The sequence below is a fragment of the Colossoma macropomum genome, unplaced genomic scaffold (genome assembly GCF_904425465.1).
Source record: "Colossoma macropomum unplaced genomic scaffold, Colossoma_macropomum, whole genome shotgun sequence".
Classification (NCBI taxonomy): domain Eukaryota; kingdom Metazoa; phylum Chordata; class Actinopteri; order Characiformes; family Serrasalmidae; genus Colossoma; species Colossoma macropomum.
The window spans coordinates 19,769,516-19,894,591 of NW_023494803.1; the positions used below are offsets into that span (position 1 = coordinate 19,769,516).

A 125,076-nucleotide genomic window follows, 5' to 3' on the forward strand; every position below is an offset into this window, starting at 1 on the left:
AAATCAAAGGCAGAGTAACCTCCGACCTTTGTCCTTTAATCATGGTCTAGAGGTCAAGTGTTGGACTGTTCTCAAAGGCCTCAGATCTTGCAGAGTAAATTGGATCACACTATGAGGTTGTATTTGACGTCTGTTACTTCCATCAGCCATTGTGCATCCATGACTTCCTCTCAGAGAGCATTTTAATGTCACATAGCCTGAGCACATCCTAAGCCTGCGTCTAAAAAATATGGTAGTTTATCATATAATCAATTAAAAAAATAAGTATTTCAATAGATAAAACTTTTGATGCATTTCCCTGATCAACTTTAAACTTTGCAAATAAAGGCTCATTCTGAAATTTATGCCTACAACACATTCCAAAAAAGTTGGCATAGGGGCAATTTAAGACTACATGCTTAAAAAAAATGGTTCTTCAAGGTTTCTTCAGTAAAGGCAATGGTTCTATTTAGCACCATGAGTTCTACATAGAAGAATGGCAAAAAAAAATCCACTTTCAGAAAAATCAATTGGCGTCTTCAGTCTCCATAAGTGTTGTTAAAAGGAAAGGTGAGGTAACACAGTGGTACACATGCTTCTGTCCCAAAATGGTTTGCAACATGTTACAGGCCTCAAAGTTGGTGCATATATTTACAAAAGAAACAAAATAAAGTTCAATTTAATACAGACAAAACAGAATTCTATAGAATACTAATCTTTGCTTTCTGTTTTTATTAGCATTTCACATACTGTCCCAACTTTTTGGATTTGTATGTTAAGAATGAACAATTTTTCAGTTCTTTTCTATATACAGACAAATGTGCTTTAAGTACTGCCCATGGAAATTGGCTGTATGATACAGCTTCAGCAGATAAAGGTTAGGTTAAAATAAGCTGGAGTATTTCTTAAAGATGCATGCCATTTGACTTGGGCTACTGAACTATCTGCCTACAAGCATGAGGATTCTTGCAGAGATCCTTTCACATCATGGTAAACAAAGGTTATAAATAGACTGTGAGATTTGTGTGTGTTGCACAATGTGTGGGTTATCAAACATGCACACTCCTCACTTGACCCTTTATCACTGCCCCTAAGACAGTTTGTAAATTCTGTTTTTCTTTCACCATAAAAGGCCACTGAAAAAGCCCTGTTATCAGCGTAGCAGCAACTATTTCCTATTTGTGTGTCTATAATTGTCATTTTGGTAACAGAGGAAAGAAAAATTCTTTTTTTCTTTCCACTATTAAAGCTATTTCATGCAGCTTATTTAGTATTGTGAAACACTTTCTTCTGGGCACTAAGCCAAAATAAACCTATCCATTCTCTCATTAATAGTAATCAATGTCTTGCTAGGTGAATGTGAACCAGTGTATTGTAAATGTTTGATTTCACTTGTCAAACGCTCATGAATACTTCATTAATAATGTATGTTACTCCAGTCTGTTGTGAAATATACATGCACATATAAACTGATTGGCCACTTCATTAGGAGCACCTCTTTGCATCTACACTCATTGTCCATTTTATCAGTTCCATTTGCTATAGAGGTGCACTTTGTGGTTCTACAATTACAGACTGTAGAGTAATATTTCTCTGCATACTTTGTTAGACCTCTTTCACCCTGTTCTTCACTGGTCAGGACCCCCACAGGACCATCACAGAGCAGGTATCATTTAGGTGGTGGGTCATTATCAGCACTGCAGTGGCACCGATGTGCTGGTACGAGTGGATCAGACACAGCAGTGCTGCTGGGGTTCTTAAACATCTCTGTCACTGCTGGACTAAGAATAGTCCACCAACCAAAAATATCCAGCCAGTGTTCTGTGAGCACCGTCCTGTGACCACTGATGAAGGGCTAGAGGATGACCAACACAAACAGTACAGCAATAGATGAGTTATCGTCTCTGACTTTACATCTATGATGAGGATCAACTACCCATATGGAAAGCTGACATATGGCAATAAAAGGATTATTAATATAGACATATATGCTTAGCATATATGAACCTATCTGATGTCCAACTATATGCACATATATATGACTTATTTACCAACTTATTTGAAATTGGTTGTTTTCAAATATATTTCAACGTATACAAACATATGTGCAACACTTCTAAAAAAAACAGATAGAAAACATTATTCGCATAAGGATGGAATATGTTATTTATATATGCTAGCTTAATGTTATATACTTTTTTGTATTTCATTTTAACTTTTTGCTATAAAAAACCTTTTGGTGTTTGTATCAGACAAATATCAGACATACGGTAAATCTATGATGCATATTTTGTGTATGTTTGCATTCACCCACCTATCATACATCCACCTAAAATGCAATGATGTGGAGATCATTTAACCCATATATTTCATTGAAAATGCTTCAAAGACAACATATCCAATGTTGAAACTGAGAAGCTTTATTGTTTTTTTTGAAAAATATATGCCCATTTTAAATTTGATGCCAGCAACACGTTCCAAAAAAGTTGGGACGGGGGCAACAAAAAGTAAACTTGCGTAATGCTTAAAAAAACACCTGGTGGTTGATTGGCAACAGGTCAGTAACATGATTGGGTATAAAAAGTGCATCCCAGAGTGGCTGAGACTTTCAGAAGTGAAGATGGGGAGGGGTTCACCACTCTATGAAAGACAGCACAATCAAAGAATTCAAGAATAACGTTTCTCTACATAAAATAGCAAAGAACTTTGATCTTTGGGCCCTCAGATGGCACTGCATTAAAACAGACATGATTCTCTAGAGGAAATCACTGCATGGGCTCAGAAACACTTCTGAAAAACACTGTCTATGTTGCTGCATCCACAAATACTAACTAAAACTCTTAAACGCAAAGAAGAAAGCATATATAAACAGGATCCGGGATGCTGCCACCTTCTCTGGGCCCGAGCTCATTTAAAATGGACTGAGGCGAAGTGGAAAAGTTTCTTGTGGTCTGACAAATGAACATTTGAATTTCTTTTTGGAAATCATGGACACTGTGTCCTCCGGGCTAAAGACCACTTAGCTTGTTATCAGTGAACAGTTCAAAAGCCAGTATTCATGATGGTATAGAAGTGCATTAGTGCACATTGCATAGGTGATGTGCACATCTGTGAAGGCACCATTAATGCTGAATGATTTATACATGTTTTGGCAACATATCGCTGCTGTCGAAACAACACCTCGTATCTCCAAAAGTGTAACTTTACAAGAGAAGGAAAAACATACTTCACTTTTAATGTAAATCAATGGAACCAATGGAAATCAATGGAAATATGCTGCCATCCAGATGACATCTTTTTCAGGGAAGGCCTTGCTTATTTCAGCAAGACAATGTCAAACCACATTCTGAATGCATTGCAACAGTATTTCTCCATATTAAAAGAGTCTGGGTGCTAAACTGACCCACCTGCGGTCCAGACCTGTCACCACTGAAAACATTTGGTGCATTATGAAATAAAAATACGACAAAGGAGACCCCAAAATATTGAGCAGCTAAAATCCTATGTTAAGCAAAAATGAGAAAAATTTTACTTTCAAAACTACAGCAGTTGGTCTCCTCTGTTCCCAAATGCTTACAGAGTGTTGTTAAAAGAAGAGGTGATGAAACACAGTGGCAAACATGCCCCCATCCCAACTTTTTTGGAATGTGTTGTTGGCATCAAATTCAAAATAGGCATATATTTTTCAAAAAAACAATGAAATTTCTCAGTTTCAACATTTCATATGTTGTCTTTGTATTATTTTCAATGAAATATATGGTTTAAATGATTTGCACATCATTGAATTTTGTTTACATTTTGCACAGCGTCCCAACTTTTTTGGAACTGGGGTTGTGTATGTGTATATATATATATATATATATATATATATATATATATATATATATATATATATATATGAACTGAGCTGAACCACATCACTGTATCTCCTCTCTGATTAATACACACTTTGCAATATATCACCACAATTACTGTAATGACACTTTCACTGTGCACTTTACACTATAATATTGATGCAACTCAGAGTTAGTCATGTCTATATTATGTGCTTTTAGTTTACCTCATACCACTCAGTGCCTGCTGTCTTGTAATTACAGCAAATCTCTCTCATATGCCATGTAAATATGCAAATATATATACATTTATTAAATTTCTCTTGTACTTAAACTTATGTCTATATTTATTTATATTTTCTATTTTTCTGCATAGTATATGTAAGTTTATGTGCAATTATATGTCTTGCTACTGAAACACTGCAATTTCCCCTCTGGCAAATATAAATATATATATATATATGTGTGTATATATATATATATATATATGTGTATATATGTGTATATATGTGTATATATGTGTATATATATATATATATGTATATATATATATATATATATATGTATATGTATATATATGTATATGTATATATATATGTATATGTATATATATATATATATGTATATATATATATATATGGGTATATAGTATATATGTCTAATGCATATATGTCTGATATTTGATACGTACATATGTGTACATGACAAATCTAACCTTATATTTTGAAATATATGCCGGAGTCCCATTTTTTATATCTTTTAATCAATTTTTGAACTCCAGTTTTGTGAACTCCTGTTTTTCACTTTCTATAACCACCTTCCTTGTGCAAGTGGATTATCTTAGATCTAATCTCCTCAGATATATCTCCTGAAGATAAATAACTTGTACTTAATAGCGGTTTTGACTGGAAATTAAATGAATGAAGGGTGCACTCTGACTTTTGCCCAGCATTGTAACTGTGTGATGATTCAGGCATTCAGTTTGCATGATGCTAAACTGATTGCTATAAGCTTCCATTACTTGTTAGCTGTGTTAGCCTCATAGCTCCAGTGCAAAACTAAAAAAGCAGAACTTCATACATCGAAGCTGCCTTATCTGATGGAATATATATGTGCTAGGGGTTAAATGCGTGAATTTGATTTCTTGCTGAGCAATTCCTTTAAGAGCAGAATCAATGTCAGTAATCAGTGGTGCCAGGGCCTACCTCTAACTAACCTGTGCGTGTTTGTGCTGACATCAAAAGCGCAGCAGCAGGCTTCACATCAGCCCTTGCCTGTCTGCCTGTGCCTTTCTCATATCTCCCCCTCCTTGCTTCTCTGCATCACCATGAATTATTCACCTTCCCCTACCCCCAAAATCTCCTGGACCCACTTCTCTCAGATCCGCCGATTCATGGGCAGCTGCCCTGGAGGGTCCAGCTGAGCACGCCTGCTGCACCAGCTCTCTGTGTATAAACTCATTATGCTAGACAAGTCTAATTATTGTTAAGTGCTAACAAAAAAGCCTCAGCCGAGCCAGTTTTGATGAACTTCAGGCATTTAAAACTATTCAGTGATGTAAATGATGTTATCTTTTCGGATGTAAGGCCGGCTGAATGTCATTGCTCAAAATTAATTTCCCTTAAATCTTCAGGGCTGCTTACTCAGCTAGCAGTCAAGTGTTGACGCCTGCTTTAGCTGAGCAAACACAAAGCTATAATCAGAGTGGAGAATGGTTAGAGCTGGGGGGTGGACTGGCCTCATAACCTACTCCCCCAAGCCCCCCAAAGCGTGCACGCAGTCCCTGATCGTACAGCGCAATTGGAACCAGCTGCGGCTATTTACCCTGGGCAGCACCGCAGCTGCATCGCCATGGTTACAGGTCCACGCTCGGGAACGCTGGGCGGGGCCAGGTTTCAGAGGTCACCAGGAATGGGGCCATGGATAGGGAATCTGAGAGACCACTCACATACCTAGCAAAATAAACAAGCATGTGAGTAACCTGTATCAAGAATTCCTTTTTTTCTGGCTACATTCCTAAAGAAAGATGGTAAAGGCAATGGTTCTATTTTGAACCATGAGTTCTATGTAGAACTATTTTATGATTAATTGGTTCTTTGCATGGTGAAATCGTTCTTCAGACTGATGGAGAATGTGTCGTATATGTGTCACCAGAAAGGGTTCTGCTGTTTTTACAATATCAAGCTTGTAACAAGAACCCTTTTTGGTGCTATATAGAACCATTTACAAAACACATTCTCCATTAATCTGAAGAACCATTTCACCATGCAGATGAACCTTTTATAAGAGTGCAGGCTTTGCTAACCCATTTTCCAAGAAGTCTGTGAAAGGCTGTGGATTGCTCAGTGCTTCAAAAGAGTGAAAGTCCTGCTGAAATTTACAGCCCTTTAGAATTCTCATGACGCATCCATTTTTCCTAATTTTGGAATGCAGGAAGTGGCTTTTTTTCCTGGTGAGTCTGTCTGACAAGCCGCGTAGCTGAAATGAAACAAAGCCCAAGACAAAATGAACTTAGAAAGAAAAACACTGACTGATTCAGACCTTTAGCAGTCGGTATGACCCAAAGCTTTTTGAAATCAGCTGTCAACATCAAACATTAATAAGAATTTATTTTAAGCATGCTAACTGCGTAAGCTAACACTTTGAAAAACCAAGGCTCCAACAGGGGTACGTCACCCAATCTCGATCAATAATACATGCCTATCTACTATATAATACATGCGGATGGCATTTTAAGTTATGAGGACAGCCTGTGGATTAGACTTTGCTCATATTCACAAAAAATAATTTCTTAGTTTGTAACATGAATAATGAAATGAATATGGCCATTAAAATTGTGATGAACACTATGAAAGTATGTCTTTTTTGCTAATGAAAGTGCTTTACACAGGAAGAAAAGCTAAATATTGGAATGCTAAAACATGATGGTTGAAATGAAAAAAGTAAACTAAGTAAATAAAAGATTAGAAATTACAGATTCGAGAAAAAGAAAAAACTGTCCTGCACTATGGACCATACTTTAAGCCTGGAAAGCTCATTGTGTGCTGAGATTCAAGATCTTGTCATCATCATTTTATCTATCAAGAAACAGAAAACCTTTCATGTTGTCCCTCTACAACCATCTGGCTTATTCATTTATCTCCTATTCATTCATCTTATCGATGCTCATTCATTTTCCATGAACCTCAGGTGACATGGAAAGCAGACACCCTCTCGCCCGTCTTGTGTGGCACAGCTCCCTGATTTAATTATTGATTTTTTTTTTCCCTCATAGCCTCAGGAAGCAATACACTCTCTACGGGTATTCTATGCTTTACTTACTGCACGGGGTAAAGGCTGCTTTTATTCCGCTGCCAATGATAGCACAGCCGTGTCACTGAAATATGCTTTCAAACCCCTCAACCCACAAAGAGTATAACTGCTTGGAATTTGCCTTTTTATGGACACCATTAACTTACTAGGTAAACACTGCCTTATGCTACTCACATACAAGTGTGGTTTCTATTTCCTACTGCCAGAATCTCTGCACTATTAGCAGCTTGCCTTGTGCAAAACTAATGTTGGACTGATTGTACCACAAAATATGGGCAATGATGTGAACTCATCCCTAATACACTCAAAAAGCCTAAATGGCTTGATTGCTGATTTAATCAGTTTTCACTCATTGAGGTTCTTTAAAGGTGCAGTGTGTAAGATCTAGTGGCAGTTAGCAGTGAGGTTGAAGATTGCAACCAACTGAATTCCCTTCCCCAAGCGTAGCGGAACCTGCGGTGGCTGTCATGTTTTTGCTTCTGATGACGAGGATGTACCCTTCCTTGTTTTTTCTTGTGCTAACCAGAGCTGTAACGTCACCAAATTCAAGCTGCTGCTTCAACGTAAAAACATGAAAGGCGCTCTCTAGAACCAGTGTTTGGTTTGTCCATTCTGGGCTACTGTAGAATAGGGGTGGGGGGGGGAATCGATTCTTAGACGCATCACGATGCGGACGTGGATGATTCTGAATCGATTCACAAATGTCAAAAAATCGATTTTCTAAATATTTAATTTATAAAGTAATGTTGACAGAACGCAAAAGGCAGAACTTGGAAGTGGGTAAGTGCAGCGCCTGGACAGTCTGTGGCGGCACACAACAAAAACACTACTGGATGAGCAAGAAATCCGACTGGCACCCTCTGCATTAAAAGCCAGGTTAGGTCAGGAGTCACAATATAAATGATAAGAAGAGCCATTTTGTCCTTTCAACAAAAATCAAACCACCTTGGGAGCCGCAACATTTAATGTCCAATAAGTCTCAGTATGTGATAATGTCCTAGTATAGGCTAAAAACATAATCGAAAGCGCAGACTTACTTTGCTCTGCTTTAAGCTTTAGCTATAGCAGCTGTCCTCCCATCGCCACCTGGACACTTCCTCAAAAGTAGAATAGTTTCTTGTAAACGTCTCTCAACGTTCGACTGTTTTACAAGGCTGAAGGCAGCTTCTCAGTCTCCAGCTTCTTGCAAATGCGGCACTATTTAAGGTGGAACAGCAAAATTTGAAAGAGAAGCTGACTTCATCTTCACAACTTTTTAGTGTTTGACAGTCTCTCGTTGCAGATGTAACGAGAGGAAACCAAAGGCAGTGCTTATAAATGTGAATAAATCCATTTGTCTCCAAATGTTCGTCTTAAATCTCTCTCTTTGCCTTTTCTTTAACCACTAGCTAGGCGAGACTGTCTGCGTTGCTATGTGACCTGCAGTCTGCACGCCAGCCTTCAGGGTTATAGGGCGGTGAATTAGCAGCATTTAAGACCATCTATTGTTAAAACAGTGTTAGAACGATCAGCAGAGCTTTGTTTTACTGCAAAGGAGGATTATTTTATTTTTATCAGGACAGTAAAAGAGCCATATGTTGCCGACCCCTGAACTAGTGTATGGAAGCACTTTGTCTTCTGTGAAGTTGAAGGGAAAAGGGACCTGGACAAAGACCCACACTATATGCAAGTTGTGTCACACAAAACTAAAATATTTTGAAAACGACAAACATGAGAAACCTTATTACATGTTTTCACCCGTTTTCTGTCCGGTTGCAGCTGCTGCCAATCAGAGGACCATCGAGCAAGCGATGTCAAAGCTTCCATTCAACTCGGAAGCGAATTACAAACTCTATCGCAACTTTTATTGCCAAAGATTTGCCTCCGTACTCAGTTGTTGAGAACCAGGGCTTTTGCGTTATGTTTCACACTTTGGAGCTGAGATTCAGCATCCCGTCTCAAAGATATTTTACTGACACAGCGATCCCCCCAACTCTCTACAAGACCAGAACCGAAGTTATGAAATCACTGAAGAAAACGGGTAGGATAGCTGTAACATGTGCTGCGCGGACCCCCATTGCCACAGGATCTTATTTCACCATAACATTTTATCGTAGATGAGTGGCAGCGTCTCATGTGCCCCAAACAAGAGCAGTGAATGAGAGCTTTCCAGTTCACTTGCTACATCACTTACATTTGGTTTATTAATAAAAGATATTGGAAGTAAATTCATTATGGATCATTACAAATCCTTTGCTTTAAAACTACCAAGTCCTGAGAAAAAAGAAATCCTGTATAGAAAAATAAAAGATGCATCAAGATGCATTGACAATTGTTTTATAATTGCATCGCAACCCATAATTTGCTGCTTCTACCTTCAATAGCGGACTGCAATCATATTCATTTAAAATATCAGTCCATTTTATTAGAATTTACTCTTAGCTGTGTGTGATTTATTTCACTTATTCATTTACTCTTAATTGAGAACAAATTACTAATCAAGTATATGCTACTTAACACGGTTGCATGGAACCACTTGACATAATTTTTGCCGCATTATGGTTAGTTAAAATTAGTCGGTGCGCTGCTGTGATTTGCTCTGTAAAGCCTGAAACAATAGTTTAAAAAGTCAGAGCTGTTGTGAGAGTTTTTCAGCCATGTTGTACATCTTTACATATTAACGTCACACTATTACAAAATGTTTTTCTGTATGTTGGGTGCAATTACACATTTCCACCAGAGAGGTCTCCCAATCGCCAAAACTTACACAATGCAGCTTTAAGTAAATTCAACATTAACATTTTTTGAGTGTAACTAATCTGAAAGTAATACATGATGCATGATGTATCCTTCAATCATTATTACTGCACCTTATTCTATCTGGTATGAAACATTAAAGTGTGTCAATTCATATCTACCCCTCTTCATTGTTACCCCCTGGGTGACAGAGCCCATGTTACCCCATGTAATACTATGGATGCATCTAAAACAGCATACTAGCATAAGTTCATTCATTAGTGTGGTATGTTAAGTATATTAAGTATATATAAGTATATGTGATTTTTGGCTGCATCTTTTAGCTCAGCCTACAAAACTACTCAATCCCTGTCTTTCCCAGAAGCCAATAGGCTGTTGCTTCAGTAGTCTCACAGGGCTAGACGTGATCTCATAAAAAGAATATACTTCTGAGGACAACTCGTTAAACTTTTGGTGCTGGATTCTGGCAAAATCCAGACAGGGGAACACCCCCTCCTCTGAAAGCCACCCCCAAATTCCTCTAGTCCATGTTGGTTTAGCGTCTGGAGTACAATCAACAACAAAAACAAAACAGGCTATAAATAAGTAAATGTTAAGTCTATTTTTACCACATGTAATGTGTTCTCTGCACTCTCGTCACAAGTTGGATTGGTTTGAAAATTTTACACGGTTTGTTCCCACCCACATTTAGCCCAAAATTTCTTGGGCTTGTCCCTATACAAGATCACATCTAGCCCCTCAAGCCGACTGGTTCAGCACCTGCCCATTGTCTTCTGTTATAACTGTGTTTTGATCCAATACAGTCTCTGTTCTTTTACTAAGTACAGGGAAGCATGTCAAATTATAGTACGTGGTAATTGACCGAATGCTACAGACGCAGCAAATAGACATTGGGTTGAAAAATGTGGGAGTTTTCCTTTAAAAAGCAGCATTCTGCTGACCACGAACTCCACCAACAAACGAAACACACCATCATTGCACAGCCTACTTTCATCTCGAGACCCATCAGAAAACAAACCCTGTTGTAAGTGCATGGATAGAAGTCAAGATATAGTTGTAAGTTCATGGCTGGTCTTCCAGGAACAGAATCAAGTATGTGAAATGATAAGCAAAACAGCTTTGTTGACCTGATGAATCACAGGCTGTTCTGTCTGGCAACTGGAGGCAGTACAGCTGCTACAGCTGAGTCAAGGGAGCGAGGAAACTATGCAGGAAGTGGCCCTGTTTGGTGCAGACAAAGCCTATGTTTCTCTGTAGGCCCTTGTGTTGACTTCTACCTATTCTCTCAGTCCCATCCTACCAGTAATTAATAATCAGTATCACAGAAGCTTTCATTATGACGGCACTCTAAGAGCACAGAGGAACTCCCAGCAACTCTAAGTAAGCTTATATTTTCAGTTACAGTGCTGTCTAGTGGTTATAAGGTGCAACAGCATCCACAATCTGCAAACTATTTCTCTCATTTCGTTGTGGGTTGGAATTAAGAGCACATAAGGAATGAATCTGGTTGCATAGCAAGTTTAATTGTGCTTTGTTTCTAAAGATCAAATGCAAAATCTTGATTATGTATTAATAGTGAAGTACACTGGTGATTATGAGAAGCTGAACAATGACTGAAAAAAACTGTAGCTATTACACAAACTGGGGAAATGTGTTATATGAGAACTCAGAGTTGAAATATTGTTAATACTGTTAAACCAATGACAAGAGTATACTTAAGGTAATACTCAAATCAACTATTTACTGTCATTGAGAATTCAAAATGATTTCTAGCAATAACATCATAAATCTTCAAAATAAATTATTTCTAGCTCCTTCATCACTTCAGACAACAAGCCTGTTTGACTATGGTCCATCAGTTTGCTGGAAACATTTAAGATTCCATCTGCTTTGTGGTCCATTCAGTTTGGCTGACAGGATCTTCTCTGAAATCTTACACTTTTCCTCCGGCGTGTCGAGACCAACTGTAAACTGGACTGGCAGGCAGCTGCACTGAAATGGGCTCAAGCTTCAGCAAACTGGATTTCCCCTGGATTTCACACTGGAATACTAATCATCCACATGTATGACATACTGAAGAACAAACAGTTTCAATGACTACCCAGTATAAGACACATACTTTTAAACAACAAAATATGCCTACAGTAAAAATCCTATGGGATTTCTTAAACTTAAATATCTTAACCTACCAAGGTGCGAACTTGTGTGGTGTACATAAAAAAACAATATTTTTAAGTAAGTACATGTAATAATGCTCTTTAAAATTTCAGGACAGGGGAGCACTGATTGCTCTAGCTGGTTTCTTCAGTCCACCGTGATTCTTTACCACTGTTGAGGGAAGTCATTCATCTGGACTCCTCTGCGAGACGACGCACCACTGCTGAGGCTATTCTTCTATATGCTTCAGCCTGAACATGATTATTGCACAAGGTTACTGAAAATATACACTGAGGGGAAAGTCTGAGAATCGATTGATGAATTGAAACATCCAATTTCTGCAAAAATATTAATACTGAACATTTTATACTGAGATTAATACATAACCACTACTCTGCTCTATGAGCTCTCAGTGGCAAAATGCTATATTCAGTACTTCCTGTGTTGAAAAATACATATTAATGTGGTGCATACTTGATAATACCAGTCCTAATAGCTTGTAGCTACTATCAAATAATAACATAGAATCACATACAAAATAATACTTCAGTTAGATTGGGAGTAGTTACCATATAAAGCGATTCTGTAACTTAAACCTAGCTGTCTCATCAGATAAAATATATATGTTAAGGCATAATTTAGTACCTACCACTCCTACAGTGGAAGCAATTCAAAAACCCCTCAATGAGCTTTCAAAAAAATTAACACATGTGGGACATGCAGTATTTTTAACTAGAAGTTACCAATTATAACTTGATCTAATCATTTGAAACTGTGCTCTAAGAAAGCCATCCCTATTTCTGTAGAAAACGCCAAAACGCTCTGGCCCGATCCACTCACCTCAGGACTGTCAGGAGAGGACACAATCACAGGCTGACCCTTGTCTGATGTCTCTCTGATGTTGAGATGAAGTGGAATGTCCCCTATAGAGAAAACAGAGCAACCTTGTAACCTTGGATTACCCAAATTTAAAGGACAAATGAATAGTTGACTAATTTCATAAATAGGTAAAATATAATTTAATATCAAATATATCACATAATATACTATAAGAACATTATATAATAATAAGAATAATAATAAGATTAAGAAGAAGAAGAAAATTTTATTAGTAAGAGCCTCTTAAGTTACCCAAGCTCAGTGTACAGAGAGATATACTCAAACATATTAGCACAAATCACTTCTGGAAATCAAAGAAAACAGAAGGTGAGAAACTGTCAACAAGGCACTAAAAGTATAAAATAGGAAACAAAATAAAGAAATATTAAAAGATGATAAAACAATAGATATAACCCAAAACACCAAAGGTACAAACACAAGCCTAAACAAGTACAGGAGTAAATATATGCAGTCACTAAGCAAAGTGAACCCCTCCACCCACTAAACAATCCACTCACTCACCCACCTACCAACCCCTTACACACCTACCAACCAACCCACTCACTCACTCACCCACCTACCAACCCACTTATCCACCTACCAACCAACCCACTCACTCACTCACCCACCTACCCACCTACCAACCAACCCACTCACTCGCTTACCCACTTACCAACCACTCACTTTCTTCCACCAACCCACTTCCTTACGACTCACCCACCCACCATCCAACTCACTTACAAACCCACTCACTCACTCACCTACCAAGCCACTACCAACCAACCCACTCAGTAACCCACCCACCTACCAACCAACTCACACACTCACTTACTCCTCACCCACTCACCCACCCACCAACCTTCTCACTCACTCACCCACCCACCCACCAACCTTCTCACTCACTCAGTCACCCACTCCCCTACCGACTCACCCACCCACCTACCAACCCATTCACTCACTCACTCCCTCACTTGCCAATCCACCCACTCACAAACCCACCCACTCATTCATCAACCAACCAACCAACCAACCAACCAACCAACCCACTCACCCATCCCCTCATTCACCAACCCACTCATCCACCAATCTACCCCTACATTCAATGACCCACTCACTCACCAACCCACTCATGTTTAGCAGGCTATTTCTCCACAAGGGGGAGCTATTAGCACTCAAAACAGTGCTTCACATCAATTACACTGCGTGTCCAGTTCAACTGTGATTTCAATGAGGAGAAGGAAGGGCAGAGTTTTCAGTGGAATATAGTTTCACAGTTTGGGGCCTACAATCCAAGAAGCCACATCTCTTGAGGAACTTCTGTCAAAATCTCCAGTTTCACCATTTAAAAATCTCCACCACTTAAGATCTCATGAGAATGTTCTGAGAATAACTTGAGTTTTTTTTCTGGCAGAATCTATTCCATTAAGCTTTCTTTGAAAAATGTAAATCTTACCAAGAAGCTCTACTCCAAGAGTACGAGCCAACTCTCTAGCCCCATCTGACCCAAAGATGTGTGTCTGGTGGTTACACTGGGGACACTGAAAAACACTCATGTTTTGAACCAAGCCCAACACCTACAAGAAAAAAGGTTAGTTACTGACATATAAGTAAAACACTAAAACATTTAATCATAACAGTGTAACTGCATTATTGTGTAAGAATGTGTCATATTAAAGTACCAGCTTAATTTTGCTAGACGTTGTTCTAAGATCAAGTCCAGCTTCTTGATATACTGATTATCGTTCAGATTTAGATACTGAATGTTGATAGAGATGTGTGGATTAACATGCATTAGCAAATTCTACCCAGGGAGCTATAACCACAAATTATTCTTTTGGTAATATTTGACAAAAGAGTTCCCCTGAAAGGCCAAAAACATCTGGAATTCAGCCCTGCCTACAAGGGAAGGAGGGTTTATCAGAAATGCATCCCAGATGCTTTTAACATGTCTTACCGGTACATTAACTTTGCGGAACATCTCGGCACCTCTGCGTGCATCTAATAAAGCAATATCCTGGGGAGTGGACACTATCACAGCTCCTGTGAAGAAAATTAGACATACAGTATCAGTCTGAGAAAAAATGAATCATTTAGGCTACCATTCAACTTGAAGTTCTGGCTTTGAGACTTTGGGAGTGATATGTTATGCTGTTGCAAAAGCTCAAAAGTAACAGCAGAATATGTATTCCAAAAGCATCATAATTTTTATTACTGCACTCCAGCTGACCTTATGCATGGACATTCTGAGTAACTTGGGTTAGAATTATTGATTTGTAGGGCCAACTCTGGGCTTGCTGCCTGGAATTTTTTTTTCATATTTAATTTGACTAAATGAGCAGAGTCTATAATGGAAGTAATGCCATCTTTGGTTTGTTCACTTTATGGTCATTATTATTTTAGTCATTTTGTCATGAGTGGATTATTTTACTGACATGTATAGCGTGATTAGAGCAAGAGCCACTATAATTAAAATAGGTCAGAGGACACAAATCAGCTGTTACATCCATTAACTGATTCAATGGAACAAGCAGGATTTGTAAACATACAAAACGACATGACTGGATGGCACAATTCGTACCCTATTTAGAAGAAGAGGCATAGTCAGAACCTTTACAATGGGGTGGGCAGGTTAGAGCCAATGATTTTATTGGGGTGGCAAAGAGAAAAAAATAAAACAGCAGTTAATAAAAGTTTTTGGTAACACTTTACTATAGGACAGTGCTTATAAGGCTACATGACATAGCATGTTAAGACAATTGACTCATATTTTTGGTATGTCAAACATATAATGCTGATTATGTTACAACCTGATAAGTGACACTGGTTGCAAAATCAAAAAAGGGGAGTACTTTTTAAAGGATGCTTTGATACTTTGTAGAAAATCTACTGTAATGTAGTTATATTGTGAAGGTCATGGCAATGGCATGACACTATAATGACAGTTACGTGTATTTTCTCTACCCCTCAATCAAAGTGAGTATCATATTTATTCTTATACAAACCCTATTCCAAAAATTTGGGACAGTAGGCTGTATTTGAACAAAACAGTGCGAAGATTTGTAATGTTTTTCTTCATCAACTTCATTGCTTTCTGTATATATATGTTCATTTTGACATCGATGCCTGCAAAGGAGCATCCAGGAAAGGCCTAGTCATTTATGATTGGTTTAAGGATTGGTTGAGGCTTACCACTTTGCCAAAAAAGCATCAGCAGAGGTTTCCAGCAGTTTAAAAATAACATTCCTCAGCAAGTGATTGCAAGGAATTTAGGTATTTCGTTTACTTGTCTTTGAGGACAGGTTTTTAATCAGATGGCTTGAAAACTTCATTCATCATTTGAACAGGATTTGCATCCAAATACAAAACATGGCATGCCATTTCTTTCAATTACTTAATCTTACAAAAAGAGTTTATGTATATGTATTAAAAAGGCTTTGATTCCTATATGGTTCATGTATTTCAGATATAGTTAAAGCCAGAAAGAACCTAAACCTGAGTTTTCTTTCTAATTAAGTTAATCTTGTTCCTCTGGGCCCAAAACATACACGTACAAAGTATGTCATATAAATATCTTCCCAAAGTCTAATAAATGTCTGCTGTATTTCACCATATTTCTCTCCTATTCATGTAAACTGGGTGGTCTTCTTCTTCATATTTTTCATTCAAGCTTTGCTGAATGTCTAATATTACAATCACGTTTAATATCATACAAACATTTTTAATATTTTACTCTGTGTTCTTGATTTAAAACTGACAGACATAAAAGTTTACCTGCCTGATTATTAGACGATTGCACTCTAAAACAAATAAATAGCATTTCTGTAGTACAGTGGCCTCCAACCCTGGTCCTGGAGATCTACCTTCCTACAGAGCCTAGTTCCAACCACAGTTTGCCACACCTACTCCAGCTAATCAACTTCTTCCCAAGTCCCTGACTGGATGAATCAGATGTCTTTGAGTTAAGTAAGGGGTGGGAAAGCTTATTGGATACAGAACCTAAATATGTAATTTTCCTGCTAATTTAGTGCACAATTTCAATTTATATATTGGAGAAACAAATAAAATAAAATGTGCCACAACTTTTGCACAGGTCACATTCCACAATATGTTAAATTCAGCAGTAATTGTGCATTAACATGCCCAAGTGTGTTCTCTGCAGGGATATGTTAACTTATTTTCACTTAGAAAATCAACAAAACATGTCATTTGACCAGGGGCACCCAAACGTTTGCATACAACTGTACTTACCTGCTATTGGGATGTTCTGTGTGATGGAGAGTTGCACATCCCCGGTTCCAGGTGGCATGTCTACTACCAAGTAATCCAAAAGCCCCCAGTCTACCTGAACACCAATCAACACAATAGGAAGGTTCAACAAAATGTCATTTCTGAAATTTTCAAACTAAATCACAGAGGTACCATCAACATGAACAAGAAATTACCAACCTTGTGTTCAAAATATTACATTCTATTTTTCTTAAATAAATGCATTGGATTCACACACTGAATGGAAAAAAATATACAACTTTAGACATACGTGACAAATTTCTTCTTACCTGTCTAAGAAGCTTCTCGATTGCTGACATCACCATCAGACCCCTCCACACAATGGGTGCAGTATCTTCAACCAGAAAGCCCATTGACATACTGAAGAAAGTAGGCAGTCAGACCGAAACTTACTGTACACTGACTTAACTTCTTACAGCCCTTCAAAACTTCATTTTCTCACACTTATAACTACATAACCTACACATTAGTTTCATAGCAGTTACTGAATAATACGTCTTATGATTAATAAATGATAAATAAGCACAGGTTACAAGAGATTAATGTTGTATACTCACCAAGGGATCCCAAAGTTCATAAGAGGTCTCATTAAGTTGTCTGAAAATAAAGACCAAAGACACATATTTATAATATATATATTATACATACAGCCATGTGGCCATATATATATATATATATTTTTTTTTTCACATGGCTGTATGTATAATATATACACACACATAGACACACACACACACACACACACACAGCGGATACATACAGTGAAAATACATAGATGCATCCTCTACAGAGAACACACTTCTGCACATTTTAATGCAAAATTACTGTTTGTTTGCTGAATTTAACATACTGAGAAAAATTAATACATAAAATATGCCCTGTGCAAACGTTATGGCACATTTTATATGTCATGATTTATTTTCTCCAGTATGTTGAACCAAGCTAAAAAATAGAAACGAAGCACTAATGTGCAAAAAAAAAAAGTCATACGTTTGCACTTGTACCCTGTACAACATGTGTTAATTTATTTTCACTAAAATCTACAAAACATGTAATTTGACCAAAGGTATTCAAACTTTTTGCATACAGCTGTATAAAATGTATAACATATTATATATTAAAGTGACCAAACAGTCACAAACATAATTTTGTGATTCTCTAAAACAAATGAGGATATTACAACACTTGGCTGATGTTTTTATTCCTAAAAACATAACCACATTACTACTGCATATCACCTACTGTCTGTTAATTCTGGATTTCCTTTTAGGTTCATCAGCTTCGGAACTGAGGGGCCATAAACATCAGCATCTAGAAGACCCACTCGCTTACTCTGTGGAGAAGAGTTGAGAGAAAGGAGGTACAACACACACAGCTCATAAGACGTGTTGCAAAATGATTTTAATATGAATGACGTTAAGGGTGTTTCTTTATTACCTGATCATTTGCCATAAGTCCAAGAGCAAGATTCACTGTAAAGAGACATGTAAAGATGCCTGATCATATACAAAGTAGCCGCAAGAAGTCACAGCACTGATTTCTGTAATGAAGTCTGGATTTGATAGCTTCAAGGTTAAACTGAGAAGAGCCATTCTGATCTGATTGTGCACAATGCACAAAGGGAAATAAGGTAAATCCTACCTTGTTACATCTTTGTAATTTGAGTGTCTACAAGAAAAGTGACAGGCTCATATATAAACCATACTGCCTTTTCCTACGCAAGGTTAAATCACAGTTGTCATTTTGTTTGAGGTTAGGTACAAAGTAACAGTTTGTGAGCTTGGAGTGTGTCTTCAAAGTATGGTGGTAGTATGAGGGGAGAGCCCTTAGTGAACCAGCCCTTAATGTCAGTCCAAAACCACAGGGCTTTGGGACTTTATTAATATTAATAATATTGGCAGTGTAAAAAAAACTCTTGATTTAGGCAAAAACATTGACTGCTGCAGCCTTCTTTCAAAATGAAAACATTCACAATGTGGCCAAGTATGTGGACACCACTTCTAATTTCAGCCACCCCCATTGCTAGCAAGCATATAAAATCAAGCACATACAAACACACACACACTGGCAGTAGAATGGGTCACACTGAAGCGCTCAGTGACTTTAAAAAATAGCACTGCCATAGGACTCCACCTTTGCCACAAGTCAAATTTCTGTCAAGTGAAATTTCTGCCCTGCTAGAACTGCTCTGGTCAACTGTGAGCACTATTAATGTGAAATGGAAGCGTCTAGGAGCAACAACAGTTCAGCCATGAAGCAGCAAACCATGCTGGTTTCGGGTCCATGGTAGGCCTCTTAGTTCCAGTGAACGTTAGTGTTAACGCTATAGAATACAACGACATTCTAGACAATTATATGCTTTTCCAGCATAATTGGGCCCTTGTGCAAAATGCGAGGTCCATAAAGACATGGTTTCATGAGTGTGTTGTGGAGAAACTTCTGCACAGACCCCTGACTTCAACTCCACTGAACACCTTTAGGACAAACTAGAACACTGATTATGAGCCAGGCCTTCTCTTCCATCATCAGCGCCTGACCTCACAAATGCTCTTTTGACTGAAAGGGCACAAATTCCCACAGACACACTCTAAAATCTTGTGGAAAGCCTTTGCAAAAGAGTGGAGGCTGTTATGAGGTTACTCCATATTAATGCCCATGGTTTTTGAATGGGACAATGGGTTTGGGATGCGATGATCAGTGTCCACATACTTTTGGCCATATAGTGTATCTTGCATTAAAAAACATGTTCTATTTGGTAAGGACAAGCGAAGATTACCTGCTGTTGTAGACTTTCCCACACCTCCTTTTCCTGAAGCAACAACGATGACCTCTTTAACACCTGCTATGGGTTTTTGTTTGGGTAAGCCTCGTGCCATATGTGCCCTCTGCCTTTCCTGCAGTGCCCTCTCACCTGAAGACTAACAGGTGACAAAGACATGTGACTCATTGTAGACCAGATTAGCATTAGCACCAACAAGAAGTTTAGGCCTGAGAAAGTATTATGTAACTGCAGCTTACAGCGTTTAAAAATTCAGAAACAAAACTGTCCCTTGTTGGTGTACGTTGGCTCCCCTGAGCTTACATGGCCAAATTTTACAAATTAAATTGGCACCAAGATTAAGAATCTATGGAAGAGCATTGTCAAATTTTTCACTATGGGGCTGATAGGAACCAGGCGTCTCCTGCTACCCCACAAAAGTTATTACATTAAATGATAACTTTTAATGATGCCTGAGACTTTTGTTCAGATAGTTTTGAGATAAGATTTTGTCCTAAAATGTATATATTTTTTTAACACATTCATAACGGTGTAGGGGATCCATGCAGTGTTTTGTAACGCAAAAGTCCCGAAAGAAGTCCCGAAAGAAAACCAAAAATATCCAGCCAACAGCGCCCTGTGGGCAGCGTCCTGTAACCACGGATGAAAGACTAGAGGATGACCAACACAAACTGTGCAGCAGCCGATGAGCTATCGTCTCTGACTTTACATCTACAAGGTGGACTGACAAAGTAGGAGTGTCTAATAGAGTGGACAGTGAGTGGACACAGTGTTTAAAAATTCCAGCCGCACTGCTGTGTCTGATCCACTCGTACCAGCACAACACACACTAACACACCACCACCACGTCAGTGTTACTGCAGTGCTGAGAATGATCCACCACCCAAATAGTACCTGCTCTGTGAGGGTCCATGGGGGTCCTGACCACTGAAGAACAGGGTAAAAGTATATATACATATATATATTTATGAGGTGGGGGGTTGTTTTGCCTTACAATAACCTGCATGCACCCCTTCCCCATGACTGGGTTAAAATAAATGAATTAACAAGACGTTTTAGGCCAAAACTTTATCGTGAAACTATCGTATGTCTCAAGCATCAGGCATTTCTATGATGGAGCTTTAAACTCTTCAGACGTCCGGTTCCTATCACCACCACTGTGAACAATTCTGATTCGGGAAGTTCCTCTAGAACAAAGCATTTTATATGAAACCGCTCTGAATGGTTTTGTTTACATCTGAACCATTCAATTAAGTAGAAATTTTGAATAATTGGTGGCGTTCCCCTTTAAGCACTGACAACATAGAGGACACAGTAATTTTAGCAGAATCCTGAACTCACCTTAAAGCGAACATCATGTTTACAGACCACTGCAAGCGGTCCAGCATGTCTATTACTAGACCGTAAATCAGTGGCAGCTTTGGCCGAGGCGAGTTTACACACCTGGGCGAACTTTCTGCAGCTGTGATAAACTGACATTTTATACAACACCTCTAAACGGTCATGAGCTCAGCAGATAGAAGAGCGCAGCGTTCTCATCTCCAGGAACACAAAACTGTACCGGCTAGCTGTGCCGGCTCATCACCGCCTTCTGAATATCATGAGTTAAGGAAAACTGAATGAACTACTGAAAATAAAGCCTGAATGAAACGAAAACTGCAACTGAACGCTCTGCAGTGAGGCAGTGCAGGACGGAGGCCACTTTTGATGACGTGATAACACACGGAACAGCCTTCTCTAATCTCTGGAAGCCTGCTCCTCCACAGGACGCTGTTTATGTGAGAAATATAATCATATATAATCACTGAAATAGGAAAATAATCCTCTGTTGATCTGCTTTTTGTGTCCTGTTTGCTTGCTCATTGTCAGTTGTCGACGTTGATGCGGTTTTACGTCATGACGGCGGTCAGCGGGTCTTCAGTGGATTCAGTGAAAGCTCGGGTGGTCCTTCAGCAGTGTCTGCACGCCAGACTGCAGGTCAAACCTCCTGAGGAAGACTGTGAGGCTCAGTGGGTCGAGGTATACTTACTCAAAATCTGAATCTGGCCCACTTTTTTAATAGTAAAAATTAAATAAATAAAAATAGGCTAAAGTAAAAGTACCTTCCCAAAAACAGCTGGAGGAGGACTACAGGTAGCAGCTGGTCACACACACACACACACACAAAAAAAACGGCTTAAACAGGAAATCCACCCATTATTCAAAAAGTCTGCATCATAAAATCATTAAAATCTGTAAAATGTGTGAGTCATTCAAAGTGGTTTGATGTGAAATACTCTGTTCTAGAGAAATTTACTGTTACATAATTGTTCACACTGGTGGTGAAGAGAACCAGAAACAAGAAATCTTAAGTGTTTAATGCCTCTAAAAGCTAACCTTCACAAGTTGATGGTGATCAATTGCAAGACAGTTTAGATGCTGTCAGTGATTTTTTTTCCCCCCACACACAGATTAACCGAGGAATGGTTATCTACGTCTGCTTCTTCAAAGGTGCAACTGAAGACATCATCCCTAAAATGGGTACGGGTCTTTATTATAGGAGAATGTTCACAGGACTGAGATGTGTGTAAACACTACATGAAAAAGAAATGATTTAATTCCTTTTTGTTTCCTTTCAGTGAACACTCTGCTGAACATGAAGCTTAGTGAGACAGATTCAGGGAAACATACTTCTGTCCTTGATTTACCTGGCAGCGTTCTCATTGTACCCCAAGCCACCCTGGGAGGAAGACCAAAGGGTAGAGGTATGCAGTACCATGGCAACACTGGCAAAGAGGATGGGCAGAAGCTCTACGCCAGCTTCGTCTCTCACTGTGAGAAGGAACTAAGTTTGGCCACCAAGTGTAGTGAAGCTGGCACAGAAGTCAAACATGGAACATATGGTAACCGACAAGTCCTGAAGCTGGATACAAACGGACCCTATACTCATTTAATGGAGTTTTAAGAGCTTAATGTCTGGACTTCTAGTTGATGGAGAAGCAGTGAGAGGACGTTATCTCATTGAAGCGTTTAACCTGAATGAGCTTGAAAATTTTCTTTTTGCTACAGTTGGTTAATTCCTTTGTTGTTTCTTGTGACCTGTCATTGTTTCTTGAATGGATGATACTGTATAAGTGATTACAAAAGTATGTCAATTACCACTGTTGTCTTGTAGAAAGCAGCAACAAAGATTCAAGAATAAAAAAAATAAATGAGGAAATAAATACACTTTTCACAAATGGCATATATGTCTGAGACTTTTCATTTAAAAACTTTTAATTTAAATCTCAATCTTTATTTTTACCCCTTTGGGCAGGGACAATTTATATCACTGTTGTTGGAAGAAAACCTTGTATCTCCAAAATAGTAACTTTATAGGAGGAGGAAAAAACATACTTTACCTTTAATGTAAGTCAATGAAACCAGACGTTTTCCAAGTCATTTTAGGCTGTTTCTATTGGTCCATTCATCATGAATTTCACATACATTGTAAACGGCAACACATATTTACAAATAACGTCAAAAACAAAAAAACGACAGAAATGGAGATACGAGGTTTTGTTCCGACAGCAGCGATACACACACACACACACACATTATATATATATAATGAGTATAATGAGAGGCAACTCGAACCGAAACAAATAAAATAAATCTTTAACTTCTTTAAACTGATCGTGATGTTTGGTAGGTTTTTCGCGTTCGCAACTTTTATTTTGACGGCAGAAGGAAGTGACGCACAGGGCTCCGTAAAATTCCGACGTCAATTTTTCTTGCTGCACACTGCAATAAACAATTGAGGCACTTTTCAGTTCAACACGTCAGTAAAACGCTATAAAATTACATACGGACATTAAACAAGTTTGACAGTTCCGGGTGTTTCTTTGAAAATACGTCAAATCGGTAAAAACGCTGGATTATGAAGGAATTTTTGCCAAACCTGATGTACCGCAAAATTTTGTCCCCTTCAGAAATGTGCGCCGTTGGTTCTGCTGAATCTGCTCGGCAAATATATCAATAAAATGATATCTTAACACTAATATTTAACTCGTTATTCGCATCGAAGAATCTACGGAGGTACGTTGTTAAAACAGAAACTGATTTAAATCGAAAGTTGTAGTGAGAACTGGTTGAAGTGGAGCGGTTGAGTCTCGTTACTAACTACTGAAAGTCAGCTAGGGTATCTTTTGTGTGTAGAAGACTAAACGTCTGTCACAAGTTGTTGGGAGTTAAACTTGTTCCGAAAGTGTACTTTAATCATGATTCTAATCTTATTCAAAACAATGATGTAAAAACACTTTACAACTTACCTTCAAATTCAGCAAAATTACAGTTCATCACATCTTAATACAGAAAATCAGGTTTTGCACTAATATCGACTTTTTATATCTGAAGGATGAGCTTCAGCAGGTTTGATGACGTTGAGAAGTATCTTCGATTTGGGATATATACACAACATGACAAAGCTTCTAAAGGTGTATTAAGAAGGTGCAGTAAGAAGTTTCGTTGGGCAGGTGAGTGGCCTGTTTGAGTATGAATTAATGAATTGCTCCTGGCTAACATAACCACAGTAAATCATTTTCCTTTTAGGTGATGCTCTTTGGTACATAGATGGCAAACGGCAGCGCAAGGTGCTCCGCAGCGAAGAGGAGGTACAAGCTGTGCTGGTGGAACAGCATAACAACCGAAATCATGCAGGCCGCAAGAGATGCCTGAAAGCTGTGTCTGATCTGTATTACTGGCGCTCCATCTCCAAAGACGTCACTGAGTGGATAGACAATTGTGAGGGTTGTTCCCATCCCTCCAATCCCGTCATACGCCTACAGTGCATTGTCCCTGGCTGTGAGAGCTCTGGGCTGGTCGATAATGAGGATGGAGTCACTTTTCACCGGTGTGAATTCTGCCAGGATGACCAGTATTTGGAAATTATTCTGAGCACAAATGTTGAAATAATGCTAAATTTAATCTTATCAACAGGTTCCCTTTTGGCGAGCCGAGCAGACTCAACTGTTGGATCAGCTTCGCTCAAAGGGACCGCTGGTCCATCCACAGCAGATCAGCTATATGTTCCAAACACTTCACAGAGGACAGCTTTGAACAAAGTGGAGACAGAATTTGCCTTAAATCTGATGCTGTGCCCACACTTGAATCATCTGCATATCCACAGGAAGTCAGTGTCAGTTAACACCTGTAATTTTGTTGTCATTCATGTGTGCTGATATGCTGGTATCTGATGCACAACTACACAAAAATGCCATTTATTACATTTTATTACTGAAACAGGTCAGTAATGAATGCTGGGTGGATGTCTCCATGGAATCTGTGGAGGATGAGCACCCCTCGGTAGATGAGGATTTGGTCCATATGGAACATCCGTATTCCAAAGGTCACACTGTGCAGACCAGCACAAATGGAAGCAGCATGAACAGCCCCCTATTGATCTCCACATCTGAGCCTTATTTCAGAAAATATGATGCTTTGGAGAAATACCTGCGCACAGGTGTATACAGCAGTATGCCTTACTGCAGGAGAGATGCTGTCAAGAGATGTGCCAAACGCTTCTGTCTTCAAGGTAAGCTCAAGCCATTTTTGCCAGACAATAGAAATCAATCAGATCTCAAACGGATGATATTTGTACGATTTTAAGCAAGGGATCATGGGATGATGGAAGACCGCTAGCATGAATCTGATCAAGCTAAAGGGAATTTCATGAATTCCAAACATTTTTCGACAATTTCTGGACAATTCATGTTTAACATAGTTAAAATGTAAACAAAGTCATTCAGAGTGGTTTGACGTGTGATGTGTCATTCAAGAGAAACCTACAGGAGCTAGATGTCCGAAGTGTCTCATGCCTATGAAACTTATCTCACAAAAAGATATTACATAAAATACATATATGTGTGCTACTTGATGTTTGAAACCCTGTTATGATGAGTTTTATGAGTTTTGAGATCATCTTTTGGCCTGTTGTGATATTTCATTTACCACTGTATTTAAGTTATATCAAGGAATGACAAAGACGACTTGAACTAAAAAATTATAGGGTGTTGTAAGCCAAAAAAGTTCCCAAAGAAAACAGTTTTTTCCAGATTTACAGTTATTTCACCATCATCAGCATAAGTCAGAAGACACGTGTAGGCTGGTTGTTTTGGATAATAAATAAAATGGCTGTATTTGCACTGTTGACATCACAACCTCTGAATATTATCATGAGCACAGTATAAAAGAAAAGTCAGTAACTCTCTACAATGAATGATTACACATCAAACCACACTGAATGTGTTGTTTACATCTCAACAATTGAATTATGCAGAGATCTTGACATATCAGTAGAATGCCCCTTTAAAATATGAAAAGATTTGCGCTTTACTGTCTGGACAAGTTAGTACTTGGTATACATTATTAGATTTTTTAAAAAATTGGAAGTTTCAAATAGTGTTGACAAAACACACACAAAAAAATGTTTTTTTGGTTTATCATGTCAGATCACTGTTTGTTTGTCTCTTATTCTTAGATGGTGTCTTGCATTACCGCCACGGTTCCAGGCTTCGCAGAGTTCTTCGAAGCAGAGAAGAGGTCATTAATGTGCTAAAGGAGCACCATGACCAAAGAGGACACTTTGGTTTGAAAAGATGTTTGAACTCGATATCTGAGCTTTATTACTGGGGCACTATTACCAGAGACATCGAGGAGTGGATTGGCAATTGCCGGTTCTGCATGGAGATGGATGAAGCAACACAAAAATACCGTTGTGCTGTTTATAGCTGCAATAACTACAATGGGCCTTTGGAGAGGATGCTGGGCCTGACCTTTCATCGGTGAGAATAAAGTGACTATAGAATGAATTGGAAATTTTAGCTTGAAGAAATTCATGCAGTTAGAAATGTGTGTTCATTTTTTGTGACACACAAACGTCTCCTTTTTAAATATTTGCAGCATTGATTCTTCAGCTGTACATAGTCACTGTCCAGAAAGAAAACATCTATCTCCATTTCTCAATTTTTTTCCAAAATTTCAATATAGCTGCTACCATTTACAATGTGTGAAAATTTAATGATGAACGGAACAATAGAAATGGTTCAAAATGACTTAATTAAATCTCTCATTCAAAGTTAAGAAAATTTTTGCTTTCTCCTTTAAAATTACCATTTTGGAGATACTTGTTTTTTTGGACACTGATGATATTAGAGGAACAGTTAATCTGAAAATGCTGATGTGGACATTAGCATTACAGCATTATTATTAATTTCAAGGGTCTAACTTTGCACCACTAGCTCCTGCAAATTTAGTGTTGACAAAATATCAGCATTTATTTAATTAGATAATTCAGCAAAAAAATAAAAATGACAATTTAACCGATTTTCCAGAACAATGAGGTCATTGTAGCTACAAGTAATGGGAGCTTATATCTCAGTAATTATAATGTTGCAAAATACATGCATAAATCATGCACTTGCTGCAAACTGCAATGAATTGTTAACTATCAAATAGACTTGCTTATCTATAGAAAATAAATGGCTTCCACTACTGTTTCTAGTTATGCAACATACCTTGCCTAGATAACAGTATGTCATAAGCAGGTCTGTGTGAGATTCCTGAAAAAGTTGATGTTATTTCTGAGTGGAACACAGGTCTTGTTTTGGCTTGATGGGAAATGAAAAACAGTAATATTATTTGTTCCACTCACTGGTGCACAGTGATGTAATCAAAACTTTATTTTACAAATATTTATTAATAAACTATTTATTTTTTTTATGTCAAACTCCTTCATGTCAAATAAGTGAGGAAAATTGAGTGTGAACGATGATATGGGCCCTTTAAGGCTGGTAGCTTGTCTGACAGTCATTATGTCAGTAACTAATATTGAAACCCATGGTATTTTCACAGATTTCCATTTGATGAGCCAGAGCGACTTAATCAGTGGATCAGAAACCTGCACAGAGTGAACTGGCAGCCACGGCCCAGATCTGTTGTGTGTTCCACTCACTTTACCGAAGACTGTTTTGACCACTCAGGAGCGTCTGTTTGCCTCAAGCCTCATGCGGTCCCCACTCTGCTGCTCTGCACCACACAGGTAGTCCACTGTTAGGATTTGCTGTGCGTTGCCATTTTTGTTGTTTTGAATTTGGGTTGGAGTTATATCGTACTAGTCTATCCTCCAAGCCCATTACGTGCTAATATTCAATGCAGACTGCATATTTCCTCACAGGACAACGAAGGTGAAGATTCTACTTATGGTTTGGATGACAGGAGTGTTTCTTGCGAGACACAGGATGATTTGAGTACCCAGCATGCTTTTTTCTCCAAATATGATGCCATTGAGATGTATTTGAATGGAAAAGGCTATCCAACAGGACTCACCTCTGTGGAGAAGAACACTTTCAGGAGACTCTGCTCCAGATTTGCTATCCATGGTGAGTCATTTGACCTTCTGTTTTCTAACCTCACAGTTAGCAGGAGTAAACAGCTCGTGTATTGCAAATAAGTGAAGGACATATTTGCTTTTAGAGACTGATAACTGATTTGGGGGGAAAAATGGCATCAAATATTTTCTTTCTCCAAGTAAAATGCTAATGTGTAAAATATCATGGTTTTCTAGACGTGGATTGAGCCTAATCATGGACTAAATGTAAAAGTCAGTGGTCGTTGAAAATCTGTATTGATCTAGGCTTAGGCTTAAGATGATGAATGGCCCTATGAGAATTGACCATCATATGTACACCGATTTACAGATTATATAAACATGAATATAATAGCTGCCTGTGGACGTAAAGAAGAATATTGTCATCTCCTAATCAACTCAAGTAAACTACAATATCAGAATTTTATTTTGTTCGTAGTTTTAGCTATGATAAGATTACTGCATCTAATGGCAAAGACAGTGGTACCATCTGCACCTGATAAAAATTCAGGTATTTTTGAAATGTTTAACATGCTGAAGCTTTTAAAAGGCAATTAAACATTTTTCCAAAATTCAGTTGCCAGACAGCTGAAGTATTTAATGCCTCTGAAATAGAGAACCGCGTGAGAACGGAGATGGCGGTAATACTGCGGGAACAGGGCGAAATTACTTTTTCCCCCATATTGAATCGGGATAAACTTTACAATATTCCCGTGTGAATGGTAATGAAATGTAGATTAAAACCGCAGGAACGGTAATGAAAGGACCTGTTTTTGTTTTTTTACAGCAGCTAAAGTCAATTCATTCTGTATGCTTAACCCACCGTTCTTTCCCAAACCTAGGTTTGTTCAGTGGTGAGTCTTTTGCTGTTCAGTTGGTCATATGAGATAATGTCTCTGAATTATGAGCTGCAAATTGAATGAGAAATCTTTGTTCATGCGAAATGGGCATTAATGAGACTGTTCCACTTTTAGTGGAAATTACCTGTTGACGTAAGACCCAGGATGCTACTTCTTTCAGCAATATTATTATAGCAATATGAGATGGAACAGAGTGGTTGGAGACCGTGTGCAGCTCTCTACTCAATGCTATTAAATGAAATGATTATGAATACGCTGACTGATGCCTGAGACGTTGTTTTAGATAAGCTTTTCGCCTAAAACATATTTTTAAAATCCATTCATGATGGAGAGGCACATGCAGCTGGGTTCAGTGTTGTGGACCTGGACGAAACAAGATGTATCTGCAATGTCCACATCTCTACTAGCGGATACCAAATTAAGCATAGTCAAAAGTAAGAGATACGGCTACAAAGATGATTAATCTGGCCCCTGTCAAACCGTCTGTTAGTGGGCACATTTATGTTTTTGGGGGGTTATGGAGTATACACACTTAAATTGGGAATTGCATTTTACAAATATTTTACAAATATTTATTAATAAACTATTATTTCCCCTCGTTTTTATCATTATTTTTAGATTGAAAATTACAGAAAAAAAAAACAAATTATTTTTTTTTAATGGTTTGGTATGATGAACTGTGGTTACTGTAAGCAGGGACGTGAACCAAGTTTGACTTCAATAGCTGACGGTGGAAAAGTTGGAATATTGACTTAAGCCCATTTTAATGAGTGAATTCCTTTTAAGGGCCCGTATGATACATTTTTCGTGTATATTCCTTTTTCCCTGAGACCCATTTATGATGTTTGTGAGGGATTACATATGAAATACAAACATAATTCATTTATATGTGACCATTTTCCAACCTCTCTTTATCCCTTAGAATTAAACAGGCTGATTTTGTTACTGTGCCTTAGACTAATATGAATGACCTCTATGCTGATTGCCTTGTATTGCGTTCATTCAAAAAGCAGTCTGTACTGAAACACTCCTTATAACTTTGCTGTGAATGTGTGGGACTAAACTGCTGTAGGCCGGATTGGCTGATGAAGAGGTGCTGGTAGTCATAAAAACACTTAATTCAGAGCTGGCTGGTTTTGCAGCTTAGTTTCTATTTATGGACCGTATGGACTGGAAGGTGAACTGTACGTTTCAAAACATTAACATATGCTAACATATTATGTCAAACTCCTTAATGTCAAATAAGTGAGGAAAACTTACCGACACCGATTTTTACTATTTGTGCATAATTAAGTTGGTAAGATGTAAACAGTGTCATTCAGAGTGGTATTGGGTTGAAATGTGCTATTCCAGAGAAAGTTAACGAGTCAGAATTGTTCACAGTGGTGATAAAAGCAACTAGAAGTCTGAAGACTCTAAAAGCTACTCTACAGAAAACTATTACATGAAATGGTTATGAATAGAGAGCCTGATCCCTGAGACGTTGCTTTTGATAAGGCTTGCCATAAAATATTTTGAATACATTGATGGTCAGAGTTGCATGCTAGGCATTGTGAGGCAAAAGAGTCTCTAAAAAATGGGGTTTTTTTTTGTTTTTCTTTCAGATTTATCACTACTTTAATCATGATTAACTTTACATATAAAAACTCAGGATAGTAGTAGTAGTATAGTAGTGAAACTTAGATTATAAATAAAATTAATTTATTTGTGTCATAGACATTGTGATCCCTGGTTGCTGTCACCACCACTGTAAAGAAATGAGAGTTGATAACTTTCCCTATAATGAACCATTTCTCATCAAACAAACTCAAACCACTCTGAATGACTTTGTTTGCATCTTAACAACTGAATTATGCAGAGTTTTTGAAAATTCTCTGAAATTCCCCTTTAAGAGCTAAAAGGTCTCTGTCATTTATGTGCTACCGATTCACTGTGGACCAAATTCATTTGTTCTCTCTATTTCAGATGGCTTCCTCTTTTACACTTCTGGGAGAGGCATTCAGGAGCATGGGAGGCGCAGAGTCCTGAGGAGCAGAGAGGAAGTGCAGTCCACACTCACTGTGTACCATGATGACATGAACCATCTCGCATTTGAGAAGTGCTTGAAGCTCATCTCCAGACACTTCTTCTGGGGCTCTTTGAAGGCAGACGTAGCATTGTGGATTCAACGCTGTCCCCAGTGTTCAGGCTCTGAAGAGCCTTCTGGCATGGAGCCTTGTGCTAGCCCAGGAAGCCCTGAGGTCCCTGAACTTTTGGAGCCCATGGAGGACCAGTACAGGTTGGTCTTGATTTAAAAGAAACACTAGCTAAAAATCAAATTAACACATTTTCTCCTTACCTCAAATGTTGTCAATCAGCCCAGACATATTTGTTGTGCTTCTTTAGTTTTATACTGGAATTACTATGGTAAAGTAGCTGACAAGTAATGGAAGCTATTGCCTGTTACCAAGTTGTTATCTATCGAAATCTGACAAAATTCTGGACAGGATTCAGGCCTTGAGGTGGCTGCTACTTAAGTTTTTTTAGTTATGCAACATACATTAGCATTCAAAAGTTTGAAATCCATGTTTTTTAGTAATTTAAAACCAGTATGGTGGCAGATGAATGCATAAAGTGCAATTTCCTGTGCAATTTCACAGGCTTATGCAACTGCAAATAATGATATAAAGCATAATAATAATTAATAAGAACATCTTAAGGATTCCCCACTGCTTATTTTCAATTACAACATAAAGATTAGCCCTGCAAACTCATAGCTTAACTGAAATATACTCAAGGCAGAAGAAAAAACTTGCAAAAATATAATGTGCATGAGTCACCCTTCAAAGCCAGAGTTAGAAAGAAGATCTGACTCATTGTTTAGGTCTCAAATACAAAATCAACATTATACTGATGAATATATTCTAACAGTAGTAGATCATTGACTTACATCCCCGGTAGATACATCCTTAACCAAGTTTTGATGGAGTTTTCTTTGAATTCTCTTTCAACTTGCTCGCAGTCATCAGATTCATCCACTCAGGGAAGGGGCCCATAGCACAACCGACATTACACAGTTTTCTTCCACCTGTTGTGTGCACTTACGCATTTTCTACCAGAGAGGTTTCCAAATCCCCACATCTTAAATAGCGCAGCTTTAAAAACTACTTGTTGTTGCAAAAATAAAAAATATTGAATACAACAAGTACATTTTGTTGTCTAGTTTAAAATATTTCACTCTACATTGTAGAAGTTATTGTATCTAAAATAACAAAAACCTATAATATGTAAAGTGATTCCAAACTTTTGAACGCTTGTGTACTTCCATTACCTACATGTTAGATGCATAGCTCAAGTGCAAAACTATGTAAGCATTCTTTGCATACCATACATGTCTTGGCTAATCGATAGGACAACAACTAATGAATATTTCTGTAATTGATTCATCTGTCATCTATTATTTGATTAATTTGCTAATCAAACCATTACCTCTTCTGCAATTTAATTTCACTTTGCCCTGTCACAGCATCGGTGCAACAAGCAATAAAAGCCATATTGCCTCCAGCACTTCCTGTAGTGTATTGCAGTCTGTCAGAACGACCATGTGTGAACATTATGAAGTGCTTTTAAATATACAGTCCATCAACACAATGACCTTTTGTCATAATCAAGTTGTCAACAACTAATTGACTTTGTCAGTGGTAAAATTTGACTTTCTGGGGAACTGCTCCTGTGATGCACATTGCAGCATTTCTGCGCCATGTGAGACTGATGTCCTTGTTGGCACTTGGTGCTTTTAGCAGTTTGCATGTGGTCATATTTATATGCTATATGTGTTGCTGACTTGCTGTTCATTTTGTCTATTTTAGTTTGGGGCTGGCAGGCCAGATGAACGGGAGAATGACGACTGAAAATGACCTGCATCTCTCCGTCTCAGAGGTGGCTGTGGAGCAGTGTGTGATCAGCTCCACGCCCAAAAGACTCCCTCTGTGCCAACCTGATAGTAACACATCTGATGGAACAGTTACCATAAGAACTGATTCAGTAACAAGGTATACAATCCTGTGCTATTAACAGTTGGCTTGAAGCATCATTACATCTGCAGTGCTTTCGCAACCATTTGATACATTGTCATACATGATTTATTATTATTCATAAAAATCCTTTTGCCAGTGTGATATTGTTTATAAATATTATATTACATAATATTATAATATAATATTATGAGGTCCATGTATGATGTTTGTCTGTTTTTAGTACTTAAATCACAGAATTCAGAATTCATCTTTACATTTCTTTATTCCTAAATAAACAGGCTCTTTTGGTACTGTGCCTTTAAGACTGATCTATGTAAATGATCTCGTTTTAACTGGTTGTCCTGTGTTGTGGTGCATTTGAAAAGTGGTTCAGACTGAAACACTGCTTATAACTTCAGCCTGAATGCACAGGGTTAAAGAGCTGAAGGCTGAGTGGACAGATGTATGCAAATATCTTGGTTTTCATGACATTACAGAAACAGTCATTTAACACAGGCTGTTTTCACAGCTGCTCTGGTTTCCTCCCATAGTCCAAAGACATTCAGTTAGGTGAATTGGAGATGCTAAATTGCCCCTAGGTGTGAATGTGTGTGTGAATGTGTATGTTTGTGTGTCTGCCCTGTGATGGACTGGCGACCTGTCCAGGGTGTTTCCTGCCTTCTGCCCAATGACTGCTGGGATAGGCTCCAGCACCCTCTGCGACCCAGGAGGATAAGTGGCTTAGGATAGTGTGTGTGTTTGTGTGTGTGTTTGTATTTTCACAGCTTAATTTTCATATATGGACTGTATGGACTAGGGAGTAGGTGGTTTATTTAGAAACTTTAGCAATGTTTACATACTACATCAAATGCTTTTAATAAAAAACAAAGAGCCAAATTTAGTTTTCCATGATTTCCATTATAAAAAAATTACGTAATGTCTGTTTTAAAAAAAAAAGTATAAGGAGACCTTAAGAATTATAAAAACACTATATATAAAATTAAGTGCAATACTGTTGATTTATTTATTGATTTATATATTTATTGCTTTTCTGCTTTCTTTTTGCTTCTCACTAGTTCCAGTGGTTCCCGTCAGTCACCTGAGGATTTGGCACAGGAGCGGAGAAACTGCAGCTTGAGTGCGAGGACTGTTGTTCAGCAGTGCACACACGCCTTACTGCAAGTTAAGCCTCAAGTAGCTGATGCTGACTCAGAATGGGTGGAGGTATTTTATACAGTTTTCTTTGTGTGTTATGCCTTTTATTTACAGTCCTCATGTTAAGTAGGTTGAAGTCTTTAGCATGACTTAGAGGTGAACTTCGCTAATTTTTTGAAATCTCTCCATAACTCATTGAGATGTAAACATGATTATTCAGAGTGGTTTGATGTGAAATGATTGATTGTAGAGACACTTCCTGACTCTTTACAGTGGTGATGATAGGAACCAGAGGTCACAATGCATAGGACGCAGATATGCCCATTTTATTTACTATTCAGAACCACCAGTGAACCTGTATGAGTCTTTTTTAAGTTTTTGTATGCAATGTTGATACTGGTAAAATAGTGGCAAATATGGAAAAAAGGACTATTTTGCCTCACAACTCCCTGCATGTACCTCTCTGCCATACAACATTCCTGGCTCAGAAATGATGATTGAGAAATATTGCTGCCATTTTTCCTTGTTTACAGATTCATGAGGGAATGGTGATCTATGTGTGCTTTTATAAAAGTGCTACTGAGAAAATCATTTCAAAAATGGGTAGGTATGAAAAATGCTCAAACCAATGATAAGTAATATTGTGTTCATTCAGTAATATGCACATTGGATTGACTATGTGGACATTTATTATAGAAGACAATATCTGCTTTTGGACCTTAGAAAAGCTTTTTTTCATGTGCCTTTATAGTCCAGCAAATAGTCCAGTTCTTATTTTAAAATATTCTTCTGTCAGGTTAATGTTTGTCCATGCGTCTTGAAATCTGTTAACAAGGGCCAACGCTTATTCTAACAGCGCACCTTTAAAAGTATTAGCATATCAGACTGCTGCATTGACTCTGTGTACTAAATTTTCATGCTTGACACATCATTCGGACTTCATGCCGTAACAGTGTTCTGTGTCCTATTTCCACAGTGAACTCCTTGCTCAACTCAAAGTTCTTCCCAACCAGCAATGGTAGGTATCTATCTATCCTGGAACTTCCGGGAAGTGTGCTGATCGTTCCCCAAGACACCATGACTGGGGTGTTGAAAGGCAGCCGAGTGCAGCACCACGACGCTGTGGAGCGTTGGAAAGGCCTCCACCTCTACAAACGCTTCGTCTCTCTGTGCGAGAAGGAGGTGGCTGCGTCCACAAAGTGCTCAGAGGCTGGGGCAGTGGTCAGACATGGAGTGTACGGAAACATGCAAGCGATATACCTTAACAGCAATGGACCGCTCACTCATGTAATTGAGTTTTGAACCTGCATTGATTAAAGTCAATTTTTACCAAATTCACTGAGATTTTGTGCCAGATTCTGATGTTCAGTTTCCATGTTTGAATTTAGATTCTCTCAGTAGAAATAAGGCATATAATTTTGTGGCATGTGCATTTTCTTCATGATGGCTTTTACCACTGATAGCTATGCAGAGTATCCTTAGCTACATTTTCCTCATAGCTACAGTGCAAAACTGAAAAAATAGCAAACGTCTGATGCCAAGTCTTGGCTGATTTACTATATTTAGGGTAAGGGTCAGTTTCCAGCACAGTTTGATGATTTCCATGCTCAATCAATGAAATTGAATATCTCTGTTTTAAAGATCAAATTTCCTGCATTTTTCTGTATCCCTTACAATTAAAACAAGCAGTTTTGTTACTGTGCCTTTAGGACTGAGATGTAAATGACCTCTGATTTGATTGGCTGCTATGTGTTGTGCCTCACTCAAAAAGCAGTTTGGTTAATGTAAATTAAGTAAATGGGCAGAGCTAAACTGCTTTAGGTTGAATATGGGCCTTTTAAAAAGGAAATTCCACTGGTTTATCCAAATATTTGTGTAGTTTAGTGGGGTCACTCAGAGTTGTTTGATGTTAAATTATGCATAATACAGAAACTTCTTGACTCACATTTGATTTACAATGGTGGTAATAGTAGCCAGGGAACCCAATGTCTATTTTATTTAGCTTCCAAAATGACCAATGAACCTACCTGAGTTTTACATGTAATATTGATAAGGGTAAAATCTGGGAAAGAAGACGGAGACAACACACTGCATGTACCTTTCTGCCATGAATGGATTTAAAACAAAATGTTTTAAGCCAAAACCTGATCATAAAACAATGTCTCAGGGCATCTATACACTTAAAAAAGATGGTTCTACAAGTAAAGCGTTCTTTAGTACAGGCAATGGTTGTATTTAGAATCATGCTTAAATGATTCTTTGCATGGTAATATCCCATATTGAAAACAATATATGTACATATATTTTTCTATATTTGAAATGTATCTCAAATACATTGCAGTCTATGCCAAGATAACTCTTCAGACGTCTGGTTCCCACCGCTGTGAACAATACTGTTAAAAATGTCTCTAAAACGCAGCATTTCACAACAATTCTTCCTGAATTTTGTTAACATTAATAGTGGTTTAATTGTGAAGACATTTTGAAAAAAAAGGCTCAAAGGCTCGTGTATTTGAGCCGTGTCCTGTTTCCTCTCCCTCGGTAGGTGGCAGTGATGAGCCAAAATCGGCAAAATTCTCAAGCTGTAAACGAAGAGCAGCTGAGCCCAATACAAATCCGAAGAGTAAACGCTGCAAGACACGCTGGCGGTTTTATAGCGACGCAATTAATATAAATGACCAAAAGTTCAGTCTCTGCAATGTTTGGCGAGTCTTTTTATTCTGTTTTTACCTCGTTTTAAGTTAAACGAAATGAGAGCGGCAGCCTGCATGACCCCCTCCTCTCAGTGTAGCTCTGGTTAACTAAAACTGAAGTGCACAACCAGACCGGGCAGCTCGGTTTACAGGAGGGGTTTTAAAGTTTTGTTATTATTTATTTGTCGTTGTTTGTTTGCTGTCTGCTGACGGAACACCGTACTCAGGCGTTGGCATCAGTCCGAACATCGTCTGTGTAATTTTAATAGCTGTCTAATGGAAGATAGCTGTGGTGAGGGGTCTTGCACACAGAGTCAGAGCTGCACTACTGTAAGGAGTCGGAAACCATGTATGGATACAGAGAAGTACAGAGAGAAGGGCTGCTCCAAAAAACCTGAAACCCGCAGAGCAGCCAGAGTCTCCAGCACTGACACACAGGGCTTTAACGGGACTTCTTCAGAGAAGAGGCTCTGTAAACGGGAGAACCAGCTCCGCTCTGACTCTGACCACACACCGCTGTGTCCGTTACTGTCTGTGGCTGCTCTCTCTCTCTGCACCCGCTTCTACAGGATCACTGAACCGCCGCACGTATGGTGAGAGATAGAGGAATAACAATATATACTATACTTTCACCCCACATACCATGTTTATATATATATATAATGTGTATATGTGTGTGTGTGTATAACCTATAATTGTGATTGTTTTTTGTTTGCAGTTGGGACGAGACACACTTTGGAAAGATGGGGAGCTATTATATCAATCGCACATTTTTCTTTGATGTCCATCCACCACTTGGAAAGGTAAGACATTCAAAATAATCTAAATCCTTCATATTTTAAGTACAAATGTGGAAAGTATTTCTCATGATACAGCTGTCAAATGCCACGGGCCAAATATTATGCGTTAATTTACTTCCTGATACGTTAAATTCAGCAGATAAACAGAAATTGTCTCTTGAAAATGTGCAGAAGTGTGTTCTCTGTAGAGAATGAATTGACTTATCCCTTAGAAAACCAATAAAACAATGGGCCTCATTCACCAACATCTTCCTAAGTTTGTTCTTAAATGTGTTCTTGAGAAAGGTCCTAAGAAAAAGTGTACATCAGATTTATGACTTAAACTGCAGAATTGTTCTCACCTTTGTGATTTTGACTGTGCATAGATTCTGTTCTTCCCTAAGAACAAATCCCAAATAAGAAAACATTGGTGAATGTCAGAGTCTTTGTGAAAATCGCATAAGAGGGTTTTAAGAAGAAATTTCTTTTTAAGAACAGTTGGTGAATGAGGCCTATTTGATCAAGGGTGCTCAAACCTTTGCATACAATTGTATATGGTAGGTGTTTCTGAAAACACAAAAATGTCCAATGAGTGTAGGTACAAAGCCAAGATAAGTAAACCTAACAAATTGGAAATGTAACTTATTTTAATAAACTTAAATATATTAACACAGCGTAAAATAATATAAAGCATGTTCATGGCCATTGAAATTCTGTACTGATAAAGCCATAAAAATATTTGAGTTAATAAGATCAAGAAATTCATCTAAGATATGTACAGCTGTTACAATTCTGTAGACAAAAAAAATAATGGCATATTTTTCTGTCTGTGCTGGGTTTTTCAATGGAATCTTGAAGAATAATTGATCAAATCTTAATATCACACCAGTATCAACATAGTGATTGTAATTGTGATTGTAAGATATACCGATACGGTGCTGGGAAGTTTTGTGAGGTTGTAAGATGGGTTGCTAGAATAAAATAAGTGTCTTTTTTTTAAACTTATTTTTTTGTTGTTTGAACTCAGATGCTGATTGGCCTTGCTGGATATCTGACTGGCTATGATGGGACTTTTCCTTTCATCAAACCAGGAGACAAATATGAGCACCACAACTACTGGGGGATGAGAGGGGTAAACACATTTCTCATAATATCTTTCTTCATTCTTAAGATTACTTGGAGAATGCCTTATATTGGGAATGTACCACTATGCAAATTATACAGGGAGATTCACTCGAAAGAGGCCCCGAATATTCTGCTCTAACTCCTGTTAGGATGAAGCAATCTGAACCAAAAAATACGCTACATACCTTGACGTATGTGTGATCGATTGCATTACATGCGATGCTGGAAGTGATCTCCGTTTTCTGCCAGACACATGAAGGGGTATGGGGGTATGCACCCGGAAGTTGCAAACGGAGGTTAAACGTCACAACGGCTGTTTGGCGCCTACCTCATCGCTCCGATGCAGGGGCATCCCAGCTTGTTGGAAGCTCCATATACTAAAGAGCTCATTGCACGTTGTTTTGTTCAGATTGCTTTGTCCTAGAGAGAGTTATTACAGAATATTCGGGGCCTCTTTCGAGTGAAACTCCCTGTAGATCAGTACTAGTAGTAGTAGGAAATAATTATAAAAAGAGTCCTCTGAAGACCCATGTGTGGCCATATTGATTATAAATGTCAGCATTTTTGATAACCCACTGACTCTATATATGGTTTTTACACTAATTTTGAGGCTATTTATTGAAAATCCTATGACTAGTTCTAAAAGGATGGGTTTCAAACAACGGATTGACGAGGCAATACAGTGTATTTTATAAAAAGACTTTGAAACATTTTCTTTGCAAAGCACTTCTAAAACAAAGTTTTACAACCGAACTGTATTGTTTAGGCTTGATTCAGAAAGTTTACTAGTAATACTAATGTGTTCTTAATGCATGTGTAACACAATGATTACTGGTGCAATATGGTGTATAGTAATGATACTACTTTTCCTACTATCTTTCCTTTATTATTTCTGTTGTTAAAACATTGCTGATAGTGTAATGCATGTTCAGTTCTGTGCAGTTCTTGGTTCATGTCTGCCTCCCTTTGCGTTCCTGGTGGTCCTGGAATTGTCCCATTCTACTCCGGCTGCACTCATCACAGCTTCCCTGCTCATTTTTGGTCAGTATGACAAAGCAATGCATGTATTTTGATTACATTTGCATATTTGCTCTATTTGAGCCACAAACCATAAACAGGAGATACAAAACATACTGATAAAACTGTATGTCATTTAAACCTCCATCAGACACTGGGTTCATCACCCTCTCCCAGTACATCCTACTGGACCCCATCCTAATGTTTTTCATCATGGGAGCCGTCCTGAGCATGGTCAGGTTTAACCGGCAGAGACTCAGGTAGAGAAAAACACAGCATCAATATCTGTGCTAAACTTAGCTGTGCTTTATCCTACATTCTTCTCCTATTTTAATGTTTTCCCTGAGGTCCATTTATAATGTTGGTGTGGTTTTATGTACCCAAAACAGTCATAATTCATTTGTACATGACCATTTTCCAACCTCATTTTATCCCCTAGAATTAAACAGGCTGTTTTTGTTTCTGTCCCTTTAAGAGTGATATATGCAAATGAACTGTGTCCAGATTGGCTGTCCTGTGTTGTGCTTCATTCAGAAAGCATTTCAGGCTGAAAAGCTTCTTATAACTTCATCATGAATGGGTGTAGTAGGCTAAATAGGTGGATGTACATAAATAAAAGAGTTAGTTTGCATGACATCACACAAACAGTGAATTCAAAACAGGCTCTTTTTGTATGGAATGCAGATTGAATATGTTTTAAAGCTTTCACAGTATTTTACATATTACATCCAATTTTAAGAAATTCAGTTTTCCATGAAATGTGCCCATTAAGCTAACTAACTAATGCCAGATTAAAGCCTGAGACACAGTGAAACTACCTTGAATCTGGAATTGAAATACTAGTCATTAGTCAACTCAGTCATTCTCTTATTGTTAATAATAAATGTCTACTGTGTTTTTTTTAATTATCCAATATATATTGTACTGTGCAAAGGTACAGAGAAAAAGTAAAGGTAAAAGAGAAATTAGAATTAAAAAGTTATTTATCTTTCCAGTGCCTGGTTTGGCTAATCATTACTTCATTATGTTAAATCAGCTGTGCTGATGATGGTATTTAACAAATCCATTCGATGTTTGGGTTGTCCCAGAGAAATCTGGAACCAAACTTTCTTTATACTCGCTCACAAGATATCAACAACTTCTTTCAAAATATGAAATTCTTGTTATTTTTTCTTTATTTGTGTGTTTATGGTGATTGTACAAGAAAAACACTTATTGCCAAGGTAATGGTTTCAAGGTGCCTAAGACTTTTGCGCAGTAATGTGTATAATTTTTGTTGACTCCGGATTCTTTAAACAGTTTGATATTCAGTGCTATTTTGTACGTCTCTGCTCAGTTTGCCATTCTAAAAATCATATGCTAGGCCTTTCAGCTGGTCCTGGTGGCTGTGGCTGCTTCTGACTGGGGTGAACCTCTCTGGCTCTCTGGGGGTGAAGTTTGTGGGGCTGTTCATCATCCTTTTAGTGGGCATCAACACTGCATGGGACCTCTGGAGGCTACTGGGGGATCTCCATCTGTCACTGGTACAAATTATGATAAAGGATTGGTGTGCATTATGGGAAAAATATAGCACACAGGTCATTTTTATGGTACATGATATGCGCAATATTTAGTTTTTCTAAAGTTTGATGAGTTGAAACAGGTACGATGCAGTAGTGGGAAAAAAGATCAAATATGGAATGATGTATTGATTATAAATACAGGATTTTATTTAATGTTTCATTTATTATGCATCACTACAAACAATTAAACAGGACCAACTATGCTCTCTGTGAGATTTAAAGTCATGATCTTAATAATTTGACTTATCTCAATAAGGAGACACTTTAGTCAGCTACACCATGTAGGCGTCCTTCTACGTCTCTTTTTAAAAAGGGACATTCCAGCCTAAAGTCTGCACGGTATTGTGTTTTTGTCCATCAGTGTTCTCTAACTACAATACCCAGAATGCATCAAGCAAATACATTGTGCAACCATTGGGAAAGCCTGTGGTGCTCTGCCGATCCTGACTGCTAGCGTAGCCACTGATATGGAGATAAATAAATACAGACATGATATTTAGTTTCCCGGCAGTAAGGGCTATTAGCTTGCTAAAGTGCTTGTAGGTTTTCAAAGGTTCCGCCCACCTTCAAGGTACATCATCAGAAGGTTGTTTTACAAGTCTTTAAACCGGAAAATGTTGGTAGGGACTACTGTGGCACCACATTGTAGGAGGTGAGCATGTTTACAACAGATGTAGCAAAAGTATCCGTTTAATGAAATGGCCTTGGACAGTGTTTTTCAAGTATTGATGAAAAGCATATCGTGAGGTAGTTTAAATTATTGTCATATATCTCACCTGTAAGACGAATTTTATTTTTTTGTCTTAGCACATATGAATTGGATGTGCTTGAGGTTTACGTGCAGTTTGTTTCTCTTCAGGTGGATTTTATGAAGCACTTGATTGCCCGAATTTTCAGTTTGATAATGCTCCCCTTGTTCCTGTACACTACAATATTTGCTGTCCACTTCGTCATCTTAAACAGAAGGTATGCTGAAACGTCTTTGTGCTGTTAGCACTGCTATCTAAGCTGGTAATTCTACTACCATTTAGTGAGAATATTAATGCAGTGGAGGCAAAACAAACTACTAACATCCCTGTGCCATTTTACCTCCCCCAGTGGTCCAGGAGATGGTTTCTTTAGCTCTGCTTTCCAGTCACGACTAATTGGAAACAACCTGCACAGTGCCTCCATGCCAGAGTGTGAGTACATTTGAACAGTTGTAGAACAATTGTTTATTTAAGAACACACAGTAACTTAACAGCTCATAAGTATTTTAAACATCATGAAACAGAGCTGCCAAATTCTGTTCTGCAAAGTTTAAATTCATATACAAAATGGTAACATTCTTTACTTTTAATGCAAGTTAACGTAAAGAGATTTTATTCCATGCAATTTTATGGCATTTCAATTGGTCCATTTATCATGAAAGGTTCACACAGTGTAATGGGTAGCCTCTGAGTTCAAATGATGTAGAAAAATTCAAATCACAAAAATATAGATTAAAAAATTAGATAATTATTACTATTACTATTATTTTTTGAAGTTAAGCCTAATAACACCTGAGTATTTGTGAGTTGATATAATAAATAAACTACTGTTTGTCTTCAGAACAGTTATAGGTTTTTTGGGATGTTATCCTGAATAGGCTATAGTGGGATATTGCATGAAGAAAAACCTTCTTTGAAGGATGATGGACATGAAAATAATGTAATTTGATTGTGGAGTAGGAGGCCTTGTTAAAAAGTCTGCAACAGTTTGGAAACAGTTTCCAAACAAACAAATGGATCTAGGATACAGGGTGATCGATCTACAGTCCATATAACTTTCCCTAGAGTCTAAGTTTTTGCTCCTTACATCATCTTTGTTTTGCATCTTTGTCTTTAATAACTTTAAGTATTATAACACAATGCATGCTAGTAATCAGCATTCAGCCTAAAGTGTTTTGCCTGTGTAGTGTGTAGTATTACTTCAAAGTTAAAGTACATTTTCATGTGGTAGTTGGGTTATTTGAAGCACTACCTGTTAATGTAGATACTCTTGGAAGCCTTGATTTGCTGTGTCAGATGTTAGATCTCTAGGATGTGTGAAAAAGGTATGTACAACCAAATCACATCCAAGGTGCTTTTGCTTTCATTTCCTGCCTGCAAGCAGACCTGGCATATGGTTCTATAATAACGTTGAAGAACCTGAGGATAGCTGGAGGCTATCTTCATTCCCACTGGCATCTTTACCCAGAAGGGGTTGGAGCGCACCAGCAGCAGGTTTGTACTTTGTCCCTCTGTTTCTCTCTTCACTCACATTCAATTACTGGACATATACAGCAATAGGATACACCTCCTCCTTAAATAACATTCTCAGAATTGTTACCACCACAAAATCTTTGATGTACTAATTACTTGTCCGTAACCAGAATGCTCTGCTTGAGCAATTATTACTTCATCCTATTGGTGGTTTTGCTTTAGTAAATGTTTGTTTGGAGCACTGTTGAAAAAAATAATAATGTTTACCTCAAATATTAATGATAAAGAAAATGTTTTAAATATATTAAGTGACCTTTTGTTAAGATAATCTGTCTTGCAATCTTGCTTAACCCTAATAGGTTACTGCCTATCTGCACAAAGACAATAACAACCTGTGGCTGGTCAAGAGACCTAACAGTGATGGTGAGAGGAAAGTTTTGTGTATGAGGTTGTGTGTGTGTGTGTGTGTGTGTGTGTGTGTGTGTGTGTGTGTGTGTGTGTGTGTGTGTGTGTGCAGTATTTTTACCCCAGTAGATCCTTTGTGGTGGTGTCAATTTGTTTGTCTTTGTGTTTTAGATTTCACAGAGCTCATTCGACATGGTGACATCATTCGACTAGAGCACAAAGAGTGAGTGTGTTGGGTTTAATTACTGTGTTCTACATTTTGGTGTACACTCTCAGAAAAAGGGTGGTATGCTCAACGGTATGTCATTAGTATCTTTAGATAGGAAATGTAATTGTACCATATTCCATTAAAAAAAAATTACGTTGTACTGACTGTTCTGTTTTAAAACATTAGGTTATAAAAAGGTACAAATACATATCTTTTCCGTAAAAAACTTGTATAAGGTACACAGTTGGACCTTGAAAACCCATGCAACCACTGTTGTACCTTTTGAGGATATATTTACACTGTTTGTACCTTGATGAACCTCTTTTCCTGACTGTGTGTAGTTGAGTCAGTAGCCTTTATAACAGTTCCTTAATTAACAATCTGAAACAATGACGTAACAAACGTGGCATATTTATTAGGGGTGGAAAAACAGTTGATTAAAGGCACATGGAAAATCTCTGTTGAAAAATTCAGAATTAATTCACAAAACATCATAATTTGATTTTTATATAGGCTCTGCGTTTGTCTCTATTTTAAAATAAACTTGTGCACACAGAGACATTAAAGGAGGATACTTTGGCACCGCCCAGCTTTTTTCATAGTCTTGTTTTTTTAATGAAAAAGATGAAATATTTCATCACTGCCTAACATTTCTGATGAAAAACCAGAGGTTCCCAACCATTTTTAACTCACATCTTAACAAGAATTTACCGACCAGATCATTTGCCAATGAATATAATGTGTGTGTGTGTGTGTGTGTGTGTGTGTGTGTGTGTGTGTATATATATATATATATACACACACACACACACACACACACACACACACACACACACACACACACTGTGTAATAATCAATGTAGCTTGATGCATAGAATAGTCAGTGTAGCTTGATTTTATAATATAATGCAACACAATACATGCAATACATGTGACATGCTGAAGAAATGAAAGCTGCAAAAGGTCTCCCTCAGTTTAATTGGTTTAGATGCATATTTGTTTAGCCTCCAACTGACGGCATAATTTGTTTGACTTTAAAGCTTTATTTTAAAAAAAGGCCTCTGAGCATTCAGCACAGAGTGGTAATTACTCATTTTCTGTTCTCAAACATGTGAAGCCTAAAGTCTTTACACACCAAATGCGTTTTATTCTTGCAGTATTTTCAAACAACTGTAAAGTAATTCAGTTACATGTATAACTGATCATTTTTGAATGGAGAAAATGCAATATTTTGTTCACACTCTGTCTGATATTTGTGAACTTTTGCTGGTAACAGAATTTGTTTGCCTACTGCTTTCTCATGGATGATCCAAACATCTCCAAAAGCTCTTCAAACTGGCTCAAACTGAGTTACAAATATCCTAGCTGTAAGCAAAATCCTTCATAAAGTTCCTCTTGAATGAGGTGGTGAAACTCTCAATGTTACTTTTCCAGAATGGAAAGAAGCCCACTGACTGTCAGTCTGGCAGTTTTGAGAGGAGCAAAGTAGATATGTCACCTAAAGACACTCTGCCTGCTTGTTTTTGTCACAGCGCAATAAGGCCTCTTACTCACTGCTGTAATTTTCTTTGTTTTGGTTTATACCTGGTTTTGTTTTTTTATTCTGACATACAGTGGCTGTTTCACTTTTAGGTGGCTCAACCTTGGGATCTTTCCTTTTGAAAGACCCTATTATAAATTGGGTCATCCAAAATATGATGGTCTATTTTTGCAAATAATTATTAATATTTTTGTATTTTAGGTTAAACCTATTAACAAAATGTCATTTGACCAGGGGCACTCCAATTTTTTATCATGACTGTATCCAGTCTGCAAGTCTTTTCAGCAAATGTGGTTTGGTTATTGTGGCACAGCCAACACCTGTCCTTTAGTCTTATTGCTTTGTCTTTGCTTTTCTCAATCAGAACCACCCGGAACCTCCACAGTCACCTCCATGAGGCGCCGCTGACCAAGAAGCACCTTCAGGTGACCGGCTATGGCATTGTGAGTGTAATCTATCACTTTGAAGCATTATTGCTTTAATAACTGTTTTTAGTTCTGAAACATGTATTTGTCTATTTTCATACATAACATTGTCATGCAGTGCAAGAAACCATATTAGTAAGTCTGTTTGAGATTATTAGGCGTGATAATTAAGGTATGCAGCATGTAATGTTAATTGAGTATAAGCTCTCAATACTTATCTACATTAGCCTTATAGCTCAATTGCAAATGTAAAGAAGCAAATTTCAAACACTAAGCATTTATTACATTTGGGGTAAAACTGTTAAATAGACATTTATTCAAGGGTATAAAGAATTTCAGATTGTAATCAGAGCTGCTTCTCCCTTTTCAGAATGGTACAGGTGACCCTAATGACCTCTGGCAGGTGGAGGTGTGTGGGGGAAAGAAAGGTGACCCAGTAAAGGTGTTGCGCAGTAAAGTGCGCTTCCTGCACCGCTCCACCGGCTGCGTGCTGTATTCCTCAGGCAAGACCCTCCCAAAATGGTGAGATCATGGCCTGTGGTGCTGGGGAGGAAGGGAGCTAGTCAGTTTTCATCTGCCCATACAAAGGCTTGGTCTTGGTCTTACTCAAAGACCAAATCAGAAGTTTTCACAAAGCTGGATTTCTCTGTTAGCTTAATAACTTAAACCAATAGTGAGGACTGTCCAGTAGGAACTCCCCTTACCTCTTCTCATACTAGACAGTCTTATTTTTGGCTTAAGATATGTATCAAACTGAGAAATTCTGCTTTTTGAAACACCCCCAAGTTTAAAAATGGTGCTTTTGTTCTGATGTTTTAATAAAACACTGAAGTAAAAGAACTGTGACTTGAATAAATGCATTGTTAAGTAGTTTTATATGTATAGCTAAATAAATACATTTTTTTGAATTTCTGTTGATGTGTCACTGTTTTAAAGGGGCTGGGAGCAAGTGGAGGTCACATGTAGTCCATATTTAAAGGAAACTCCTAACTCTCAGTGGAACATTGAGGATCACATCAACCCAAAGTGTAAATCATATTTGGAATTGTTTAACATATTTAATTGCTTGTTACTCACAATGCTGTTTTGATCTAACCACCTTGGTATCTTTGTAGTGCCCAACATCAGTTTGCATGTGCTCAAGCCCTCCTTCCTGGAGATCCTGCTAGAGTCTCATATTGTCATGATCAGGGTAAGACGAGCCCAACAAGGCAGCTTACAAACTTGATGTTGCTATGAAGTGTGAAGTGCTGATGCAATTTTAATGTCTTTAACAGGGCAACAGTGGCTTGAAACCTAAGGACAATGAGGTAAACTCTAAACCTTGGCACTGGCCCATCAACTACCAGGTATGTTACACTGAAACTGTTGCACCACCCAAGAGTAAGATGACCGCCATTGGTCAGCAGATTTAATTAACTGACATCTGATCCTTGTTAATGTGATGGTTAGGGCTTGAGGTTTTCTGGGGTGAATGAGACGGAGTACCGGGTGTACCTATTGGGGAACCCTGTAAGTCTTTGCTTTTCTCTTGCTTTCCATTTTATTTTAGTACCCACAGTGAAGATGTGCATGATCTTGGGTGCCTTTGAGTTAAGCAAAACATCAAATTTTCCCCTTACCCCAACAGTATTTCAGCCAGATCAGACATTTTTGGTGTCTGAATTTTGCTTGTTTAGGGCCCCTTTAAGTCTAATGGAGCTAACAAGTAATGGAAACTTAAAACTTCATCAATTAGCATTGTACAAACTGCATGCCTAAATTATCACACACTTGCCTCACACCAAGCTGTGTTGTTAACTAATCTCAAATTGACGTGCTCATGTTGTATTCATGAAAATAGATAAAAGTACTGACGAAATTCATTTACAAGATGGCTGCTACCACTGTTTTGATCCATGTAAATATAGATACCATTGTCATGACACATAGCATGAGAAACCACATAATCAACTCTGTTTTAAGTACCGGAACCTTTGACACCAAAAAACTGGAACTTGCTCTGTACACTGGCCACTGATTCAGCACCATAGGTTCTTGTTTTGCTTTTTGGTACCTGCTCACAACCAAAAGGACCCAGTGGCACTCGAGGGTGGAGGTTGCAGTCCATGGAACAGTGAAAAGGCTCAGAGATCTTTGAGTGTTTAGGGCTATTGCAAGTGTTTTCCACAGTCATTTTATGTTTGTTACATCAAGAACAAAATGAAAATAGCTTTTTCATTGATTAGATTGGATCAAATACAAATCATATTAATGTAGCACTATATAAGATATTTTTGTTAAAATTCAAAAAAGTAGGATTACTGAATCAGGAGAAAAAAACACATTGAAATATAATTTTGCATGGCTGCGAGTCTCCCTATAAAGCCTGAAATAGTAATTCAGAAGTCAGAGGTGTCGAGTCAGATCTCACTGGAGTTTTGGACCTTGTCATACGTCTTCACATATTAACATCACGCACACAGACTCGATGTTTAGGTCATTCAACATTCCAAAAACCCAAGCTGGATTCATTTTACCTGTGGAGTTTTTGTAATATGAGTGATCATTGACGAGATCCATGATTGTAACCCAGTACAAATGTGAAAAGTCTGCTAAGTAATACTTCCAGAGTGAATTACTCCCTATGATTCAGAAATCCTGTTCGAATTGACATGACAGTTACATAATAACAAAATCAGGTAATGGAAAACGGCGCCTCCGTGTACATTCTCTCTGTTTGCTGATGCTTGCAGCCCGAAGCCCATAGACAGTTTAGCTAATTATTTACTTGACAAGTGAGTCACCAAACACCATCAACGTACATGAAAAAAAGGTCCCCAAAATGTAAACTAGAGTACGTTAATGTGTTGATCACTATTTTTTTAGAATAACCATTTTTTCTAAAGAGTTTAAGGTGACATTAGCTAGTGATTTAGCTAATGCTAACATTACAAGCATGTAGCGGTCCATTTTAATGTTGTAACTATTACAATAACCTCTGAAACAGGTCAAACATTAACTAGAACTAGAACCACAAGTTCTGTTGGTTCCTGTTTTTATATGTAATGTTGATAATGGTAAAATAGTGATGACTTAAAAAATGTTTTCTTTGGGGACTATTTTGTGTTACCATGCCCTTAAAACATTTTTTAAACATTACATAACAAACATTTTAGGTCAAAATCTCTGAACTGTTGTAAAACAGTGTCTTGGACATCAAGCGGCATATTCGTAACCATTTTATATAAAAAGAAAAAATTCCTTTCGGGAGCTTTAAATTCTTTAGACATCTGGTTCCTACCACCACCACTGTAGACAATTTGGAATCTGCAAGTTTCTCTAGCATTTCACATCAAACCACACTGACTAATTGTTTTCTTTGTGAACGTTTAATTATACTGAATTTTTTGAAAACTTGATGCCGTTTCATGTGTGATGTTGGCGTGCAGTTTGCACCAGTGCTAACTGGTGGAGTATACAATTTCATTACAAACTAAAGATACTAAATTTCAGACACCGAACATGTCTCTGATTAACCGCATAAAGGGGCTAAAGGGGAAAGTTGTGTAAATTTGCTAACTATTGCTTTAACACAGACATTGTGCCTATCCCACAATCTACACATTGTATACAAGAAACACATTGAGGAGATAACGATTCAGTGTAAGTCAGTCTGAGATGTGCATGAAGTCTGTTGCTCTTCTCTCCTTCAGGTGATCTGGTGGCTAAACCTATTCAGTCTGGGGCTGTTTGTTGTCATGGTATCATTGTGCTCTGTGGCCTTGCAGAGAGGAGCTAAGCTAGAAGGAACAAGGAAAGGTAAGCAAGCAATGTTTCTGTTCTTGACCTTGAGTCTTGGTGTTTGTTTAGTGATTTTACAGAAGGAAACAATTTGTGCTTATTTTGAATGAAATATTGGTTATTCATAAATGCATTTAAATGTGTTTTCTAGTAGGGGTTGGTGGTATGATGATATCAATAAGTTACATCACAATATGCTTTTTTGAGTGTATCATGGATATCGTCAGTGCTTCTTTACAAAGAGAATTCATGTTTAAGTGGATTTAGTGCACAGCTGTATGTGAAGTGTTAAATAAAAGTCAGTGTATTAATACCTTTTGATAATATACTGGCTCTTTTTGTTTATTCTGTCTTATTAAACCTCAGAAAAATGAAATATTGTAAATTATATCATGTATTGTGAAATGTCTTGAAGGATAATTATATTTTTGCCATACTGCCCACCCCTAAATAACAGCTTACATAAATACATTAATATTTCAATGGTTAACTGTGAAAGGCCTTAGTTTTGACCTATACTGCATTAAAGAATCAAAAACCAGATGCTTTCCCCTTATCATAACACTAATATACATATTTATATACATTATCTGATTAAATCATAGTTATGCAAATTTAGTAAAACTAAATTGTCTGTCATGATCTATTCACTATGTGTTTTCATCATTAATAATAGCAGTCCTACTCTTGTAGCACACTGCCAGGTTCTTATGGAAGGGGGTGGATTGCTTTTCTTAGGCTGGCTGCTACACTACCTGCCCTTCTACACCATGGGCCGTATTCTCTACTACCACCACTACTTCCCTGCGATGCTCTTCAGCAGCATGCTTACAGGTATTTAGGAACAATGTAACCAAGGCTACCTTCTTTCAAAGAGAAACAATATGCTTCTTATATGTGGCTCAAATAGGTTGATAATACTTCAGCAAGTCCCATGAGCTCAAAGGTTAATGACAATATAATTATATATGCAACATCTCATTTTTAGCAGTGTCCTAGAACTGATAGCTTTTAGCCTGGAGCTTGGGTTGATCTAATAGCATTCTCCTGAGCTATGTTACAAAGCAGGCCTTTATCAATAACCAGGAGTGGAAAAAGTACAGAGGTATTCTACTTAAGTGAATGTGTTGGTACTGTTTCAAATGTCTTTCTCAAATAAAAGTGGAAATATGGAGCCAACACTATACTTGTGAAAGTCAGAGTGTTGACATTCAAACTTACTCTTGTATGTAAAAGTCAAAAGTCCAGGAAATACAGTTACTCTAGTATTTTCCTCCCTTGTTAATAACAAAAAATACACTGTATGGCCAAATGTACGTGGACACCTGACCATCACACTTACAAAAGCTTGTTGGACATCCAGTTTCAAAACCATATGCATTAAGATGGAGTTGGCTCTCCTTTGTGGCCATCACAACCTTGGATTTAGTGGGAATGCTTTCCATTAAACTTGTGTGTCTTGTGAGACTTTGTGCCCATTTAGTCAGGAGAGCATGTGTGAGGTGAGGCACTGATGTTGGGCTCTGTGCAGGCCACTGAAGTTCCTCCACACCAGACTTTCCAAACCACGTCTTTATGGACCTCACTTTGTGCACAGGGTCAAAGACATGCTGGAACATAACCAGGCTTTCCTCTGTTATGTTAAGCTCCTGACGCACAATTCTTGTGCTGATGTTGCTTTCAGAGGCAGTTTGGAACTTAGTGAGTGTTGCTTCTAAGTGCCTCCATTTCACAATAGTAGCACTTACAGTTGCCCGGAGCAGATCTAGCTTAAAAGACATTTCACAAACTGACTTGTGGTAAAGGTGGCATCTTATGACACTGCCATGTTTAAAGTCCCCATTCTATGGGAATGACCCATTCTACTGTCAGTGTTTGTCTATGGAAATTGCAAGGCTATGTGCTTGCTTTTATACACCTATTAGCAATGGGTGTGGCTGAAACACCTGAACTCAATATTTAGGAGGGGTGTCCACATATTTTTAACCATATAGCATAATAAAATGAACACTGTGCAATAACGTCATAATTTGTCACAACTTATGAAACTTTCTTCATCTGTTTAAAGGAATATCACTGGACACATTTCTACAGAATGCGGATCTCCTGTTTAGTCCAGCTATTTCAAAGCGTATTTTAAGAGGGGGTCAGATAGTACTCCTGGTTGGGATCCTCTACAGGTAAGAGCCGAAGCTTGCTTCTTGACCGTCACTGTTGTAACAAAATATTGTGTCTCGGAAAATGGTAACTTTACAGGAGAATGGGGGAAATAAATATTCTTAATTTTAAGTTACATTAATGTAACGATTTTATTTTAAATAATTTTAGACCATTTCTATTGGTACATCTTCATGAAATGTTCACACAATGGAAAAGACAGTTGGTGTTTTCAAATGATAAATGCAGATACAAAGTTTTGATAAGAGTGCAGTGATATGCAGTACATATATTTTGTTTACTTACTTTCCTCCTTTAACTAAAGCATTTGATCGTCTTTCTCTCTGTGCAGCTTCTATTTGTTCCACCCTCTCTCCTATGGCATGAGTGGGCCGTTAGCTCATGACCCCACCTCCTCCATGGCTGGACTCCGGTGGCTGGATTCTTGGGAATTTTAGAAGATTTTAAAATGGCAGGGGCCAGGAAAGGTTTTTTTTAATTTCAGACTAGTTTAGTGACTAGCGAGCTGCTAAAATATAGTGTGCTACATTTCATCTTTTTAAAGGCCCCTTGAGTGTTACACTACAGTCTTGCACCAAGTCTCATTTTATAAAATCACGCTACAACTATGTTTGTTATTTATTGAGTTAAATTTTTTATTGTTTTATTCAGTACACTACAAACAGGCCTAGTTAACACATAAATGATAATCAAATTGTAAACTGTCTACATTATTTGTGTAATTTTGTTACGTGACAGGCTACATTCACAATTAGAATGTGATCAGTATTGTGAAACACTACGCAAGTCGTTATTTACATGTTGGTGAGACACTTTTGTGGACTTTACTTTTTTGCTGTGACTGATGTAAACAACTTAAAATTAAGTGCCTTTTAGGTGAAGTATATGAAAGCAGACTGAATGACGTGAGATAAGGGATTAGACCACTAAACTGTGTTAAATGGAAGCTTATTCTATAGGGTATGAATATGAAAGTGATTTCAGTGTCGTTTTTGAACTGCTGTCCTCTGATTAAAAGTTCTGATTCCTGTATTAATGGTCTGGTAATGGACTGTAGAGAGTGAGGAACAAATAGCAGTAGCGTTTGTTTCGTTTACTTTGTTGGATTAACATTGTTTTTGGATTGACGTCAAGTGGATTATTTTCCACCACTGTAAAGAATAAATATTTTTTACAAGAGTTTCCTGTTGTTGTTTCTCATTGGTTTATTACTTTGTAAATTCGCACCAGACTTTGAGGAAATATTTTTAAAAATGGTATAGGGGTTGTTTGTACATCTTCCCATTTATAATGTTTAATTGCTCTGTAAGTAAGACTGAAAAAATTGTAAAAATGTTTTGTGCTGAGGCTCCTTCACCATCCATCTCTCACGCAGGGCTAAAAACCTTGGAGTTATCATAGATGATCAACTTAATCTCTCAGATAACATAACCTCTCCCATCTGGTCCTGCAGATTCTTACTTCACAATGTCAGGAGAATATGGCGCTTACTGATTGCAGGGGCTGCTCAAGTTCCACTTTAAGGCTCTAGTCATGTACTGACTTGACTATTGCAGTTCTCTCCGCACCTTTGTCCAGAACTACACACCTGCATGCTAGCTCAGGTCTTCTTCCATACTTAAAATACAAGCATGCCCATAAGACAGTGGTCACCAACCCAATGTGTGTGTGTGTGTGTGTGTGTGTGTGTGTGTGTTTGTGTGTACACACACCCTAGATCAGATTTGTGAATGCAGACCCAGGACTTATATGTTGTGCTGATGACTACGACCGAGTCACCATCACCAGACAAGTGCTATGACCACACGCTAAAAGTACCACATATGTTAAATATGTATTTGTTCGACGCTAATGCTGATGTTTGTTAGTCAACGTTATTAGCTCGGTCTGTAATCTGGACTTCATTTCCCAGCAACCTTTATGCCAAAGGAGGAGGCGGGACGATTCGCGTCATTCAATCAGCATCTGGCGAACGATTGGCTGTAGGAGATCACGTGTATGGTTGTCAAGATGGCGTCTCCGAATGGAGGTAAAATTTAATTCCTCTCCGGTATCAAGTTTGTCCGTCGTTATTGTGTAAATGTAGTGTGAGGTGTTTGCTGTGTGAAATGCTCTGTGTATATGTACTCTTCAGTACACGGTGCCCTGAGCTTCAAAATGACTGACGGTTACTTTTAAAAATCGACCGTCGGCGCTTGTTTTTGAGTCTCCAGTTGTGCTAGTAGCTCCTGCTAACAGACCGTATTTACTGCCAGTGTATTTACTGTCCGCTGCCGTAACAGCGCGGATCATCCAGCAGGGAAGCAGCACTGACTCCTCCTTTTACTGACAACAACCGTCTCTAAACACAGTCTTGGACTGTCGATATACTGTAAACCCTTCATGGTATTTCAATGAGTATTTTCAGGCTGCAGCATAATAAAAACGCTGCTGTTTCATGGCGTTTCTAAAATCACGGCCTGGTACGGAAATGTAGAGGATAAACGTTTCTAACATTGGTCAGGCAGCGACACCATGTAGCAGCAGGTTTCTTAAAAAAAAATATATATATATATATTATTTATTGCATTATTTAGTGGTGGACCTGAAATTAGCCGTTGTTTGGAATATCTGTGTCTAAATGGATTCAGTTTTAACGATTTTGACCACTGTCCTCTAGTAAGAGGAACGGTTGTCTAAAAAAGGTGACCAGAAATAGAACAAAACTATCTTAAATATAAATATTAACAAATATTTTTGAAACTTACAAGTGAAGTATTTTATTCAGTAGTAGTAAAGTCAGTACAAACCTCACATCTGGGTTCAGACGTGCTGAATTTCTGGGAAAACAGATGTCATTATCTAACTTGCGCCTGACTGCTAATGATAAACTGCTAACATATCAGTAGCTAACATAAAGATACACTGAGAAAAGCCTGCGCAAACCACCAGGTTCGACCTTATATCTTTATGTGTTTGTATTAATTTGGCTGTTTAGCTAGATAACAAATATTTTCACTATTGCTATACTGAAGACGTTGTACTGTACCAGTCGACCTCCAGGTCATTGGTTAAATTAATGGTCCTCAAACCGCTCCAAGTGGAGCAAAAATCCGGAGCGTCTGGTGTCTCTGAGGACCGGTTAGAGAACCATTGGGGTAAATGACTCGACAGGGGCGAATCTAGAACTTTTAGAATAATGTGGCTGTAAGACCCAGAGATTTTATTAGGGTGGCACACTGCTAGGAAAAATAAAATATTACGTCAATACGACCACTGCCGAAAGTAAACTGAAAGACAAAACTGTTTTGTTGTATTTTAATCATTCGTGAGGAAATGATGTATTTGAATCGAGTAAAATTAAAAAAATAAATAAATAAATACAGCCAGTGAGCTACAGTTACCCGTTCAAACTCTGTAGACTAAACGGTTGTTCACTCAGACCTTTTATTGTTGCTGTTTATGACTATTTGTCTGACTGTTTGTTGTTCTCATTTGATTTTAAAATGCATGCCCCACCCCTCTCAAAGAGGATAAAGGGTAAGAGTAAGAGGAGAGAGATATGATGTGAATCCCAGCTCTTTGGTTACTTCAATAATAAAAAGCAATGGCAAGAGGGTGAGAACATCTCAGGATTATCAGAATAGCCTTATACCATTAATATCTTTAGCTAGGATTACTAATAGCACACAGGCTGATCCATAAAGTTGTGACTCGGGTTGGGGCGTAACGATTCACAAAATTCAGAATTTGGTACAATACAGAGTGGCTGAAAATGTACTGTATATTAATATGTTAATGTTTCCGTTTTTCACTTTATTAGAGCATTAGCTGTTAAGTACAACAGATTTTTACACTTTTTGATCTGTCCTGATCTAAAACTTTGTGAAAGTTGTTGTCTCCAAACTTAAGCACCAGCCACAATCTAACATGTATGGTGCAATGTGATATATTTTAATGACGTCCAGTACATTTTATTAATTACATACTCGAGAGTCTGAAAGTTGGATGAACTGTTGACTGGTTTTCGAGACACCGTTGAAACCTGGTGAAAGGCTGAAACAGATTTTCACTGCAGAATTTTCACTAGCAAAGTAATTGTCAAACAAAAATGACGCCAAATCCCCCAAAAGATAAACCAGTGAGAAATGTTATCCAAAACTGATACATTCATCAACCATAAGATTTGAGATTGAATTAATGAACAGCTTCTGTCTTTTTTCTTAGGTGAAGACTTTGAGTCCTCTTTGTTGAGTTATGAAAAGCTTGATCGGGCTTCACCTGACCTGTGGCCAGAGCAATGTAAGCTTCACATTTTTTGCTTTAACTACACCTATCTAAAATAAGAACATAAGTGTGGAGTGGTTTATGTAGACTATTAGAATAGCTTAGATTTTTGTTGTTCTGCACTAATGTCACTAATGTGGACTAATTGAGTTTCTTTTGTATTTAATATTTGCCTTGGATTTTGGGCAACAGTGCCGGGAGTGTCAGAATTTGCTGCTTCTTTTAAAAATGTGAGTATTATTACAGTCTGTTATCTATGATTGACCCTAATTTGTATGGTTTTAACAGAAATTATTTTTGTTTTCTTCTTTTTCATTAGCCAATCACAAATTCTCCACCAAAATGGATGGCAGAATTGGAGACAGAAGACATTGAAATGTTGAAAGGTGCATTTTTACAAAGTCACTAATGCATGTTCATTTTCATGTTGTCACATTTTTGTTCGTTCACCAATTTTTAGACTGGATGTCTGGTGGTCACCCCAGGTCATTTTAATTGTGTAAAAGATTGAATATCTTGTTTAATCTGTTGTTTTCCGTCACAGAGCTGGGAAGTCTGACCACAGCTAACCTGATGGAAAAAGTTAAAGGGTTGCAGAACTTGGCGTATCAGCTGGGTCTGGAAGAGTGTAAGTAGTTTATATCAGTTTTGAAAAAACTTCAAACAAAAATGGGAATTTTCACACTCTGCAGCTCCTTGAGAGCAGGCAGTTCTTTAGGCCAGTGTCTATTTCCCCTCTAGATGGCGCTGTTAATCTAAAAGAGGCATTTGATTCACAGTTGCAAAGAGCCAGCAATTTTCAAGCCAGAGCGTTTTAAAGGGAAATGCCGCCAAGTTTTAAAGATTTCTGCATAATTAAATGGTTAACATGAAAACAAAGTCACTCAACATGGTTTAATGTGAAATGCTCCATTCCAGAGAAACTTACCAAGTCAGAATTGTTCACAATGGTGGTGATAGGAACTAGACATCTGAAGATTTTAATGCCTGTAAAAGCTCTCTTACAGAAAGTTTTTACATGAAATGGCTATGAATCTGCTGCGTGATGCCTGAGACATTGTTTCACAATAGTTTTGTAATAAATTGTTGACCTAATTTTTTTTTTAAATAAATAAATTCATGGCTTAGAGGTACATTCAGAGTGCTGCAAGATAAATAGGCCCCAAAGAAAGCTTACGTTTTCAGATTTACCACTATTTGACCATCATCACCATTACATAAAAAACAAAGAAGGCAGGTTCACTGGCTGTTTTAGATAGTGAATAAAATGGCCATATTTGTATTATAGACCCCTGGGTTCTATCAACACCACTGTAATGAAATCTGAGCTAGTTAGTTTCTCTACAGTGATCACCTTCACACCAAATCATTCTGAATGCCATTGATTACACCTCAACCACTGAGTTATGCATGAACCTTTAAAAATCTGTGGAATCTGTGAAATCTGTGGAAATGTGAATTTCTCTTTATAGTCATGTGTTTCTTCCAGAATCCTTCCATTCTTCCATACTATCGGTCCATTCTTACAGCCTGCAAAATGGCTGTGAAAATCACACCTAGAAGTAAAAGAAATTATGCTGCTAGTCGATATAAGAATTATAATCCATCCATCATCAAAACCGCTTATCCTTCTGGGTCGCGGTGGGGTGCTGGAGCCTATCCCAGCTGTCATTGGGCGGAAGGCAGGATTAAGAATTATAATTATCAATTTAATAAATGTCACGTCTAAATCTGTCTCAGGTCTGAGCTAATGAATTTGGTAATCTCTCACTGAAACAGTGTTTCATTCCTTGACTTCTTTGGTGGGCCATCTCAAAACAACTGGAGGGAAAATCGGATGATGTAGGCAGGCTTGTAAGCTTGCAGCTGCAAGTCCAGTGGCTAGTCAGCTTCTCTGTGTCTGACTGTGCAGACTGCTGTGATTCTGTGAATGGAGTCTGTGTTTTTTGTAAATATTCACTATTAGAGTTTATTTACATGCAATTAGTATTGTACAAGGGACGGAGTTTGTTTCAGCCACAGATGTTTTTGTTTGTTGGTCTTGCTCTTTTTCTGTACATTCAAACATCAGAAACATCTCCACAGTGAATAGAGGTTATGCTAATGTATTATAACTGTATTGACCAACTGATCTGTGACTGAAATCCAGTGTGACAGCTTTGCTACATTCAGTCTTAATCCAGGCTGTGTGGATTAGAGAAACTACTAAGTGCTCCAGTTTTTCAGAAGATGGGCACTTAATATTGTACTAAATGAACAAAGCTTACACAGCATGAGAGCACAGGCTAACAGCTGGAGAAACTGAGATTTTAAAAGCAACCATTCAGTACCGTATTTCTTTTAACCCTTTAATCTTTTTAGTGACATCAGTGGCACGTTAATGTTGTATGTTTTATTATTTCCAATATGTTAAATAAATATAATTGGTATTACCAAAAAGGTAACTACAGAAGAAAGCAAAAATGTTCTTATATATATATATATATATATATATTTATATCACACTGGATTTCAAAATCACAGATCAGTTGGTCAGTACAGTTATAATACATTAGCATAACCTCTATTCACTGTGGAGATGTTTCTGATGTATGAATGTACAGAAAAAGAGCAAGACCAACAAACAAAAACTTCTGTGGCTGAAACAAACTCCATCCCTTGTACAATACTAATTACATGTAAATAAACTATAATAGTGAATATTTGCAAAAAAAAACACAGACTCCATTCACAGAATCACAGCAGTTTGCACAGTCACACACACTATATATATATATTAGGGGTGCGGGAAAAAATCGTTTCTTAGATGCAGACGTGGACGATTCTGAATCGATTCACAAACGTCAAAAATCGATTTTCTAAATATTTAATTTATAACGTGATGTTGACGGAACGCAAAGGGCGGAACTTGGAAGTGGGTAAGTGCAGCGCCCGGACAGTCTGTGGCGGCACATAACAAAAAAACACAACTGGACGAGTGAGAAATCCGACCGGCTCTCTCTGCTTTAAAGCCAGGTCAGATCAGGAGTCACAACACAAATGATAAGAAGAGACATTTTGTCCTTTCAACAAAAATCAAACCACCTTGGGAGCCACAACATGTATGTCCAGTATGTGATAATGTGCTAGTTTAGGCTAAAAAACATAATCGAAAGCGCAGACTTACTCTGCTCTGCTTTAAGCTTTAGCTTTAGCTTCCAACTCCGCCAGAAAACTTTTCCTCAAAAGTTGAATAGTTTCTTGTAAAATGTCTCTCAGCTTTCCGTTGTTTTACGAGGCTGAAGTCGCTTCTCATTCGCCAGCCTCTTGCTGAACTTTCCCGTTCCACCTTAAATTCTGACTGAGGCGCCGAATGTAAAAGCGGCACCATTTAAGGTGGAACGGAAAAATTAGAGAAACGACTTCATCTTCGTATCGTTTAGTTAGTGTTCGACAGTCTCTCGTTGCAGATTTGACGTACCAGGAAACCAACTGCGCTGCTTATAAATGCGAATAAGTCATTTCATCTCCAAACGTTCGTCTGTCTTTCTCTTTTCCTTTTTCGTTCGCTACCAGCTCGGTGTAACCTCGTTGCTAGGTGACCTGCAGTCTTTCGCGCTCCCCCCCTCCTCTATCACGAGACCAAAACCAAAGTTATAAAATCACTAAAGAATATATACGCGCTCCGTGGTCATCCATTACCACTTATCTTATTTCACCGTAACAGCGCATTTTATCACAGATGAGTGGCAGCAGCGTCTCCAAACAAGAGCAGTTAATGAGAGCCTTCCAGTTCACTTGCCTCATCACTTCCATTTGTTTTATTAATAAAAGATATTGGACGTAAATGCATTATGGATCATTACAAATACTTTGTTTTAAAAGTACCAAGTCCTCAGACAGTAAGAAAATAGAAGTCATGTATAGAAAAAAAAGATGCATCGATAATCATTTTATAATCGCATCGCAGCCCTCTGAATCGTAATCGAATCGTGAGGTGTCTAGAGATTCCCACCCCTAATAAATATATATATAGTATTTTTGCAGGGAGAAATGTCAGTAGTACCAGATATTTCTAACAAAAAATAGAACAGTAGTACAATAGTACAGGCTGTGTTGTATACAATGTGGAAAGGAACAGAGTTACATGTATACATATGGATACATTTTTATGTTTAAACTTGTTAGAAGGTGATACTTCAATGTAGATTTAGGCTTACAGATGTAACAGGTGCTCTGTGGCTACTTTTAAAATCAATTAAGATGATGTTAGTTTTACAGTCACATCTTAGCACCATAATGTAATCAAAATCAATGTGAATCACAAGATTAATAGAAATTGCCACCACTATAAATGTATATGATACAGAAACATTTTGAGACTCCACTGGAATTTCCACTAGAGGTTAATTGATTATGGACGACTATTCCCAGATAACAGTAGTTTGATTTTACAGTACAGTCATTAGGGAACCATTTCCAATATGGCCTTAGCGTGTTAACTGTAAAGGTGAGGGTTGGAACAGAGTAGTCAGTGTTTGACTGGATCTTTGTTTTTGGACATAGACGGATCAGTATCAGTATCTCATTGTTGTGTGTGCGTCATCTGAGTTTTCTCTCTATGATGTATGGAAACTTCCATAGTTGTAATTCATTATCACACTGCCACATTTGTCTGAGAGATCAGCATGTCAGAAACATTGTCATAATGTCATGGATGTAAAGTCAACCAAGTACATTCAGCTAATTTCAGGAAATGTGTCATTCTACACATCCTCTACAAGTATATGGGCCTCAGCCAAGTACAGTAGTGCTAAAAGCTTGTTGATGACATGATGAGAGAACACAGAGAGGAAGGCCACCATGTGAGTTCAGTGCTGATTTGTAAAATTCCATCAGAAGACCATGATTAAAGTAGGCTCGTTCAGCTGGGGATTATGCCAAGCATAATTTGTCATGGCTTTATGCAGTTTTGAGCACATTGTGTTAATAATGATCATACTTTAGTTGTGCGTTTGTCATTGCTTAAGCCTAAAACTGGCTTAAGCACATTGAGTTCTTGAACATTAAATATCTGCATTGCAATTGTCCCAAGTAGAAGTTACTGCGAAGACAGATTTAACTTGGATCGAAGTTAAATGCACTCGGCTAGAACTTTGGTACGTCTTAAGACATTTATTAAGTTATTTTTCCTGTCTGTATAGGGCTGCAGTATTAAGGGCCAGGCTTAGTATCAGTACTGTCTATCAGCTGTTACTGCTAGCCATGTATTTGGTGTAGAATCTGCCTTCAGGAAAATAGTATCTTTAACTTTAGTCTAAAATGTGAATGTAGTCAGAAATCTAAAATCACTTCTTTTGTTTTCGTGAAAAGATCATTTAATCTTTTGCATATTATATGAGGAAATAAGAACCAAGTACTGCAAAATGTTGCTTAATGAAAATCTCAGTCAATTGTAATTCAGCTACTTCCTAGCAATGGCTTATATACATAGCTTTCATAGCTTTTCTGCGCCTGATGATATTCCTGTTGTCCTTTAGCATTACTCTACAAATGAAGGGCTGTATCTAATTATGAAAATAGCATAAACCATAAAAACCTACTTACTTCCATGCAGCCATACAGGTTGCATTATGATAAATATGGTTGCAAAAAAGGTTTGAAAATATTGGAGATCATTTAGAGGCCATATTACCCACTTCTCTGTTTGAAAACAGACACTTGTTGACTCCTACTTTATTTGGATACTGGCATCTGTCATCTCCCACTGCTTGTCGTTTATTGACCAGAGGCTCCTCTCGTCCACATGAAACTGTGTCAGCTGTGTGCTGAGGCATTTCTTTTCATTGCAAATTGTGTGATTCTGGTTTTTTAACACATCGTGGATTTGCTCTGATGTTTTGGGCCATTGTTCAGCAACATACAATTTTGCTTGGTACAAGAAGTCTTGGTATAAGTTGCAAAAATAGGAGTGGCTACTTGATTTACACAAAAAAAAAAAAGTTAAAAACATGTCAAATCATGCGCCATTGCTGCACAAAATTAAATCATTTTTCTGTTATTTTGTGTTTTAATGTTCAGAGTCAAACACTTGAGGTAGGACAATACATATCATCTTGATTTGAGCCACAGAGAATAGTGGTAAAGTAAAGCAAGTAAGAGTTTGTAATTACTTAAGGAAACCAAAGAAACTCCACCCACAGAATATAACAGCTTTTTTACTGACATGTCAATTTGCACAGGATTATTATAAATACGGTTATTTTAACAGTTTGTTTTGTCGAAGGTAAAAGAAACCAGAATGTTTACTGACGTGGGAGTGCGCAGTCCGTGAAAATGACTAACATGGTGGATTCAGACAAGACTAAAATCCCTGAGAAACACTGGTAAAAATGACATTATCTCACCTCTGTATGTAAACCTAATCCTTTCTGAGCAATATTTTAATCTGGCATTTTTAGGTTGTGGTGCCTAAAACTAATTAAATGCAAACCAGTTAGCTACAGTAAAATTATTTTACTCCAGTACCTTTCAGGTGTTTATGGTAACACTGTAATTGGTAACCTTCAACAAAAACAGTGCAGTTATGAGAATGTCATATAGAATGCTTTTACCAAAAGTAGTGTCTAGATTGCTGCTTTGGGTTCATATTTGTATTTGACCAGATTTATACTTTGGCAGTCTATAATAACCTGATTAAACATGTGATGCTGCATACATGTGGAAGAGAAAGCAAACTCTGTTGTCTTAGTGCTCATCTTTGGTGTGGAAGTGTGAAATTATTGCTTGTTTTCAAGTGACGTATAGTTCAAATGCCCTTTAACGTGGCAGGTTTTAATTTTCCTCTTTTTCCTGGCTGGCAGCGGAAGCCTTGTAAATCTCAGCTACTTTTTCATCATGTTTCTTTCACTCTTCAGTGCCTTTAAAATGAGCTGGCGAAGGGTAGTGTTAGGGGAGGACGAGTGGGTGTGGGGGACAATTTACTGTGCCTTAGGCACAGCGGCCATTAAAGTCCTGAGCTGGTTAATAGGGATATCATAATCAAGCAGTGAAAACTCACCCCTGAAGGCTTTGGCTGGAGGACACTCAACTGGCTGAGACTTTTTAGAGTTCAGGTGAAAATATTTTTCCTTTTTGGGGTCAGCCTTCTCTGTGTATTACTTGCTGACTACTCTCAAGTCTTATTTTTTTATATGTGGTTGAAAGCAAATTATAATTAATGATGCAAATGATAACTAAGCTTTTATTGAAAAGCCCATATAATGGAAAGTAAGATTTTTCTTGCTTTTACATTTTGAATGAGTTGTTTTGGTGTTTTGGTGTACCGCGAATCCGCGAATCTTACCTAATCCGCCTATTCAGCCTATAACAATTTAGCCCAGCCCACTCACACTGAAGTTATAAGGAGTGTTTCAGCTCAGACTGCTTGAAAGGGCTTTTTTAATCTATGAGGCTAATAGCTAACAAGCTAATATCCCACCAGTTATCATCATGCAAACTGCATGCCTAATCACGCACTTGCCTCATTCTGTGTTGCGTTGTTGAGTAATCTCAAGTAGACTTGCTAATGTGATCTGTAGTAGTGTATGACTTGCTGTTAACTATAAAAAAAAAACAAACATAGTAACACCAGTAGCAATAATTCTTTTGTCCATTTCTCTAATACCAATTGCGTAAAACAACACGTGCCTTGCTTGCTTGTGCGTGCAAGCATGTGCCAGTGTTTATTTGTGAGCTTGGTAGTGAGGCGTGTGCCGGACCTGTCTCCCCAGGGGAGCACTCCCCTCCTCTCTGGGCCACTGAGTGACGCTGAGCAGCCATGCTCTCGGAGGACCTGACGCGTGCCCAGCCCACCGTCCCCCCACCAGTCCCCATCTGCTCCAGGCCATGATGAATGCTGCTGTCGGGGGCTGCTGCGCGTGGTCATCAGCACCCTCTCCTCCCACAGGGCCAGTCACTACACTGATAAGTGCTGTTATTGAAGGTAATTGAATGGAGAGTGGTCCTCTGGGACAGGCAGGCCCCAGGCAACGCTGATGATACTACTAATGCCTGCTGTTGCAAGCAGGGGGTGATGTCACACATTTGTTTCCCCTTGACAAATGTTTGGGGGTGGGTCGTTTACACGCCGTGGGTCTTAATTGTTATTTATTTATTTTTTTAAATAGCTTCTTTTATAAATATTTTATTAGTGATATTTGAGCATAATATTGGTTTTCTGTAGTAAACAGATTGCTTATAGATTTTTGTGTATTCCTGAGCAAAATAGGTTGCATTTTTAACACTATTAATGAATCATTTAGAGATTAAATTGTGTCCACAATTTGTCCAAGTAAATTATCAAGTTCTCAGATGGATGGGGTAGATCACTTCGTACATTGATTATTTCAAACCAGGAGTAGTGCCTTCACATCAGAACATGGTTGATTCTGGAATGATGTGAAGAGTAGAGTAAGGGTGCAGACAGGCAGATATTGAGGGAGGGGGAAAAAGTGCTTGCAGCATGTTTGGGTGCAGAGCAAATGTTGACACAGTCGAATGCCAGAATTCAGGACGAGGAACTGGTCTGACTCTAAAAATCACCTTCTTGGAGCTGCTCTCATACCTGAAGTGAGACTGAAGGTCACACCTGTCCAACACTAATGGCCCCAGCATTCACTGCCCCCTCCCCCAGATCAATCTCAGCTCTATTAAGCGCACTGTGGCGCTGAATATGATTGCACGGACGCTACCCCATCGTAGTAATGGGCTTCCATCAATCCATCAGAGACACATGACCGCAGGGGCCAGCGGTTATGAAGTGCTGTCAGATGACAGGCTGTGCTAGGTGAAAGCTCTACTCTGCACGACTCCCCTCTATCTGTTCTCACCTCTTGCCTTACCCTTATTTCTACACATATTCTGGCCTGTTACTGTGCAGTATTGTGTTAATAGCAAAACGACTTAGGTTAGTGTTTTGCTTGCTGTTAGCTTTAGCAAGTGCTGTGAAAAATCTGGTTCATTTTTTTTTATTCTGATGCAGCATATACAATGTATGTATGTTTTTACTTTGCTGATTGACACCTTGAGTGTTGGATTTTTTTTAATAACTACTACACTTCAAGTTTATCATATGTGCTTGGCAGAATAACTAGCTTCTCATGGTTCTTATGTTAATGTTAGGTTACAAGTGGCTTCATGTCACCTGCAGTTGTGTACAGTCTGAGACCACCCTTCATTTATTTAAGCTTTCATTTTTTTCAGGAGACTTGCATTCAGTCTTTTCAAAAAAAATCTGCAGGGATATTTTTCACACCAAGTTCAGTCTTGGAGGTTTGTTGCTTTTTCTGCATTTCGTTGGCTTCTTGACGTCTGTGCATCCTGTCAGGCTCATAGCCTTGAGTTGACTTCAAAAACAAAAGTTTTAAGTACTGTTTTTCTGATAATCGTTTTGGTGGTCTACCAGGTCTTACAAGGTTGTTAGAGGTTCCATTTGTTCTCTTGACTTTTCCCTTCCTTATGCAAGTGTATTGGTGTATCTAATCTTCTTAGAAATATCTTCTGAAAATGAATAACTTGGCCATTTTGAATGGAAATTAAATAAATGAATGGTGGTGTCTGACATACATGGTATTGTACTTTTCATGCAGTTCTCAAAATCAAATCAAATTTGTTATTTTATTCCTCTGATATCAGATCCAGTATTTTCTGCTGTTGCTACTGGTACGATTAAGATACTGTGTGTTGTATCGATGTGAAAAATGATTTCTCCTATTTCTAATTTAGTCTTATTAGCAGCTTCCAAAGCTAATGTGTTACATTTTAGTATTGCAGGTTTAGAATCATAAGTCTGGATAACACATACGAACACACCCAGAGTCTGCACAGCTGATCTTGGCTGCAGCTGAGCTGGATCGGCAGGAGGTAGAGGGAACGCATCCAGCTCACTCTCCCTGCACCGTCCTCCCCACCGCCTCCATCAACAGATCGGAAATGACACCTCATTTCCATAAATACATTAGGAATTCATTGGATTTTCTTTCCCAGCTAATCATAGTGTCTGTGTGAAACCTTTTAAGGTTTTTAATGAATGAATTTTGACTGATTGCCTATTAATAAGGACACCTCTTGAACAGGGATAGGCTGTGGCAGGGGTGGGGATGCGAGTGTGTGTGTGTGTGTGTGTGTGCTCGCGCGGACGCGTGCCTGTGTACGTCTGTAATGATTCGTGGTGTGGAGGGAGATGGGGAGGGGTGAGCAGAGGAGAGCTCTCGGCTGGGACATTAAGAGGAAGCAGTGGCTCCCCTGGGAAATCACTCTCCATGTCTGCATCTTAAATATCCCTGTGAAGTATCAATAAGTGGGTAATTGAATTTTGAACACAAACATGAGCGTCAGGTGTATGTGTTCCGAAGCAGGGGGGACAAGCGGGTGTGGGTTAGTGTGTGTGTGCGTGTGTCCATGTGTGTCCTCAGTGTTCCTCCTGGGTCTCTTGAGATTCAGGCAGTGAGTATGGATGTTAAATCTATTAAATAAAGATTACGGCCTCTAATAGCCAAGTGGCAGTTTCAGATGCGCAACAGGGGTACGATTAGTGTGTTTGACTTTTTAATGAAAGTGAATTGGAGCAGGAAGGTCTAAGAACTCGGTCGAGGCACTCATTTTGTTACCTTAGGATTGAAAAAGATCCATCTTGCTGCATTGGGGAGTCCTCACGTTGATCATTTAGATCCTGTAAGATGGAAGAAAGGTATCCGTGTTGGACCACTCTACTCAGACATACTCTGATGGTGTGGCATGGTGCTGATGAAGAACCTGCATATGTTGCCGTTAGGGGTGTAACAATGCACATATTGTCAGGTTTTCAGATTTAGATATTTCATGTGACATGTTAATGCCTTGATTCTCAGAGCTTGAATAGCTATACTTATTTTAACGCCAACTTTCTAACAAAATAGGAAAAATTCACAACCCTTTGAATTTAAGCTCTACAGAAAAAAAACCCAGTTGTTTGAGCATAAGTGTGTGTATAGCGTAAGCCATGCCTGGTTTACTCCAGTAGGATGTGTTCAGATGATTAGTTTTGATCATTACCAGTGACTTCCACAAATTATAGTAAATAAGATATGCTCAGAAGAGAGTGAGTGGCATATCTGCTATACAGTTTAAATTTCAATACACTGTTTCAAATTTGTTTTTTCAATATTTTATCAAAAATATCGCCCCCTCTGTAATCGAAAATGCTTGCACCACAGCTGAAGAAAATACAGTAGATCTGTCCAAAAGAGCTACACATTCCAGATATTATCAACAGGAGAGACACATTTACAGCAAATCACCAAATGTCTACCCATTTAGGAAATGTGCCAATGTATCTTCCCACAGCATCCAGCGCATCCCTGAAATGCAGGCAATACAGCATGATGCATTTAAAATCCTACTACAGTTGTATGCAAAAATGAATATGCCATTTTTCTACAAATTTTAGTGCGCAATGTCTGTGTTTTCTGAGTTTAATTAATTGGGGAAAAAACATAACATAATAAAGGTGCCATAACTTTTGCACAGGCCACATATTATGCATTATTTTTCCCGATGTGTTAAATTAAGCAAGTAAACAGTAACACACACACATCATCTAAACCGCTTATCCCTCTGGGTTGCAGCAGGGTGCTGGAGCCTATCCCACCTGTCAATGGGCAGAAGGCAGGATACACCCTGGACAGGTCGCCAGTCCATTGCAGGGAAGTAAACAGTAACTGTGCACTAAAATCTGCAGGACTGTATTCTCTATAGAGATTGTGCAGGAAATCAACAAAGTGTAATTTGACCAGGGCGACCCAAACTTTTGCGTATAACTTTATGTTAATCCTTGTAGCCTTTTATATTGGTCGTGCATCTAGCAGCGGTAACATGCAAGTTTCTCTTGTTTTTGCAGCCTGCTGCAGTAGAAGCATGTACAAAAAAGAAGGTTTAGCAGGGCGTAATGATTGGTAAATAACCCCTCAGATGCCAGGCCTGTCTGTAATTACCAATTATAGCCAAAAATAAGATTTATTCATGTAGGAACGTTCCTTATAAAAACAGTCATAGGAATTTTCATTGTCTCTAAGGAATTGACCAATAAAACACTGCTAATTCAGCATTGATTGTTTGCCACATTGACATTGCTTGCTTAAATGACTTCTTTAACGCTATCGCTCCATAATTCAAATTAACTTGTTCATCTAGTAAAACAGTTCAGCTATGATTTATTCTTTCGAGCGTAGTTTTGCTTAGACTGCTTTGATGATAGGAGTACTATGGCATGGCTCTGATTAAAATGACTGTTCCTTATGCAACATCTAGGAGCTAATATGAGTTCTTCAATCCACAGTACGTCATATGCCATGGTCGTCAAAGGGGACAAGTTGCTGATTAACTAAGTACAGAATTAGTAATTGACCTTTCTAATCAACTAAACAAATCTCTAACTCCTGCTAATCAGTATTGATCTCTCTTGTCTTGTGCGTGTGTGTACGCACTGGTGTATGGGTGCGTGCCAAAGGAAAGAGGGAGGCTAGCTTGCTGGACCTCCTTCATCCCTCTTTTAATCTAACCCACTCAATGCAAATCATTTCCCTTCTGCTCTGACGGGAGTGGAGGATAAATGGAAATCTAATTAATGAGTGGATCAGAGGGGTGCTCTCTGGTGGCGAGGTCTCAGGGGAGAAAGCTCAGCCAGACAGGCTCCCGTATTGTTTTGGACAGAAAATGAGCGAGAGATTGGAAGGATACTAAAGAGCTAGGGAAGAAATTGTTAGTTCAGCTATGATGGGGGCCTTCCCCTATTCGTAGACCCCTCCAGAAACCACTGGCCCATTTAACGAGCTGTTAGCAAGACTATCATGGACACAAAATGGGGATTAAGATACACGCTCACTTATGGAAAGTGCTGAAATGCATAATCTCTACAGATTGCGGAATTGCTCTATGATGGAAATTGCTCTGTTACACTTTCTGTGTGAGATCAGTGATGAACTGTTCAGATTGTTTTATTAATATCCTAAGATCCTTATTAGATTCCTTGTTGAATACATAGTTGTCTTTACATGCAGGTCTGCCTAATAGACCCAGACAGACCTTTTGATTTGCTGTGTATGATATTAGATTTGGATGAATTGTGAGTTGCAATTTTTGTTTTGAAAGATTAAGATGAAGTTATTTTTTAAATAAAATTGCTCATTCAGGTAAAGGGCTCCAGACTTAAACATATCTCTGTGTTTAATTATGAGCCTCGCTGCCTAAATGCATTTATAAAGATAAAAATATTTGAAGGTGTTCTTTTTTGCCAGCATTCCAAAAATTGTGCATTTTCAAGCTCCTTGTTTATTAACAGGGAGGGTACTTTCAATGTGCATCCATTGATTGCTTCTTAGCATATTGCCAATAGAGCCCAACCAATATATTGGTTGGATGATAATATTGCTGCTACTAAGGACTAGGGCTAAAAGATTAATCGTTTTTATATCAAAATCGCTATTTGAAAGAGAGAAGTTTTCAAATCGCAAGAGCTGCAGTTTTAATTATAGCATGTATTATTAACAACGTGGTCTTAAGCTTTGCCTATAAATGAGTTAAGTCAAACAAAAGCAACCAAACACCCATGTAGAGGTGAACAGTATGACGATATTTTTTAGTTATCATGTTAAAATAACTGACAGTCTGTTAGACTACATTCTGCATTCAAGCCTTAAGCTAAAAAGAAAAAAATGAAATGCGTATACAACCTGTTCTTCGCTGCATCCACAAATGCAAGTTAAAACTTTACCATGCAAAGAAGAAACCATATATAAACAGGATCCAGAAACGTTGTTGTCTTTTCTGTACCCGAGCTCATTTAGATGGACTGGTGTGTATAATTGTGTTTTAGGTAGACTCGTTGTATTAAGTGTGTAAATTGGTACTTATGTGATTTTGTATTGATTGTATGATATTATGTATTTGAAATCTTTAAGTCTATTTTAAAAAGGAAAAACCAGAGGGAAGGCTAGGGCTAAGGCCAAGACTCGCTCCTCCCACGCTGGGCTACAGTTCCCTGTGGGCTGTGTGCACAGGCTTTTGCGTAAAGGCAACTATGCCGAGCGCGTCAGTGCTGGTGCTCCCATCTACTGGGCCATTGTGCTGGAGTATCTGAGGTCTGAGGCCTCGAGTTGGCTGATAACGCTGCTCACGACAACAAGAAGACCCGTATTATTCCTCGTCACCTGCAGTTGGTTGTTCGTAACAACGAGGAGCTCAACAAACTGCTCGGAGGAGTCACCATCGCTCTGGGTGGCGTCCTGCCCGAAATTCAGGCCGTTCTGCTGCCCAAGAAGACGTTTTTGGAAATTATGGACATTGCGTCCTCCGGGCTAAAGAGCACCTGGCTTGTTATCAGTGCACAGTTCAAAAGTCAGCATCCGTGATGGTTTGGGGGTGCATTAGCACACATGGCATGGGTGACTTACACATCTGTGAAGGCACTATTCATTCTGAGCAATATATACAGGCTTTGACAACATATGCTGCCATCCAGACACTGTTTTTTTTTAAGAAAGATCTTGCTTATTTCAGCAAGACGGTGCCAAACCACATTCTGCATATATTAGATCATTACAACACGTATTGGCTCCGTAGAAAAGAAAAAAAAAAAAACTTTTTGCAGTCCAGACCTGTGACCTATTAAAAACATTTTGCACATTATGAAATGAAAAATATGACAAAGGAGACCTGAACTGTTGAGCAGCTGAATTGTAAAACATTTCACTCTCAAAACTATAGCAATTGGTCTCCTCAGTTCCCAAACACTTACAGAGTGTTGTTAAAAGAATGGGCATACATTTTTCAAAAACCAATACAGTTTCTCAGTTTCAACAATTGTTATTATACTATTTTCAATTAAAAATAGGGTTTGAATGATTTGCATATCATTGCATTCTGTTGCACAATGTCCCAGCTTTGCAGAAAAGGGCTCATATATATATATATATATATATGTATGTGTGTGTGTGTGTGTGTGTGTGTATATATATTCTGGTCTTCTTGGCCAGGCCTGAACCTCAATTTATAGAAAATAATTGCTATAATTTAAATTGCAGTCACAATATTGGTTAGAAAAAAGATATTTTCTCCAAATTGTTCAGCTGTATTGAGAACCCATGACATCAGTATTGGTGAGAAATATCAATAAAACACTCAATTTCAGTGATTTCTTTTATTGATAAAACATCGACCCCCAATATGAACAAAACTGTTCACTTCATGATGACAGTCATCATATGCTCCCTTGTATTACCTCACAGGGTGAACTAGTAAACAGTTTAAAGACATACCAGCATTATCATGATTTAAGTTAATAAAGCTTTTACATGTTTTTTGATATTCTATGAGGAGAAATAATGGAAAATAAAAGCTAATTAACAGAAGTTAACAAAATCACAGACATCCCCCCCCCAATATTTTGTGTGAAAAGAAAAAAAGATTTGACCATTCACAGTTGACATATTAATGCCCATGGTCTTGGAATAGGATGACCAACAGAATAATGTAGGTGTGACTTGAAAATTTAAGCATGTCCAGCAGAAAATGATCTGCATCTCTGCGTCACGGACTATTAGTACATTAGTGTTAAAGTTCACTTCATAGGGTGTAAAAGGCATTGCCTTTGTGTCATATCATTTTGCTACTTGGTACACTGTTTATTATGCATTGACTTTACACAGTGATTGTCACCACTATTCAGTTTCACCAATCAACATGTATTACCCACATTAGTCTTGCAGATTCACAGATATTCCACAACCTGTGGCAGTGCTACAGTTTCACTGACCACATTTCGCTTATAAAAACATAGCCTTTCCACTTAAGCGGTAATTGCAGGTCAACTTAATTCCTTTTAGTCCTCCTTATTTTGATGGTGTCATTCCTGTCTACAATGCTGCCTGACCAGGCCCGCTTCTCTGATTATTTTGTTTTGTGTTATTTGAAGAGACAGCACCAAGCAAAGTTAATCAGTCTGAATCCAATTACCATCATGTTTAACCCAATGATGGACACCTCAAGGTGAAGCAACTGGCGCTAAGTGTCCACATTATTATTCCATGCAGGACAGCTCATCTAAATTACAATCCACCGCACTGTTCCATTAGCTACACTCCGACTTGCTGTCTAACCCTTTCATTGCTCTCCGGTTGGTTCTGCTCCTGCTTTCCAAACGTCTTACCACAATCCACCCTACAATAATGTGCGCTGCTTCATCTAGTTGTAACTTGTTAATCATTCATCATTGCTAAACCAATGAAAAAATGTAGCATGGATTAAATGAAAATAACAGCAAACATATAGTATATCTGTGAATCTTTGTCTTTAAGTCATGCACTGACTGTCCCACGTGAAGGAAATGGCAGAGCCATTTTCTGCTATAGACATTACATGACAGTAGTTTATAGTTGCCACTTTGCCTGTTATAGACCTTAAAACACCAGTGGGCAACACAATGCAAGGCATCTTGGAAAATAAAAATGGTTCAGTCTTCATGTTGTGAATATTCTAGGTGCTGTTTATGTTGATGCAAACATTTCATCATAAATGGACCACTGTAAACTATGCAGAATTACTTGAAATGAAATCTAAAATCCAAATCGTATTTACAAGACAATATTCTTGTTTTCCTGTCATTTTTGATCAAACTGTAGTGACTGTGCACCAGCGGGCCGGGAACATGATATTAATCAGTTAAAACGATGTTTCAGAGGCTTGAAAGTGGTCTAATCGTTTAACCTATCATCAGGAGATCATGAGTTCGACTAACAATTTAAGTCAGCAATGTTCTTTCCTTCTGCTACAAGGTTACCACTCTGGGAATAAGAAGTTTTGATGGTGACAGACAGATTTAACAAACACAAAAGGCTCAAGGATAAATTAGGCTTTCAAAGTAAAAATTAAAAAAAAAAATCTATAAATTCATATTTAAACAGCATCATAATTTTTACTAAAAAATGTCAGGTGGCGCAACCACACTTCAAAAAACATAGATTCTACTTTTAAAGAGTTTACAAATACTGAAAACTCTTAAAAACGTAGTCTTTGTACTTGGACATGCTTAAAAACCTTTGTCCCTGAAATCAAGCTTAAGCATAATTCTAGTTTTCTTTAAATATATTTTTCTTTAAACCCAACTATGACTCAAAAATGACCATTTTTTCAATATTTATGAAGGCGCCTTTGGTGTTTACATTTTCACCATGAAGGTCACACTTTCTTAAAAGCATGTCAGAATAAGAGTCAGTTTTGTCGTTTGTGCCGCATGACATTTCAGGAAATCAGAATTATGGACAAGAGTTTTGCGGTGTCCTATTTTGCATGTTTTGATTGATTTTAAAGGTTTCAAACATAATGCCAAACTAGTTTATTTAAAATTTATATAACTGAATTTATCTTTTCATTAGTTTACTTAATCTTCATATGTGGTTGGACGGTCGTACTACCTGACATGTTTAGACTTCAGGAGGCATAAGTGCCTAAAATTATATTTTGATGCATTTTGGTGTGCATTCACATAAAGGAGGTACTGTAGAATAAAGAGATCTATGTCAGGTTTTTGTTAAGTTATTTATTTGGACACACAAAATGTATGTCATGTCATTGACACAAATAAGTAAAGACAAGATAAAGACAACCAAGCTGACTTCAGTGGTTCTCAGGTGACTTTTGAGGTTTATTATTTGGTATTTTATCCTTGACTGTAGTACTTGGGGGTCAATATGCAAGAGGCATTGAGCTACTCAACAGTGGTGTAAAGGTACCACTACCTCTTTCAGATATCTTTTGATTGGCACTTAATTAGCAGTTCTGGCTTACAATTCACAAAACACCTGTGTTGGATACAGCACAGTAGAGAGACCAAAGTTGCAGTTAGTGCCTTTGATACTGTAGATTCTAAAAGCAGAGACTATTCACATACAGAGGATATGCACAGCCTCTAATTCTGTTATTACATGGAACAAAGCACCTGGATGAGTCCTCTCTTGGGCCCAAGGCCCTGCTCACGCATCATTGACATCTTCATCAAGAGCTGCTGGCTCAAGAGATCCCTTTTTTGATAGTGGATATGCACCTCACCACTAATGAAAGTGTTCACAAGGAAGAGATGGCATATTCTGTTCAAATGTTTATCAGGTGACATGCCCGTTTCTGAAAATCGGCAGTGTGGTGCCCAGACATGCATTTTTCATTTGAAAAAGGATGCTCACATTCTCTCTCTCTCTCTCTCTCTCTCTCTCTCTCTCTCTCTCTCTCTCTCTCTCTCTCTTTTACAGCCAGAGAAATGACGAGGGGGAAATTTCTCAACATCTTGGAGAGACCCAAAAAATGAAGACTGAGGGATTGTTATACAGAAAAGTATAGCAGAATAACATCTAACTGATTTGTAACATCTTGAATATCTAGCTAACTGAAGTTGAGTCAGACAATACATTGCTAAAATGATACAAACTCTCTGTACATATATAATGTGTAAAACAGATTTTTTTAATTATTATTCTGCTGTAGAGCAAGTAGCTTAAATAAACACTTTTTGTTAATGCTTATTCACTATTTATTAACTCTAATTTTAAATTTCCCCTCAGCATTATTTTCAATTCAATGCTCATTGTTAAATAAAACCAAAGCTTTTCAGATAGTTTTTCTGTTGTTTGTTCAAATGTCTTTTTAAAGTTATTAATTTAGCTTGTCATAATCAAGCTAATTGGCATTTTAATCAGCCACTTTTAAACTGCAGCAAGAAGTAAGAGTTTGGTTCCCATTGGGCATCCTGTGGGACACCGTAAAAGTAGCTTGCATAAAACAAGAGCAGTTTATGTGGCACCGTCAAAACTTTTTAATTAGGGCAATAACTTCATGCTTGTGCCACTCCATAGACTGGACTCATTAGCATCCCTCTTTAAGTCTGAACACGTAAGAGGCTCTGACATGAGTGTGCTTCCACAGCAGTGCAAGGCCATTTCTCCTTTTTAATGGGAATTGGAAGTTTTGAGGCCCCACAACACAAAACATTGCATAAAAATAATATTGCTCATTGTCATCCTCGTTAACGAGAGTTGACATAATTACTAGGGCCATTTCTTCTCTAATTAGCACACTTCCAGGGACATTGGAGCGAGTGGTCTGGGGGAAAAGGGAATCAGACAGGCATGCTGAACGGGAAACAAAGAACGCTCTGGCGAGTGTAATTAGGTGAGACAATAGCCAGGACTGTTCTCGGCTGGAGATGTCGAAGAGGCTTCGGCCACGGTTGGGGTGCATTCGCTCCTGCTCTCTCCAGCTTGAAGAGGTACGCCTCTCCCCTCTCTAATAAGCCCCTAATTGTCTTTCTGATTCACACGCACCATGGAGGCTACTGCCATTAACTTTCCAGTGCTACTATTTCAGTCTCACTGTTCTTATACCGAAGTAAATGTTAATGAATTTTGGTGGTGGTTATGTTTTTTCTTTGAGTTGAAGGCCACTGATGACCCTTGAATGCATGGATAAGCATTAAATGGTTTCCTTGAATGGCATGGCACCTATGGTGCTGGCTTTTTTACATTTTATCTCGCTGTTAGTGGTAAATTGTATGGTGAGGCCTGTTTGCATTAGATATTTGCACTTGTTGATTCTGACGGTCACACTTGTTGATTTTGATTATCTAACTGATTATCACACTAGCGGATGCAGTGAGCACCGTGAATCGACCAGTCAGCAGTCTGACACCATGCCAAGTGTCTTGACATTCACATAATGGCCCCTGCCACTAGTGGCCGACTATCAACAGGGTCTTGTCCAGACATCCTCCTTAAGAAGGGGATCATTCCCCGTGGAGGGGCCGTCTCCTGGAGGGGGAAAAACCAGAAATCCCGGCGTAGACACAAACAACCTGCTGCCCTGACCTCAGCGGGCCTCGGTGCCCTGACAAACGTCAATCCGATGTGCCCTCAGGCCTTTAATTAGCTGTCAATTAGTGCAAATTAATCAACTCCTCGCCTAATTAAGCAATGCCGGCAGGCAGCTTCCAAACACGCCATTGTGGGAGCACCATGAGAAAACTGGAGCTAGCAAACTCAGTCTGCTTCAGGGGGCCATCACACCCTTGGCAGCACACAAGGGGGGAGGTCTGGGGGGGACTTCGCTGAGTGTTTGAATTTTTTTCCACCGACTCAGCACAAGATGTTTGCTGTTTTTGGGCAAGGCTTGTTTCAGCACTACTCCAGTGCTCCAGGCCAGGTTTTGGGCAAGGACCTCTCCCCCTCAAAGCAATTTAAAGCTACCCTCAAAGCCAGTTATATATATATATGGTAATAACCCCTTTTGAGAAATATCTTCTCAAATTAAGAATGAGGAAGTTGAATGTATCCACAGCCTTGTTTTTCATCTACACTGTGTTCTGTGTCTTGGTGTGTGGTCAGAGTGTGAAAGTACTAAATACAACATTAAAAACTATTCATCACTTCTAATAGGCCTACATGGCAAATGCAGATAAATGGCTTAGGAGGCCCCAGTGATCTTTCATTTAGATTGCCAGACATGAGAAGATCAAGCTCTGGCAATCTGCGTAGGGGATGGGCTAATGCAGCGCAGTGTCCCTACCACAGCCCATCTCAAGCTCATTACCTTGTAGTGACCTTCCTCAGCAGTGAAAGTTCTCCCCCTGCTCAGAAAGAAAAATAGCCATCAAGTGCCTCCAAATAAGTCAGACCTTGATTGGTATGCATTGCGTTACCCTGTTATTGTTGGGCCTTTTTGGAGCAGTTAGTCTGCATCAAGGCCATTTTGGCCTCTCTTAGTAGTTTTATCTTTCTCTGTAGTAGAGGCCGCTGCAGTTATGTAATGTAGGATCTATTTTGAATTTTTTCAGTTTCACCATTTCCTAAAAAGCCCAAAAACTACCATCTGAAATGGCAGCCCACCTAAAGGATTCTGCTGCAGCACGCTGAGTTCTCTCTCAAGCAAAAGAGAATATTCAGAAAAAAATAAATTTTGCAACAGCTGGTTTGCCTTTTAATCTGCAGACCATCAGATCTCCCAGTCTTTGATAGCCCCCCACCCATCTACACGAATGACTGAACTAAATCCTCCTCACAGCCTTATTAGTCTGTCCTCATGCGCATGTAAATCAGGAGGCAGGCATTTTCGCATGTAGATGGTTTATTAAAAGCTGTGGAGGGAGAGTGGGGTGTTTTTCCCCCGCATACAATAAACAACAAAGAGCTGCACAGATTAGGACAGAAGTGGTTAGGTGAGAGAGGGCAGCAAGCCGTGTGTAATTGCCAGGCTGCTCCAGGGTTGAGTGAATAGATGGGTTTATCTCGACTGGCTGAGGCGTCATTAGCATATCATGATAACATTGATTTCTTCATTAACCGTAATGAAACTTCCACTTAATGGCTTCTAATTAGTTTCAACTGGTGCCCGTGTAATTGCAGGAGTAATATTTTGCTCCCCCTTCATCAGCGGCGCGAAAGTTGAAGTGCTTGATAGGAAATCTACGAGCCAGAAGAACAAGCTTTCTGAGAGGAGAGTTGTTTTCGTTCAGTAACGTTGGCGCTGCGGTGGCGTGGATACTTAAACAAAATGGCGCCTCGCCTTTCACGTTTGTGGTAGTGATTTTGCTGTAGTTTAACGGTATATGACGGTATCTGTATTTGGAAAGATTAACCTCTTATTGACCAGGGTATATTTTGGTTTTTCCATCTGAATTTACATGACCAAATCGTAAGGCAAATTATTCAGTAACTGCATGAAATAACTGAGTTTTTATTTTATTTATTTTTTATTTTTTGTAAAAGCTCCCCTCAAATTAACAGAACAAGTGTTTTATGATCATACACATATTGCTATATGCTTACAATTTACTGCTGAAAGCCGAAAATCTTAGACGCTCTTTGTATTTTTTTATTAAAATAATTTTTACAGAGCAGATCACTGAAGAGATGCCATCTGTTTATAGTTTATAGCCCAGATTTGTGGGAAAAATGGGTCGACTTTCAGTAGACAAAAAAAATTGTGAGTTCTTCTGTTATAAGGGTTTAAAATTACATTACTCTTCTATTTGACTGGAAAGAAGACAGTTACAGCTCTCATATGACGCCCACCTTTTGAATGTAGCTTATGAAATATGAAAGTTATGAAGAATATGACGAAGTGCGTTTTGGAAACACCAGTGGTGCCAAGGAGTTGAAAAGATCCTATGTGTTTATATTTGTATGTTTAACACTATGTTCTTTTGTTGAAATATTACAGTATGAAAACTACTGGACTGTGGTTGGAGTAGAAACAGCTCTGGGCCAAACAGCTTTCCTCAGGGTGTTACTGTTAGCTTAGCATCAGCTTCTTTTAAAAAAAAGCCTGTGTACACTCTTAAACAGACGTGTTTAAAAATTACACTAAAATTATTCTAACTAGACACATTGGTGAGTTCAGATATATGGGCATATATGTACACAGATGTATGTATCAAATATTGGACATATATGTCTGATATATGGTTGAATATCTCCCAGTACAGTTATAATTGTTAGTAGGTTAACTGTTTACTTTTAAATAATTAAGTTTTTAAACGTGTCAGGGGACAAAACTTTAATTCGTGTTTTAATGATTTTATTGCGTGTATTTAGTGGTTATGTAGCCATTATACTCATTTATTATACTTATTTTCACTTCATTAGGAAGTACGTGGGAGAAACAAAGATGCGTAAAACCTTGTATTCATATGAAGCTATCATATATGAGTACTGTATGCCATACATGTAAGAATAATGTTTTCTATCATATATTGTTAGATTACACATACATGTTTGTATGTGTTGATAAATGGCTGAAATGTATGTCCCATATTTGAAAATGACCAATTTCATATGAGTTGGTATACATGTCACACATATGTCCACATGTGGCTAATATAAGTTGGACATGAGGGAAATACATATATGTTAATATGCGTGATATATTTGAAGTCTATAAATCGTCATACATCAGATTTTCGTATGGGGTGGTAACGTGTTAAAACAGAAACCAATATGACACAAGCTATGTTAAAACACGTAACAAGTAAGTGTGTTAAATAACAACACTTTTTAGAGTGTAACTTGCGTCAAAACGAGCAGAACAGAGCCTAATAAACCTAAAGGGCAAGTCCGACGATTAAAAAAATCGTTAGATAGTTGCGATGTGAACAAAATCGTTCATTGTGGTTTAGTGTGAAATGCTCCGTTCTAAAGAAACTTACCGAGTCAAAATTGTTCACAGTGGTGGTGATAGGAACCAGACGTCTGAAGAGTGTAAGTCCTCTGAAAGCTCCCTTACAGAAAGCCATAACATGATTTTTTATGAATGCACTGCCTGATCCTGACACGTTGTTTTACGATAGTTTCGCAATAAGCTGTTGGTCAAAAACGTATGTTTTAAAATACATTTATGGCGGAGAGGTATGTGTATGGCTTTATGGGGCAAAATAGTCCCCAAATTACTTTTTTCCAGATCTACCACTATTTAACCACTATCAACATTAAAACTCAGAAGACGTGTAGCTTCACTGCTCATTTTGAATAGTAAATAAAACGGCTATATTTGTGTTGCAGAAATTGTGACTTCTGGTTTCTGTAACCACCACTGTGGACAAATCTGGGTCAGTGCGTTTTTCTGCCACGACCCATTTCACATCAAAACGCTCTGAATTACTTTCAGATTCAACGATTGAGTTATGCAGAAAGTGGGCCTATCCTTTATAAACGCTGCCTGTGCATCGTAGAACTGTGCCGCAGTTCTGTAAGTTACTCAGTTTGTACTGATGCAACAACACTTTTACTGAAGTAGGAGTTTAGGACTCTGCTCACCTCTGCTGGTCAGTTTACTGGAACTGGAAATCCAGCCTTGGTGATCTAGACCCTGCAGAGAGTATTTAATATCAGAGCGTTTTCGAGCACCCTTAACCCTCCCGTTATCTTTGTGATCAATTTGACCCCATTCAGTGTTTAATGCCTCTAATTAAATAACTGACTTTTTTTGCTTCATATTTCATGATTTTTCCTAATTTAATGGGACAACTGGGTAGACATAAAATTAGCATGATGATATGTTCTCAATGTCTTGTACACCTGTTTTACGCATCAGTGTTCTTTGGGGTCAGTTTGACCCCAGGCTGTCGTATAAATCACAAGAAATATGAGCATTTTACACACAATTGTTTTGGTTGTTTTGGATGATATTGAGATCACTATAACATGCAAATTTATAATCTTCAAAAAAAAACCTATAGTGCACCTAGTAGTGCGGGAACCACTGATAGTGCACACCACATGGGGGAGGGGAAACCCCACCAGAACTTTGATATTTCCCGGCGGTTTAAATTGCTGAGGTCAAACTCACCCCAAGGATGAAAGAAGTCAGTAAATTCAAAGGTAACAGGAGGGTTAATTCGTATAATTTATGCAGGTTGGTTGAGTTTGGTGTAGTGGGGCAGTGTGGTGTAGGCTAAGGCATACACATTAACTGATCTAATGGTCTAAAGCCGTCCTTCAGTTCGACACTAAAAATTACTTTTGTCACTTAATTAGCCATTAACAACATTTCCCTTTTCTCATTTAGAAAATATACACTCCGAAAAAAAGGTTCTAAACTGTCGCAGGGGTGATACCCTTAGGGGTCTTCAATACCTTTGGTTTGGGAACATAATTCATAACTCATTTCAAATTCTATTGTTTTATTTTGTATTGACTCCACACACCCAGCCTTGTGTCCAGCCTTTTTATTATCTTGTTCTGTTTTTAAACATAAGGTTATGAAAAGGTACAACTATGTTCTTTTCCTCTGGGACCTTAAAACCAGTGTTGTACCGTTGTGGGTGCATTTACACTGTTTATACTTTGTTTCTTTTTTTATTTATATGTATCAGTTCGTGAGGTTACATTACATTTCTGAGCGCAGGCCTGCAGGATCTGATGGCCATCTCTCCTAATTGCGGTGGACTCATGCCAGTGAAGAATTAGCATGGCGTGGTAATTGAATAATGTCCCATACGGTCACAAATCACACGGCTTTTCTGGGCTTTTTTCGTCCCTTAAGCTGCTAAACTCCCAGTTCAAACAGGATTACAGTGCATCTTTTTTATTTCTGATAAACAGGGCTCCGTGAGCATTGATACCTCCAGACCCCCATTACAACCCCCAGTAAGACCCTGCTGGTGGAGCTGTGGGGCTTTGTGCAGGTGGCTTTGGCTACAATTAGCAGGAGAAGCATCAGTCACTCTCTCCTGAGGATTCACTCACTTACGATCCATAGTTTTTTTTCCCTACCGGTATTCCGACAAACTCCGCCCACTGCTCTGCGATTGGCTAGTGCCGTAGAAATGCTAGCAAATGCGTCGGCTGGGAATGTTTACTTTAAAGCGACGGTCCAATCAGGTAGCAGCACTCTTGAGTGTCAACTGCTATCCAATTATTTCGCGCGAGGCGGTGTTTGGAGGGATTCTAATACCCAATCCTGGACTCGGAGGCGGGGCTTCCTGAAAACAGGTGGAGATTAAAAACACCCTCCTTCAGCTCGCTCCGCTTTGTCCCTCGTTCCGCTGCTGTCATGTGAACGTTTATTTATTCAGCAGCACATGGCACTTTGATAAGATCAGTGTTCTCTCCGACTCTCCATCAACGGCTCACTGCTCATTTCCATAAATTATCTCCTAGTAATTATCTGTCCAGATGTCCAAATTGTGCCACAAATTATCTCCAAACGAATCAAATCCCACCGTAATTTAGTAATAGCTGATTAGGACGCGTATTAAAAAAAAATGAAATATAATTAGGATATATTTTGACTCAAACAAGTGTGTGAAGGTCTGAGACTTATGCAGTGACCTCTCTGTGACCAAAGCTCTTCTAAATGGCTTTATATCGCAAAATATCTTATACCAAATGTCAAGTTAAGGTCTGCATTATCTGAGTTAGTCCCATCGGGCTCTGTACTGTATCTCCGTCATTGTCATAAGAAATTTGAGGGACTTCCTTTATCTGATTTAGCCCGCAGTTAAACATACACGCCTTAATGTTATTCTCATCACCTGTGTTTTGTTTTTACACTGCACACTTAAAAAAGATGGTTCTTCAAAGGTTCTTTATAGAACTCATGTATTCTGAACCATAAGTTCTATAGAACCCTTTCGTGCTTAAATGGTTCTTTGCATGGTGAAATGGTTCCTTAGATTGATGGAGAATGTGTTGTATATGGTTCTATATAGAATCTTTTTGAAAATAGTTCTAGAACACCAAAAGGGTTCTTCTGTTGTTACCAGCTTGACATTATAACAATAGTAGAACCCTTTTTTGGTGCTATGCAAATGGTTCTTTGAGTGTTCGTGGTTCTATATACAACCAATGTCTTTACTAAAGAAATAAAAACAGGGCTTCTCTTCGTGCTGGTCTGAACGGGATTCATTCAATGTCAGTTTGATATCCCGATCCAGCCACGTCTGGCTGTAAATTACGACAATTAAGCTGATTTGTCTCAGAAAGAGCGCTTTATCCAGAGCAGAACCAAATCCCAGCCAATTGATGATGTGATTACGGCCACTGTATCAAAACAAGGTGACGGAGAGGCAGCGTTTCAGATCAGCCCAGAGCCGAAATCAGAGCTGCGCTGTCCCTGTTGATTTTTTACCTCTCCCCGTCACTCCTCTAGGCGGGGGCGGCGTTTAATCCCGAGCGGTTAAAGCTTTTTATCGGCACTAATAGCTTTAACAATCGCAAGTGAGACTGATGATCAGGAGTCAGAGCTGCTCCGCTTCGGCTCAGATTAATCCAGCGGTGCTCGCTCTTAATGCAACACGTGAACACTTAACGAATAAAGCTAATATATTTCAAAACAGACCCAGATCTCCAGCCCAGCCGGTGAAGGTCTCCTCTGTTACTCAGACATTTCAGTTTTATTGTGTTCATCGCTGATAAATTCTCCATCACTGGCTCTAAGTGACGGTGTCGCGGCTCATGTGCACATTTTTATCTAAACCGTGTGTGGATGGTTGTCTGTGATCGGGGGTCCTGCACCTCTCCGGCTCGAGCTGGGTGGGGTGTATCGGGGTGTTTGATCACGCTCACCAGTTCAGCTTCCTGTGCGTTAGATTCCGTGTGTGCGGATGAGGGGAGGCTGTGAGCGCTCGCGCTGACTCTGAGAGTCGAGATGTCGAGTCCAGTGAGGGTCCTCCGCTCTCAGAGACGAGCACCAGCCTCCGCTGACACACCGCTTCACCAGAGCCGAATATCCGTGATGATGATGATGATGATGATGGTGGTGATTGTTTTGATCAGCTGCGGCGTTTAGGCTTGAAAATGGAAATAAATGACGTCATTTATTTAAAACATTCCAAACATAACTTTTAGACACAGCCTCATAATAATAATAATAATAATAATAATATTAATAATAATAATTATTATTATTATTATTGCTGTTGTATTTAATTATTTATATTTTATAATATATTATATATTATATATATATTATAAATACTATAAATATATTATATAATTTATTAGAATTATTATTACTATTAATAACAATAACAAATAATCATAATAATAGTAATAATAATAATAATAATAATAATAGACAATTAATTATAATAATGCATTATTAAGATAATTAACGACAATGTATTAAGCAAATTATCGTTAGTGCTGTTGTTGTGTATCATATACCGGCTGTATTGTTTGTGTTACTAATCTATTATCATGTTTCATAGTAATAGTCGTATTTATTTTCAATTTTGTATATTTCTATTTTTATTTAGTGTATCTACATTTATATAATTGTTCTGTAAAAAAAAGTTTAAGCTAATAAAGCTAATAAAGTTTGGTTCTTCTTTAGTAGCATAATAATCTAAATAATCTAAATCATCATAAACATCTGAATAATCGAACCTTTTATTTTGTAATTTTGTGAGCGCTGTGCAGTGTTGTGTGTTGTGTTTTATCTGGTCGTTGTGTGTTGTGTTTTGTATTGTGTTTGTGGTGTGTCGGCAGTGTGTGTGTGTGGTGTGTGTTCTGCTGAACCTGATGAAATGGAGTGTAAGCTGAGCGGGTTTGCTGGCCGCTGATTGGCTGCTGAGTTTGGGATAAAAGGGGAATTAGAGCTCTGCTCGGCTCTGCTCCGCTGTGCTGTGTTGGGCTCTGCTGTGCTCACGGGGGAGCGGCGCGGGAGTGTGTGTGTGTGTGTGTGTGTATTCTCACTGCGGCATGACGGGGAAGGAAGGGGCCGTGCTCGCGGAGAGCGGCGCTAAAGCGACCGGCGCGAGCGCTAAGAACCTGAGCGCGCACACGCAGCCGCGCTGCACGGGCTTCGGCATCCAGGAGATCCTGGGCCTCAATAAAGAGCCATGCTGCGCTCCGCGCGCAGCGCTGGACACCAGCCCCGCCGCGCACCTGCTGACCGCCAGGTCCATGCAGGGTCACGCCGCTGCAGTGGCCGGTATGGGGGTCGGAGTTGGGATCGGGGTGGGATTACTCGGTCCTGGAGGCATTCCGTCCTTCTACAGCCAGCCCGCCTTCCTGGAGGTGCTGTCAGACGCGCAGAGCGTCCACCTGCAGCCCCTCAGCAAGACAGTGGCGCAGCTGGACACCAGCCAGTCCGCAAGCTCAGGTACACACTGAACACCTCTCTCTCTCTCTCTCTCTCTCTCTCTCTCTCTCTCTCTCTCTCTCTGTCTCTCTCTTACTTTTTCTCACACATATACACACACACACCACTGAACACCTCACATACACACACACCACTGAACACCTCACATACACACACACACCACTGAACACCTCACACACACACCACTAAACACCTCACACCACTGATACACCTCACAAACACACATCACTGAACACGTCACACATACACACACCAATGAAAACACCTCACACACACTACTGGGCACCTATTACACACACACCACTGAACACCTTATGCACACCACTGAACACCTCACACACAGATCACTGAAAACCTCACACACACCACTGAACACCTTACGCACACACACACATCACTGAACACCTCACATACACCACTGAACAGCTCATACACACACATCACTGAACAGCTCTCTCACACACACTTCTAAACACCTCATGCACACCACTGAACAGTTCATACACACACATCACCTCACACCTCACACACCACTGAATCACACACACCACTGACCTCACACGCACAAATGCACACACCACTGAACACCTTAGACTACTGAACACCTCACACACACCCACACACCACTGAACACCTTAGACTACTGAACACCTCACACACACCCACACACCACTGAACACCTCACACACACCCACACACCACTGAACACCTCACACACATACACCATCAAATAATTCTTACACACACATACACACATGCCACTGAACACCTCACACCACTGAACACCTCACACACCATCAAACACTTCTTACACACGCACACACCACTGAACACTTCACACACACACACCATCGAACACCACACACACACACCACTGAACACCTCACACACTACTGAACACCTCACACATACACACACACATACAGACCAGACCATCAAACACCTCACACACACCACTGAACACCTCACAGACCACTGATACAGGATTTGTACAAGACAACTGAGTCATTAGTCATCACTGGTTAATACTACTACTACTACTACTACTAATAGTAATAATACAATAATGATAACTATTGTATTATTATTATTATTATTATTATTATTATTTAATACTAATAATAATAAGAAGAAGAATATGCAGCTCTTATCACCAAATGTCTAAAAATATCAAAATGTTAAGTATTATGATGATGATGATAATGATGATGATGATTATTATTATTATTATTGTTATTATTAGTAGTATTATTAATAATAAGAATAATCAAAATAATAATAATAATAATAATCACAATAATAATAATCGTTATCTTGTTTTATAAAGGTCATTATTGTTAGTCTAATATTATTTCTTTAGTATGATTTTAACTAACTATTATGCTAACATATCATTATCACGTGTAGGATCAGCTCTCTAACAGGAGTGGAGTTTACTATAAAGTTATCCAAGTAAGATCCTGTTTTAAAGTAAATAGACAGTAAATAATAATAATGTCTCTACTATGTGTAGTAAATGCTGAGCAGAGCGCTGCTTTTTGAGCTGATGGATGTTGACGGGGTTAATAAGGCAGAAAAGCTGCTCTCTTTCCCTCTCCCTCTCTCTCTCTCTCTCTCTCTCTCTCTCTCTCTCTCCTCCTCTCTTGATCATCATGCTGCTCTTCCTCTGTTCGCAGACTCAGAGGAGGTTTCTTCCAGTGAGAGAAAAATCTCCAAATCATCACTGAGTCAGAGCAAGAAGCGCAAGAAGAGACGACACAGGTGATTCTTTACACCTTCACACACCCATCACTGCAGCCCAGAGAGAAAGAGAGAGAGGGAGAGAGAGAGAGCTCCAGCTCCACATCACATCCACAGACACCCCCTCACAAGACTTCAGGCTCTGATGATTTACCTTTAGGAGTTCTGTGGTCCAATAAGCTCGTGTCGACACATAAAATAATCGCTGAATGAAAATGTGAGTTTGGACGAATAAATCTGCAAAATCAGTGAAACTTCTTTAGACTCTATTCAGACTTTTTACACACTCTTAAATTAATTTAGCCTGTAGACCTAAAACTCTAAAACTAGATTAACAACACAACAACAACATAATAATAATACTACCACTACTAATAATAATCATCATAATAATAATAATAGATGATGATGATAATGATTATTATTATTATTATAGTAATATGTGGAAGCAGTAAATGTTATTTGTATTCATTTAGATTTAGTGAATTGATGATCAGCAGATTTTTAGCTTTTCATTCTTCTGTTATTTCTGGAAATCACTCACAGCTTTTCACACTTGTTGATATTTGTTTCGCGGAGCCTCTGAGCCTCTTCACTCTGTTATCAATCTGAGTTATTATTATTATTATTATTATTATTATTATTATTATTATTATTATTAAGTTATCAACAGAGAGAAACACAGAGAATCAGCTTGAATTGATGCTCGAGCTCCAGCTGGAGTCACTAAAATCTCCAAGATTAATAACTGTAGTAATAACTGTAATGATGATTTGGTACCTGCAGTGTTGTTTTAATATCTGTTGTGCTGATTTAAGTCCAGCTGGGCCTAAATGGACCCTACAGGAGTTCACTGACCATGAGGGCGGTACAGTGAGATAGACTCTCTCTCTCTATGTGTCTCTGTGTGATAGTAATGCCTTTAAAGAGATTTTAAACTCAAATTCGTTACCAAAAATGATCAGCGTTTTTTCATATTTCACACTTACTTTAACATCCACACTGTGTACTGACCCGTCTCACCACATAAGGTTAGACTTTAATACATAACTATGTAAACCACCAGTTTTATAACGAATAAATAAAAAGTCGACTAAATCATTTTACCCCTTTTCATTCTTTTTTATTTGACTGTACCAAAACGAAGCTTTTATTCCTGCTGAATTACAAACGAACATTTTTCATTTAACCATAGATCTAAATGAATGAGATCATATCGTCACTGCCCAAAAAAGTAGTATCTCCATTTTTGTTGATTTTATATTTGTAGATCATTCGATTTCAGCAGCTGCTCTTTACACTGTGTGAAAATGACCAACCGAAATGCTCCACAATTGCTTGGAATAAAATCTCTCTACATTAACTTACATTAAAAGAAAAAAGCGTTTCTGAGTCTCCTGTGAACTCACCGGTTTGGAGATGCTTGTTTTTCTTTGAACAGCGACTGTATGGAATATGGAAACAGTGTCCGGAGGAGACGAGCTGCTCAGGGGCTGAGTACAGTCTTCAGATCCTCTGTGTTTCTGTTTCAGTGGAGTTTCTTTGTTTTTACAGGACGATATTCACCTCCTATCAGCTGGAGGAGCTGGAGAAAGCCTTCAATGAAGCTCACTATCCTGATGTTTACGCCAGAGAGATGCTGGCAATGAAGACAGAGCTGCCCGAGGACAGAATCCAGGTACACACACACACACAGCTCCGTTAAATCAGCCCGTTAATGTACAGCTCCTACATTTATTATGATGAGGAAAATACACACACAGTTTGTTGTGATTGATCTAAAGTGAAAGTTATTGTAATTCTAATATATGTAGTTAAAACATATAATTTAATCATATCAGGCTTTTATTCTCAATAAAAATATATTTTATTTTGTTAAAAATCAGAACCCAGACAAAAAAAACAACAACAAAAAACAGAATTTTGTATCTGTGTGATTTGGTGGATTAAAAAGGTTCTTACAGAACAGATGGACCAAAGGAAATGTAACCTTCAGAAATCACGGATAAAGGGTTAAAATCGGCATTTCAAACGTGCCGAAAAAGAAATTAATTCGTTTACGACGAAAATCTTCGTGTCTCAGTAACAAAATTCGTTTTTTTTTGTTTTGTTTTGTTTTCTGTTCTGTTTGAGTGCTGTAGTCGCTCTCAGAGCTGAATCTACAGGCTGTGTTTAAATCCTGAACGAAAATAAGCGCGTTAATTTTCTCTCTTTAATTCAGCCGTTACGGCCTTTTTCCTGGTTTTGTTTTAACGAGCACATCTGAACGAACAGAGCAGCTTCTGACTGAGGAGAACGTTTTACTGCCACATTTTAGGATTATTTCAGCCGGGTCTCCGCCTTTAACTTTGCGTCTCATTTTATTCTATTCTATTTTATTGTATCTTATTTTATTTATGCTGTTTATTTTCTGATCTCTTTTGTTTAACACTGCATGAATGTATAAGCTTTCGTCCTCCCCTGTAGTAAACGTGTCTTCAGTAAACGCGGCGGTGTGTTTGAGGGGCGATAATGCGTTTCCTCTGACTGTAAACCTCCTGTAACCTCACTATCCTGTAATGTGTTTTACACCGCATGTTCACAAGCCTGTACGAAGTTGCTCAGCTTCTTTTTCGAATTTTGCCGTTCCACCTTAAATTGTGTAGAACTTACATTCTGGAGCCCGAGGCGTTAAAATAACTGCCGCACCATTTAAGGTGGAACGGGTACATTCGAATAAGAAGCTGACGATTAGGAAGCCAACGTAAGCAGAATAAGGCCTGTAGAACATCGTCTAAGATCTTACGGGCGCCAGTACAAAAAATAACACTCCTCAACTTCCCGCATACAAATATTACTGTCGATAAAAAAATGACAACGATATTTTCTCGTTTACTCGCTGTTGTTTGGTCTCAAGGAAGCTGATATTCTCAAGGCGCGCCAGTCTCACCTAACGTCAACCTAAATACCTACATTAGGTCACCTGTTTAAGATTATTTATGAATCATGCGCAGGTGAAGGGTCGGTCAGCGTGGATGAGGTACTTTATGAAAAAGAGGGAGAGGGAGGTAGAGGTCAGGACTGTGTGGGTAGCGTTGATGGAAGGTAACTGTTACGAAATTGTATGTACAGTTGTGTCAGTATGAGAGTCCAGTAAAGATTTTAGGCCCGGTGCGATTCTAATCCTCCTTCTGTTTATAGACACTCTCAATGTTTCTTCAGAAATGAGTGAGGACTTGCTGTGTGGATTTGGTTGTATTCCGCCACAAGAACGTTGGTGAGGTCAGATGCGGATGTTGGCTGATCAGATCTGTCATTCCAACTCATCCTAAAGCTATTGAATGGAGCTCCATTACAGTGCGCATTTCCTTTGCTCCACAGCCATCTGCTGGGGGTCTTTATACCCCTCAAGCCGGCGCTTGACATTGAGTGTGGTGATCTTAGGCTCATGTGTGCCTGCTGCATTCTATTGGCAATGCTGGTTAAACGCTTTAAAGTAATTAATGTAGTAATTAAACTCACTGACAAAAGGTACTAAACTGTCACTGGGGTGGTATCATCAAGGGTTCTTCAGTGCAACAGGGATCAAAATTATACAATAATCTATTGAAATTATGTTGCTGTATTGATTCCACACACCCTGATCACAGCCCTTTACTGTTTAAACCATTTTACCGTTCTATTTTAAAATATTAGGTTATGAAAAGGTACAAATCCACCTCTATGGAAAAATGGATTTGAGTTCCACAGTTTGACCTTAAAACCGCTGCTGTACCTTTGAGGGCGCATTTATATTATTTGAACCTTTGATGAACGAAAGCAGCACCTGCTTAGTACTTTGTTGGCAGTGTAGAAGGGCTGACTGAGTCCTTTTGGACACACAGTGTACCAACTGTAGGAGAGAAACCCGGGTTTAGTTTTACACTCTTCGCTTTTCTTTTGAATCTGCGTTTAAAAAAGGAAAAAAGTGTGATGGTGCAGCTGAATGCCAGAGCTGTTAGAGAGGATGTATCGATCCTTTCTCTCCCTCTCTCTCTCTCTCTCTCTCTCTCTCTCTGTTCCCCGCGCGCCATTTGCGCAGATAATTCCTCATCTTCCTCCGCGCGCCAATGTGAAACAATTCGCAGCTCGCGAGCGCGCGCGTCCGCGCGACCGAGAGGCGTTAACGACCTAATCAGGCTGAGAGGATGGAGGGAGATTGGAGAGTGACCCGAGCCATCCGTCTGCAGGAGAGCCTTTCATTTCCCCCTCATTACGGCTCCTCTCCATGAATAAATAATGAGGGCAGAGAGAAATAAATAAATAAATAAATAAATAAATAAGGCTATTCCGCTCGTAAGGAAGATGAACATCTCATTTTCTGCTCTGCTGTAATTAGTTAAATGAGAGCGGCCTGCTGGAGGAGTCTCGCAGTGCGGCGCTGCGCGGGCTGGATTAGCGCGGGTCAATGGCGCCTCTCCCCCGGGCCCTGCTCCTTTAATTTCCCGTGATATTTGCCCGCCTGTCCGCCATCGATTGGGCCTGAAATTAACTTATTTTTCAATCAGCCCTCGTCGTGCCCCCTGGGGGTCGCCTTCTCCTCAGCTCTCTCTCTCTCTCTCTCTCTCTCTCTCTCTCTCTCTCTTTCTCTGTCTCTCCCTCCACCGATAAAACCAATTTCTCTTGGACGCGCAGAAAAAAGCCTTTGCATGAAATGAGGGCCATCGTCAAAGTGTAAGACGTGTTTGAAAACGGTTTGGATAATTTCGTGTCTAGTGGACGGGTGCTGGTGTTTGTTACTGCTCCTATCCACCCGCCCCACCCACCCGCACCCCTCCCTAGTGCTCCCATTAGGCTGAGATTAGAGGAGGTGAGTGCTGGTTAAACAGCTGCGCTGAGAAAATCAGGCTGCAGCTGTAACATAGTGCTGATGCAGCTTATAGACCTTCAGATACCAGCTTAAAGCGGCTACACTTAAAAAAGATGTTTTTTCAAGGGTTCTTTAATAAACGGACTGGTTCTGTGTAGAGTCATGAGTTCTACGTAGAACCATTTGAATGCTTAAATGGTTCTTTGCATGGTGAAGTGGCTCTTCAGATTGATGGAGAAGGTGTTGTATAGGGTTCTATATATCACTAAAAAGTGTTCTATGTCAAGCTTGTAACAATAGCAGAACCCTTTTGGTGTTATATAGAACCATATACAACACATTGTCTATCTATCTGAAGAACCATTTTTAAGTGTGTTGATGGGGCTGTTCTCTTCTGCCTGTCTGTGATTTTGGGGTTATCATTTGAAGACACATCTAGGTCTTGTGCAGACTTATATAGGGTTTATGTAAACGTCAGAGACCACCCTTCATTTATTTAAATTCCACTCAAAACAGCCGTTAAGTGAGAGTTATTCATTTTTTCAGGAGATATTTCTAAGATTAGATATAAAATAATTCACTTGCATAAGGAAGAGAAAAGTCAAAGGAAAGTAAGGGAAAAAATGGGAGTTTCAAAATCCGGAGTTGGTAAAGTATTAAGAGATACAAAGAAAACAGGACTCTTAATGACCGTGTAAGACCTGGTAGACCACCACAACGGTCACCATCAGATTAACAGTACTTTTAACACATTCATCTTTGAGAGAGAGGAGAAAATCAAGCTCCACTATTGATTCAGATCTGAAAAAATCCACAGGTGTTTCTGTCCATCCTTCCACTGTGAGAAGACAACTCAACACTATAGTCTGAAAGGATGTGTAGCTGTCAAGAAGCTGTTATGGGGAAAAAGAAATAGACAAAAAATAAAAGAAAATTCACAAATGAAAGAAGCTGCTGATGTTCTCAGAACAATGAACTGACCACCCCAGAGTTCAGACCTCAGCATCACTGAATGTGTTTGGGATCACTTTGATAGCAAAAAGTGACAATGCAACCAACTCCTAAGACTGAACTTTGAAGTTGTGGAAAAAATATCCCTGCAGACTGAAAAAAACTGAAAGCAAGTCTTTTGAAAAGAATGAAAGCTGTAATAAAGGCAAAAGATGGACTCACTGAGCACTGAAACGTTAAATGTTTTATTTAGTTGTTGAGGCTTTTGTTAAATTGATGTTTTCTGTTTTTTCTCACAGTGAAAATGAATAATAGCTGAACTGAAATTAAGTAATTGAAAGTCTGCTGTCTGACATTTGCCCAATACTGTATTTCATAGGAACTGCATCTATTTTCCCTCAGAAAAACTCTAGAAAAAATCTCCCACAAGTGGTTAACATATAGAGTTTTGGGGTTTTTTTGAAAGGTTTTTTTTTGAACTTGTAGAGTTATTTTCACTGTATTTGGAGTCAGTGTAAAATCTTGCATCTAGGCCTGTGGTAAAGCATAATGTATGCATGTGCACTGAGTCAAATGAGCTTATCATTCAGTGGTTGTTTGCTCAGAACTTCATTGTGTAAAGTAAAATCAGGGTTTTGTCAGAGTCAGCAGTCCTAGTTAAAATTGAGTGACTGGCTCTATTTAACTTTTTGTCGACAAATCCTATTAATAGTTTTGCAGACTTTTGTAAAGCTTTATGAGGATTAATGTATTAATAAGTAAATGAATTATTTTGTTCATTAATTAATTTGTCCACCCGTTTACTCTTCATTAGTGATTTAATTGGTCCTCAGTGGCTGGTTTGTTAACCTCCAGTACTGCCTCATCCACAGGTCTGGTTCCAGAATCGCAGAGCCAAGTGGAGAAAGAGGGAAAAGTGTTGGGGGCGCAGCAGTGTGATGGCTGAATACGGCCTGTATGGGGCCATGGTACGCCACTCCATTCCTCTTCCAGAGTCCATCCTGAAGTCTGCCAAGGATGGAATTATGGACTCTTGTGCCCCCTGGCTACTAGGTATGTAACAGGAACCACCTTAAAGAAATGAATGAAATTATGAAAGGTTAATCATGCTGTTTTGTTCAAATTTAGACATTTCTGCTTCTAAAATGGAAAACAAAAGTGAGATTTAGTCCATTTAGACCATTTGTCTGTTGCTATGGTAGTTTGTGTGTATGTCACTAAGGATTCACAAATTATTTGGCTATATGTGTAATTATGGATGCTAAGAGAGGAAGAAGAATGTCATGTAAATATTACTAAACATTATTATAAAAGGGTAATTTTTACAGTTCACTCAAGCCAGTTCAACACTTCCCTGCTGTCTTTCTCTATAACAGACTGTAAACAGACTCACACTGAGAGGGTTATTTAATGAATGAACAGATACATATCTGCCTTGGGCCTCTATGCACAAGGAGGATCAGCTTTTATATTGATCTAGTCCAGGAGTGCAGAATCTGCCTTTATTTGTTTATAAATTCAAAACTGAATCTTAATCAGACTGAACCATGTTGGTACTAAAAAGCCCATTCCAGCATAATATTAACTGAACACCAACAAACTCTTGATTTAGTTCAGCACAGATCTGTTCATTTATTGCAAGCTTGTTTAATGAACTCATTAATTTGATGTTCTCTCTTCTTGCTAAATGTTATATTTGCTGTGTAATCGTTTTCCCCATAAGTACAACAATTTACTGGCTTCAAATTGGCAGTTCCACATTGGCTTAAGCTTTCACACCATGTGAATACTTTTTCTGTATTCACTAATACTGAAAGAAAGCCAAAGAATATAAGTGAAGGGTAGATGTGGGACTAGTATTTTGCTCTGCTAATTCAAAGTATTATGAAATCATCTGTACTTTTTTCCTCTCTGCATGCAGTTTGATGGCGCCGTCAGAGTTGCTGAATACACAAAGTTAAAAAATAGCTTGCAGCCTTATAGCTCTACAAATGACCGCATACTTACAGAATACATATTAAGCCCAGTATTTTATTTCTTCTTAAACGAGAAGGTTTAGTTGCCAGAATGTTTAAGGCCGAAGCACATTGACCAAATGTTCTGCAACGACAACAACAGTCACAAGTTTCCTGTTGTCTTTATAATGCACATGGAAAAAGAACCAGATGAGCCAGGGTGAATGGGGAGGAACATTCTAGATTATCCCAACCAGTGGTGTAACTTGGATCTTATGGGCCCAGTGCAAAAAAAATTTTTTGTTAACTTGCTGTTGTTGTGTCTCAAACAAGTTGATTTCCATCCACCAACTAGCATCTAACACTGACCTGAAGATAGTCATTAGAAATAAGACATTTTTCAAAATTTTTTTTGTGATTCGGTCATTGAGATATAAAGAAAGTCATCCAGAGTGGTTTGATGTGAAGTGATTAATCGTAGAGAAACTTACCAACTCTTGACAGTGGCGTTGACAGGAATCAGGGATTCCTACAGTAATGTTTACAACACAAATATAGACATTTTGTTTACTATCCAAAATGTTAGTATTAAAAAGTTAATAGTAACATTTTGGATAGTAAAAATTTTCAATTATAAATAATGAATATATCATCTTGGAGATTAAGGATCTGATTGACAACGGTTGCCATGGATGAGCTGCATTACAAATAATAGGTAGAAAAAGAGATGTCATGGCTGTCTGTGTAGTGTTGATGGAAGCTAAATGGTGAGAGATGCACAATTGTGCCAGTTTTTTATGAGAGGCCCAATAAAGATTTTAGGAAGCACAGTCATTGCAGGGCCTCCGGCACCATGGGCCCAGTTGCGCTTGCCCCCTGTGCACTCCTTGTATTTATTAGGGATGCATTGATATAGGAGTTTGGGACGTTACAATACAATGAATAAAATGTAGGCATTTTAGAACAGCAACCCAGTATTGCTTAAACATTCTGCTCTTCTGGAGCCTTAAAAAATACATCATCACATATAGGTTTGTTAAGTATCAGTCAGGTCTGAATGAGGTTTAAAAGCAAATATCTTCCAATCCTGATACTGATATTATCTTGCATCTCTAAGATTCATAAACCACCACCATGTTGTGGGGGTCAGCAAAGTGCTGGAAATAAGTGTCATAGCTAAAAATCTCTTGCATGGACTGTGGAGCATGGTTTTGATTGGTTCAGCAGTGTCAGCGCACGATGGGTTTCTGGCTGATCATCACAGTCGCCTCTTTGCTTTATTTTAATTCGAACGTCACTATAGAAATTCACTCAGTATAGCCTACATCGCTATCAAGACAACATAGCATGTTTAAACTGCTCCCAGAATCTTCTGACAGTTTGTCACTGCTTGCAGAGAACAGCCTGATTGGTTAAATTCATCAGCCAAATTAAACCAACCAATTAGAAGGAAGCAGATGTTTTTTTATAGTTATGGTTCTTTGGCCCATTTTCACCCTTTGATAAGACTTAATATTCAGTAACTACTATAAATGATTTGTTTACTACTATGAAACTATATGAACGTTTTTGAATGTAGTTTTCAGAGCAAACAATTAGAGTATGGACCCAAATACAGGCCACTTAAATTTAAGGGGTTAAAAAAGAGGTCAGGCCATGGCCTGGGTGGTCCTCCTCCCCATTCTGTGGTCCATGGTCTCTTGCCATTTTGTCTCCGATCTCCAGGCGCCTCTCTAAATCCGAATCCCCCAACGCTCTTTTCAGGGATGCACAAAAAGTCACTGGAGGCGGCATCGGGGGCATTGAGTGGGAAGCCGGAGGTCTCGCAGCAGCCGACCAATCCCAAGGCCGACGAGGCTGAGGCAGAGGACAGGAGGAGCGAGTCGCCCATGTCCAAAGAAGAACTGAGAGAGAACAGCATCGCTGCTCTCAGGGCCAAAGCGCAGGAGCACAGTGCCAAAGTGCTGGGGACAGCGTCCTGCGAGAGACTCGAACGCAAAACGGAATCCACGGCAACAGAGAGAGAGGAGAAGTCCAGCGAACGGTCAGACTCCCGACAAGAGGAAAAGAGCTCTTAGATATGCACTTAAAACCCTTATTCAAGCCTCATAGTGTCCCACTGTACCTTTCCTTTGAACAAACCCAGGTCACTTTCTCTTCTGTATTTTCACATACTCTGTTGACAAGCAGGAGTTTGGGTCCTCATAGTATACCTCACCAGTGATATTCTTCTGTCCTCACTTAGATCAGAGGTATTAATGAAATTGCAGCTATTTTGACTGATTGACAGTGGCATATATCCCTAAAATGCTGGGGACAAAGCATGGTACCCTACTGTTTATTTTCATTAATGGTATACTTGCCACTAATTGTTATAGAGTACTGTATGCTAATACGGGAACTAAATTAAGCAACATCAAGGCATTTTTGGTGGTATTAAAAGTGGGTTCCCAAGGACTTAGACTATAAAATAATGACATTTAGGACATATCCTCCAGTCTTAGAACAAACAGAATGTTCTTTGTTGAAACTTTAAAAGGACCTTTTTAAAGAGGAATTCCATCAATGTTTCAAACTTTCTTTGTGATTCGGTCATTGAGATATAAAGAAAGTCATCCAGAGTGGTTTGATATAAAGTGGTTAATTGTAGAGAAACTTATCAACTCTTGACAGTGGCGTTGACAGGAATCAGGGGTTCCTATTGTAATGTGTACAATACAAATATAGACATTTTGTTTACTATCCAAAATGTTGCTAATAGTAAAATAGCAGTAAATCTGAAAAAATAAGTTTTCTTTGGGAGCTATTTTGCCTTACAATGCCCTGCTTGTACTTCCATAATAAATGAAATTAAAAAACATTGTAGAGTCTAGGTGAAGAACAACCAGAGGGAAACATTGTGCATGCAGGCACATGCTCTTTTATTGAACAGGCAGCAAAGGTTAACCGCCGCTCAGCACTATTCAAGCAGCTGGGATAGCAGGTAGGTCACTTCTAGCCATACACTTCCTCTTTACGATAGGCACCAACACTGACACCAACTACCCCAAAGCCCAGCACAGAACAGCAAAAAATGTCCACAGTAACATTAACTGGAGCCAGGAGCATGGCACCTCCCGAGAGCCTCTCCACATGGCAACTTTCAATGGCCATGCCCCCTCCCCTCGCTCCCACAGCAGTGCAGCCAGTGGCAAATGCCACAATATGCCAAAACCTTATATTAAAACTATCATAAATAATGATAATGTCTTATTAGACCGTTCAGCACTATGGATGTCTGGTTCCTATCACCACCACTGAACAATTCTGACTCTGTAAGTTTCTTCACATCAAACCACTCTGAATGATTCTGATAATATCTAAACCATTTAATTTTGCAGAAATTTGGAAAAATCTGTGGAATTCCCTCTTAAAGTAGTCTAAAAGGATAAGGTGTTTGGTGCAGTTTGTACAGTATCCTTCTTTTAAAAGCACTCAGTTGTTGGTCGTATTAGAATGTAATGCTGTATATACTGTAAATAAAGATAGCTTGCTACAGTATTGTTTGAACTATACTTTAATGTACTGTAGTCTTATGTGGGTTTTTTGGTGCGTAAAATGTAACGTTGTTCAGATTGATTATTAAAAAAAATACTGAAATATTGAGCTATGCGTTAAATTTTTTCAAAGAATCGTGATGAAATATGAAATCTCTCTCTTGCTTGGAAGAGTTAAAGCCCCAGTCCGGAGTTTTGAAGACCTAAATTTTGTGTATATCAGATATATAATGTATTTCTAACATTATGTATTACAACGAGAATGCTTCCCAGGTAGCAAAATTTGTCTGGCCCACTTGTGTGCCTCATCCTTTGGTTTGTTCCGGTCCAGTATACGGCTAGGTCTTCAGCCCAGATCTGGCCCACACACTGTAAAATGAGTAGAATTAAGGGATGTGGCCCAAGCTGGCCCAACTACATTGTTGGTCCACAGCATTCAGGCCAGAATTAGCCCACAAATATATACACAAGGCAAAATCGTTTGAAGCTGTCCAGCATCTGCCAACTAACAATCACACAGGAACAACAGAACTGGCCCAAAGCTGTTTGCTGTCGGTTAGATCAGAGTAAACAAAGGAAAATGGCAAAAGAGGTGAAAAACACTATATTTAACATCCTGAACAGTCCAAAAAACATCTCAAGTGAGCTTTTACATCTCCTGTATTAATGAATCTCAGTTTTATTCAGCTGTGTAGCTAGCATAAAGAATATCAGCTGTAGTGGCATAACAAAACTCTGCTTTAAAGCAGCCGTGTTCTAGTCGTGTCATTTTCAGTGGCTCCATCAGGCCTGAAATGCACCCTTGCTCTGTATGTAGGCTGAGCGACAGAGCAAAGCTCTGTGACAGCGGCTGTAATCCGCCACAGTTGAGAGGCCTCAATCTGGCCAGATTAAACAGCAGGGCCAGTGCATGACAGACATATGGGAGAGAGTATGAAAGCAGCTCCAGATAAGGTGCTCTCAGCCTAAATTACAGACGCCACTGCTCATGCTCGCTCCCTGTCTTATGGCGATGCATTAATATGCTTTTATCCTTCATGCGTCGCTAGTAGCTCATCCTAGCTGTTTCTCTTTGCAAAATTTCATAAACTATGAGTGCATGTTCTCGCACATTTACATGTTTTTTTGGAGATTCCTTGGGTTCCTCCTGTCTAGCTATCCGCCAGGTAGCAGAGGGAATCTCTAGGCACCTTGTAATTCGATTTGGATTCAGGGAGACAAGATGTGATTAAAACGTTATTCCTTATATATCTTAATGTTTGGATTTCCATAGCCCACATCCTGTTTTTTTTGTATATATAAATCTTCGCAAGCAGTGTTAGCTTACTTTATTATTTAGCACAGTGAGTTATGTATGAATATGCTACCATTTTGGTTTAGGTGTAGCAGCAGCATTCAAATACAGTGTGAATGCACTTTCCCAACTCACAATATTTATCTTGTCTGATGATGATTTATGCGTCGATGCAGAATCATTCAAAAGAGAATCGCAATGCAATTATTTTTTCCCAGATCTTACTCTTTCAAGCCAGATAGTTTGCTAGTTGTTTATTTACCCAGCTAGACTATCAGTAAACTGATTGCCGTCAAAGTAAATAATGGTGATGTTTCTTACCTGTAATAGTAGGGCTGGTTTTAGCTAAAAGTTCAATGTGTAATGTATCATGAAGTCATCAGTGGAGTATAAATAGTCTGCGTCATAGTGTTAGCCGACTGCTCTGCATGGTCATTACCTCTGAACTGAGTCATGATGTGTGTATCTATGTATATATATAATTTTGAACACCCTTGGTGAAAGTATGTTTTATTGATTTTCTTCTACAGTTCTAAAGAGAACACACTTAAATATGGTGTTTGCTGCAAATTTTAGTTCAAATTTCTGTGTATTTACTGAAAATTAACATACTGGAAAACAACAAAATATAAAATGTGCCATAACTTTTGCAAAGGCCACATTTTGTTTTAATTTTTCTCCAATATGATAAATTCAGCAAATGAACAGTGATGATGTGTTGAATTTTTTTTTTACATAATTTGAAAATGGCAGTTGCCATTTACTATATAACAATATATGCACAATAAAAGTAATTTATTTTTTTCCTGTAAAGTTCAAAATCATTTTGGAGATACAAGGTTTTGTTCCGACAACAGTGATATACAGTGATATTGTATTGCATTGTAAATATGTAACTCTCCTTTTCCAGTGAAAAAAAAAATAGAATTTGGACATGTTGATTAGAGTTGTCTGTTACGAATTCCACAAGGATTTCTCCAAAACACCCCCCTCAACACAAACACACACACACACACACACACACACACACACACACACACACACAATCTGTGTTGCTGATCCTATCCTGCCCTTATTATCGAGGCCTGTCAACAGATTATTGATACACACTGTTAATTCAGTCCTAATTTAATTTAATTTACTTAGTGTCAGTGTAATTAATTTGTTGACATCTGGAGTGATTAAGCCTGGCTTATAAAGTAACAAAATATGTTATATCTCTATCCCATTTCCCAACAGATCCCTATTTAGAACAATAATGGTCACAAATGTGTTTGTTGGACATTGGGTTTTGTAGATAAAAACAAGCTTTTTTAAATTTCTGGCACAATAAAACTGCGCCATACCTCTTAAAAATAATGTAAAAAATCGTGTTATTCTTTAAATCATCTGCTGTGATGTCTATGGCATCTGCTGTGCTGTGTATAGCTCTATGAGAGAGCTTAGTTGAGCTGTTTGTGAGGATCTGCAGTTCTTCTGTTTGGGATCACAGGTTTCCTCAGGTTTTAGGCAGTCATTCTAAGAGGAGTTCAGCATTAAAGTGACTTGAGCTAATCCTGCCAAGTCACTAATGCTGGACATCACAGGCATCAGCCATGGCAAACTCGACTTATCTATGATAAGATTATTAGGCCTGAGACGGAGATAAGATCATTCATGTAAGTGCAAAATCTGCATTATCATTTGAGCCACAGTGGGATGAAGTGATTAGATATTTTGATGCTTGAGTTGCTTGGAATGTGGCCAATTCGAAAATAACAGCACATGTCAAACGATGTTGACAATAAACAAACCTCAGTTTTAAAAGGTTTGGTGAGATTCAAATAAAAACAGAAAGCAGTGATTAGTAAATGATAATTGACCTGTATTCAATTGAAAACAGTATATTTATTTATATTGATAACAGTAATATTTGTTGTCTTACCTTACACTAAAGATGGTTCATCAGAGGTTCTTTAGTAAAGATAATGGTTCTATATTGAACCATGAACACTCAAAGAATCATTTGCAACTTAAATGGTTCTTTGAATGGTGAAATGTTTCTTCAGATTGATGGAGAATGTGTTGTATATGGTTCTATATAGCATTAAAAAGGGTTCTGCTATTGTTACGATGTCAAGCTTGTAACAGTAGAAGAACCCTTTTTGGTGCTGTATAGAACCATTTTCAAAAAGATTGTATATTGAACAATATACAACACATTCTTTATCAAGAATAATTTTACCATGCACAGAATCTTTTAAGCATGCAAATGGTTCTTTGAGTGTTCATGGCTCTATATAGAACCATTGTCTTTACAGAAGCTTTTTTAAGAGTGTACAAACTTTTTTTTTTGTAAATATACTAAAATTAAAAATTCATGTCTGCACCACACACCAAAAGATGGAACAGAGATACTTAATAATCCTTTAGAAATGAAGACACAAATTGATCCAGTTTGAAAGTGGAATGTTTGCCATTCTTCCATTATACAAGTCTTCAGCTGCACAAACATTTGAGGCTTTTGTTGTCATTTTTTGTACCTCATAATGCACCACACATTTCAGTGTGAGACAGCTCTGACACCTGCTCTCTCTAATTACACAGTCATGCTGTTGTAACACATGTAGAAAGTAGCTTGCTGTTGTCATGTTGAAATAACATGAACATCCCTGAAAAAGACATTGTCTATGTTTCTCCAAACTGTGTATATATCTGTCACCATTAATGGTGCCTTCACAAATGTGCAAGTTACCCATGACATTGGCACTAATACACTTTCATACCATGACAGACTCCATTTGAACTTCACGCTGTTAACAAACTGGATGGTCCTTTTCTTCTTTGGCCTGGAGAACATGACGTCTATTAGTTCCATAAACAATCTGAAAAGTTGACTCAACACACCACAAAACACGCTTCCACTGTGAATCAGTTCATTTCAGATGAGCTCGAACCCAAAGAAGTTGGCAGTGCTTCTGAACGTTGTTGACAAATGATTTTTGCTGTGCATAGAACAGTCTTAACTTGCATTTGTGGATGCAGCAACAGACGGTGTTTATTGACAATGATTAGTCAGAATATTGCTGTGCCCATGTGGTGATATCCATCACAGAAACATGCTGGCTTTTAATGCAGTGCTGAGAGATGGAAGGTCACAGGCATTCATGTGTGGTTTTCAGCTCTTTATGCACAGAAATTTCTCTAGATTTTATGAATCTTTTGATGATGTCATGCACTGTTGAAGATGGAATATGGACTCATTTTTTGGCAAAGTAGTGAACCTCAAACCATTCTTGCTGGACTAGGCCTTTCCTGGATGCTTTTTCATGCCCATGCTTGGTTGCATCACCTGTTTAAGATGATTTTTTGAACATTCACAATGTTCCTGGTCTTAAATTGCCCCTGTCCCACCGTGGAACATGGCATATCTTTCAGAATGAGCAAATATTAACAAGAAAACAATGAAGTTGATGAGGTAAAACACTGAATCTTGTCTTTTACTGTTTTTGTTTAAATACAGGCCAAAGTGGATTCTGTTTTTATTTGGATTTTACATACTGTCTTAACTTTTTTGATTTTTTTTTTTTTGTACTACACAACATGTCTTATTCTACAATTGAAAGTCAAATACAGCCAGGCTTTCTAAATCTTATTTTGTTATGAAAAAATCTAGAATTATCCTGATTCATACTTCAAATATTCATTTGATTCATTTTTGCTTGAAAAAAGAACATCAACATAGATGAGGGAGAGTACTGCCCAGTGTTTTATGCACATTACACAATTTCTGTCTACTATTTCTCCTCTGAAGACTATAATTGGAGACAATATAAACTGAAATTTTCATTTTGAGCAAATGCGGAACCTCTTCAAGCTCCTTACTGAGTGTGTTTATTTCCCCTATTATAGGTTACATCTAGACAAACAGTAGAATATAACAGATTCTAACGTTAGACATAGGGCCTGACCTGTGACATGACTCCTGTTGTTTGGAATTCAATTTTTCTGTCAATGTAGTATATAGGCTACAGAAGTGATGTAAACAGGTGTTGAGTCTGATGTTTCACAGCACAAAAGTGGCAAATACCAAAAACACAGACTGGTTGAATGCTGCCATCTGCTGTATGCTAGTTGTCATGATAGTGTCTTTTTGATGCCATACAGAGAATGCCTCATGGAGCTGCTCCCTGTAATGACCTGGCATGGGCAAAAAAATGTAATAATCAAGATTATTGTGGCAGTACTCATATGAGACAGGTAAAAGATGGAAAAATGACACTGAAAGTCAGTCACTGACTCACCTCTACTGCACACTCTGATCACTGCAGGCTTTCTATAGTTTACAAACCCCTTCACTGTACACTCTGATCACTGCAGGCTTTCTATAGTCTACAGACCCCTTCACTGTACACTCTGATCACTGCAGGCTTTCTATAGTCTACAAGCTTTCTGAAGTCCTTGGAAACTTGTCCCCCTGCCCCTCCTGAATTTTCACCAGTGAGTGGTCATTCTGAAACCAAAGTTGAAATGGGATGTATTTTATCTTGTTGTGGTGTTTTCACTTGTGTGTTTCTTGCCATTCACCTGCTTTGATTCACAAGCTTTTCTTATCCTCAAGATTGTGGATCACAGACCTTAAAAACAGTTATGCATGAAAACTGGCATATGTAGAGCCCGTTCCAGTGCCACTCAGTTGAATTAAATTGTTCAGTACTAAATTGTTCCTAGAAATGCTGTTGTGATGTATGAGTTAGAATGCAGTTTGTGTGAAGGTAGGTGATGTACTTAATAAACCAACAACTCGGTGTAGATGTTGGGCCTATCCAAGGATGAATATGCCACGCCAGGCCACACCTCCATCACTGGTTAGCCAGGGAGAACACTGCTTGTCGTGTAGGTGCAGTGCTGTGACTTGCCCAAAATAGCAAAGAGGATGAAGCCAAAGTTACCTCTTATTTTGTTTGTTTGTTTGTTTGTATGTTTGTTTGTTTGTTTTGCTGCAAGCACAGATTTTTTCTGATGCAATCTGATGCAAAAATGTTGTTTTGGGAAGAACAGGTTTTAACACGAGGTTTAGCTTTGTAAGGGAGTTGTGCTGTTTGTACTTTGAGTAACTGAGCCCTATTGTCAGATCATAAACAGTAGGTAAAATCTGTAATCCTGTAATCCTTTTTAAGAGTGTTTCTGCTGTTCCTGTATTGGCATAAGCCTATCAATTATTAAAAATGAATCCTTTTTCCTCTCTACAGGTCACACATGAGTCTAATGATTGACAGCACTGGATAAAGAACTTACAACACGCATGTAAAAATACAATAAAATGCATGTATTTAACTGTAAAAATAAATTAGATAGTATAATAAACGGTTATAGCTGACTAGTTTTTGATAGTTAACTCCTCTTACCATCACATAGCCTCCTTCATAGTGTATCTCATAGAGCAGCTCTGCTAAAGGATCCAGCATGCATTCACTGACCTGTTTGCTGAGCAAATTAGCCAATCACAGCAATATATGCTAATTACTAAATGCAGCATCATTATCTTGTAACTGATTGGTAACTACACTGATGACAAATTTTCACCATAAAGTGATATTGATGCTTTATTGATGATAGATGACTGTTTCCCTTTCCATAACCAGGCTGACCAGAAGGGTGACACTGACCACTCCTTGGCTGTGTCTCTGACTGTATGTTTTAAAAACATGGAAAACTTAGATATATAGCTCTCTGGTTGTTTGTGCTCCACCTTTCAAACTCTGATAAATGATACCCATATTTGTCTGTTACAAATAGTGATAGTGTAGAAATCTACTGCTTACTCACAAAGCAGGTAAGTAGGCTGTGGGGTAGGGGGCAGGCTGTAACAGCAACATTCACTGGAGAACATTTCAGTACATTTCACTCAAAAAATAAATTGTATGAACTAATTTCAGTTTGAACCTTTAAAACATTTATTTTTGTTTCTTTGGAAAAAATTTCTTTTTGGATCAACGTAAACAGCTTTCACTAACTGAAATGCACTTTCATTCATTTTTGTCCATTTTACATAAACCAGTTACTTAAAGACAACATGATTCATTTATTTACATACATACATACATACATCATCTAAACTGCTTATCCTTCTGGGTCGCTGGAGCCTATCCCAGCTGTCATTGGGCGGAAGGCAGGATACACCCTGGACAGGTCGCCAGTCCATCGCAGGGCAGACAGACAGACATACACAGTCACACACACACCTAGGGGCAATTTTAGCACATCCAATCAGCCTGACTGCATGTTTTTGGACTGTGGGAGGAAACCGGAGTACCCGGAGGAAACCCACGCAGGCACGGGGAGAACAGGCAAACTCCACACAGAAAGGACCCTGGTCGCCCAGCTGGGAATCGAACCCAGGCTATTCTTGCTGTGAGGCAACAGCGCTACCCACTGCGCCACCGTGCCGCCCCACTTCATTTATTAAATGTTGACATATTTTCACTTTGTAAGTCAAACAACCACACTAGTTCAAGATAAAAAGAAGCTGTTAACAGTTAAAGTTAACCTTATTGAGTAGGTTCATGTGAGATATGTGAGTGTCCTATGGCCGGCCTTCCCACGTTACCATGTGTTATGAGCTACCCCGTCCTGGACATTCACCGGATTGCTAGATTTTTTTAACACATTTGTTTGGAACTTAAATGTGACAAAAAGCTGAAATCCAGATGAAATGTAACTTTCTTCCGTCAGAATTAGGCTTTGTTACATAAATATGCCTTCAATCTTCTTTCTGGTGACACTGGGGTTGTTAAAACTTCTCCCTGTGTTACAACCCTTTCTGGTCTCTCCAACTTGTTGAAATGAGGAACCACTTCTAGACCACTAAATACACTGGACACTGGCACTGCACCAGTTAAGTTATAGTGAAACTAAATAAATTAGGAAGTTTGCCAACTTCCTAGTTTAAAGGTGTTGACTTTAACTATAGGATATTGAATAAATCTGAGAAGAGTCTGAACACAGGCGGTTCTGACACTCCACAGAGAAAAATAAAGGTACGTATTTCACTGCATGTTTCATACTTTGGTTTTGCCAGGTTGTGTTTGGGAGGATGACACGAGTGAACAACGTCAGATGGAGATATAAAAAGTGGAAAGTGATTTTAAAAATTTACTGAAATATCGTTACTGAAAATATGCTGACCAAGCATGTGAGCTAAACTGAATGGGGTCGAGGGTTGGTGTGTTGTGTCTGTTAGAAGTATAGTTGACACAAATGCTTAAACAAACACAGCAGTATGATACACAGCAGAATGATAATCACTGTTACATGAGATTAAAAAAATAATTAATAAAATCAATATGTTATACCAGACTGCAGATAAATAACATTGTACACTTAAGGCCTCTTCTTCCCTTGTTTATGTGGTCATGCATGATAGAATATTTATGTTTGAAGCAGTAAACAGGTGTGTTCACTAATCAGTCAGTGCTACCTCATACTGTTAAACAGCCTGTGTTATCTGAGTGATGTGATATCTTGCTCAAAAGGATTCAAGAAGAAGACGAAATGGCAGAATCTTCATCAACACAACCGGGAGAAGTAGGAAGTAACAGTACGGAGGAACTACTTCTGCGTAAGTTACATTAAATATGGTTGTGTATTCTCCTCTTTTTGACTTTGGCTTTACGGTACATCCAGTAAAAGGGGAATTCTGTAGAATTAAGATGTAAACAAAGTGGTTGTTTGTGTGATGCTCTGTTCTAGAGAAACATACCAAGTCAGGATTGTTCACAGTGGTGGTGATAGGAACCAGATGTCTGAAGCAACTACACCTCAAAAATTTATTAAACAAAATAATTATGGATACGCTACCTGAAGCCTGAGAGAAACACACATAACCTCACACACAAGGGCTTAACTAATAGAAATGCTTGAAGAAAATCAGCAGGCTAAAACTTAGAGGGGAGAGAGAGAGTGTGGTGGGGTTCAGAGCACCTGCAGGTGTCTTCCCCATCTTACACCGATTCAGTCAAAGCCATTATTGCTTTATGCAAATTATAAGGAAAACAGACAATCTACATAGACAATTGCCGACTCATCATTAAAAATCAACACTACTATAACGCAGACTTGGAGGGGCTTAGAAACTAAACCGAACACAGTGTCTTTGGAGAGATTCAGTCAACAAATACAGTGTCCCTCATCATCATCTTAAGGCCTTGAAGGTTCCCGAATGGTCACCTTTCACCCAGTCCCAGTTATATAATGATGTTCTAACTCTGGCACCACAGGTCATCGACAAGTCCTGTAGAATAGATTGGAGATGGGCATAAACAAGTCCTTATCTCAGGTCACAGCGTCCTTCTCAAAGAACATGTCACAAGCCTCACAGAGACACAAGCCAAAGAATTACTATTCCTAGGTGTAAGAAACATATTCTATATCAAAAAGATTCAAATTTGATTATGGGAGATATTTTACATCCCTTCATATGTCTATGTCTGTATGTTTCTCTACGATAAACATTTTCACATCATAACATTCTAAATGACTTACATCTTAACCATTTAATTATTTATATAGATTCGTCTGATCTGTCTGATAGGAAGGACGAGTTTGCAAAAGGAAGCTTGATAATATACAAGCTTAAGAACTAAAGAAACACTCTTTTCAAGACTGATCATGTTTTTATTGTTTTTAGTTGACTAAGATTCTGTCAGTCTACTAGACTCATTAATTTTGGAGCTTATGTATTCACTTTTTTATGTTTATTTTTTAGAAACATAGCAGATATACTGTTAAAATTTGTAATGATTCTAAGAAGATGGGGTGTAAACTCTGCAGACAGTATTTTACTTACAGTACATCTTCTAATATGACGTACTGTGGGCCTGCCTCAACAAAGAGAGCTTAAAAGCCTTGTGTTACTTTTAGACACTAGGCTTCCATTCAAAATCTACTGACAGATGCAATAGAAAGGTGTTAGTGGGCTTACTGGGCCCAGAGGTGTCAAGTGGGAATTTGAGCATTTTCTGCAGTTTATCTGAAAAGATTAGTCAGTACGCTCAAATACAATATTGAGTAAATATTTCAGAAACTAAACAAAACTGATTTGCATTGATAATTTTAATAACTAACTTTAAATAACTAACTTTACCTTGTAAATAATTATTAATGCTGGAAAAACGAACACACACACACACACACAAAAGTGATTACTTGTATATAATTCTTCAATAAACGTAAAGCCAGAATGACGTGTTTTTAAACCTGTATGATGAGTTTTGAAAATGTCTTTTTAAGGAAAAGCCCAAACATTCCAGACTGCTATTGGTCATATGACTCCTGACCTCACTGCTAGTTCTTTTGAAAAGGGAAGTAACACATCCAATATTGGGAAATGCTGCTGTATAGATCCTTCATTTACATGATTCATGATTATTATAACAATTTAACTCACATTCATCTTAGAATTCTGCAAAATCCTTCTATGACCACCTTTCAAATCAAAGTTCATATGGTGACTTTGCCAAGTTTTCAAGGCACATTCGCATAAATATCTCAAACCAGACAAGCTAATTTTATTGGCTCATAATTCATAATAAAAAAAAAGAATAATTCAATTTCTATGATATGTCAATCTATTAAAAAACAGCTGCAAGTGACTCCAGCTGTCTCCTGTCTGAAGAACAGCGCCAGTGTTCTGTCTGTCTGGATGTGTTCACCGATCCAGTCACGACCCCAGTGTGGACACAACTTCTGCAGAACCTGTCTTACAAATTACTGGGACAACAATCAACAATGTTGCTGTCCATTATGTAAAGAAGAATTCCCCAAGAGACCAGAACTCCAGATCAATACAACACTGACAGAAGCTGTAGGACACTTCAAGAAGAAAAGTAGTCTGCCTGATCAGCCTGAGATTCTTTGTGACATCTGCACTGGAGTGAAACTGAAGGCTCTGAAATCCTGTTTGGATTGCGGTGTGACTTTCTGTAAGTCTCATTTAGAGTCGCATACAGTTGCGAAGCTGAAGAAACACATATTAATCAACCCAGTGAAGAGACTGGAGGACTACATTTGCCAGAAGCATGAGAGACCCCTGCTGATGTTCTGTAGAGATGAACAGATGTATGTGTGTCAGTTCTGCACTGAGACAGACCACAAGACTCACAACACTGTTCCCATGGAGGAGGAGAGTGGACAGAGGAAGGTGAGATATACTCATTAACATAAACCTTAAAGAAGAGTTCACTGAAATAAATTTTTTGCTTTGCCTTAAATGTAATGGATTTGGCCAAGACACGTTAAGTGTCTGAAGTTTCATAGAGGAGCTACGAGGCTAATGAAGCTAAAAAATTAATGGATGTCTCATGTCAGAGGGAAAATTGAGATACAAAAAAATATGCAAATTAGTTTATATAATTAATTAATGTTAAATTCTGATGTAAAATTGTATGTGTGGAAAGGGTCTATAGGTATTAGCTTACACTGCAATACCAAAGAAACTTTCGCCATCAAAACATGTCTTGGCTGATCAACAAGGATTGAGGTAAAGCAAAGGCCCTCCCTCTTCCCCATCACTCAGCATGATGCTAGCTAAAGCAGATGTCTGTTAGCTGACGTAACAGAGGTTAGCAGTTAGCTTCCTTCTCCAAGCATGTTGAGCCATCCAATGACATTGTGTTGAAGACAATCTAAAAAGATGCGGTGGCACTTCATGGGTCTTAAAGTAAGCTTGTGCTAGCCTTCACCCTCTCAGCTTGGTAACACTGTGTGGGGGTCATTGGCCACAACAAAATGGGACGTAAAATTGGGTAACAATGGAAAACAACCCAAAAAACATATACAGTCAAATGCAAAAGGTTGAACACCCCTTGTCAGACAAGATGTTTTGCTGTGAAAATAACAGATCCTCTACAGGGAACAAATGTAAATGCCATTTTTTGGCAAATTTTAGTGCACAATTTCACATTTCATGTTTTTTTCTGATATGTTAAATTCAGCAAATAAACAGTAACTGTGAATTAAAATGTGCAGAATTGTGTTCTCTGTAGAGGACGTTTTAACTTATTTTCACATTTGTTCAGAGACACCCAAACTTTTGCATATGAGTGTATGCAGTATACAGGTTTCAACACCTCACCTCAGTCAAATGACTTTTTGTTGTTTTTCTAAGTGAAAATAAGTTAACACACTGTCTACAGAGAACACACTTAAACGTGGCATGTTCTGCATTTTTAGTGCACAATTTGTATTCTACACATACACACACATCATCTAAGCCGCTTCTCCTTCTGGGTCGCGGGGGGTGCTGGAGCCTATCCCAGCTGTCCGATTTGTATTCTATTAAATGTTTATTTAAGGGATTTATTTAACACACCATATCAATTTATATTTCACTTAAATTCAGCAAATAAACAGCAACTGTGTTTTAAATGTGCAGAAATGTCCAGAAATTCTCTCACTTCTGACTCCAATGTGTTCTTATTATATTTTCACTTAGAAAATCAACAAAACATCATCTGACCAACACTTCCAAACTTTTGCGTATGACTGTGTTTAATTATCAAAGCAAGTTTGACATAAAAATTTTAAAAAGCACAATTTCACAGATGCAACTGGTGAAGACGCAGATGGAGCTGCAGCAGATGATCCAATTGAGAATGACGAAGATCGATGAGATCAAGTTCTCGGTAGAGCTCCGAAAAGTAGGTGAAACGCTCGATCTACTGTATTCTGTATTCTATTTTAATTTCACTGAATTAACAAGCTTACATTAGGCATATGCTCACCACTTACTCCATTCAGTCATTTCATTACAGTGAAAGCTTCTTCATTATTTAGAAAAACACAGAGAAAGAGATTGCAGACAGTGTTGAGGTCTTCACTGCTCTGATGCGCTCCATTGAGAGAAGCCAGGCTGAGCTGCTTAAGGTGATGGAGGAGAAGCAGAGCGCAGCTGAGAGGAACGCTGAAGACCTCATCAAAGAGCTTGAGCAGGAGATCACTGAGTTAAAGGGGAGAGACACTGAACTGGAGCAGCTCTCACACACTGAGGACCACCTTCACCTCATACAGGTCAGTGTCCCATATCTGCTCAATGACAACGCATGTACAACAACACTGCCCATGCTGAGGGATTTCTCCTCTCTCCTACTGGACTGTAGATTTGTTCATCCCTGCGCAGCCCTCCAAACAAGAAGAACTGGACCGGCATCCACATCGACACTTATGTGAGTGTGGAGCCGGTGAGGAAAGCTCTGTCTCAGCTTCGGGAGACTCTAAATGAGAAACTGTGTGACTCAGGTGAAGCTTTTTCATACTTGACATGTCTTTCAGATACACACTCCTCATTCAACAATTATACAACAATTACACTAGATGGTGGAGCATTGCTGTGAGGATTTGATTGCAAGCCACAAGAGTATTAGTGAGGTCAGTGTCACTGTGGATAGCAAATGCCACTTCAGCTCATCCCAAAGGTACTGGATGAAGCTTCATCACTCCAGAGAACATAGTTCCACTGCTCCACAGACCAAAGCTGGGAGGCTTTATACCCCTCTAACCAATGCTTGGCATTGGGAACGGTGACCTTTGTGCAGCTGCTCCAAATCATCACAGTCTATTGGCAATAATTTTGAACAGCCAAGACATGTGTGGTGTCCAGATTTAGTTTCTTTAGGTTAGCGCTGGAGCTAAGGCTAACACTTGAAGTCAATTGTCACCGAAATCTTTTCTGAAAATACATCCCCAAAATGTCTCTCAACCTGCTCAAACCACATCCAGGTCTTCGTTAAACTTGTGCAGAGATGTTGATGTGGACAATATGACTTAATGTGAAGTGAAAATCAACATAACGTCACTGTGTAGCTAAATGTTGCAAAATTTTACTTATTTTTACAGTTTACAATAAGTCATACCTTGTCCTAAACCACACTGACAATGATCTTACCGAAGACCTGGATGTGGTTTGACCAGGTTGTGAGAAGTTTTGGGGGGTATTTTATGGAAAAGTTTTGGGTGACTATTGACTTCTAGTGTTTGTGAGCATTGTTAGTCTCATATATTCAGCACCAAACTAAAGAAACTAAATGTAGACAGCAAACATGTCTCAGCTAACCAACCGCATCTAGTATACGTTGAGAATTGTGTAAATTAGATTTATTTGCTCACTTATTTGATGGGTTGTCTGGATACTTTTTGTGATTCATTTTTTTATTATTTTTCATTTAAAGAATAACAACCCCCCATTCCAGCCCCGACCCACACACATGGGACGTACACACACACACAAAAAGTCATAGCTATAACATAGGACACATGAAAATGAGTTACATCATTCACAACTTAAACACAGCATATAGTTAAGCAAGCACAAGGGTCCTGATTTTAGGAATTCCGTGAATCCATTTATCAAGAGTTCTAGGGTGCAGCATTGCCAAGTCTTGCAGATGACAGTTCCAGATATAGGATATCCAGTAAGGTATGGAGCCAGTGCCATATGGACAGGTTGTGAGGGGGTAGCCAATGCTGGACAATGACTTTTTTTGCTGCTGTTAAGCCAGCCAGCCATATTTTGCGGGAACTTTCCGTAATGGGGAACTTCGAGTTATCATTCGGTAAATGAAGTTTAGGTCTGGATACCTTTTGGACATATAGTGAAAGTTTACAGAAAGAATATTTTGTGAGAGGGCTATATGAAAAGTTTTTGATCAATAAAATGTTTTTAAAAATGTAATCCATGATTAGATCAGAACAATCTATTGTAGATTAAACAAATAATAACTTTTGTTGTGATTAACCTACACAGAGCTGAAGAGGATTCAGCAGTATGCAGGTATGCTGTGCTTTCTGACTTTCTCACCCTTTTCTACCCATTGAACTAAATTAAGACCCATTATTCAAAATTCACTATAAAATGTAATCGAAGAGTAACTCATTCTGATCCACTGCATGATGCATTTATGACTTTATATTCCCTGTATGCTCTTATCACATGCTTATATTTCTCTCTCAGTGGATGTGACTCTGGATCCTGATACAGCTCATCCCAAACTCACCCTGTCTGAGAATGGAAAACAAGTGACCTGTGGAGACATAAAACAGAATCTCCCTGACAACCCAAAGAGATTCACCTATTACATCATGGTGCTGGGAAGGGAGGAATTCTCCTCAGGAAGGTTTTATTATGAAGTGCAAGTCAAGGGAAAGACTGAGTGGAGTTTAGGAGTTGCCAAAGGGTCCATCAACAGAAAGGGGGCGATTACACTGAGCCCTAAGGACGGGTTCTGGACCGTGATTCTGACCAACAAGAAGGAGTACAAGGCTGGTACTGGTCGCTCAGTCCCCCTCTCCCTCAGAGGAAAGCCCCAGAAAGTGGGGGTGTTTGTGGATTATGAGGAAGGCCTGGTCTCCTTTTATGATGTGGAGGCCAGGTTTCGTATCTACTCTTTCACTGGTCAGTGTTTCACTGAGAAACTCTATCCATACTTCTGCCCTGGTGTTAATGATAAGAATAACTCAGCTCCACTGATCATCTCACCCATAACAAAGACTGGAGGAAATTAAATCGAAATCAGAGCAACTTAAAGAAAATGTCTTAGTGGAAAAATAACCTCAGGCGCATTTCTGAAAGCTTCATAATGCTAAGTACTTTGTTAACTTGATCTTAAAGGAGCATTCCCAGCCTAAAACTAGTATTTGATTTTTTTTACATTTTACACTGTCTTCATGTTTTCCTTCATCAATGTTCTCTCACTGCAATACCCAGCATGCATTGCGCAAATACTTCATACCGGGAACCCCTGCAGTGCTAATCCTGACTTATAGCCTAGCAAGTGATCAATAGCTAATGAAGAGCTAGCATTAGTGCAACACTGGTAACCAAACAAAATCTTGAATGTCCTTATTTAGCTTAAGATGGACAGTAAATTCCCCTTCAGAGAAATGAAGCCAAACCAAAGTCAAACTTTGCTAACTTTAGCTTTAAGCTTGTTGTACGGATCTGATAGGTCATTTCTGTCATTCTCTGCATATAACTAAAGTAGGCCTATAACATAAAATTGCTTGTAAATGACTAGTTACTTAATGAATGCATATAATTGAATGAATCTGAGTCTACTGCTTTGTTTTAGTGAATTAAAGTGACTGTTTACTTGACAAGTGTATGTTTGGTCTGTGCAATCTTGTTGAGTAAAATGCACATTTTTTAGTAAAGGTAAAATCTTTATCTTTTTATGTGCGCCCTACATGACCACGAGTCCAATGAGGAGAACGGTCAATCATTTTACATGGGATCCATTGCCATTTTCCAAATGGATGGTAAGAATCAGAGACATCATGTCTGTGCAGTTTTGTATAAAAGCATTTTTGAGAGATTTTGTGATTTATTGAATATCACTCTGTTTAACAGAACCTTGCATTCTTATGACAATAAATTCAGTTAATCTGCACCACTTGACAAAACATATAAAGTATATTTTAAATATATTCTACATTTACATTTTTTGTGATTGCCTTTTTTTGTGACGTAATTACAGCTGCGTTATGTTTGCATGTTTGTGATATAGATTGAGCCATAGTAGATTAGCAAGTTAACCAATTTTTAAAAAGTGCAATAGATAACAATTCTGGTATGATACGTGCATATACGTCGCACAAGTCTGTCTCAAAGGCACACTTTGAAAATAGTGTCCACGAGATATGTTGACGTCAACAAAGTGTGGACCAGTACCGCAGGTCTTAGTGGGAAAGGCCTCAACTTTTGACAACTCTTGTAACATCGAGTACATTCGACCACCCAGACCCCTCTGGCATCTGTGCAGCGTTTAACTTCGTGTTATCGGCTGAAGTCTTCCAGTAAAATTGAGTACATGCTCTCCATGTGGCCTGAAGCTGCTCTGATGTTTGTTAGTGATGGGCACCGCCAGTCTGCGCCTGCAGTCACGACTAATGGATTAACGAGTCAGACTCACTGGCCGAAGTCATTTTAACTCATTTACCCCCAAAGGCTGAAAAATGTACAATAAGAAAATCTGACACTGTACATTTGTGCCCCAAGAACCTCTGTAGTAAACGGAATCCAAAATTTCCTCTATGGTCATCAGTGGGGATGAATATGAAGTTGACTTGACTCGTAATGAATCACTGAATCGGGCTGCGTCCGAAAAGCTGGATGACTCTTCCTTTCCTAACCGTTTGGTTTTGTCTGATCTGTTGTCAGTGGTCGCCCTAAATATACTGGGAAAACTGACTAGCATGTGGATCCACACGACAAGCAGATCAGGCAAAATCAAGTAAGGCAGTGAGAAGAGGTATTTCCGGATGCAACCAATTCTGATTTACCGAATCGGACATTTGGGAAGAATCGGTTCGGTAAAGAGATTCGAACTGTCGGCGGAAGTGACGGTGTTTGTTGTTGTCCCTCCTCGCCGTCGTAGCATGGATGGAAATCTCTATCGCCCCGCTAACTGTTACTCTCCCACCGCCCCACGCTTTAGGATTAGGATTGCTGAGCAAGTTTGAGATGTTTTTGACCAAATCTTTCAGGCACTCTCGACGTTAGACAGCAGTGTGCTGTGGCTGAGCTCCCGCTCTCTCTCCGTCTGCAGCTCCTCTTTACAGACCGTACAGGCGCGCTCTCCGCAGCCGAGCCAGCCAGTTAGCTTCCATACTCAAAATGGCGGACAACGAAGAGGAGAGCAGTAACTCGGGCAGCGCTGCTGGAGCAGGAGCAGGAGCAGGGGGGGCAGGGGGCGATGCCCTCGGTGGGACCCAGTCGCAGGTTCTTCTGTCGGCCAGGACTGGAGCGGCCGCTGTGGATGAAAACCGCGGCGGCGTTACGGTGTGCAGCACGACCGTTAGCGGCGCGGGGGACGCTGAGCGAGGCCTGCCCCAGCAGGGACACGGTGGGTCGGGTGCTGAGACCACAGAGGTGGACGGCGGGGGCTGTCAGGAGGTCCTCGGCCACATTTTGGGAACTGAGGTTTTGACGTCTTATGTACAGACGTCCGACAGTGTGGAGGGAGCCGTGGCCGCGGAATGCACCACCGTGAGCAGCGACTTTTTAAACGCTCTGGCTCCCGCCACCACCATCATTTACCTTCAGCCCGACGGCAGCTTCGTGGAGAGCTCGGGGCTGTCCGCCGAGGAGCAGCAGCAGCTCTTCGAGCAGCTGTCGAAGCAGCAGCTGGTCCAGCTCACGGGCAGCGAAGCGGCTCGTATCTTCGAGCAGCCCCAGACCTCCAAACCTCCCGCCGCCGCCGCCCCCTCTCCCGCTCCTTCTTCCACCGTGAAAACCGGGACTATAGCAAATGTGGACGTGCAACAGGTTATAGAGCACGTTAACAAGTCCCAAGTGATCGCTCAAGCAGAAGCAGCCCGTGCTCACACGACAGCAGCGCCCAAAACAGTGCAGAGGACTGTCGCGGCTCAGCCCACCTCATACATAACGCTCGAACCGGGGAACCTGATTTCGGGGGGCCAGCTGACCGCAACTATTCAGCCGCAGCCCTTCACCATCGTCCAGAATGCAGCCCAGCAGCTGCAGAGCGCCGCCAAGCAGGTCGCCCTACAGCAGTCGCAAAATGGAGCCCACCCGCTCCAGCCAAAGGTAAGATGTGTCAAGAGTTGTATAGTTCAGTGGTCCTCATTCTTGACTCTGGAGCCCCCTCTGCTCTGCTGACCCGCTTCAACGCAGGATGTCTTCGTCCATCTAACGTTAAGCTGAATCAGGTATGTTGGAGCAGACGTAGCAAGACGTGCTGGCCAGGAGGCCTACAAGACCAGAGAGAAGCATTGATTACACTGTACTGTGTAAGCTTGCCATTCATAATGGCCAGAACCTTGTTAGAATGACTCAATCCCCAACCCCCAGACTGACCATTTTTAAGCATTTTTGCATAATTCAATCATTAAGTTGTTCAGAGAGTTTTTTTGTAAAGTTTTAGAGATTTTTCTGTGAAACACTCGGTTCTAGAGAAGCTTACCAAGTCAGAATGTTTCATAGTGGTGCATGGACCCAAACGTCTTAAGAGTTTAATGCCTCTAAAAGCTCCCGCATAAAGTTGTTACATGAAATCATTACAAATATGCTGCCTGATGTCTGAGACATAGTTTTATGATAGTTTTGTGATAAGATTTTCACCTAAAATCTAGTTTTAAAAGCCATTCAATGTGGAGAGGTACATGCAAGGTGTTATAAGGCTAAAACACAAGACAGCTTTTTTTTTAATTACACTATTTTGACATTTATCAATATTACATATAAACATTTAGAGGGTACATGTAGGTTCACTGGTCATTTTACATGGCAAAATAAAGGGGCTATATTTGTGTTGTGTAATTAGCCCTGGTTCCTATCATCACTATTGTAAAGAAATCTGAGTCTTTATATTTCTTTACAGTTAATTAGCCTATATCACATCAGAGCACTCTAAATGACTTCCTTTGCACGTTGATGAGAGAATTATGTTGAAATTTTGTTAAAAAATGTGGAAATACCCTTTACTCTGACTGTGTTGTTCTCTTCTGTACTGTAAAATAGTTTAGTTAACATTACCAAACTTAATTTCAAACTGTAATGTAAAAGTAGAAAATTTGTCTGCTTACAGATCTTCATTATGATTATAAGTTTGTTCTTGATGAGCCTCCTCTTCTCTTTCCCCCTCATATTACTTAAAATTTGCCATAAGGTTTCTGATTTATAGAGTTATTTTTTATATGCAAAACAATTATCCACTTTCGACCAAAGTATAATTGTGATCAAATATTCTTGATATTCTGTTCATTAGTGGATCAGTGATGGGACTGATTACATCAGTGTATTGGGTAATGTTATTCTGAATTATATGCCATTTGTCAGAAATGTTTTTGAAAGGATTTCTGCTTGTCCTAATCCATCATTTCCGAACTTATGGCACTGAAACCAAGACAAATGCTGATAACTCACTTGTGCAGTCTCTGTAAGCAATTTTACAAAAACAAGTGCCCAAATTATTATTCTTTAGGATAAGGATTTAAGATATCCTTGTCGAGTCATTTAGGCCTGCCTTTATGTCATACCATTAATATTCATGTGCTCGAGCCAGTGGAACTCACCTCATATTTTGGTATTTTCCCTGTTTTTTCACACCTAATCCAATTAATCAGCTAAATCATTATTCAGTTAAAATGGTTGTGTTGGTGCAGTGAAAACACTAAATAAAACGTGCAGGGCAGGGGTACTTCAGGGCTAGTGTTGGGAGCCATTGGTTTGGACTAAGTAGTTAAGACTCTTTTTAAGAGAGATTGATTATTGTTAAGTATTTTTTCAGCCTGTGATTTTTTTTTTTTTGTCTGTTGTTTAAATTTCAGCCTGCTGAACCCATCCACATTCAAGTACAGGCCCCACCGAAACAGGAGATTAAGCAACGGCAGGCTGCTCCCATCACAATCCTGCGCCACAAAGTTTGCCAGTAAGCCAGCCTCTGGTGAAGGTTTCCACTGTGGGAACGGTCAGCACTCCTCAAATCATCCACATTACCCCTGTGCCTGGACAGCAGCAGTATTTTTTACAGAATCCAGGAGAGCCCCCCATTCAACTTCTCCTTCAGAAGCCAGCTCCAGTGGTTAGCAGCATTTCTGTTCCGATTGTGCGTAAAGTCCAGGCTCCTGCCACTGTTTCTAGCCCTGCTCCTGCCAAGAATCCTGCAGCCAAGCCAACTGCGGTGGCCACTCCTCCTACGTTGATCTTGACTCCGACTCCTCCCACCAGTGTCTCGTCCCCAACCACTAAAGTATTGACTCCGCCAACTAAGGTCACTACAGTGGTCACCAAGGTTTCGGCTCCTGCCATCGAAAAGGAAAAGGAAAAGGAAAAACCCAGAGTCAAGAATCGCCAGAAGAAGCCTCAGAAAATTCAGACCCGCTCTGGCCGGGTATCCCGACCGCCTAAGCACAAGGTGAAGGACTATAAGTTCATCAAGAATGAGGACTTGGCCGAGAGCCATCAGTCTGATTCAGATGACTACTCTGAGATTAGTGTGGAGGATGAGGATGAAAAGAAGAAGGCAGCAGATGGTTTAACACGCCGCCATAAAGCATTCAAATGTGAAACTTGTGAGAAATCCTATATAGGCGTGGCTGGTTTGAACAGACACTATAGATTAAATCCCAGTCATGACAAAAGCCAGACTTGCCCTCCATCAGAAAAAGACTCCAAACCATCAGAGGAAGCGACAGTAACGGAAGCTACCAAAACTAGTCCTGTGAAAGTGGCCACCACTCAAAAAGTTAAGATGCCTCTTCTTTACATAAGCATGCACATAAGAAAATAAATCACTTTGTGTTTTTTAGATTCACAGTATAGCTGTTTGCTTAGCAGAGCCCCTTTGTTGTTCTAGAGGTGTTCACACCGAGTTACAGATGATAAAAATGCACATCAGGTTTTGAAAATGAACACATACACGTCTGTCCAAAACTGACAGACTGCATTGCTGTATATATATATATTTTTTAACTAGAGCCAGCTTGAAAAAAAAAGTTAATGATAATGCCTTCCCTCGCTAAATATATGCTTGTCAGACAGCAAGCAAACGTAGGACCAGAGGTGCCTAACAACATTGCCTACATTAGAACTTTGTTTAACGTTAAAAGCTGTTTTCCCAGTTTTGCCAGTCTGCACTGAGTTTATTCAGCAATTGTTCTCTGCAGTCTCTGTAAATGTAGCTTTTACTGTACGAGGACACTCGATCTCAGTTTCAGTTAGCGCTCACTAATAGCATAATCATGTTTGATTTTGAGAAGCGACACGTCTTTATATTTCAATCCAAGATCAATGTAAAATTCAATGAGATGCTCCATCTCTGAGCTTAAGCAAAACACAGCTTTTGCAAGCGATTGCAAACCGTTTGCATCAGAGTGCAAAACATTTGCGAGGGAACGCAGTGTCATTAACTTTTTTTTTTTTTTATAACCACGAATGTATGAAAAAAAAAGGATGAGCACTGTCTAATCTGGGCATATTTACAGGTGCAAGCAGACTCTACGAGGCAGATAGAAAGACGCAGACGTGGGAGGCCTAAGGGATCTGGTGGAAGTAACCTTCCCAAAAGGCTAGGACGGAAACCAAAGCGAGGGCGGAGGGGCCGGCCGCCTAAATACCTTACCACAGCAGCAGCTTTGGAACAGCAGGAACAAAGACGGAGAACTCGACTGAAAGAGGTAAGTTAAAACTGCTTTGTGCAGATCTGGTCTTTTAAAGCACTTCAGTAGAGATGATTTTAATTTTAGATATTTTTCCGCTCTACTCTTAACTGTCATTACACCAATGACATGTTTTATCATTTATTCACACAAGATGGCTGGTAGTTGTTGATTCTTATTAATTGTTGCTGTATATTTTATATCCTTAGTAAATATGTTCTAAAATGAGTGAATTAAGTGTTTGGCAGCAGTCTGAAAAACAGATTGCAACCTGTGATGAGTGAGGCCCAGGGCTAAAGGTGGCCTGAGAGGATGTTTAATTTGGCCCATCATAAAGTTTCCAGGTCTTCACTTCCTTTCTTTTAGAATAGTATTTTTAAAGGGACTTTTGTTTACTTTTGTTTTGTTATATTTAACAAATACAGCATGATATATAATAAGTTTTCATTATTATTTACCCGTCAAAACAAATGAAGAGAAAACACAGTTTTGCTAATATAATTAAGGTGGTATTAATCAAAATATACCATTAATATTTCTTAAATACATAAAGCCCAGTCCCAGCAATGTATATCATTAAAAAGTCTTGAATGATAAAGCACTTGAATCACTTCACAATTTGAGCACAATGTATTTCTCGTCTCTCTTCAGTTTATACGGCAGTATGACGAAGAAGACCTGATGGAGATTGTTCTTCCGCACCTGGCTAAGGTTATGACAGTATGGGAGTTTGTGCTGATGAAGGTAAATCTGTATATTCTGATATTTCAGAACTACTCTGATATCTGTTTGTGTGTTATCAGTAGTTTGAGCATGTGAGCATGACTCCAACTACTAATTCTATTCCCAAGAATCACTAAATTTAAAGATTTACAAAAGTAAAATAAGGTGTGGAAAACTTCAGTATAAAACAAAAACTGGATCAAACGATGCATGTTATGGAGAATATTACATTTTCTGTTTTCTTCCACTGAAGGTAGAAAAAGGCCATCCATCAAATCAGCAATTCCCCAGTGTGTATCATGAATTTGAGCTACTTCACAGCGAAGTGAAGAAGATGGCACAAGAGCACTTTAGTATTTCACCAGCTTCCCGACCAGCTCTAGAGGTTAACAACATGGAAGTAAGAAACCTGTTACTAAATAATATAGACAAATCAAAAGCTTTTTCGTTTGTGTTTTTATTTGTTTTTTTGGTCACAGTGGTTCTTTTAAGTGGTTCTTTTTAGACGGTTAGGATTAGGTTTTGGGTTGAGATTAAGAATACATCTACTTAATGTAAGTAGTGTATCATCAGTCCATCTACAACATGTTTACTTCATTGTATTCAGATGCTGCACTACTGCTACTTACTTCACTGATATCTTGTTGTGTTATTGATAATTTGTTAAGAGTTAATTAATCCTCTACAAAGGATCACTCCAAATAAAATGTTACCGTTTTTTTATCTCTTGGTAAAACAATTTAGATAGTGCCCTATAAACAAAAATATTGTTATGTTGTTATTATTATTATTTTACACAGTTAAATGTAACGCACGTTGTGTAATGGAAGTGGTATTATCTTTCTTTCTAAATCCAATAATGAATTCTGTTTCTTTGAAGGTCTTAAAATCACTGGGTGTTGCTGATCTGCCTAGTGCACTGACACTCCTGGACTCCACTCAGGGACAACAGGGTACAGTAACAGCAAATCAGACTATGAAGAGTCTACGGAGTATTGAGGTGAGCGTATGGTCTCGTGCTGTTGCCATCAGTCCTGGAGTACCCTTTACTCTACACAATTATCTGTTTTCCTGCTGTAACATGCTGACTTATTCTTAAAAAAGCTTTGTTAATTAGTTGACTAGTGAGATCTAGTGTGTTAGGAGCAGCAACAATAAAATGTGCAGAGCAAGGGATACTCTAAGACCAGGGTTGGGAACATGATTATATTTATCTTTCTGATAATTCACATTGCATCGCAGTATGCTCTTTTGAATATATTGTAGATATCGACACAGGGTGGAAACCTTAAATAGGATTCTGGGGGATCTTTAAAGTCCTATAAAGTCTCAAAATGTCTGAAAATGTAGTGTTTATACTATTAGAGGTACTAAATTTAGATCAGGTAAATATAGATCAGGTGTCAGCTACAATAAGCTCAATCTAGTTCTAATCCCTTTGTGTGTTAGCACAGGATGAAATCTAAGCATTATTCATCCCTGTATAAAATGAATATGAAAAGTTATCAGTTCAGCATGCATGCTCCTATGCATATAATGGAAAAATGAGTGATTTAACTGCATATTAAAGTAACTCAATCAATCAAATTTTGTTGTAAGCCAACATCAAACACACTATACAATGGTCATTTTGAAAAAGTAGGCTAAAATATAAAACATGTCAGTCTAGAATGTCACGTTACGCACGCGCTAAAATGAACTCATTTTATTGTGGTTTTAACTGGCAGAGCAGCATAAGGTTACCCAAACTGTGCAGCATTATCAGTGAAAACACACATAGTGGATTGGAGTCCGTATTGGCTGATACTCAGTATTAAAGGACAAAGCCTGGGGAAAAAAACTAATCAGAACATCACTAATTAAATTGTAAGATGATGCCTTAAGGCCATGTTGAAAATTGAGTCATCTTGTTATTAAAATGTATCCAGAATAGACCATCTATCAAAAATGTCCAAACTGACTGCTGCTATAGGACAGCAGAACTGATTAAGTCAAAAATACTAAAAAGACATTGTAAGACTGTGCATTCTCAAAGCATACATCCATGTTTTTTTCAACCAATTGGTTTGAATTAACTTTATTATATGCCATCTTTGAGTGTGTTGCTATGCTGTGTAAATGATATTTTTCTTATGCTGAGGTATTAAAAAAGCATTGAATTTGATTTTTAAAACTACGCAGCAACACTGCTAAAGAGCACTGATCAGCTGCGTATTTCATTACAAAGAGAACATAGTTAACTGGATTTATTGCAGCACATAGTGTGAAACCTTAAATAAAAACCATTGCGTTCACCGTTTTTAATAATATTTTTTAAAATCTGGCATTCGTATTTCTTTTTGCCTGTTCCAACTTATCAAACCTCAGATACACAAAAATATTGTGATGCATATTAAATCTTAAAAGGGTGTTGTGATATTTAAGATTTGGCCTTATTGCCCACAGTTGTTGTCAAATGTTTAGCAGTCAGAATGATTGTATTCAGTTTCATCTTTGTGGGTTTTTCAGCGTGTCATGTGACTTTGTCTTGCTGTCAAACGACTAGACAGATCTATATATTAATTTGTTTTCTCTACTTTTGTAATTTTCAGAATACCAAAATGTTACCTCCAGCGAAGAGGTTCAAAATGGAAAATTGTGGCGGAGAGAAAAATGACTCACCAATTAATCAGAATGGTATTCAGAAGGACGAGGGTAGCGAGGGTTCAGTGTTATTACGGGAGCCCCAGGTGGTTTTGACTCGTCTAGAGAACTTGAGCTCTGGAACTCTTGTTGACGGTGAAGCCCTGCCTGGCTCTGATGAAACACTTGAAATAAGGACAGAAGAAGAACCTATGGACATAGGAGTTGTTTCTCTTGATTCAGAGGCTACCAAATGTCAAGAACACCCTGATAAGGAGGCTTGTGAAGATCTGAACAGTAGAGGAACTGTGGATGTCACAGATCAGATGAAACAGTTAGGACAGGCCCTGAGCTCAGATGCAGTACACGAGAGTGCCCCTCAGGACACTGCTCCACAAGACGGAAGTAGTGACCCCCCAGAGATGGGCAGCTTGGGTGAGGCAGGAACTGTGGAAGAACCTGCTGTGATGCAACCTGCTCAGGCTGAAGAGGTTTTCATTCAGACAGCAGAAGGCCTTGTCAGGCAGAGTGCTGAGGAGCTAGCCTCCAAAGGTATTGTCATTGTGAATGGGCCAGATGGCACCACCATGCATATTGAGGCACCAGAAGGGGTGCCGTTAGAAACTGTCCATGCTCTACTCGGCATTGAAACAGAAAGAAAGACTTGAAGTTCCAGCAGCTTCCCAAACCCATCTGTAATTGGTTGTCCACTCCAAGCAAACTATGTCTGCATTGTGGTGTTGTTTTTTTTCTTCAATGAACTTTTTATTGTAATTCTTTGTACATTTGTAAAAACAAAGTATTATCATTATTATAGATTAGTGCATTGTTTTGGTTCAGACTTTGGTTAAAAGTATGTAACATTTTGGAATTTTGACACATAGACTTTTTACCTTCGCATTTCTTTATTCTAGCTGCCAAACGCTTTTCTTCTCCCTCTCCTTGCAGCAATGTTGCAGGGTTACACATACCCATTTTCCATGGATTTTGAGTTGTGTATAGTTGAAGGGAGAAAATACGTTCCACTACAGCATGAACGCTTGAAGCCGAGTTTAAAATCGAAAAAATCCTTTAAGCA

The 125,076-nt window shown here is 38.8% G+C and overlaps 7 protein-coding genes and 1 pseudogene across 9 annotated transcripts; 7 read left to right on the plus strand and 1 right to left on the minus strand.

Moving 5' to 3' along the window:
- Positions 1 to 11,362: 11,362 nt before the first annotated feature.
- On the minus strand, positions 11,363 to 22,206 carry nubpl (nucleotide binding protein-like). 2 transcript variants are annotated; one of them, XM_036593286.1, is made up of 11 exons: positions 22,065 to 22,206; positions 19,960 to 20,101; positions 18,621 to 18,655; positions 18,426 to 18,516; positions 17,741 to 17,780; positions 17,453 to 17,543; positions 17,145 to 17,238; positions 14,851 to 14,936; positions 14,350 to 14,470; positions 12,858 to 12,940; positions 11,363 to 12,268 (listed from the first exon to the last, which is right to left on the minus strand). In XM_036593286.1, the coding sequence occupies exons 2-11, from the start codon at positions 20,057 to 20,059 to the stop codon at positions 12,206 to 12,208; spliced, it is 804 nt and encodes a 267-aa protein (XP_036449179.1). In that variant the 5' UTR covers positions 20,060 to 20,101; positions 22,065 to 22,206; the 3' UTR covers positions 11,363 to 12,205. The 2 variants fall into 2 exon arrangements, with proteins under 2 accessions (XP_036449179.1, XP_036449178.1); XM_036593285.1 differs by lacking the exon at positions 22,065 to 22,206 and adding an exon at positions 21,304 to 21,867.
- LOC118823588 (D-aminoacyl-tRNA deacylase 2-like) lies at positions 21,637 to 23,185 on the plus strand. The gene is made up of 4 exons (XM_036593287.1): positions 21,637 to 21,740; positions 21,832 to 21,981; positions 22,413 to 22,482; positions 22,581 to 23,185. Exons 2-4 carry the CDS (start codon positions 21,844 to 21,846, stop codon positions 22,904 to 22,906), a joined length of 534 nt encoding a protein of 177 aa, XP_036449180.1. The 5' UTR covers positions 21,637 to 21,740; positions 21,832 to 21,843; the 3' UTR covers positions 22,907 to 23,185.
- A 484-nt stretch (positions 23,186 to 23,669) lies between these two features.
- Positions 23,670 to 35,846, plus strand: LOC118823586. Of its 2 annotated transcripts, none has more exons than XM_036593282.1 (13): positions 23,670 to 24,018; positions 24,337 to 24,455; positions 24,532 to 24,832; positions 24,919 to 25,117; positions 25,225 to 25,513; positions 26,459 to 26,762; positions 27,832 to 28,018; positions 28,154 to 28,358; positions 31,171 to 31,483; positions 33,054 to 33,236; positions 34,277 to 34,424; positions 34,889 to 34,958; positions 35,332 to 35,846. In XM_036593282.1, the coding sequence occupies exons 2-13, from the start codon at positions 24,338 to 24,340 to the stop codon at positions 35,655 to 35,657; spliced, it is 2,643 nt and encodes an 880-aa protein (XP_036449175.1). In that variant the 5' UTR covers positions 23,670 to 24,018; position 24,337; the 3' UTR covers positions 35,658 to 35,846. The 2 variants fall into 2 exon arrangements, with proteins under 2 accessions (XP_036449175.1, XP_036449176.1); XM_036593283.1 differs by having other exon boundaries at positions 24,919 to 25,111; positions 35,332 to 35,845.
- A 1,102-nt stretch (positions 35,847 to 36,948) lies between these two features.
- pomt2 (protein-O-mannosyltransferase 2) lies at positions 36,949 to 53,471 on the plus strand. Its single transcript, XM_036594020.1, has 21 exons — positions 36,949 to 37,641; positions 37,767 to 37,851; positions 38,855 to 38,959; positions 39,885 to 39,993; positions 40,121 to 40,229; positions 41,333 to 41,492; positions 42,391 to 42,497; positions 42,630 to 42,712; positions 43,665 to 43,774; positions 44,113 to 44,176; positions 44,330 to 44,381; positions 46,271 to 46,349; positions 46,702 to 46,853; positions 47,268 to 47,359; positions 47,447 to 47,523; positions 47,609 to 47,680; positions 47,784 to 47,843; positions 50,027 to 50,132; positions 50,808 to 50,948; positions 52,183 to 52,294; positions 52,624 to 53,471. Exons 1-21 carry the CDS (start codon positions 37,325 to 37,327, stop codon positions 52,727 to 52,729), a joined length of 2,298 nt encoding a protein of 765 aa, XP_036449913.1. The 5' UTR covers positions 36,949 to 37,324; the 3' UTR covers positions 52,730 to 53,471.
- An 817-nt stretch (positions 53,472 to 54,288) lies between these two features.
- lin52 (lin-52 DREAM MuvB core complex component) lies at positions 54,289 to 75,216 on the plus strand. The gene is made up of 6 exons (XM_036594100.1): positions 54,289 to 54,321; positions 56,499 to 56,573; positions 56,751 to 56,788; positions 56,878 to 56,944; positions 57,103 to 57,186; positions 74,855 to 75,216. The coding sequence occupies exons 1-6, from the start codon at positions 54,291 to 54,293 to the stop codon at positions 74,908 to 74,910; spliced, it is 351 nt and encodes a 116-aa protein (XP_036449993.1). The 5' UTR covers positions 54,289 to 54,290; the 3' UTR covers positions 74,911 to 75,216.
- Positions 75,217 to 84,511: 9,295 nt separating this feature from the next.
- Positions 84,512 to 96,894, plus strand: vsx2 (visual system homeobox 2). The gene is made up of 5 exons (XM_036593429.1): positions 84,512 to 85,196; positions 86,873 to 86,957; positions 88,491 to 88,614; positions 93,588 to 93,768; positions 96,396 to 96,894. Exons 1-5 carry the CDS (start codon positions 84,794 to 84,796, stop codon positions 96,746 to 96,748), a joined length of 1,146 nt encoding a protein of 381 aa, XP_036449322.1. The 5' UTR covers positions 84,512 to 84,793; the 3' UTR covers positions 96,749 to 96,894.
- A 9,430-nt stretch (positions 96,895 to 106,324) lies between these two features.
- LOC118824120 lies at positions 106,325 to 114,152 on the plus strand (annotated as a pseudogene).
- A 1,761-nt stretch (positions 114,153 to 115,913) lies between these two features.
- On the plus strand, positions 115,914 to 119,092 carry znf839 (zinc finger protein 839). Its single transcript, XM_036592809.1, has 2 exons — positions 115,914 to 117,081; positions 118,824 to 119,092. Exons 1-2 carry the CDS (start codon positions 116,149 to 116,151, stop codon positions 118,926 to 118,928), a joined length of 1,038 nt encoding a protein of 345 aa, XP_036448702.1. The 5' UTR covers positions 115,914 to 116,148; the 3' UTR covers positions 118,929 to 119,092.
- The last annotated feature ends 5,984 nt before the right edge of the window (positions 119,093 to 125,076 follow it).

Excerpts from the sequence above, each read along its gene's own strand:
- nubpl (XM_036593285.1), bottom strand. The coding sequence starts at position 21,441 with ATGTCAGTTTATCACAGCTGCAGAAAGTTCGCCCAGGTGTGTAAACTC. Across the intron at positions 20,102-21,303 it reads AACATGATGTTCGCTTTAAG|TCTTCAGGTGAGAGGGCACT; the intron begins GTGAGTTCAGGA and ends GTCACCTGTTAG. Across the intron at positions 17,781-18,425 it reads AAATCCAGAATTAACAGACA|ACAACTTAATGAGACCTCTT; the intron begins GTAGGTGATATG and ends CTTTATTTTCAG.
- LOC118823588 (XM_036593287.1), top strand. The coding sequence starts at position 21,844 with ATGCGGTTTTACGTCATGACGGCGGTCAGCGGGTCTTCAGTGGATTCA. Across the intron at positions 21,982-22,412 it reads GTGAGGCTCAGTGGGTCGAG|ATTAACCGAGGAATGGTTAT; the intron begins GTATACTTACTC and ends CCCCACACACAG. Across the intron at positions 22,483-22,580 it reads AGACATCATCCCTAAAATGG|TGAACACTCTGCTGAACATG; the intron begins GTACGGGTCTTT and ends GTTTCCTTTCAG.
- LOC118823586 (XM_036593282.1), top strand. The coding sequence starts at position 24,338 with ATGAGCTTCAGCAGGTTTGATGACGTTGAGAAGTATCTTCGATTTGGG. Across the intron at positions 25,514-26,458 it reads CAAACGCTTCTGTCTTCAAG|ATGGTGTCTTGCATTACCGC; the intron begins GTAAGCTCAAGC and ends TCTTATTCTTAG. Across the intron at positions 34,425-34,888 it reads CTGACTCAGAATGGGTGGAG|ATTCATGAGGGAATGGTGAT; the intron begins GTATTTTATACA and ends CCTTGTTTACAG.
- pomt2 (XM_036594020.1), top strand. The coding sequence starts at position 37,325 with ATGGAAGATAGCTGTGGTGAGGGGTCTTGCACACAGAGTCAGAGCTGC. Across the intron at positions 40,230-41,332 it reads TTTAACCGGCAGAGACTCAG|GCCTTTCAGCTGGTCCTGGT; the intron begins GTAGAGAAAAAC and ends ATCATATGCTAG. Across the intron at positions 41,493-42,390 it reads GGGATCTCCATCTGTCACTG|GTGGATTTTATGAAGCACTT; the intron begins GTACAAATTATG and ends GTTTCTCTTCAG.
- lin52 (XM_036594100.1), top strand. The coding sequence starts at position 54,291 with ATGGTTGTCAAGATGGCGTCTCCGAATGGAG. Across the intron at positions 56,789-56,877 it reads TTGCTGCTTCTTTTAAAAAT|CCAATCACAAATTCTCCACC; the intron begins GTGAGTATTATT and ends CTTTTTCATTAG. Across the intron at positions 57,187-74,854 it reads TCAGCTGGGTCTGGAAGAGT|CCAGAGAAATGACGAGGGGG; the intron begins GTAAGTAGTTTA and ends TCTCTTTTACAG.
- vsx2 (XM_036593429.1), top strand. The coding sequence starts at position 84,794 with ATGACGGGGAAGGAAGGGGCCGTGCTCGCGGAGAGCGGCGCTAAAGCG. Across the intron at positions 85,197-86,872 it reads CAGCCAGTCCGCAAGCTCAG|ACTCAGAGGAGGTTTCTTCC; the intron begins GTACACACTGAA and ends CTCTGTTCGCAG. Across the intron at positions 86,958-88,490 it reads CGCAAGAAGAGACGACACAG|GACGATATTCACCTCCTATC; the intron begins GTGATTCTTTAC and ends TTGTTTTTACAG.
- znf839 (XM_036592809.1), top strand. The coding sequence starts at position 116,149 with ATGGCGGACAACGAAGAGGAGAGCAGTAACTCGGGCAGCGCTGCTGGA. Across the intron at positions 117,082-118,823 it reads CCCACCCGCTCCAGCCAAAG|CCTGCTGAACCCATCCACAT; the intron begins GTAAGATGTGTC and ends TTTAAATTTCAG.